This window comes from Cynocephalus volans, chromosome 4, assembly GCF_027409185.1.
Source record: "Cynocephalus volans isolate mCynVol1 chromosome 4, mCynVol1.pri, whole genome shotgun sequence".
NCBI classification, from domain to species: Eukaryota; Metazoa; Chordata; class Mammalia; order Dermoptera; family Cynocephalidae; genus Cynocephalus; species Cynocephalus volans.
The window spans coordinates 151,609,438-151,753,616 of record NC_084463.1 but is presented as its reverse complement, the minus strand read 5'-3'; the positions used below and the strand labels follow the sequence as shown (position 1 = coordinate 151,753,616).

General features: G+C 35.4%; 7 protein-coding genes and 3 pseudogenes across 7 annotated transcripts; 8 read left to right on the top strand and 2 right to left on the bottom strand.

The window, feature by feature from the left end:
- Window positions 1-2,876: 2,876 nt before the first annotated feature.
- LOC134376592 (olfactory receptor 5AP2-like) lies at window positions 2,877-3,821 on the top strand. Its single transcript, XM_063095082.1, has one exon. The coding sequence runs from the start codon at window positions 2,883-2,885 to the stop codon at window positions 3,819-3,821; it is 939 nt and encodes a 312-aa protein (XP_062951152.1). The 5' UTR covers window positions 2,877-2,882.
- Window positions 3,822-15,939: 12,118 nt separating this feature from the next.
- LOC134376591 (olfactory receptor 5M10) lies at window positions 15,940-16,887 on the top strand. The gene has a single exon (XM_063095081.1). The coding sequence runs from the start codon at window positions 15,940-15,942 to the stop codon at window positions 16,885-16,887; it is 948 nt and encodes a 315-aa protein (XP_062951151.1).
- Window positions 16,888-38,043: 21,156 nt separating this feature from the next.
- Window positions 38,044-39,023, bottom strand: LOC134376590 (olfactory receptor 5M5-like; annotated as a pseudogene).
- A 9,077-nt stretch (window positions 39,024-48,100) lies between these two features.
- On the top strand, window positions 48,101-49,048 carry LOC134376824 (olfactory receptor 5M5-like). The gene has a single exon (XM_063095358.1). It carries the CDS (start codon window positions 48,110-48,112, stop codon window positions 49,046-49,048), a length of 939 nt encoding a protein of 312 aa, XP_062951428.1. The 5' UTR covers window positions 48,101-48,109.
- A 14,854-nt stretch (window positions 49,049-63,902) lies between these two features.
- On the top strand, window positions 63,903-82,816 carry LOC134374708 (olfactory receptor 5M5-like). Its single transcript, XM_063092634.1, has 2 exons — window positions 63,903-64,491; window positions 81,876-82,816. The coding sequence occupies exons 1-2, from the start codon at window positions 63,903-63,905 to the stop codon at window positions 82,814-82,816; spliced, it is 1,530 nt and encodes a 509-aa protein (XP_062948704.1).
- On the bottom strand, window positions 70,976-71,964 carry LOC134375041 (olfactory receptor 5M5-like; annotated as a pseudogene).
- Window positions 82,817-88,390: 5,574 nt separating the features above from the next.
- Window positions 88,391-104,062, top strand: LOC134374709 (olfactory receptor 5M11-like). The gene is made up of 3 exons (XM_063092635.1): window positions 88,391-88,986; window positions 94,887-94,892; window positions 103,153-104,062. The coding sequence occupies exons 1-3, from the start codon at window positions 88,391-88,393 to the stop codon at window positions 104,060-104,062; spliced, it is 1,512 nt and encodes a 503-aa protein (XP_062948705.1).
- Window positions 104,063-122,882: 18,820 nt separating this feature from the next.
- On the top strand, window positions 122,883-123,839 carry LOC134375478 (olfactory receptor 5M5). Its single transcript, XM_063093936.1, has one exon. The coding sequence runs from the start codon at window positions 122,883-122,885 to the stop codon at window positions 123,837-123,839; it is 957 nt and encodes a 318-aa protein (XP_062950006.1).
- Window positions 123,840-131,977: 8,138 nt separating this feature from the next.
- LOC134376589 (olfactory receptor 5M8-like) lies at window positions 131,978-135,233 on the top strand (annotated as a pseudogene).
- Window positions 135,234-139,983: 4,750 nt separating this feature from the next.
- Window positions 139,984-140,922, top strand: LOC134375607 (olfactory receptor 5M8-like). The gene has a single exon (XM_063094208.1). It carries the CDS (start codon window positions 139,987-139,989, stop codon window positions 140,920-140,922), a length of 936 nt encoding a protein of 311 aa, XP_062950278.1. The 5' UTR covers window positions 139,984-139,986.
- Window positions 140,923-144,179: the final 3,257 nt, after the last annotated feature.

Here is a 144,179-nt window from a genome sequence, read left to right as displayed (position 1 = left end):
AATATTCATAATAAATAAATAAATATGCTAAAAATAAATAAATAAAAAAATGAAATATGGCTAATAAAATTATAAAGAGAAACATAAATAAGTTAATGAATGAAGTACAAGCCATTTTATAATAGGAATGAGTAGGAATAGTATTTTAACTGAAAGCTTGGAATTTGGAGGCAGGGTCTGGTCAGTGCTGTATCATTCAATTCAATGCTATGCTCAATGGAACCTCAGGATAATGAGATATTTTTTGTTTTTCTCTAAATTCCTAAGTTACTCTCCTGGGTATAAATGGTTTGTTCACTGGGGGAATGAAGTTCAATTACCTCAGTGAGAAATAAAAGCATGATTTAATGTGGATTAGCATATTTCAAACTTTAGATCTTTTTGTGTTCTGCAGAGACTAAATCTCAAGAGAATGATCACAGCCTTAATAAGGCTGATCCTCTGCCTTGGATTCAGAAGCATCACATTCTACACATTGTTGAATTAATTGACCATGTATGAATTCTGCCATAGTTGATTTTTTAAAGTCACTTGCAAAATTTTTAAAAGCTGTAAAGCTGACTGTTAGAAACAGAAAACTTGTATCCCTACAAAAACCAATAAATAAAAACAAAAGAAAACTAATAAGCATCACTACTTTCAGTGAATATTTCTTAAAGACAAAAGGTAAGATTATTTAATTTATCTTAAGGTTTTCAGATGAAAGAGGACTTAAAAAACATTCAAGAAATTAAGACTAAACATCTCAATTTGAGTATGTCTGAAGCAATGAATTTAATGTTACCCACTAAACTATGCACCTGGATGTTTTTAGAAGAGAGATATTTCAGATCACTGGAAAGTAGTGAAAACTTTTATAGAATATTTGACATATCCATATATGTACACACATGGATAAATGTATATATACATAAATGTGTGTGTGAAAAACAGGGAATTTCAATTAATTCTGTTTATAAAGAATACCAAAACACCTGACATATTTAATATTCTCTGAAGGGTATTCAATAAAATGATTTTATGCCATTACATGTACAAATTAAGAAACTGATGATTGTTTTTAGCCCTCATCTTGTAGTTTACTTGTGCTTGCTCTATGACATTGAACAAGTCAACTTCTCTGAGTTTAATCCATACTTTTACAAAAATTCTATCTTCATTCAGTTTGTTGTGAAACCATATGTCCATGACAGATGATGAATCCAGTGTCCTTTTGCAATACCTGGCATATGGGGCACCATATATTTCTCTGAATATGAATCTACATTATGTACACATGGTAGGAAAGCAGAGTTACAAAAGCTAAACAAGTGGCTTCACTTGCATATAAATGTTCCTATATACACTGCACACACAGGATCTCACATATCATATAGAATATAATTTCATTTATGTCAATTTATGCATTTATTACATACATAATGTGTGTTTGTGTGCATATATATATGTGCATTTATAGGAGACTTAAAGAATGGCTGCAAATTTTTGAAAGAGGAATGGTTATAGATGATTTTAGAGATAGGAGGATTAGTTAAAAAGACTATTGCAGTAATCTAAGTGAAAAGATGATGCTGTCTTGGGACTTGGTGGTAGTAATGGCAGTGGTAGGAGGTAGCTGGCTTAGGCCTTTTTAAGGTAGAGCCAACAGAATTGTCTTATGGATTCGTTGTGGAGTATGTGAGCAAGAGAAGAGACAACAATTTGTCTGATATTTATTCATCTATTTAACTTCATCTGAGCAAGTGAAGGTATATAGTTGTCATTGATTTGAGATGGGAATGCTATGTGTGGAGCAAGCTAGGTGAGGTCACCAGGAATTCAGCTTTGGTAATGAGTTGCTGTTTAATATCCATGTGGAGATGTAAGCAGCTGAATGACAATTCTGGAGTTTGGAAAAGGGGTCAGGGTTGAAGATATAAATTCAGGGATGATAAGTATATAGATGGTATTTAAAACCATAAAACAGAATAAGATCACCAAGGCAGAGTGTAAATAGAAAAAAGAAGAAGATGAAAAAAGATCTCTGAGTTTCTCCAACATATAGAATCAGAAGAAGAGAAAAAAGAAAAGAATGAGAAGGAGGAACCCATGTGGTAGGTGGAAAGCTCAGGGAAACTGATGTCCTGGAAGACTAGAGAAAAACGTCTTTCAAGGAAGTAATAAGCAATCAACGATGTCAAATGCTATTGACAGATCAATAAAGATAAGGCCTCAGAATTCACCAATGGATTTAGCAACATAAAGATTAGTGACAAATGATAACAGCAGTTTCTACGGAGTGATGGAAAGAAAGCGTGACTAGAGTAGGCTAGAGTAGAAAATGAGAAATGCAGAATTTGATACAGCAAGTTTATTTAACTGTCAGTATATTTAATCACTGGGGGGCTGCTGGTTAAAACAGTAGGACCAAAGGAAGAAGAGAGAAAAATTGGGAGGTAGAGTAGGATAAAGACAAATAGGAGTCAGTCCTCAAAGGTCTCACACACACCCATACACATAGTTATTTTTAAATAAAATAGAGTACTGAGCTTACTTAAGGAATCTTTTCTTCTTCAATAAGAAAATAATGAGTTGTAATGCACATGTTCTTAGAACATCTTAGAAGTAATGTTACAACAGAGAATGAACCATTTGATTTTCTGGTAACTTTTTGTATAATTTATTTCGTTGTTTTTTTGTTTTTGTTTTTTGTTTTTTTTCTTTTTTTGTAAAATAAAATTAATTGTGTATATTTGAGATTTACAGCATAATGTTATGGCATCCATATAGATAGGTGGATACATATAGATAATGCAATGGTTACGATAGTCAAGCAGACTAACATGTCTATTTTGGTTTCTTTTTTATCCCAGTAAATTAATCATCTATTCGGAGACAAAGATATGAAAAACCACACAACAGTGACTGAGTTTATTCTCCTGGGATTCCGGGATCACCCAGAACTACAGTGCCTTCTTTTTGTGGCTTTCCTAATTGTCTATATGATCACTGTTGTTGGAAATCTTGGCATGATCCTATTAATCAGAATCGACTCACGTCTCCACACTCCAATGTACTTTTTCCTCAGTAACTTGTCTCTTGTTGACTTCTGTTATTCTTCTGTTATTGCCCCTAATATGCTAGTAAATTTCTGGATGGAGAACCCAGTCATTTCATTTAATGAATGTGCCACTCAATTCTTCTTTTTTGGTTCCTTTGCCGGCACCGAGGGCTTTCTATTGGCTGTGATGGCCTATGATCGTTATGTGGCCATCTGCAAGCCTCTCCTTTACACAGTCAGGATGTCCCCCCATCTCAATGTCCTCCTGGTTCTGACCACATATTTGGCAGGCTTTATAAATGCTGCCATTCACACTGGCCTCACCTTTTGCCTATCTTTCTGCTACTCAAACATCATCAATCACTTTTTTTGTGACATTCTACCCCTCCTGAAACTCTCCTGTTCTAACACTCATGTCAATGAGATTGTCATTTTTATTTTTGCCAGTTTTAATGAACTGAGCTGTCTCCTGATGATTCTCATTTCCTATCTCTACATCCTTGCTGCCATCTTGAAAATCCATTCTTCAGAAGGGAGGCACAAAGCCTTTTCCACCTGTGCTTCCCACTTGATGGTGGTTACCATCTTCTTTGGGACAATCCTGTTCATGTATCTGCGCCCTAGCTCCAGCTACTCAATGGACCAAGACAAAGTGGTATCTGTGTTTTACACAGTGGTGATCCCAATGTTAAATCCTCTCATCTATAGTCTAAGAAACAAGGAGGTCAAATCTTCCCTGGGTAAAATTTTTAAAACAACCTCCTTTTACTTCTCTACTTAGAATCATCAAACCACGGGATTTCAGGAGTCTAAAGGAATTTAGAAATGACCAAATCCACCTCCATTTCCCCTCGCTCCATTTCATTCTGTCATGAGGCTTTTTTGTTATAATAAAGTTGAACCAAATGTTCGAAGCATCATGGAGACTATGATCATTCTGTATAAATCCTACTTATTCTACTGAACCCAAATGCTAAAAGTTAACCAAATATCACATTTCAACACTTCGTTCTTAGGTATAAAACCCAATTAAGAAAAAGTGGCTGAGACAGAGGAAGACTGAGTGGAAAAGGAATAATTCCATCTCCTTCCATGTGTGATGGCTCCCGATTAGATGGTGATTGAACTGCCAGAGGATAGGTGATAAAGGAGTAAGCTGAGCCAGAATATGTCCAGGAACAAAACGAGACTTGGAGACTGTCTTGCCCCTATCAAACCAGAGAGAAATATTAGAATTAAATCCTGAGAGAATTGCTGAAGTCAAGTGCTCCTAACCTAGCCAAGAAATTTAGATTGCTAAGGGAATAATGGGGAACAAACTACAGAATAAATAAAAGGAAAAGCCACAGAGTAAGAACTCCCAGGGTTATGGGATGGAAGTTTCTGGGGTTAGCAAAGATGTATTCTGCATAATTCTCTAATCTAAAGTGTCAAGTTTTTTGATGTTTGCATGGATTAGCAGTTTAGTCTTAAATAACTAAGGCAAGATGAGCATTCTTTCTCTATGCCTTGGTAAATAACCACACATATCTATTTTATTGCCAGTTGCAGTTTGATTTGGATGTATTCAAAGCTCAGTTGATTTGACTAATATTTTAACTGTAACATCTTCCCATTAGGGCTGGAATTTTTTACAGATAGTGACCACAGACATGAGAACAATGTGTGTCTTCGACTGGTGGGAATTGGATAAAATATAGTTTGTATAATCCTAGTATATGCCTTTCATCAAAAGACAAATTGTCACCCAAATAGAGAAATAGCCACTTAAAAGTGGCTAAAAAATAATTTTGCTTTCAGTTACAGCTTATTATTTTTGGTGAGAGATTGAACCAAAACGTTGTAACTGTATCCTCATTTATACTGCTTTTCAGGAATTGTATATTAAAAGTATACATAATTTTCTTGTTCAAGAGATGGTTTTGCCCATCTCACCATTCTTTTTCTGGAAAAACCTTTATATTTCACGACATAGCACAAATATTACCTCTCTTGTCCTTCAAAAAAAAAAAAAAGACAGTTTCCCATAGCCATTCCTGTGATTCTGTTGATACTGTAACTGTAATCAACTCAGCCACAGAAACTAGTCACAATGATATAGTGCAATGTATCCTAAAATAGTCTGAGACCTCTGTGAGAAATGAAATCTATTCGTATACAATTTATGCCTTCATAGTAGGCTATCAGTGAAAGCTTAAGTTAATTCAAACAAACATAGGCCTGGAATTAGGACTTAGTCTCAGTATAACCAGGACTGGCTCTCTCTCTCTCTTTCTCATTTCCACTCCTTTAAAAAAAATAATTGTACATTTTTATGGGGTATACTTTGTTGTTTCAATACATGCGTATATTGTATAATGATCAAATCAGAATAATTAGCATATCTGTTACCTAAACATTTATAATTTCTTTGTGGTTATGAGATCCTCTTTTCTAGGTATCCTGAAATATGCAATTTTACTAGCTATAGTCACCCTACAGCACCAGGGTTCATTCTCCCCATCTGACTGTAACTTTGTAAATTTGTACCCATTAACCAAACTCTCCTCATCCACCCTGTCCCTCCTCTCCTTCCCTGTCTCTGGTAACCACTATTCTACTCCCTATTTATTCTTTTTTCTTTATTTTTTCATAATTGACCCATGATAATTGTATATATTTATGGAGTACAAAGTAATATTTGATTACATTTCTACAAAGTGCAATAATCACATCAGAGTATTTAGCATATCCATCCCTTCAAACATTTGTTACCTCTTTGTGTTGGAAACATTCAAAACCCTCTCAATTAACTACTCAGTTATGCAGTAATATGTCGTTGACTGTACTTTCCCTGTATTGCTATACAACACTAGATAATATTATTCCTATCTTTCTACAATTTAGTATCCACTGATTACCATCTCCTCATCCTATCTCCTTCCCCCCTACCAGTTTCTAATAAGCACTTTTCTATTCTCTACTTTTGTAAGATAAAATTTTGGTTTCCACATATGAGTGAGAACATGTGGTATTTCTATTTCTGGTTTATTTCACTTAATGTAATTTTTTCCAAGCTCATCCATATTGTTGTGAATGGCACAATTTCATTTTTTTCTTTTTTATGGCTGAGTAGTATTAGTATTCCATCGGCTATATGTACATTTTATTTAACCAATCATCTGTTGATGGACATTTAGTTTGGTTCCAAACCACGGCTATTGTGAATGGGGCTGCTACAAACATGGGAGTGCAGGTATCCCTTCAACTTGTTGATTTCCTTTCTTTTGGATATAGAGCAGTAGTGTGATTGCTGGATTGTGTAATAGTTCTATCTGTAGTTGTTTGAGAAACCTCCATACTGTTTTCCATAATGTCCATACTAATTTACATTCCCACCAACAATGTGTAAGTGTTCCCCTTTCTGCACATTCTTTCCAGCATGTTCTGTCTGTTTGATAATAGCCATCCTAGCTGGGGAGAAATGATGTCTCATTGTGGTTTTGATTTGCATTTCTTTGATGATTAGTGATGTTGAGCAATCTTTCATATACCTGTTGGCAATTTGTGCGTCTTCTTTGAGAAATGTCTATTCAACTCCTTTGCCCGTTTTTTAAATTGCATGATTTGTTTTTTTACTATTGAGTTGTTTGAGTTCCTTGTATGTTCTGGATATTAATCTCTTGTCAAATATATAGTTTGCAAATATTTTCTCCCATTCAGCAGGTTGTGTCTTCACTCTGTTGGTTGTTTCCTTGGCTGTGCAGAAACTTTTTAGTTTCATATAATCCCATTTGTTTATTTTTACTTTGGTTGCCTGTGCTTTTGAGGTTTTATTCATAAAACCTTTGCTCAATCCTATGTCCTGAAGTGTTTCCCCTTTGTTTTCTTCTAGAAATTTTATTGTTTCGGGTCTTACATTTAAGTCTTTAATTCATTTTGAGTTGATTTTAGTATATGGTGAGATAGAGGTCTAGTTTCATTCTTTTGAATATGGATCTCCAACTTAACCAGCACCATTTACTGAAGAGACTGTCCTTTCACCAATGTATGTTCTTGGTTCCTTTGTTAAAAATCAGTTGACTGTAGGTATGTGGATTTCTTTCTGGATTCTCTGTTCTTTTCCATTGGTATATGTGTCTGCCAGTACCATGTTGTTTTTACATTATAGCTTTGTAGTATATTTTGAAGTCAGGTAGTCAGGTAATATAATTCCTCCAGCTTTATTTTATTTTATGTTTTTGCTCAGGATTGCTCTGGCTATTAGGGGTCCTTAGTTGTTCCATATGAATGTGAAGATTGTTTTTTCTATTTCTGTGAAGGATGCCATTGATATTTTGATGGGGATTGTATTGAATCTGTACATCACTTTATTTCTTTCCCTTGCCTAATTGCTCTGCTTAGATTTTCAGATACTGTGTTACGTAGGAGTTGTGAAAGTGGGCATCCTTATCTTTTTCCTGTTCCTAAAGCAAAAGCTTTCAGCTTTCCCCCATTAAAAATGATGTTAACTGCAGGTTTTTCGTATATTTCTTTTATTCTGTTGAGATCCTTTCCTTCTATGACTAATTTGTTGAGAGTCTTTATCATGAATGGATGTTGAATTTTGTTACATGCTTTTTCTGCATTTATTGAGATGATCATATGGCTTTTGTCATTCATTTTGTCATTGTGGTATATCACATTTATTGATTTATTGTGTATGTTAAACCATCCTTTTAACCCTGGGATGAATCCCACTTGATCTTGGTGTACAGTCTTTTTGATGTGCTGTTGAATAGTGTTTGCTAAAATTTTGTTGAGAATTTTTGCATCTATGTGCCTCAAGAGTATTGGCTTCAACTTTTCTTTTTTTATGTGTCTTGGTGTGATTTTGTTATCAGGGTGACACTGGCCTCATAGAATAAGTTTCGTAAAATGGCCTTTGTGATGGTTAATTCTGGGTGTCAACTTGATTAGATTAAGGAATGCTGAGAAACCCGGTAAAGCTATCCTTTTAGGTTTGTCCATGAAGGTGTTTCCAGATGATATTAGCATGGGAGTCTGAGTGGACTTGGTGGGAATGATCTGCCCTTAATATGGGCTGGAACCATGTAATTCATTGGGGGCCCAGAGAGAACAAAAAATGGAGAAAAAAGGCGAGGCTCTATATTTGTTGGTGTCAGGATGGGATACACTCTTCTCTCCTGTCTGTGGACATCAGAGCTCAAGACACTTCAGCTTTGGGGTTCCAGAACTTACACCAAAGACACCATTGGCTTCCCTGGTTTTGAGGCCTTCGGACTTAGACTGAGAGACAATTCCTGCATCCAGTTTGCAGATGGCCAATTATGGGACTTCTCTTCACAGTTGTATGAACTCATTCCCCTAATAAATCCCCTCTCACATATTTGTAACATATCCTATTGATTCGGTCTCTCTGGAGAACCCTGATTAATACAGCCTTTGTTTTTCTCCCTTCTCTATGCTGCCATAGGGATCTCATCAATCTCCTGCTGCACTCCTATCCTCTCCCACAGATGCTTCTGTCAATATTTCACTGTCTGTTCGTTGTTGTGGCCTTTTTTTTTTTTTTTTTTTTTGTGGGAAGAAGGTGCACCAGGCATAATCAGCCTTCTTGTTCTGCCTCCTGACTTGTCATTTCCATTCTCATAATATGTATTAGTCTGTTCTCTTCCACAGACATGTCCAATGATGTCTGGTCTTTACATACTTTCAGGACACTTACGTTATATGCAAGTCTGCTTCTTTTTAGAAAGGACTCCTATTGCCTGAAATGGCTAAGATATCTAGAATATTTATATGTGTATATGATATGTGTGTATTTGTGTATGTATGTGTATGCTGGTGGTAGGGGTGGGGTCATGAATTACCAGAAGAAATCTTGCTCACAGTAACTATGATGGTTCACTATTCATTTATTCAGTAAAATTACATTCCTTGCCAGCCACAGTTCCTTTCATCAACAAACTCTTAATCTAAAAAGTGATGTTTTATGCTATTTAGATCCCAAAAAGAATGTTAAAATTACTGTTAACTATTAGTAGATGAATTAGGTGTTTCTCAAAATGATGCAATTTGCAGGATCCTTTTCTCAAACGTATCTGCAACAATGCCTGTCACAGTGCATAGAATTCTGATGACACAAAAATACAAGTATGGCCACTGTATTTCACACATTAGGTGCACAAATACGTAATATTTTATTGAAAGTGATTCATTTGAGATTGCTTTTCACATAGTGAAATGGTCAGCATACTTCCCCTATGAGAAGTATAATAGTCACTATATTTTGTTTTACTAAACCTACTGATTGCCTACTTATTCTAATATATTCAAAAATAAAACCCAGAATTCAGAAGCATTTTAGTATGCAAATAATAGTTACACACAAATATTTGGATTAAACTAGCAGACAGATCCTCCTTATGTCGTGGAAGATCAGGAAAAAATCAGGTCATAAGGCATGACAAGACATGACTTTTAGGCTAAAACCTTGAAAAGCAGCTCTTGCTTATGTGGATTTTTTATGGTTCCTAGACGTGAAGCCTTCATGTGTTTTCTCCTTTCTGCTTTTGTAATACTGCCTAACGAACATATAAACATCACTTTTACTTATTACATGATCATGAAGTGTACCTGATTGTCAAGAAATATATAATCTGTGTGATAGGTAGGATTTAGGCAAACGATTTTCCCATCATCTCGGGTAAAGTCTTCTGGGGATCCTATCTCCACAGAGAAAGACCATAAGTGTTTGCCTTGATCACCTCTATTTGCTACTTAAAAATCTCCGTCTAGCAATTTCCCTTTCTTTTCTTCCTCATCTTTCTTTTTTTTCTTTCTTTTTTTTTCTTCTTCTTTCTTTCTTTTTTTATTAATGCAAACTTCCTTAACAAAGAAGAGAAAAGAGATAAACTAGTTAGCTTTCGGGATATTCTAATTGAACCAGTTGTTTTATAAAAATTTCCTAGGTGAAGAATGGGTTTCAGGAACACCTTTGTCTTCAGTGTTTAAGGTTTTGACCTGTTGACATAAAGAGCCCTGATAATATTGTGCCTCTACTTTCCACTTTTTCTTTTTTAAATCATTGCCTCAGAATTAAACATTCAGTGAATAATTTGGTCTGCTTATACTGAGGACAGCAAAATATACATTTAAATCAAATTTGTGCAAGTGAATTTACTTACTTAAAATTAGTAAGTCCAGCAATCCCAATCCCACTTCTGAGGATATACCCAAAGGAATGGAAATCATCATGTCAAAGGGGTACCTGCATTCCCATTTTCATTGCAGTTCTGTTTACAGTAGCCAAGGCATGGAACCAACCTAAATGTCCATTGATGGATAATTGGATAAGGAAACTGTGGTACATATACATCATGGAATACTACTCCACCATAAAGAAGAATGAAATTCTCCCATTTGTAACAGCATGGATAAGCTTGGAGAAACTTATGTTTAATGAAACAAGCAAAGTACAGGGGAATAAATACCATGTGTACCCACTCATAAGTGGGAGCTAAGAGAGAAAGAATGAAGGAAGGAAAGACCACAGTGGTGTGTTGGACTTGCAGAGAGAGAGCATATCTAGGGATACAGAGGGGAGTGGGGGAAAGGGGGATGGAGAGGGAGGTCAGAGATAATTGGGTGGGGGATATGGGATATAATTGCAATTTGTGGTAATGAGTATGCTGCCAGTATGGATCTGGCCTTCACGTCTTGGGCACAAGGGGTGACAATCAGCATTGTACCCAATGAATATTCGTAACCAATAAAAAACAAATCTCATTTTGATTGTGCTAATAAAAAAATTAGGGCTGTCTATATTTTTATCAGTCAATTGTAGGGGTCTTTATAAATTTTGAATACAAATCCTTTGTCAGAATTACATAATGTGAATATTCTTCCTAGTCTGTGGCTTATCTTTTATTATCTTAACATTATTTGAAAAAGTGCATATTTTAAAATGGGATTACAGAAATTTTTATTTTACAATTAATGCTTTTTTCTGTCTTTACAGAAAACTTATTGCTTCCCTCAAAGTCCTGGAAATATTTATTCCTATTTGTGAATGAGAACTTGTAGATTTAGCATTTATATTTAGGCCTATGATTACCATCTAATTAGTTTTGGAATCTTGGGTTTTCTGTTATAAAGGAGTTGAAATTAAATTTCTCTATGCAGTTACACAATTGAACCAACAGCATTCCCATTAAAATACCTTTGTATCGTGTTTTCAGAAATCTATTGTCTATTTATATGAGTGAATACATTTCTGGACTCTATTCTGTAACCATTAATATATTTGGTATACTAATACCCCTATGTTATTTTTAGTAATATAATTTTGTAGTAACTCTTACATTTAGGTAGTAGAAATTATCAAATGTTTTTTTCTTCTCTTTCAAAATGGTTTTGGCTAATCTAAGTATTTTTATAACAATATGCACATACTTTAGAACAAGATCATCAATTTCTAAAAATATAAACCTGTAGAAATTTTGATGGGACTTGCATTGAAACTAGTGATTAGTTTAAGAAGAATTGATACCTTGACAATATTGTACATTCCAATCCACAAATGAGATACAACTTTCTACTATCTTAATCTTGTTAAATTTTTTTCTGCAGTTTTGTGGTTTTCAGTATGTATTTTCTGCAAACTTTTTATTATATTTTATGTCTAAGTAGTTTTTGATTTTGATGTTATTTTAAATGGTATTTTAAAATTTTTATTTCCAATCGTGTGTTGTTTTTACACAATTTTGTATATTGACCTTGTAATCATGAGATGTTTAAAAATATACACTTAATTTCTTTGCATGTTTTAAAAAATAGATTCTATGTAAACTACTATGCCACCCATGACTAACACAATTTTATTTCTTTCTTTTCAATTAATATGACTTTATTACATAGGCTAGTTGTATTAGTCCATTTCTGTGGCTTTTAACAAAGTACCTGGAACAGGGTGTTATAGGAAAATGAGACTTATTTGCTTACAGTTCCTGAGGCTGGGAATTCCAAAGTCCCTCTGGTGACCCAGGGGTCTTACATTGCAAGATGGTAGAGGCAGAGAGAGCAGAGAGCAGAGAGGGAGGGAGGGAGAGAGAGAGAGAGAGAGAGAGAGAGAGAGAGAGCAGAGAGGGAGGGAGGGAGAGAGAGAGAGAGAGAGAGAGAAACCTCCTCATTCACTGTCCTTTAAAGGCCTCCAAACTACACCCATGGCCACCATTTTTAATCCATTCACTAAGGCATGTTCCTATAATTTAATCACCTCTTCAAGGCCCCACCTTTCAATTATCATTATAGGACTTTCCATCCTCAACAGTTACAATGGGGGTTAAGCTTCTAATATATGAAATTTGGGGGACACAATTCAATCAATCCATGACACTAGTCCTTCCAATACCATATCGAACCCACTGATGTGGTTAGAATATATACATCCTTCTAAATTCATGTTCAAACTTAATCACCGATGCAACAGTTTTTTTAAATTGATTATGCATATTCATGGGGGTCAAAGCTGACCATAATCACCTGTGCCAAAGGTGTGATGATCATATTAATATTATCAGAATGCTCATTACCACAAATTGCAATTATTCCCAGTGTTCCCCACTCAATTATTCCCCAGCCACCATCCTCCTCCTACCCCTGCCTGCCCTCAGCAACCCTAGGTCTGCTCTCTCTGGCAAGTCCAAGACACCACTGTGGTGCTTCTTTCCTTCCTACTTTCTCTCTTAGCTCCCAGTTATGAATGGAGACATGCAATATTTTTCCTTCTGTGCTTGGCTTATTTCACTTAACATATTTGTCTTCAAGGTCATCCATGTTGCCACAAATGGCAGAATTCCATTCTTATGACTGAGTAGTATTCCACAGTGTATATATTCCACATTTTCCTTATGCAGTCATCCATTGATGGATATTTAGTTTGGTTCCATATCTCAGCTATTGTAAATAGAGCTGTGATGAACATGGGAGGGCAGGTATCCCTTCATCATGATGATTTCCATTCCTTTGTGTATATACCTAGAAGCAGGATTGCTAGATTGTATGGTAGATGTATCTGCAGTTGTTTGAGAAATCACTGTACTGTTTTCCATAGTGGTTGTACTAATTTATAGTCCCACCAACAGTGTAGGAGTGTCCCTTTCTCTCCACATCCTCACCAGCTTTTGTTCTTAGTCTTTTTGATTATAGCCAGACTAACTGGGGTGGGATTATATCTCAGTGTGGTTTTAATTTACATTTCTCTAATGATTAGAGATGTTGAGTATCTTTTCTAAGTGCCTTTCAGCCATTTGTGAGTCTTTGAAAAATGTCTATTCAGATCCTTTTTCCTTTTTAAAATTGGGTTACTTATTTTTATTTATTTATTTATTTTTTTACTGTGTAGTTACTTGTGTTCTTTGTTTACTCTGGATATTAATCCCTTGTCAGATGTATAGTTTACAAATAATTTCTCCCATTCTGTAGGTTGTCCTTTCATTTTATTGATTGTTTCCTTTGCTGTGAAGAAGCCTTTTGTTTGATGCAATTCCATTTACGTATTTTTTCTTTTGCTGCTTGTGCTTTTGGGGCTCTTATTCATAAAGTCTTTCCTAGTCCTACTTCTTTAAGTGTTTCTTCTATCTGTTCCCTTAGAGGTTTTACCGTTTCAGATCTTATACTTAAGTCTTTAATCCATTTTGAGTTTATTTTGGTATATGGTGAGAAGTGCAGATCTAGTTTCATTCTTCTGCATATGGGTATCCGATTTTCCCAGCATGATTTATTGAAGAGGCAGTCTTTTCCCCAGTGGATGTTCTTGTTTCCTTTGTCAAATATCAGTTGACTGCAAGTCTGTGAGATGGTTTCTGGGTTCTCCATTCTGCTTAATTGGTCCAAATGTAAATTTTTATGCCAGTTCCATGCTGTTTTGGTTACTAAAGCTTTGTAGTATAATTTGAAGTCAGGTAGTGTTATGCCTCCAGTGTTATTTATTTATTAATTTTTGCTCAGGATAGCTTTGGCTATTCAGGGTCTTTTGTTGTTCCATATGAATGTCAGGATTGTTTTTTTTTCTATTTTTGTGAAGAATGTAGTTGGTATTTTGGTGGGGATCACATTGCATCTGTAGGTCGCTTTGGCCCTCACCAATACTTCCACTTCCTTACATTTATTATGTCACACTTGTGCTCGCCACACAATTTTAAACCTTTCCTCTTCTCAAGTCTTTCATTTACCACACCTTCCTATCCCTTACTCTCATTAGATTATCTCTCCAAAGTGTTTATAGAAAAAAACTGAAGACTTTTAATGGGAATTCTTTTGTCTACCCATATTATCCTCCTTCCTTATTGTTGAAAGGGATGGCTAATTTTTCTATCTCTGCTAAAGTCTTCTGCACATATGTGCCAAGCTTTGTAAGTAGGGATTTTGGCCTCAAAGGAGAATCAGGCTCCTTAAAGCATCAAAATAAATTTATGTCCTTGAGGAACAAAGAAGGTTTTAATTAGTTCTTTAGAATTTTTTATTCCACTCTAGGGAGTATACCTAAGAAATACATTATAAATCTTCCCCCATTTGTATTTACAAAATATGATGAGTCAGCCTTTACAGGTAGGTCATTTTCTAATTTGTTCACTGAAAATGCATCTTGTATCTGTATGATTAGTATCCCATTGATGTGAGAAAAATCATCAATTGTATGGGACTTTTCTATTTATATGTTAATATTTCATTGATTTTCTAAATAATTCAACACTATAAGCAAGCATTTATGATGTATATGTAAGACAAATAAACAATGGCCTTAGGGTGCAATTCTGGAGGAGTAATTTTTACAATCATATATTAACACAAAGAACTGAAAGAGTAGCTTTAGATATATGTTTGCACATTTAAACATGATTCCTGCTTTCCCAAACAAATATTTTCATGAGTGGGCTAATGGCACACACATACAAAAAATAGGAACAAAAAACACACACTCTCTTCCAGATACTTCCATCATTTATTTAACTTTCAAATGCCACCTTCTCAGAAAGTTCTCCTCTGGCCTTCTAAAGGCATCCTACCATCATTTTTCTTCACAGTACTTGCTTTTATCTGACAATATAGTATATGTTTATATGTTTGATCTATGTTCCCACTACTCTACAATGTGTGCTATTTGAGGATGGGGAATTTATTCACTGCTGTAACTCCATAACCTAGAAAAGAAAAGAAAAAAAAAAAAACAAAAACCCCATCAAGTTTTGCAGTATACATGAATAAATGGGTGGATAAATCTACAAAGCAGAAAGTATAATTCTTGATTTTGTATCTTTTTAACAATATATGAGATAGAATTCACAAACTCAATGTTCTCTGAAAATATGGGGTTTAAGTGGAAATGCTGTACTGAATGTGCACCTTCTGTTTTGGACCTGAAACAATAGGATATGGAGGCCTTGGATATCTGACCTCTTTCAACTGTTCATTTAAATGTTGGAAATGACACGTTGATGTCATTTCTTATTTTCTTACTTTTGCCTTTTTTTATTTAGAAAGTTTGAAAAAAATGCTAAGTGTGGAGATACCTAAAAAGATAAATATAAATGTATGAATGCACATAAAAATACAAGTATATATTTATTTCTATAAGGATGCAAGTGTCAGAGATAAAAGAGGCAAAGTGTGAGAAAGAGAGGGTGTGTGTAGGTGTGTTTGAGATATATAAAAAAGAAAGATAGAGAAAGTTCAGAGATACAGGGTGAAAACCTTATATACAAATTATGATGCATCTATTGAAAAGAGAAGAGTACCTGTCCCATAGATGAATAGATAAAGGAGTGAATGATAAAATGGATAGAATATATGCAGAATCTGGATTAGACAAAACTGCTCACATTCTTTGTCATTTTCACTTTTCAGGGAATAAGAAAATGACCTCCCAAAACCACTCTGTGGTGATGAAATTCACTCTCTCAGGACTCACAGAGGACCCAGTGCTACAGAAGGTTCTCTTTGGGGTGTTTCTGGCCATCTACCTAATCACACTGGCAGGGAATCTGTGCATGATCGTGCTGATCAGGACCAATTCCCACCTGCAGACACCCATGTATTTCTTCCTTGGCCACCTCTCCTTTGTAGACATTTGCTACTCCTCCAGTGTTACTCCAAATATGCCGAACAATTTCCTGTCAGAACAGAAGACCATCTCCTATGCTGGATGCTTCACACAGTGTCTTCTCTTCATTGCCCTGGTGATCACTGAGATTTATCTCCTGGCGTCAATGGCACTGGATCGCTATGTAGCCATCTGCAGCCCTTTACATTACAGTTCCAGGATGTCCAGGAGCATGTGTGTCTCTCTAGTCACTGTCCCCTACGTGTTCGGCTTCTTTAATGGACTCTCTCAGTCACTGCTGACGTTCCACTTATCCTTCTGCGGCTCCCTTGACATCAACCATTTCTACTGCGCGGATCCTCCTCTTATAATGCTGGCCTGCTCTGACACCTATGTCAAAAAGATGGCAATGTTCACAGTTGCTGGCTTTACTCTCTCAAGCTCTCTCTTCATCATTCTTCTGTCCTACCTTTTCATTTTTGCAACTATTATGAGGATTCGTTCTGCTGAAGGCAGGTGCAAAGCCTTTTCCACATGTGGTTCCCACCTGACAACAGTCACCGTGTTTTATGGAACCCTCTTCTGCATGTACTTAAGGCCTCCCTCTGAGAAATCTTTAGAGGAGTCCAAAGTAATTGCAGTTTTTTATACTTTTTTAAGCCCAATGCTCAACCCGTTGATCTATAGCCTAAGGAATAAAGACGTGATTCATGCCTTGCAACAAATGATTAGGGGAAATTTATTTTATAAAATTGCATGTTAGGCATCTGTTCATTTGTAATCACTATGTGTCTGATAACATACTGAATCTCTGAAAGGGATAAAACTATTACTCTGTAGTCATGATTTGTTTATCATCATAAACTCTCAATGATCACTTTAGCTAATTTCTTCTCAAAATGTATACTGTAAAGACCAATTGTTTTAATAAGAACTATAATATTGAAATGAAAAAATCTTTTGCAAAGAAACTCTGAATATAAATTAATTGCTATTCAATTCTTCCATATAATAACCTCATCTTTACTTATTTGATGGTAAATATTACAAATAACTTATCCTAATTGGAACACTGGAAATTTATCTTTTCTCAATATTGTGGTCCACAGAGCTACACTAAGTTTCAAAACAGGAGGAATATACTTTTTTTAGATGATGAAATAATTCTACTCTAAAGTTTGGTATGGAACAATCATTCTGATACCCAATGCATCACTGGAGTCACCCTGTGGAAAATTTAAATATAGGCATCACCAAAAGGTTTAGATTTTCCCCAAACCCATATCATAGACATGTTGAGAAATTTTTGTGCATTCAGTGATACTTGTTCTGTTCCTCAATTTTGAAGATAAACTGTCAACACCTGCTTATGAACTTCTAAGAGTACAGATTCAGTTCAATCATCAGTATAATATAATGTCATTCCAAATATATTTTTCAGTGCAGTAGTTCTGATAGGAAAAACTTATTAGGAGTCAGTAAGGTTTATCAGTTTTCTTATGCACACCCAGGAATACCCAGAAGCAGCACACAGAGTGGATGTGTATCTATACACTGGAGGAGAAAACACAGTGTTTACCTGAGTTCGTAAAGCTGTCTGTGGGTCAATATATTTTAGATAAGGCTGTTTCAGTAGTTATGAAAAATTCTACTGTGAAAAATAAACAGTAGAGAAGGCCATATAAAGAGATACGTACTTTATTTACCTTAATACATGCATTACTAGTGAACCAGATGGCTGCATATTGAAATATACATGTTTAGTCCTCATTAAATTGCCTTAGATGTTTGATATGTTAATAGTGTGCACTATGATTTTTACTAACACCACTATAGGAAATGCTCATATGAACTCAACTACTGTGCTTACTGAAAATGTTTAAATTACTTTCTTGAATATCTACCCAGATCTGTAGTTTTTGTAAAATTCTGCTCCGGTCTTGAGTTTCAGTTGATGGAATCAGGCTGGTTCTACCAAAATTTAGTTTCAGAAGTAGTAACTGAGAGAAAAGACAATTTCTGGGTTTCAAGAATATATTATTTAAATTTCTGAACCATTTGTGTGTTTACATAGTTGCTTGGTTTTGGCTGTGATCGTGGGACAACGGGAGAAGGTGCTCTACAGAGGCAGTGGCGAAGCACGGGAGCCCAGAAGTAAGTGACAGAGTCCTGACTGGTGCAGCCCCTGCTCCCACTTCCTCTCTGAAGACCAGCATCATTTATTCTAGGGGTATTCTATTATCTAATAAGCTTCCCTTATTCTGTAGCAAAAGGTTGTGTTTCATTCCTAGCAATCAGAATAGCCTAATACCCTGATTTATAACTGTATTTAAAAGATGTCTTATAGAATAAGTGCAAAAGTACTCTATATTTTGCCTAATTAAATGTAGGCTTTTATTTTCTAGTCCTGAGAACCACTGTGGTTTGCAGCACCAAATTTAAGCTCAATCTTGGCACCTTTTTAGTCTAAAAGGTAGACCTATTTGTAGTCTCTCTGTATTTCTATTCTATTTATTTAGTTTTATTTGTGATTTATGTTTATACTATGTAACTCTTTGGGTGAAAGCTACCTCAGAAATCTTTAGAAGTAGGATAATATATGTCAGTGCCCTTGAAAATAATTATAAATAATTATAAGTGACACTTAACCATGGGTTACTGCTCACTTTTATGTAGCTGTTTATTTTAATCTTCACAAACGAAGCAGTGAAAGAATTTTTATCTCCATTTACAACATTGGGGTCTTAGGTACAGAAACACTTAATGACTTGCCCAAGTCACTAGTGCAGCCACTAAGTGGCATAAATGAAAATCCCTTAATTCCAGATGCTATCACTTTTCAATTCACACTCCAGTGGCTATCGGATTCCTAACACACTCCTCGACACTGCTGGACAGAATATTGGCGATGATGAACTGCTGAGGTTACTGATATGGATGAAATAATAGTGATCACATGTGTCCTAGCAATCGCTAATGTTTATTTTCTCTGACAGTTTAGGTTAACATGATAATCTGTGTGAATTATAAATAGAATTTTACTGTCCCATGAAAAAGCAGGGAATTTTGATATATGGCAGGCCTATATAGACTTCATTGATTAATGTATTTTTCAGATTATAAAAGTACACATGTTCATTTATAAATAACTAGAAATACAGAGAGGTATGAAGAAGTAATTCTATCAGTGATATGCCCAAAACCAATGATAACTTGTTTTTATTTTATTATATTTGTTTTCAATAAATTTAAATACTTACAAGTTATTGTAATTCATAAAACAAAAGTGGAACCATATGCTGCGCACAAATTAGAACATTGACTTTCATTTGATAGTCTAATGTTTGTATTTTCACACAGATTAAATGTTTGCAATGAACACCTTTTTTTATGTAGTTTAATACTTACTAATGAAATGATACTTGACCTTAATTACAAAAATAATACAGTTGCCCCTCAGTATTTGTAGGGGATTAGTTCCAGTATCTTCCACAGAAACCAGATCCACAGATGCTCAAATCCTGCCGTCAGTCCTGGGGAACCCAGGAATAAGAAAAGTCAACCATCCGTATTTGCAAGATCCACATCCCACCAATACTCTGTTTTCAATCCGTGATGGGTTGAACCTGTGGATACAGAAGTCCAACTGCACATACCGGTTACAGAAAGGCAAATTAAAAAATAGTGAATTATATTGGAGTAAAAGCAAAATATACTTGTAAGCTCCTACATAAAGAGAGCTGACTCAGAATTTTGGAGTATTTTATTCCGCTTAGATTAGCTTGCAAACCATTATTCCATCATATCGATGAATGCTATTTTTTTATGATTGACTGATATCTCTTTAGACATATTTTTCTGACTGTTCATTTAAAATACACTCCTAGAAATCAAATTGCTGAATTGAATATTTTGAATATTTTTAAGCTTGCTCAGTTGTTCTAAACTAATTGTTCTTGCTAATTGTTCAATCTAAAAGCATGGAATGTCTTCCATCTTTTTGCATCCTCTTTAATTTTGTTTAGCAATGATTGTAGTTCTCATTGTAAAGTTCTTTCACCTCCTTGGTTAAATTGATTCCTAGGTCTTTTCTTATTTTGGTAACTATTGTAAATGGGCTTGAATTCTTGATTTCTTTTCCTGCTAGTTTGTTATTTGACTATAAAAGAGCTGCTGATTTTTGCATGTCGATTTTGTGTACTGCATCTTTACTGAAATCATTTATCAGCTCTAAGAGATTTTTGAAAGAGTCTTTAGGTTTTTCTGTATATAGCATCATGTCATCTGCAAACATGGACAGATTGACTTTGTATTTTCCAATCTGGATGCCCTTTATTTCTTTCTCTTGACTAATTACTCTGTCAAGAACTTCCAATACTCTGTTAAATAGGAGTGGAGAGGATAGGAATCTTTGTATTTTTCATGTTCTTAAGGAAAATGCTTTTAGTTTTTCTTCATTCAGTATGATATTGGTGGTGTGTTTGTCATATATGACTTTTACTGTGTTGAGATAATTTCTTTCTATACCTAATTTGCTGAGAGGTTTTATCATGAAGAGATGTTGAATTTGTCAAATGCTTTTTCTGTATCTATTGAGATAATTGTATGCATTTTGTCCTGACGTGGTATATCATATTTATTGACTTGAATATGTTGAATCATCCTTGAATTCCTGGGATGAATCCCACTTATCCATCATGTATAATTTTTTGGATGTGTTGCTGTATTTTGTTTGCTAATAATTTGTTGAGGATTTAGCATCTAGGTTCGTCAGAGATATTGGCCTGTAGTTTTATTTTTTATTGTATCTTTGTCTGGTTTTGATATCAGGGTGATGCTGGCCTCATACGATGAGTTTGGGAGAATGGCCTCTGCTTCAATTTTTTAGAATAGTTCAAAAAGAACTGGTATTAATTCTTCTTTAAAGGTTTGGTAGAATTTAGCAGTAAAGCCATGTGGTCCTGTGTTTTATTCGTTAGGAGATTGCTGAATATCACTTCAATCTCATTACTTGTTATTAGTCTATTCAGGTTTTATATTTCTTCTTGGTTCAGTCTTGGTAGTTTGTATGTGTCCATAAATTTGTCCATTTTCTCCAGGTTTTCAAATTTGTTGGCATATAGTTGTTTATAATAGTCTCTAATGATTCTTTATATTTCTGTGGTATTGGTTATAATATCTCTTCTCTCATTTCTTATTCTCATTATTTGGGTCTTTTCTCTTTCTCTCTCTCTCTCTCTCAGTTAGCCTAGTTAATGACATGTCTATTTTGTTTATCTACTCAAAAACCCAATTCTTTGTTTCACTGATTTTTTGTTTCATTTTCGGGTCTCTATAATATTTAGTTCCACACTGATCTGAATTATTTCCTTACGTCTAGTAATTTTGGGATTGGGTTGTTCTTGTTTTTATAGGTCTCTGATGTGCAACACTACGTTGTTTATTTGAAATCTTTCTATTCTTGTGAGGTAAGCATTTATTCCATTAAACATTCCTCTCAGTACTGCTTTCGCAGTATCCCACAAGTTTCGGTATAATGCATCTTTATTTTCACTATTTTCAAGAAATTTTTTATTTTCTGATTAATTTATTCTTGGACCCACAGGTTGTTCATGAGCATGTTGTTAAATTTCCATGTATTTAAATAGTTTCCATAGATTCATTTCTCATTCATTTCTAGTTGTAATCCACTGTGATCTGAGAATTACTTCAGAAAAACATTTTTTTATAAAAATTTGCTGAGACTTAATTTGTGATCTAACATGTGGTCTATCCTGCAGAATGTTCTGTGGGCTGATAAAAATAATTTATATTCTGATGTTTTTGGATGAAATATTCTGTAGATGTCTGCCAGGTCATATTGGTCTAAAGCATAGTTTAAATCCTGTGTTTCTCTCTTGGTTTATTGCTTACATGTTTTGTCCAGTGCTGAGAGATGGGTTTTCAGGTCCCTTACTGTTTTTGTATTGGGGCCTATCTCTTTCTTTAGGTCCAATAGTGTTTGCTCTATATGTCTGGGTGCTCCAGTGCAGGGTGCATATATATTTATGTCTGTTATGTCTTCTTCTTGGATACATCTCTTTATCATTATAAAGTAGCATTCTTTTTACTCTTTTTGTGTTTTTTGGTTTAAAGTCTATGTTGTATGTTATAAGAATAGATACAATTGCTCATTTTTGGTTTCTATTTGTGTGGTATATCTTTTCCATTTCTTTACTATCAGTCTGTATGTGTCTTTACAGGTTAGGTGAGTCTCTTGAAGACAGCATATAGTTGGGTCTAGCTTTTTAATCCAATTAATAAGTCTGTGTCTTTTGATTGTGGAGTTTAATCCATTTACAGTTAGGGTTGTTATTGAAAGGTATTGTATTACTCCTGGCATCATCAATTTTTCATTAGATATTTTAAATATTTTTTATTCCTTTCTTTTCTTTTTGATATTTGTCTCTAATGTTTCTTGGTTGTTTGAGATGTTAAGACTTAGATGCTTTCTCTTGCTCATCTGAATTTTTGTTCCACCAGTGGGTTTTGTTTTTTCTTGTGTATTTGTGGTAATGATATCATTTCTCAAACTCCAGATGGAGAACTTCCTTGAGGATTTCCAGCAGGGCTGGTGATGTGGTGGTGAACTCCTGCAGTTCTTGTTTTTCTAACAAATACACTATTTCTCCCTCACTTCTAAAGCATAGTCTTGCTGTGTATAGCATTCTTAGCTGACAGTTTTTTTTATTCTTATTTTGAATATATCATCCCATTATCTTCTGGCCTGTAGAGTTTCTGTTGAAATGTCTGCTATTATTCTGATGGGGGCTTCCTTGCTGGTGACTTGACGCTTTTCTCTTGTTGCTTTTAGGATTCTGTCTTTGATTTTGAGGTCTGCCAGTTAGAGTATAAAATGTTTGAGGAACGATTTTTTGGATTTTATCTATTAGAGATCTTTGAGCTTCATGGATGTGAATATCCATGTCTCTCTGTATACCTGGGAAGATTTCATTGAATAGATTGTTGATGCCTTTTCCTTTCTCTTCCCCTTTGGAACGCCTGTGATTCAAATGTTTGTTCATGTAAGGTTGTCTGCTAGCTCTCTTAGATTTGTCTTCATTTATTGGAATTCTTTTTTTTTTCTTTTTTTCTCTGACTGGGTTGGGTTATATCATAAAGACTATCTTCAGTATCAGAAATTCTTTCTTCTACTTGTACTAGCCTGTTGCTTAAGCTCTAAGCTGTGGTTTTTATTTCATTGAATGTACTTTCATGAGTTTTGCTCCATTCTTTTTTAAGGTCTATTTGTAAATTTCCTTCTTTATATCCCTTTTTTTTTTCTCATTTCATTTGGTTGCTTGGGTCTTCTCATATCTCATTGAGTTCTTTAAGATCATTACTCAGAGAATCCCTTTTCAGTCATTTCAAGAGTTTCTTGCTCTATAGAGTCTGGTATTTGAGAATAACTGTTTGCTTTTTGTGGTGTCATCTTTTCTTGGATTTTTCATATTTCCAGTGTCTCTACATTGATGTCTCATCATCGGGTAGAGCAGTTGCTTCTTCTCTTACTCTGGTGTGGGCTATGAGGAGAGAGATTTCCTCTTCTTTTTGCAGTCTCTGTTAGTGACTCTCCATGTGTCAATGCAGTCAAGTAACTGATAGGCCACCAGCACACTGGCTATGGCTGCTGCTATGTCAGTGAGCTGTTTTTGAGGCAGCTATGACTGTATTGGTAGCTGTGGTGTGTTCTGTGTGGTATTGGTGTATTTGGCATTCTCCTGCTTGCTGCCAGGCAGGGTGCACTGCCGTCACCTGCTGCCTAGGACCCCATGCCTACTCCTGCGTACTGCTGGAGTGGTGGTACTGCCCTTGTCTCCTTCCTAGGTCCCCATGTATTTTCCTGCCACCTGCCAGGAAAGTGGTGCTGTCCTCAGCTCCTGCCTGGGGCTCTGCTTGTGCTCCTGCCTGCTGCCAGGTGGTGGGGGCTCAAATTATTGGCTTTTCATGGCCATATTTTATTGGAATATCTAGAGTAAATCTGGATATAATTTTGTGGTGTTTTGTAAGTTTGTATATAACTATTTCCCTGACATTTTTAACCAATTTCTTTCCAGTATTTATTAAGCAAGGCTTTCTTTTCACACTGATCCATGACATCATTTTTATTATACATGATGTGAATTAATTTCTGGCCTATGTCCTTATTTCTCCTATTCCTCTGGCCAAACTGTACATATATTTTAAACCAAATTCTTACAATTAACATACAATGAAAATACAGTTAATTTTTGTTGAGAAGTTTCATCTTCATTATTTTTCCCTTTTGATTTTCTCTTAGGAGTATGCAAGTCAAATGCTTGAGACTATCCAATATTTTTTACCCAGAAATTATACGTATAATGCTTTAATTTAGAAAGTATACACAAAGTCCATATGTGGCTATACATGCAAAGCACATTCATTGTAAATTATTTGAAAAATACAAAAATACTTAATCAGTAGTAGTATTGGTATAGCAAGGTCCCCAGTATTCAATGGGGAGATGTATGGAACAGAGGCTATAGAGAGGATTGTTTAGTGATGAAAGATTAGGGGTGAATTATGTTTATTTGCCAGAAAGAGTCAGGTTCTACTGACCTGGAAATGAGAAGAAAAGTATTGAAATTTGGCACACTAATGCTATAGATTTATTATCACTGTTAAGAAACGGTTTGATTTTGCCCCTTTCCAGTGTCTATATGCGACGTCTTTTTTTAAGAAACAAATATCTCTAATAAAGAATTTTATTTCTAACTAGATTATCTTTTTGCCACCAACTATCCACAAAAACAATGACACACCCCCACATGCTACCAAACTGTGAGTAATTTCAAACATAGAAAAGAAATGAATTGCTGTTTTGATTAAAATTAAAATAAATGTTAAAAAATTAAACAATTAAAAAAATTCTCTTAGCTTATATAGCAGTGGGAAAAATTTATAAAATATAATATTACTTGAGTTTGATCATAAAACTATCTAAATTTAAGAGGTTCATAACAATTTGGGAAAGTACTTGCCACAAATAAGAAACAGTGGTAAAATTACAGAGATATGAAAAATTCATGGAAATTATTTGAAGCACTCAAACACTAATGTATAATAAATGTTGAAAGCTATGAATATTAAATCAATTAAAATGGAAAAATACTAAAATTAATCATAAAAAAACTAATTATCAAAAATATGAAATAAGGTACGTTTACATGTTTATAGTCAAGATATTTCAAAGTGACTGGCACTTTTATTCATTCATATTGTCAGGACAACTATACTGTACACTTGTTTTGGAAATTAATTTAACATTATGTTTCCAGGGTCTTTAAATATTTGTGCACTTTTATTTAGCTATTCCAATTTTAAAAATCTGTTGAGGGCATAATAGGAAACTTGTCTGAATATTTTCACAATAATCTTTATTTTATAATTGAGAAAAAATAAATTTATGATATATTAAATACAAATAGCCATCACTTTGCATGGTACCATGTTAATCAAAATGTGTGTATCCTGAAAAATGTGTATTTATTTTGCATGGTTTTCAATTACCACCGAATCACACAAAGTGAGGACTGCTTGCATTTAATAACCAGGAAATTACAAGTATGTACCAGACTGAATAGCTTTAAATAACTAGAATGCCTGCAAGGATGTGATGGCTGTGATCATATAGGTGAGTGTGAATATCAGGTGGCACATTTTTGCATGAGAATGTTATACAGCTATTAAAATGATACTGTTCCCAGACAAGGAAAGGGAATACAATTTATATAATTTTTTATAAAACAAGAAGAACACAATATATATACATTATAACTTTTAAAATGCTATGATTAGGGAGAAATTAAAGTTGTCCTTTATATCTATGTCCCAATTTTCCATTATAAACAATTATTGCTATTCGAAGGAAGAAAACAAGGAAATCAAACCTGTATATTTCTAGTATAGTCCAGATCCTAGGATACAAACTTAAAAGGTATTTATTTATTAATATTGAAATTTAAATATAAAAGTAAGAAAAATCAGGGAGTTTAAAGACTAATCTATAACAATCAACAAATTTGTTGGTCATCCACAGAGAAGAAATACTACATGTCCTTACTTCCAGGTGTTGGATAAAAAAGTAAAGAAAGAACGAAAGAAAGAAAGGTACAACAATCACAATAATTCATTGAACTTTCAAAAAGAGAACAGAACTGATGCCACCAGACACAGAAAATGGGGAGGGGAAATGAGGTTTAGTGAGAAATTGATAAAGGGCCACAAAAAATGATTACATTGTGTATATATTGAATATACTAATTGTCTTGATTTGAGCACCACATATTGCACACAGGAATTGACAGTCAATGCTGTACCCTATAGATATGCATAATCAATTATGTTTCAGCAAAAAATTAAAGAATAATTAGTTGGTCATCCAGGTTCCTTCTAGTTCAAGACTATATTATTTTTTCCCTTAAAAATATTGTGCTTCTGACAGAAGGCAGGAGTCCAGCCACAACCAGGAGTCCCAGGAGGGAAAAGCCCCAGGCATCCCTCTCCCAGCCTGCATAGAAGACAGAATTGCCACTGTAATTGGGAGGCCCTGAACCAGTTCCATGGAGGTTGTTGACAACTGTCAACACCACTGCATCTATTGCCACAAGGACAGCTTGACACCACAGTAGGAACCATGACCAATGTGAAGTGGCCCATCTCATATTCAACTGTGTTGACAAAAAGAGAGTCATCAGAGGAGCCAGGACAAAGAGGAGGAAGTCTTTCTTCTCAAAGTCCACTCTAGAGTAATAGAAGAAGCAACTGATGTACCAGATGACCAGAAATCAACATACAAGGGCTAGAAATGTGAAAAAATAAAAAGAAAATATAATGCTACTAAAGGAACATAGTAACCCTCAAGTACTGGATCCTACAGAACAGGAACCTCTTGAAATGACTGAAAATGAAATCTGAGTAAAAATCTTAAAGAAACTCAATGAAATAAGAGGACTCAGTTAGACCACACAACAAAATGAGAAAATATATCCAGGATATGAAGAAGGAAATTTACAAAGAGACTAGTACCTTAAAAAAGAATTTAGCAGAACTGATGGAAGAAAAGGATTCATTCAATGAGATAAAAATCACATCCAAGAGACTTAGCAGCACGTTAAAGCAAGCAGTAGAAAGAATTTCATATCTCAAAGATGGTCTTAATGAAATAAACCATGAGTGAAGAAAGCCTAAGAGAGCTTGCAGACTACGTTAAGCACACAATCATCCAAATCATGAGTGTTCCTGAAGGGGAGGAAAATATAAAGGCATTGAAAACCAATTTGATAAAATAATAATAAAAAATTTCTGACATACAGGGAGAAACACAGACCTTTGATGGAGTTTGGATGTATTGTCCTCTCAGAATTCATATGGAAATTTGATTCCCAGTGTGGCAGTTTCAGTCACAGGGGCAGATACCTCATGAATGCATTAATGTTCTCCTAGATGGGGGGAGTAATGAGTGAGTTCTTACTGTATTAGATCCCATAAGAGCTGGTTGTTTAAAAGACCATGGCACCTCCTCTCTCTTTCTCTCTCACTTCCTCTCACCATGTCATCTACTTGTGCCCACTGGCTGCCTGCCATTTTCTGCCATGAGTAGAAGCAGCCTGATGCTCAAATCAGATGCAGCTGTCCCAGAATTATAAGCCAAATAAACCTCTGCTCTTTATAAATTACCTAGTCTCAGGTATTCTGCTACAGCAACACAAAATGGACTAATGCAGAAAATTGATACAAAGGAGTGGGGTGTTGCTATACATGATACCTGCAAATGCAGAAGCAGCTTTGAAACTGGTTAATAGGCAAAGGTCGGAGGAGTTTGGATGACTTAGAAGGCAAAAACATGAGAGAAAGTTTGTAAGATTTTAGAGTTGAATGGTTAAATGGTTGTGACCAGAATGTTGATAGAAACATGAACAGTAAAGGCCATGCAGATGATGTGGTCTCATAGAAATGAGGAACATATTGGGAATGGAAAAAAGATAATCTTTGCAACCATAGCAAGGAACTTGGCTGCATGGTGTCCATGCCCTTGGACTTTTTGGAAGGTGAGACTTAAGCATTGTGTGCCAGAATGTTTGTTGGAAGATATTTCCAAACAGCAAAGTATTAAGGAAGCTTCATGGCTACTGGCCAATAGCTTATGCTGAATTATGTCAGAAAAGGCATGATGTAAAGCCAGAATTTAAAAGGAAAGCAGAGCATAAAGATTTGGAAAATTTTCAGCCTGGCCATGTGGTAGAGAAGCAGAGAGCAGGAGAAAAACACAAAGGTGAAGCAGATAAACTGGTTGCTAAAGGCATTAGCTTGCAGAAGATTTTTAGCTTGATATAATGCCATCTGTTTATTTTTCCTTTGGTTGCCTGTGCTTTGGGGGTCATACTCATGAATTCTGTACCCAATCTGACTTCCTGGAGTATCTCCCCTATGTTTTCTTTAAGGAGTTTTATTTTTTTAGGGTGTATATTTAATTCTTTAGTCCATTTTGAGTTGATTTTGGTATATGGTGGGAGGTATGGGTCTAGTTTCATTCTCTTGCATGTGGATATTCAGTTTTTCCAGAACCATTGGCTGAAGCAGTGGTCTCTTTCCCAGTGTGTAGACTTGGTGCCTTTGTCACAGATCACATGGCTGTAGGTGTATGGGTTGATTTCTGGATTCTCTATTCCATTGATATGTGTGTCTGTTTTTATGCCAGTTAACAGAGTTAAAAGACAACCAACAGAGTGGGAAAAACTATTTGCAAAACATACATCTGACAAAGGATTAACATGCAGAATATACAAGGAACTCAAACAACTTTACAGCAAAAAAAAAAAAAAAAAAAAAAAAAAAAAAAAAAAACCCAAGTAACCCAATTAGAAAAATGAGAAAAGGAAATGGCCAACAGACACATGAAAAAATGCTCAACATCACTCAGAATTCAGGAAATGCATATCAAAGACACTTTGAGATACCATCTCACTCTAGTTAGGATGGCTAATATCCAAAAACTGAGAATGATAAATGCTGGTGAGGTTGTGGAGAAAAAGGAACCCTCCTACACTGTTGGTGGGACTGAAAAATGGTGCAGCCTTTATGGAAAATGGTTTGGAGGTTCCTCAAACAATTACAGATAGATCTACCATGTGACCCAACTATTCCACTGCTGGAAATATACACAGAGGAATGGAAATCATCATGTCAAAAGGATACCTGTACCTCAATGTTTATTGCAGCACTATTTACAATAGCCAAGAGTTGGAACCAGCCCTAACGTCCATCATCAGATGAGTAAATTATGGAAAATGTGGTATATCTACACAATTAAATAAAACTCTGCTATAAAAAAGAATGAAATACTGCCATCTGCAGCAACATGGATGGGCTTAGAAAAATTATATTAAGTGACATAAGCCAGGTGCAGAAAGAGAAATATCACATGTTCTCACGTATTTGTGGGAGCTAAAAATAAATAAATAAATGCACAAACAAATTGGGTGGGTGGGGAAGATGACACAACAATCACAATTTCTTGAATTGTTAAGGGAAGTGAACAGATATGATGTTGATGGGTGGGAGGGGGGAGAGGGAGGGGAGAGGGAGGGGAGAGGGAGGAAACAGTAAAGGGACTTGAAAATCAACTATATTGTGTACTGATTAAAAAAAATAAGACATTAGCTTGGCGACCAAGCAGCCAGATGCTAATAGCAAAGACAATGGGAGAAAGGCCTTGAGGCATTTCAGAAGTCTGGAAGGGCGCCCTTCCCATCACAGGCCTGGAGGCATAAGAGGCCTGAGTTTTTCTGAAGTACAGACCTGGCACACAGCTACTCTTGGGAACCTGCTCCCTACATCCCTGCTGCTCCGACTGGAGCTGCCCTAGCTCAATTGGCCCCAAGTGTGGTTTATGCAGCAGCTCTGGAGAGCAGAAACTGGAAACTTTGGTGTCCACGTGGTGATAAGTCTGTAGGCTGACTGAACATGAGAGCAGTGGAGGCATGGCAGCCTCCAGCCATATTTCAGAAGATGTATGGAACAGCATTTGAGGCTCATGCAGAGATCTGCTGCAGGACCAGAGCCACCACAGAAGCCATCTACTAGAGCAATGCCAAGCAAAAATGTAGGGTCGGAGACCCCACAGGGAGCCCCTACCAGGGAAATGTCTAGCAGAGCCAAAGCAGCAGTGCTTGAACTATAAAGCCACTGGCTGTGTACAACGCAGGACTGGAAAAGCTGCAGGTACCAGTGCAGCCCAGAGAGCCATGCTTGGCAGAGCTGTGGGAGCAAGGCTGTCTGTGACTTTGGGTGCCCAGATGCCCTATTCTGCCCATGACGCAGGACTTGGAGTCAAAGAAGGTTATTTTAGAACTTTAAGAGTTAGTGTTTAAGACTGCTGGGTTTAGGACTTGTTTGGGGCCTGTTTCTCCTTTCTTCTGGTCTACTCCTCCCTTTAGGAATAGGAATATGTACCCAATGTCTATTCTACCATTGTATATTGGCAGTAGATAAATTTGTTTTTACAGGTTCACAGCTGGAAGGAGTTTTGCCTTGGTCTCAGATAAGACTTTGGACTTTTAAGTTGGTGTTAGAGCAAGCTATGACTCTTGGGACTGTTGGAATGGAATGATTGTGTTTTGTATGTAAGAGGGACATGAGTTTTGGGAGGCCATGAGCAGAATGATGGAGTTTGGATGTATTGTCCTCCCAGAATGCATAAGGAAATTTGATCCCCAGTGTGGCTGTTTGAGTCATGGAGGCAGATCCCTCATGAATGGATTAATGTTCTCCTAGGTGGGAGGATTAATGAGTGAGTTCTTACTCTATTAGTTTCCATGAGAGCTGTTTGTTTAAAAGACCCTGGCACATCCTGTCTCTCTCTCTTGCTTCCTCTCACCATGTGATCTGCTTGTACCCACTGGCTGCCTGCTAATTTCTGCCATGAGTAGAAGCAGCCTGAGGCCTGCACTAGATGCAGCTGCCCCAGAATTGTAAGCCAAATAAACCTCCATTCTTTATAGATTACCCAGTCTCAGGTGTTCTGTCATAGCAACACAAAACAGACTAATGCAACCTTCAAATCTAGGATACTCAAATATCCCCATCAGACTCACCCCCCCCCAAAAAAAACCCTCTCTATGAGATATTATAGTCAAACTGGCAAAGGTCAAATACAAAGAAAGAATCTTTAAAGCAGCAAGAGAAAAGCATCAAGTCTCTTATAATGAGCCCCCATCAGACCAACAGCAGACTTTTCAGTGGAAACTCTAAAGGTGTGAAGAAAGTGGGATGACATAGTCAAAACACTAAAAGAAAAAAACCACCAGCCACAAATACTATACCCAGCAAGGTTATACATCAGAAATGAGGGAGAAATAGTGTATTTCCCAGACAAACAAAAACTGAAGGAGTTCATCACATGACCAGGCATGCAAGAAGTGCTCAAGTGAGTTCGGCATCTGGAATTTAAAAAACAATAATCACTACTATAAATATACAAAAAAGAACAAAAGTCATGGGTAAAACAAAAATGTAAATGAGAAAGGAAAAGAAACTAAATCTTACCACCTCAAAAAACCAACAGACAGTGAAAATGAATAACAAACAGGGAAGAAAGGAATAAAAGATATTTAAAACCTCTAAATGTAAGCAATAAAATACCAAAATAAGTCAATGCTTCTCAATAACAACCCTAAATAGAAATGGATTAAACACCCCACTCAAAAGACACAGGCTGATGAAATGGATTAAAAAACTACACCCAACTATATGCTGTCTTCAAGAGACTCACCTCACCTGTAAAGATGCACACAGACTAATAGTGAAGGGATGGAAAAAGATATAACACACAAATAGAAACAAAAATGAGCAATAGTAGCTATTCTTATAAAGATAAAATAGACTTTAAACCAAAAATCATAAAAAGAGACAAAGAAGTACCCTATATAATGATAAAGGGATCTATCCAGCAAGAAGATATAGCAATCATAAATACATATGTACCCAACACTAGAGCACCCAGATATATAAAGCAAACACTATTAGACCTAAAGAATGAGACATACCCCAATACTATAATAGTAGGGGACCTAAACATCCCTCTCTCAGCACTGGATAGATCATCCAGGCAACGAATCAATAGAAAAACACAGAATTTAAACTACACTTAAGACCAATTGGACCTGGTAAATATCTGCAGAACATTTCATCTAACAACTGTAGAATATATATTCTTCTAATCAGCACTTGGAACATTCTCCAGGATAGACCACATGTTAGGTCACAAATCAAGTCACAAAATATTTAAAATATTTAAAATTATCTCAAGTGTCTTTTCAGACAACAATGTATTAAAACTAGGTATTAATAGCAAGTAAAACTCAGGACACTGTACAAATACCTATGGGTCCAAGAAGAAATTAAAGAGGAAATCAAAAAATTTACTGAAACCAATGAAAATAAAGACATATCTTATCAAAACCTGTGTGATATTGCAAAAGCAGTACTAAGATGGAAGTTTATTGCAATAAACACAGCACAAAAAAGAAAGCTTTTTTACTGTTTTAAATTGGATTATGTAAAAAGTGGGCAAAAGAGGTGTATAGATGTTTTTCAAAGGAAGACATACAAATGGCCTACAGATACATGAAAAAATGCTCAGCATCACCAATCGTCCGGGAAATGCAAATCAAAACTACATTGAGATATCATTTCACTTCAATTTGATTGGCCATTATTAAAAAGAGTGAGAGTAATAAATGCTGTTAAAGATATGGAGGAAGGGGAACCCTCCTACACTGTTGGTGGGATTGTAAAATAGTACAGCCATTATGCAAAACAGTATGGAGGTTTCTGAAACAACTACAGCTAGAAATACCATATGATCCAGCAATCCCACTTCTGCATATATACCCAAAGGAATGGAAATCATCATTTTGAAGGAATTTCTGCACTCCCATATTCACTGAAGCTTTATTTACAATAACACAAATATGGAAGCAACCTAAATGCCCATTGACAGATGACTGGATAAGGAAAATGTAGTATGTATGCACAATGGAATACTATTCAGCCTAAAAATAGAATGAAATCCTGCCATTTGCAGCAACATGGTGAGCTTGGAAAAAATTATGTTAAGTGAAATAAGCCAAACATATACAGAGAAATACTTCATGTCCTTATTCATAAATGGGTGCTAAGAAATAAGGAAGGAAGGAAGGAAGGAAAGATAGAAAGAAAAGACCACAATAATATGTTGATCTTTTAGAAGGTGAGAACAAATCTATGTTTACAAGAGATGGGAGTGGGGGGAGGGAGAGAGACAGTGTTGAGGAGAGATTAGGTTAGGGGCATAAAGAATAATTATGATTTGTAATAATGGACATACTAACAACATTGATTTGATCCACATGTTTTGTACACTGGTGACGGTATTCAATGTTGTACACCCCACAATATGTATAATAAATTATGATTTAATAAATAAAATAGAAAGATTTCAAATAAACAATCTGACTCTATATCTCAAAGATCTAGAAAAACAGGAACAATCCAGTCCCAAAGTTAGTAGTTGGAATGAAATAATTAAAATCAGAGTAGAACTAAATGATATAGAGACCCCCCCCAAAATGATACAAAAGATCAATGAAACAAAAATTTGGTTTTTAGAGAAGATAAAGAAAACAGACAAACCATTAGCTAGGTTAACAAAAAAAAAATTGAGAAAAGACTGAAATAACAAAAGTCAGAAATAAAAAGGGAGACATTACAACCAATACCACGGAAATGCAAGGAATCATTAGAGAGTATTACAAACAGCTATACACCAACAAATTTGAAAACCTGGAACAAATGGATAAATTTCTAAGACCACAGTAGTCCCATGATCCAACAGAAGGAGGGAACATTCCTAGGGCTACTAATTGAAGTTGAGGGGAAGGGAGAAGAGGAGGGAGGTCAGGAGATAATTGGAAGGGGACAAAGGGTACAAAAGCAATTTCTGGTAATGGGTATGTCCCCAATATGAATCTGGCCCCCATATCATGGGTAGGAGGGGGGATCATCAGCTTTCTATCTCATGAATATTCAACATAAATGAATGAATGAATGAATGAATGAATGAATAAAAACATACTAATTTGCATATTAAAAAATTCTGGACACATACAAACTACCAAGACTGAACCAAGAAGAAATAGAAAAACTGAATGGACCAACAACAAACAACAAGATTGAAGGAGTAATCAGCAGTCTTCCAACAAAGAAAAGCTTAATACTGGATTGATTTTCTGCTGAATTCTACTAAATCTTTAAAGAGGAGTTGATACCAATAATTTTCAAAGTCTTCCAAAATACTTACAACAGAAGCCACTCTCCCAAACTCATCCTGAGGCCAGCATTACCTTGATACCAAACCAGACAAAGATACAATAAAAAAAAGAAAACTACAGGCCAATATCTCTGATGAACATCAACACAAAAATCCTCAACAAAACACTAGCAATCAGAATATAGCAACACTTCAAAAAAAAATTATACACATAGTCAAGTGGGAATCATCCAAGGGAGACAAGGATGGTTCAACACATGCAAGTCAGTAAATGAGATACACCACATCAACAAAATCAAGGGCACAAACCATGTGATTATCTCAATAGATGCATAGAAAAATCATCTGATAAAATTCAACATCCCTCACGATGAAGGCTCTCAGTAAATTAGGTATAGTAGGAAAGTATCTCAACACAATAAAAGCCATGTATGACAAACCCACCACCAATGTCATCCTAAATGGGGAAAAACTGAATGCTTTTCCCTTAAGAACAGGAATGCCCACTTTCACCACTGCTATTTAAGATAGTATTAGAAGTACTAGCCAAAGCATTCAAGCAAGAGAAGCAAATAAAGTGAATCCAGGTTGGAAAAGACAAAATCAAACTTCCTGTTTGCAGTTGACATGATCCTAAATATAGAAAAACCTACAAACTCTGCCAAAAAATTTTTAGAGCTGATAAACTATTTCTGGAACATTGCAGGATACAAAATCAGCACTCAAAAACCAATAGCATCTTTATTCTCCAATAATGAACTAGCAGAAAAAGAAATCAAGAAAGTTAACCCATTTACAATAGTCACCAAAAAAAGAAAATACTTAGGAATAAATTTAACCAAAGAGATGAAAGATCTCTACAAAGAGAACTACAAATTGCTACTGAAAGTAATAAAGAGGACACAAAAATGTGGAAAGACATTCCATGCTCTTGGATTGGAAGAATCAATGGTGTGAAAATGTCCATACTACTCAAAGCGATATATAGATTCACTGCAATCTCTATCAAAATACCAATATCACTTCTCACAGAAACAGAAAAAACAATTCTAACATTCATATGGAATGACAAAATGGCCCTGAACAGCCAAAGCAATCCTGAGCAAAAAAATAAAGCCAAAGGCTTTATTTGCAGTCACATGGATAAGCTGGGAGAAAATAATGTTAAGTGTAATAAGCCAGGTCAAACAGAAAAATACCACATGTCCTCACTCATAATTTGGAGCTAAGAGAGAAAAAAGGAAGGAAAGAAAGACCACAATGGTGCGTTGGACCTGCAGAGGGAGAGAACAGACCTATGATTGTTGGGGTTATAGTAGGAGAGGGGCGTGGAGAGAGGTGTGTGGGGTCATGGTGAATAACTGTAATTTGTGGAGGTGGGCATGCTGATAGTACTTATCTGATCATCTCATCTTGAGCACAGATGCAGATGGTCTGTTCTGTGCTCCGTGAATATGTATAAACCATAAAAGTTAAATAAAATAAAACACTGCAATTAAATAAAAACATTGCGCCTCTGAATAATTTGAAATTCTTCAAGAGTAAACAAAGCAATGTTGATTCCTTGTTAGGAGTTGTAGGTTGATTACAAGTCAGTGTCAATACATCTGTCTACCATATTTTAATCGGAAAACAAAATTTTGTTTTCATTTGAAAAGTATACTTATCTAGAGAAAGTTGCTAGAAATGAAGGCTCTTTTTGTTTTGCTCATTTTGAGTGTAAACATCATCATCATAGCAGCTACCATATTATGGCATTGGGAAGAAGTGAAAACAAAAAAAGTTGAGTTCCAATAAATTGTATCTGATGAACAAATGTTTTCTATGTGCATTTGTACTAAATCACAAAAACACAAAGTAAAAATAAACACTCCCAATGCTACTGAGGGTGCAGTGAAACTCGGAGGTACATTTGCTGGTGGTGATTTTACACATCAGTACATCCACAAAGAAAGAAATACAGAGAGGTTTAAGAATAAAACTATGGAAATATATCTCAATATAGTCACTGATCAGAAGCAATATCTTATATTCATGGAGAATTTCCCTGAAGATGACTAAATATTAAAAGTAATGTGCCAAAATGTCTTGTATCAAAATTAAGTTATATTATGTACTTAAGAAAAAAAAAACTAATTTCAAAGACTACCACACAATTTGGTATATATTTATACTACAATTTAGTTGTAAAACACTAAAATCAAATTGTCATGCATACTAGTTAGCTGTTATGTTAAGATAGTATGTGGGTAGACAACCACTCATAATATGTAAAATAACATAACTAATAGTTATTAATAATATTGTAAGGACAAAATGATTCAACCACCTATACAAGGAAGGACAATTCTAAAACAGGTGGGAATCTCCTATTACGAAGGCAATCTGTTTTGATTAAAGTAAATTAATGAAACAAATCAGAGTCATAAAAACACAAAATATTATGTTCTTTGTAGAAATAATAAATTACATATGGCTAAAAATTCAACATAGATGTAGAGAGAAAAAGCATCTGGAAATTAGAAATATGAGTTTCTTTTGAGAAGATAACAGGTTGTCTCTAAAGGAAACTACGTAAAATATCACAAGAATATAAATCATTTTCATATTCAGGAAATATATTTCAAATCACTTACTTTGCTCGTGAGTAGCTCAGAGATGCTCAATATTGATGACTTTGTAAGTGAAAGGAAGAACTCATCTGCATAGAACTTCCATATGATCCAGCAGTCCCACTTCTGGGTATATACCCTGAGGAATGGAAATCCTCATGTCGAAGGGATATCTGCACTCCCATGTTCATTGCAGCTCTGTTTACAATAGCCAAGACATGGAGCCAACCTAAATTTCTATCTATGGATGATTGGATAAGGAAAATGTGGTATATATACACCATGGAATAATATTCTGCCATAAAAAAGAATGAAATACTCCCATTTGCAACAACATGGATGAACCTGGAGAAACTTTTGTTGAGTGAAATAAGCAAAGCATAGAGGGATACATACTGCATGTGCTCACTCATAAGTGGGAGCTAAGAGAGAAAGAAGGAAGGAAAGAAAGACCACAGTAGTGCATTGGACTTGAAGAAGGAGAGAACATTCCTTGGGCTACAAAGTGGAGTTGGGGAGAAAGCGGGAGGGAGAGGGAAGTTGGGAATAACTGGGTGGGGGACACAGGGTGCAAACATGATTTGTGGTCATGAGTATGCTGACAGTATGGATCTGGCCTTCACATCTTGGGCACAAGGGGTGACAATCAGCTCTGTATCTCATGAATATTCATAACAATAAAAAGAAAAAAGTAGAAATGAGTTCTTGAGTACAACTAAACTCATGACTCTGCTTCATCATAAATAGCTGACTTCTGCTGTTACTTTTCCTGTCAATCATCACTTTTCCAAACAAGTTTCACACTCATTTTTTCCTTCAAACTCTAACTTCATTTTAAGCTATGCATGTGAAAAAATTATTTTTATTCCAGAGAATTGTATTTATTAGAACCAATGATGAATACTTTTTGAAATTTTTAAGAACCATTTTTTTTTTTTTAATGAGAGACTGTAGATATTGAACTTTTCTCTGTTTTACCGAGGTTTCTCATAAACACTTTTTTCAAAGCCTGTTTCACATCCTTGTTTCTCAGGCTGTAGATAAATGGATTTAAGATGGGACTCACAAAAATACAAAACACTGCTACAATTTTCCCTTGCTCAACGGATCGCTCATTTGCTGGTCTCAGATACATGCATAATAGGGACCCACAGAACATAGTGACAGCTGTCAGGTGGGAGCCACAGGTGGAGAAGGCTTTGCGCTGCCCTTCACTGGATCGGATCCTTAGAATGGTGATGAAAATGAAAATGTAGGACATGAGGATGATGAGCAGAGAGCTGGTGAGGTTAATCCCTACTGACACAAACAGGGCAGTTTGCTTTATGTAAGTGTCAGAACAGGTCAGCATTAATAGGGGTGGGTCAGCACAGGAGAAATGGTTGATGGTGTTAGGTACACAAAAGAACAAATGAGAGATCAATATTACTTGCATTGTGCCAACCATAGAACCCCAGAGGTAGGGAAAAGTGACCAGGGAGACGCAAACTGGCCTGGACGTTTTGCTGCTGTAATGCAGAGGATTGCAAATGGCCATGTAGTGGTCATAGGCCATGGCACCGAGCATGTAATATTCAGTAAGGAGCAGAGTCACAACAACAAAACACTGAGCCAGACATCCACTGAAGGAATGGATGTCTTCTTCTCAGACAAGAAATTAACAAGCATCTTAGGAGAGACATTAGTGGAATAAAAAATATCCACACATGCTAAATCGGTGATGAAAAAATACGTGGGGGTTTGAAGCCGGGGAGTGAAACCAATTAGTAAAATCATCCCAAAGTTCCCTGTCAGGGTGATGAGGGAAATCAGGAGAAACACCACAAATAAGATGGGCTACAGCTCTGGCCGGCTGATCAGTCCTAGCAGAATAAACTCAGTGGCCTCAGTGTCATTGTGTTTGGAAACTATCTTCATCTTCGTGTTCTCTAGAAAGAAAAAAAGGATGCGCCAGATACAAAAAGAGAAGTAAATTATATTAAATCCGAGAATACTCAAAATCAATGAGAACTAAACAAATGGGTTTTGAAAGGTGAATATTACAAAGGTTATTTCCATCTGAGAAAGAAGATTTTCAACAGATGGCTTCAAGTGTGGTGCTGATTACAGCAGGCAATAAAAGAGATGTTGAAGTCTGTGCACTCTACTGTGCTGGCTTTTTCAACTCCCATCCCAACTCTACCAACACATATGAGATTTGACTTTGCTTATTGGTGTCCCTAATTAAGCTACAATATCAGGACCCCTGATCTTCAAATATGGTTACCACCATAGTCTGATCATGGAACGAGGTGAAAGGGTGATTTTCTGCAGTTGTATCATTGCCAGTAAAGGCAAACCTTCTGTAAATTGGGGGACCACATACTTCTTGAGAGTCTACTGTATATACAGTCAAGTTCAGTTTCTTTCTTATTTTTTACCTACTCTCTAACAGCAATAAACATCTCCTCATCCATTGATGATCTGTCCATCCTAATTTCTTTCTTCCAAGTAACAACTGATAATTTGTTTTGTTACTTCTCCTGATATCTATTCTTATCTCATAAATCTCTTTTTATCTCATAATGTCCCGATTTATTTAATACTCCATATTCATATTTTCATTAATCTCACTCCTTTGACTTCATAACTTATATTCTAATCATCCAAAAGTCTTGTCAGTTCTACTTTCATAGTATTACAAACTGAATCTTAAAATTGCTTGTCAGTGTTTCTTCTGCTGCCAGTCAGGTAAAAACAAAATTACCTCTTGACTAAGCTACTGCAATGGTTTCCCTTCTTTCACTCTTAAAATTCTCTATTTTCCAACATGAGCTAAAAACAAATCATGTCATGTTACGGACATAGTAAAATGGCCCAAAATATCCATTGTACTCGTCATATTAAAATCTTAACTTTCTATGAGAAAACTTCATTTGTGCCATATGTTGAGAACATGGACAAATGCCTGAAAGATATGCAAAAACCATTAGTAGAATAAATGGATTAAGCAATGGGGTAGCTTGTGTACTCATATCAGCTAATTTTTCATGGTGCATAGATTTTTTACCTCTCTGATGTTACCAGTGGAATCCGAGTTACTACTTAAAAATCTAACTACCATGTGAAGAATGTGTAGGCAGGAGCACATGATAGATTGGGAGAACTAAGGGTTTATTTAGATAACAACATTAGTGACAATGGTGCCTGACCTGAGAGCTCTAGGACTGATGGTTAAAACTTGCAGTTGGGACTATTGGAAATTAGGTGGAAGTTGACCCAGGAATTAAAAAGTGAGCTGCCTTTAATCACTGAAGCAATTTTTGCTAGTTCAGGAGGACATAGAATGTTTACATCGTTAAAAATATAACCATATTGCTTTATTAATTACACATTCACACATCTAACATTTAGACCAGTAGTTATCAATCTGGGCTTGAAACTGTAATCAGGTGTAGAGTTTTTAAAAACACTGATAACTGAGTCCCAGCCCAACTCAGGGAGGGCACACACACTGGTATGTTTTTAACAAGTTTCCATATGATTGGAATGCATAGCCAGCTTTGAAACTATTGAACTAAACAGTTGAAATAACTTGTTTAAACTAAAGGAAATTTTTTATTCACAAAATTCATGTGGCTTTACCCTCTGATAACTTACATTTTCCCCTTACAGTGGATTCTAAGATATTATAACAAAGTCCCCCACCCCCCACAAGTATAGACCTTGCTGTCATCAATGCACAGAAAACTTTTCTCCATAAGTTTAGAAGTAGGAAAAAACATCAGCCTCTTACATTAGCCCTAATTAGTATTCTATTGGTTCCAGAAAACTTAAGAAGAGGAAATCTTTCTGAGAGGCTTTATGATTATGAAGTTATGAGCTGAAGTGTGGAGTGGGAGAGAAGGACTATGTGTTATCATCTCCACTAGCATGTTCAGAGTTTTAAAAGTGCCAGTGCAGGTGGTTTGTGGTGAGTGGTGTCCAAGAATTTTTCAATAATATGCCACATACCATAACCCACTCTCCAGGGTCCTCCCCTAGGTGGGCACATCCCATGTTATTAGAGACCCCCCTCTTCATTCAGTGGTGCTCTCTCATGCCAGGAGGAAGACAAAGGAGAAACTGAGAGGAATAAGGACATTTCTATAAGAGATAATAATTAAATGTATAAAACCATACATTTTTCAATAGGAGGATTATTGAAAAGAACCTTGATTTTGCTTAGGGTAGAGAAGAAGTCAAGTTCTATGTACAATGAAGGGGGAAAAAAACATACAGGACCTTCAAGCCCTATAGAATCTTTCCTCAGAAATTTGCCTTAAGCTGTAAGTTTAATAAAATCCAGAGCAGTGTTGGGAAGGGTCACAAGCACAGCAGAGAAAAGTGCTGGCCTTTGAACAACAATGAAAACCTGTTTTGATGATCCCGGGTACAGCAATGCCATCATATTTCATTGCAAACACGAATTGGAGAAGCCCCTTGAAATGAAGAAAGAAAGGTGTTCACATTTATTTTTTTCCTTCTCACCATTAACCTTACACTTATTTTCACCCAAATCTATTCACACTTTTCTCTTAGTAGTAATTATATTATGGCTTATGGAGTGGGAATATTTTTTTTTCCCGTGCAAGATTGTATGGCTTGAGGCTGAGAGTAGGCAAACAAGTTAGTATAGAAGTATGACATACGGACTTTTTGAATTCCAAGAATTGGCTAAAGCTCAATGTGCAAGCTACTCTAAATCTTACTGGAGCATGAATAATGGATCTGTAACTAAGGTCAGGGGTAGTTGCAGGGCCTGCCTGACTTCCTAATGCATCACAAACCACCTGCTGTCTTTGTCAATAAGAATCTGAGGTTTGTCTGCGTATGGTTTTGTCTTAGTGTGGCAATTCTTATGGTCACTGCTAATTCCACTTTATATTCAAAAGAGGAAATAACAAGAAATCAAACAATATTTCTTATGAGTTCTTGATTTTCAGAACTCTGACTTACCCATGCAGGGATGATTTCTTATCCTCCCCAAAGGTCCCCAATGTGAGTGGATTTATACTTGAAGGGCTAACCTTGGGAGATATCCTTGAAGCATTAAGAAATCACACCTGGGATATCACTAAGGCTCCCTCTGGAGGGGTTTACAAACATCACATTTAAGGGATAAAATACTAATTTATGAGTCTATCATTCGATGCATGTAGTGTCTTTTGGTAAATGCAAAAACACTTAGTACCTGCTTGATATTGAAATGAATTCTAGGGTAGATAAAAAGAGATTTTAATTCTTTACAATCAAAGACATTTGCTATGACTCTGCTCATTATGTGCTCAGGTGGGGAAATAGTCTTTTCCTGTTCTAAATGCCCATGGTGGTTTTCTCTGCCTCTCCTGTAGTACTTCCTTTCTTTTACAACTTTTCTATTATTTCTAAAATATTTTGGGATCATAGTTAATGTTTAATGGTTATTGAATAAATAGCTAAACAGTGATGATTAGTTTAAATAATATTAAGTTAAGTGGACTTCTTAGCATGCGCTACTTATACAAAGATATGTTTAATTTATAATTCCAGAGATTTATTAACTCATATAATATTTCCTCTTTAGGTCCTTTCTACATTAGTTTCTGAAATCAGAGTAAAGTTCAAGTACTTCTGGAGCAGATTCATAATAATACTATTATGAATAACAATAAAAATAATATAACAGTATTATATCTTTCATATCAGTAATCCAATCTTTCTCTCTTAAACTTCATTCACCATTAGTGCTTGGCACAAAAAAATTAGTTATGAAAGAAAGAAAGCAAAAAGCCCAAAGCCTGGCCCTTTGGCATGGGCATATTAACGAGTGGGTAAGAAAAAGCAAAAGAAGATTTAAGGCCTTAGAGGATTTCCCTAACACAGGCGGTGCCAATCTCCCTGCCCTAAGCTTTGCTTCGAATCAACATGATGGGTAGTCAAAGAAAAGTAACCTTATGCCAACTTTATTTAAGCAGTTCCCACTTGGACTTGAGTTAATATTCCCACAGTCTCTTTAGTTTGGATGTAGCATGGACAATACTCAAATTTCCAAATTTCCAGAATGTGTCTAAAAGGAAAGTATGAAAATAGCTAAGATTCTTAATAGCTGAGATTTTGTGACTGGAAGGTGTTGCACCGATAGAGCTCAGCGCTACACATAGGCCAGTTTTCTACATGAACCCAGGTTCACAGGTTGGGTTTCTATAGATATGAGGGGCAGACCTTAGGGGGGATTTGTATTTCCTGTGATCAAAAGCACTTGTCAGGGTAGGCAAAAATTCTGCTACAGTTTAAAACAATACCTACATACAGTATTTTTTTGTCATTTTGAAAATGATTTTCTGTCTAGTTAGTTTATTGAGATGGGTGAAAACTCTACTACAACATAATTCTCTCATGTATTTGTAATACTTAGTCCTAAAGCCAAGCTATTGTCAAATCTTCATTAAACATGTTGTTAAGAAAAAAATTTATGTTTTAATGATGGATTAAGAAACTATATTTTCTCACTTAAGGTGATAAATTGTGTTTATTATAGAACAATTTTGTAACTTTATTTTTTAATTGATACATAATAATTGTACTTATTTATGGGGTACAGAATAATATTTTGATACATGTATATACTACATGATGATTAGATTAGGCTAATTAGCATATCCATCACCACAACCATTTATTATTTCTTTGTGACAAGAACATTTGATCCCTTCTCTTCTAGTTATTTGAAAATATACAATAAATTATTGTTAATTATAGACACCCAACACTTCTATAGAATACTAGAACTTATTCTTTTTATCTAGCTATAATTCTGTGTCCATTAATCAACCTCTCTCTTTTCTTCCTCCCCACTTGTGAATTTGAATTATAAAACTTCAAATTTGAATTTTCTCACCAACCTTATAATAATCAACCCATTGTTGGTAACCTTTCAAATGTATTTTTACAATCAACTTCAACACAATAAAACTCATGCACATGCTTTTGGTAGTAGGAATTATTTGGACTTTCCTAAATTCAGGTTGGACAAATAGCATTAATTGGTTTTATAGCACATTCACTGTAGAAAACATACTTTTTTATACTGATGAGGGAATTAATAAAATTCTGTTTAGATTTTTATGAGAAGGACCTCCCCATATTATTAAAACATCAATGCAAGTTTCTTTAATTTTCCTTACATCTGCAGCAATTTCTTTCTTCTTTTGATTGTAGGAAAATATGATGCTTGATATATTTAAAAAGTTATGGAGATGATATTTGGCCATGGGAGGAAGTGGAAGTGGGAGAAGGAAATCAAGGATGACTGAGAGATTTCAGAAATACATAAAATAGTTGCAAGGGAGTGCCAGGCATGGTGAGAAGGACTGAGGCAGAGGGCCGAATGACTTTGGAGGGATTGTGATGAAGAACACTTTGAGGTCCTTTCCCTATACCTATTACATGCCTACCTCAGGAGGGTGAATGCAGATTTGTGAAATTATAAAAAGAGTCATTAAAGCTGCTTGGCTGTTAATTCGAAACTTCCTTCTCTCCTTTATGTGATTGATTTGGATGCTAAAGTTGGCCATGGCTCTGGAAAGTGAAGGAGGGAGCAAGAGTTACCCTGCTGCTCTGCCGTGACTGAGTGCCTTCAATTCAGAGGAAAGGAGCAGAAAATCATGTCTAAGTCACAGTCTCAAATCCAAATTTACCTGCAATAATGCTATTGATTTTAATATCTTACTCTTATGTGTAGTCTTCAACTCAGTCAGGATCCAGGAGGGTGACTTAATGTCCCCTGGAAACCCCAATAATGGTGAACCCAGAAATATCCCCAATCTTTAACAAAAATAATAATTATTATGACTGCACTGCTACTGCCTCTACTGCACCACTTGTTAAATAACTGTTTTGTGTCTCTCTGGCCTTGGTCATATGTATGACATAAAACAAAATTCCACTCAGATGGTTTAGCTGAAAAGAATTTAATGAAAAGATAGCAAGTTCATGCAAGGTTAAAGAAATCAGCCAGGACAGTTTGCACTCCTGGAGGCTAACTGCAAAGAACAAATTCCATCCTTAAAGCCTAAAGGAGGAGGGTAGTAGCTCCTGTGTCTGAAGCCAGGTGAGAGCTGGAACCAGGAAGAAAATCCCTGACCACCTTCTTCCCCAAGACACATTCCTCAAGCGTTCTCCTAGCACATTCATATTGAAGGAGGAAGGGAATAAGAAAGAAACTGAGCTACTTCTGTCTCCTTCCCACCTCTAAGTTCCTTCTGCTTTCTTCCTTTGGCAAAAGTCAGCCGGACACTAGACACCAAAGGAGCTCTACTGATGTGGTCCATTAGGGCTAAACTTCAGGTGGACAAAGCAAGACAGAGGAGAGGAGACAATAGATCTGACGAGAGTAGGGTGGCAAAGGGAGAATCGCTAGCACACCCACATTACCTACAAACTCTCAGTGTTCCCAGGGCTATGTATTTTTTCCCTATTTAAAAGTATGAGGCTCAAAATCAGTAAATAACTAGTCCAAGTTCAAAAAAAGTTAATGTATCCAATAGTTTTACAGACTCCAAAACTTTCTCCCTATACCATGCACTATTCTATCTCCACATTGTAAACAAGGGTACTTACTACTTCTTCAAGGCAACAGATATTAAGTCATTCTAGAATAAATTGAAGTAAATAATCAATCCCATTGCTTCATCATTCTTGGGTGATTTGATTTCCGGATGACAAGTGGGGAGTGGGCAAAACTCAGGTCCTCAATGAGCTCAAGAGTTTCAGAATGAAAAGATAGTGGTTGTGTATAATTTTAATGACTTTTGCTGGAACTAATTAAACCGCAGGGATTTGATCCTTGGACGGCAATTCCATTATAAAGTCTTCAGTTTCTTCATATCCATGCAGTCATTGTGAAAGCACTCCCCTTTCACAGGTAGGATTAGACTTTTAAAAAAATATTTTGCAATCATGAAATAAATATTTTAATTAAAAATAAATCGAGCTGAATCATAAACTGATGAATATGCAAATACTTACTAAATGCTATTATTCTTCTCAGAGTACAGGTACTTTTAAATGTACAATGGATTGGTGTTTACATAACGGAAAGGGAACTAGACCAAAGAAAGGAAACATTAATTTCATCAATAATTATTGACTGGCTCCAATTGGGAAAGCATTGATCTAGGTGCCACTGAGTATACAACTGGATTACATAAAATACTTGTTCCTAAGGAGCTTGTGCTTTAATGTTGACTCTGTTCTAGACCAGATCTAAATCATTCACCAGATAATACTATCAGAATGTTTTCTCTGAATCAAATTCTTCACATGGAGGGAGTTGCTATTATTATGCAAATTTTATGGATGAGAAAACTGGGGCACAGAGAAATTAATAACTTGCCCAGTGCCACACAGCTAGCAGCTAATGGAACTGGATTTCCACTCAGGAAATTCTTTCATAAAAAATTGGCTTTTAAGCTTCCAATCTATATTAATTATTTAAAGTTAATTAAAAATATTTTTTATGTAGATGACTTCCCTAAATTAATTTTTCCACTTCAGATTGAATCTTGACCATATGCTAAGGAGATACCATTCTCAGAATAATTATGATTCCACTGATTTAGGTGACCTCTCTTGCATCTTGTTACCTCATCAATAAGTCCAAATTATTTACATGAGAACATAAAGAATGGGATAATACAATGGACAAGAAATATTGAGTGTTGAACATATCAAGTGCCTTAAAAAATGACTTATTTCCAATGTTGCTATTGAAGTCACTAAAAAGGATTCAGTATAATGTTGTCAAATCTGGATATGTGTCATCGAAGGAAGATGTTGTTTTCTTCATGAGTGTCTCTGCAGTCACTTTTTTCCTGTCCAAATATTGGGAAATACACTTCATAATATCTTAAGTACTGTCTCAGTTGTATGGTTAATATGCATATTATTTCTCTGTGATCTATTACATTTAAAGAACTTATATTGAATTCATGTTGTGCTGTTTTTCTTAATTTTGCAGAAGTTAGAATAATGTAAAATTAAGACAAAATCATTTTGGTCTGAAGATATGTTTTTCAATGATTTTTTTCATTACTGCCCACTCCCCAGGAGACTTTGGATAAATTTTCTTTTTTTAAATTTCCTCCCTATGAGCATTTAATACTATCAATATATTTGCATGTGTATACCTGTACACACATGCATATATATATATAGTTGATGTACTCTGCATGTGTGTTTGTGTGTGTTGTGTGTTTTCTTAATACTTAAAATTGTTAAGACTTACTCTTGCTCCCCAGGAACTAATTTTTGCCCCACCCCAGGGGCAAAAATATACAAAATAAAAGAGATCCTGAGCTGCTTCTAAAAATTTCAGAAATATCTGGTGATATGAGGGACACCTGAGGTAAACTAGAGTGGGAAAAATGGACATAACATTACAGGGTGAAGGAACAACATGAAAACAATCTTGGGTTCAGAGGGTCCAGAAAAGAGATCCTAGTTCTATAAGAATATACACCAAACATCAGTTCCACTTCCTTAATTCATTCAACTCTGAGACACATGGATGAGTTTCACTTGCTGATACATGAGAGACCTCATCCAAAGGTGTTTTGTAAAACAAAGGGTTACAATGTCAAAGAAAAGCAATGTTTACACCCACGTGCTCAAGGAAAGTGTAAAAGAACCAATATAAAAGAGAGCTGGAAAAAGAAAAACTTCTCAAACATGAAAAGATTTGCAGAAAAGACTGGCAGAAAAACATTTAAGACTATGACTGCCATTATATATAAGGAACACTATATATATAGCTTAGATAGATGTTTAAAACATTAATCATGTGATTGTGTACTAGGAGATTTCTTTATGCCATATATCTTACAAGTTTGAGAAAAGAAGACAAAAAGCAGATGATATGATGGGGGTGAGGTATATATGACAAAAGCCAGATGCATTTTTCTTTTTTTTTTTCTTTAGACCTCACTGGAATCCAAGCAAATGCAATGGTAAAGAAAAACTCCACTGGGGTGACTGAGTTTGTTCTCCTGGGACTGACTGATCGAGCTGAGCTGCAGCCTGTCCTCTTTGTGGTATTCTTAGTCATCTACTTTATCACAGTAATGGGCAATGTGAGCATGATTTTGTTAATCAGAAGTGACTCAAAACTTCACACTCCAATGTACTTCTTTCTCAGTCACCTTTCCTTTGTAGATCTCTGTTATGCCACTAATATCACTCCTCAGATGCTAATTAATTTTTTTTCCCAGAGAAAAACCATTTCCCTCACTGGTTGTGTTATACAATTCCACTTTTTCATTGCCCTGGTGATCACAGAATATTACATACTTGCAGTGATGGCTTATGACCGCTACATGGCCATCTGCAAGCCCTTGTTATATAGCAGCAAAATGTCCAGATGTGTCTGCCTTTTTCTGGTTGCTGCTGCTTACATTTATGGCTTTGCAAACGGTCTGGTGCAGACCATCCTGATGCTTCGTCTGACCTTCTGCGGACCCAATGAGATCAACCATTTCTACTGTGCGGACCCACCTCTCATGGTTCTCGCCTGCTCAGATACGTATGTTAAAGAAACTGCCATGTTCATAGTGGCTGGTTCCAACCTCACCTGCTCTCTCACTACTATTCTCATCTCCTATGTTTTCATCTTCACAGACATTCTGCGCATCCACTCTGCTGAGGGGAGGCAGAAGGCCTTCTCCACCTGTGGGTCCCATCTGACAGCTGTCACTATCTTTTATGGGACGCTGTTCTGCATGCACTTGAGGCCCCCCTCTGAGGCGTCTGTAGAACAAGGAAAAATCATAGCTGTTTTTTATGTATTTGTTAGTCCTATGTTAAACCCTTTGATCTATAGCCTGAGGAACAAAGATGTTAAAAGAGCAATAAGGAAAACTATCGAAAAGAAATTATGTGCTAAATAAGGTAGACATTTCAGTCATAGGTGTGTAACATATCCTAAGTTTCTGACCAATTAATGAGCATTTTAAATAACAAATCACTTTCATTCATACAGTAATTTTGTCTTTGAGTATTTTTTGTCTTTCATAATTTGCATTTGGGTCTTGGAAATATGCATGAAATTATTAGCTAGAGTTTACAGTACCATTTAGTGAATTGGGAAATAAAAAAGAAAAGCCAAGACCAGAAATTACTCTTAGAACTCTACAAAAACAATAGAGAAGAGATGATTCCATCCATAGTACTCACACTGGTACAAAGTTATATAAAACTGAATTACCAACCTCTATGGTAATGACAATTTGTTAGATTTTTTTTTTTGCAGCACTTAAGAACTTCCAAACTATTTTCCAGAAACTTGTCAACCATAGTAGGTGAAGTTTCTTTCTTTTTCCCTTTATGGAATGATGTATCAGTGAAGATCGTTTGGGCATATCTCAAATTATTAATCTGACTCTGAGATATACCTTTAGAACAATATTACTGATCCAATGGAATCCTCATTCATAAGGCATTTGATAGAAATGCTGAATTTCCTTTAGAAGTTTTTTTTTCTTTGCTCGTTTTTGCGATTATGCATTCCCATCAATATGTGGCCCTCCTGCTCCTTTCTCCACTCTTATATTAGATTGCTCGCTCCCTTTAAATAGATTGCATTTGATGTTTATCCATATAAATGTATGGATATTTTTGTGTGTGTAGGTGTAAAATTGATTACAAGATAGCATTTTCATTTGTTCATGTTTTTTAAAATTTCTCGAGACAAATTCATGTTTGTTCCATATTTTTAAATTGTGGTGTTATGTATTTTTTTATTCATTTAGACTTTCTTAAAGATACAAAACTATTTTTTCTTTTATATATGTATATGTATATACAATATAAAAATAGATATTTTCTATCTGACCTATTTTTTGCCATATCTTTTGAAATGCTAAAATTTTATTATTTAAAGCATTGTCAAATAATTTATATTTAACTTTATTCTTTCTTTCTTTACTCTTAGGAAATTGAGATCTTTTCTTTCTACCTATGATTAAGTTGCTATTTACCTATGTAATCAATTACTTTAGTAGTTTCACTTGTTAATTTTATAATGAACTGTTACCAACATACAACCAAAAATAGAAAATATATTTAGGTCATCTGTGTAAGTACATCTAATCATCATTAAATCTTCACACAATGTCACATTTGTTTCAGTTATTTTAGATTTTCAAACATATTAAAGTTGAATCCTCCATGCCTGATTTTTTTTCTCAGTAAACTCTAATATGAACTTAATGTTTCTTATTTCTATGTAGAGTTACATCATTTGCTTGGTGTTTATGTATCCATAGAGTTACATATTATTGTTTTGCTGGATTTAAAACTTAATATAAATGAATTCACTCTATGTTTCCTTGTGCATTTTGTTTTATTTTTCACTAACATTGCTAGATCTATCCATACTGATTCATGTAACAGCAATTTTCACTGATATAGTCTATGCCAATACATAAATATGCCACAATACACTAATCCATTTTAGTATTTGGTGGACAATTACATTTTTGACAATATGAAACTCCAGAAGCAATTCTGAATGTGTACCAGTGATAGAGCTCTTCACAAGTAGGTTGCTAATTTCTGCATATTAAAGTATGAGCATCTTTAAATTTACTATATATTGCCAATTGTTTTACCAATTTACACTTCTACCAACAGTGTGTGTGAGTGTTCCCTTTACTTCACGGCCTTGCAAACAAGAGGCACTGTCAGACTTTAAATGTCTTCCAATTCGATAGGTGTAAAATGGATAGTTATTTCTTGTTTAAGTTTGGATCGTCACTACAAGTAAAGATAAGTATTTTTAAATTCGTTGATGCTTATTTAAGATTTATCTTCTTTTTCATGCTATGTTCATATTTTTTTGTCCACTTTTCAGTGGGATCGTTTTATCTTTATTTCGTCTATTTGTAATAGGTTCTTATGTATTCTGTACAAGGTACTAATCTTTTGATGTTATATGCAATGCAAATATCTTCAACCTATTTGTACCTTGTTTTTATTTTTGTGCATGACATTCAGTGATGTGAAAGTTATTCATTTTTGTATTGTTCAAATGTATTAATATTCTTTTCATGGTTGTATGATGCATGTGTTCTCTAAGCAATTCTTTCCATTATAAAGATATTTTTCTTTATTCAATGTTATAAGTTTTGTTTTTTCATATTAAAATCTTTATTCTTCCTGATATTGTAAATGTTGCAGAAATAATTCAATTTTATTTTTAAGGAAAATCATCAATTTTTCTTTTGTTGAATACTCCCTATCTTTCTCATTAAATTGTTAGTGCGAATTCTGTTATATTTCAAGTTTTCATATATGTATCAGTCTGTTTCTGGAATCTTTATTCTTGGATCAATTTGTCAACCCCTTCATCAATAAAAATTATCTTAATAAAATAGTTTTATCAATTCTTATCTGGAAGCTTACATTAGAGTATTTTCTTGAAGTATCTCTGAGGGAAGATGTCTTTAAAATGTATCGGAACACTTGTAATTTGTGCAGAGTCCATGTCTATATTTTCTTCAAAAGACACATGAAACCTACTTATTCATCCAGTATTAGTGTTTAAGAGCATGAGAAAGAAGAAGTTAATTACATTCAGTATTTAGTCCTGTATATACCTTCTTTTTTTGATAGCCATAATTAAAAATATTCCCAGCCTATGGTTTCACATACTCTGCGAGTTATCATCATCAATTCTGCATGCTTGGATCATTCTTTCTTCCTGCACAGACTGGGCCAGTTCCCAAACTGGAAGACGGGCATGGATATGAGTGGTGCTTTGATGAAAAATGAAGTGGGCAATGGAATAGGGAGTGGTGGAGTCACAGAAGAGCGCTCTCAGGAAATGACATTTGAGCAGGGTCTGAGCAGGGAAAATACCATATGAATGTTTGTGAAAGAGTTTTCCAGACATATACATTGTAAACACAAAGGCCTTGAGGCAAGATCCTCCTTGGCTTATAGAGAAAATTAAAGGAAGGAAAGAAGTGTAATCAGAAAGGTGTATGGAAAAGAGTGGAAGATCTTGTAGGCCTTTAATTTTTCATATCCATCTATAATTGTTGTCTTCCCCAATGCCAGGCTGCAAGGTGCATGAAGGAATGGAAAAGATAGATTTTGTAGGCTACTTCACCAGTAACAAGGATAGTGTCTTCTCCATTAGACAGATTCATTAAATATATGTTGAATGAATAAATAAGTGGATAAATTAAGTAAGAGGTATATTCTAGTAGAAATTAGTAGGGATCACAGTTTAACTGGTATTCTGAAAGTTGGAAGCAGGAATGTTCAATCCTGTATCAATTAATTCAATACTGTACACAATGGAGCTTCAGGACCATAAATGCATTTTGTTCTTCTGTAAATTCCTGTTAATCTCCCAGGAATCAGTGGTTCACTGGGTGAATGTAGATCAATTACCTCAGTGAGAAATAAATGTATGATTAATTGTGGATTAGCATATTCCAGAATGCACACATTTTAGAATTTTGCAAAGACTAATTCTCAAGAGCAAAATCATAGCCTTAGTAAGGCTGATCCTCTGCCCTGTATTCAAAAGCAGCACTTTCTGCTCTACAGTGAATTAATTGACCATGTCTTAATCCTACCATAGCTGACTCCCTAATTCGACTTGCATAATCATCAGAGCTATAAACCTCACTATTAGAAAACAGAAAAGTCACATTCCTTCAAATACCAATAACTAAAACAAAACCAAAGTAATAAACACCACTACTTTCAATTTATATTTCTTGAGGCCAAAAAATTAAGATGATTTAATTTCTCTTAAGATGTTCAGATGTGTAGTGTTTCAGGAGGTCTTAAAAAATACAAGAAATTGAACATCTCAAATTGAATATGTGTGAAGAGGTTATTTAATGTTACCAACTAAAATATGCACATGATTTTTTTTGGAAGAGAGGCATTTAGAATCACTAGAAACACAGGAAGAATTCTATAAACCATTAAACATATATATGTACACATAAATGTGTGTTGTGTGTGCAAGATGGGGAAATCTAACTAACTATTGTCTAGAATGAATATCAAAACACTTGCCTTATTTAATGTTTTTAAAGGGCACTAAATGTAATAATTTTATGTATAAAATGAGGAATTGACCACGCTTTTCAGAATTTTCAGCCTTCATCTTTAGCATAGTTGTGTTTCCTTATGACATTGGACAAGTTATTTAATATCGCTGAGCTCAAAACTTTGTTGTACAAGGAGCGTTCTATTGTATTCCATTTCTTTGAAATAGTCCATGAGAGGTGATGCCCTTTTGTAATACCAGGCATGCAGGAATCCTCATCAATATTTCACTGAATTTAGATCTAAATTATGTACACATAATGAGAAAGCAGAGTAACAAAAGCAGAATAATAAAAGCAAAACAAGCTGCTTCCCTTGTACACACACACACACACACACACACACACACACACACACATGCATGTACACACACAGAGGATCATAGAAATCATATAGATTATGAATCCATGTATGTTGATTTATACATTTATTATATATATGTTGTGAATGTGTTTATATATACTTGCCTGAAGAGGAGCATTAAAGATTGAAATTTTTAATAGTGGTAATTTTATAGCATACAATTCTAGCTGATTTTAGAGATAAGAAAACCAACTTAAAACACCATTCCAGTAATCTAATTGAAATATGCTGACTTGGGCCTTGATTTTAGGAACAGAGGTGGTAGGAAGCAGTTTACTTATAGACATAGACATATTGAAGGTTGAGCTAACAGAATCATTTGATGGACTAGTTATGGAGGATGTGAGAAAGAAGAGATAATTTTTCTTATATGATTTATATATTTATTAATTTCATCTTACAAATGGAAATATACAGTTGTCATTGACTTGAGATGGGGAATGTTATGTGTAGAAGATATTAGGGATGTCATAGGTTTTGGTCTAATTGGGTTGCTATTATAGAGATGGAATCAGATCAATAAGGTATAGTAGAAACAGAAAAGGGATGAAGATGAAGCACTGATCTCTGAGCTACTCTAAATTAAGAGTCAGGTAGAAAGGAGAAATAAAGAAAATAATGTGAAGCAGCAGCCCACATGGTGGGAGGAACACTTGGAGAGACTGGTGCCTGGAATATAAAAGTGGAAAGCCATTCTAGGAGAAGTAACCAATCTACTGGGTCAAATGTTATGAGGGATCAGGAAACGTGAGAACTGAGAATTGACCGCTGGATTTAAAATATAAAGACCAGTAGTGAGTTTGGCTAGAGAGAGTTCTTGGAGTGATGTAGGGAAAGCATAACGAGTGGGAGTAAGAGATAAAAGGAAAACAGGAAAGGCAGAATTGGATACAAGTAGATTCAACTGTGTCAACACCTTTAATTGCCAAGAGGAATGCTAAGGAACAGGGTGATAGGTGGTGAAAGCAGTAAGATCAAGAAAGGAGGAGAGAAACATTGGGAGATAGGATAGGACATAGACAAACAGCGGTCAGTTATCAAAGTTCTTACACGCAGGCATTTACATATGCATTTTAAAATAAAATTGGTATATGGTGAGAGGTATGGGTCTAGTTTCATTCTCCTGCATATGGATATCCAGTTATCCCAGCAACATTTGCTGAAGAGGCAGTCCCTTCCCCAGTGAATAGGCTTGGTGCCTTTGTCAAAGATCAGATGGCAGTGTGGGTTGATTTCTGGATTCTCTATTCTATTCCATTGATCAGTGTGTCTGTTTTTATGCCAGTACCATACTGTTTTGGTTATTATAGCTTTGTAGTATAGCTTAAAGTCGGGGAGTGTTATGCCTCCAGCTTTATTTTTTTGCTCAGCATTGCTTTGGCTATGCGTGGTCTTTTATTATTCCATATAAATGTCTGGATAGTTCTTTCCATTTCTGAGAAAAATGTAACCATATACTAAAATCAACTCAAAATGGATTAAGGATTTAAATATACACCCCGAAACAATAAAACTTCTTAAAGAAAACATAGGAGAAACACTTCAGGGAATAGGACTGGGCACAGACTTCATGAATACGACCCCAAAAGCATGAGTAACCAAAGGAAAAATAAACAAATGGGATTATATCAAACTAAAAAGCTTCTGCACAGCAAAAGAAACAATTAACAGAGTTAAAAAACAACCAACAGAGTGGGAGAAAATATTTGCAAAATATACATCTGACAAAGGATTAATATCCAGAATATATAAGGAACTCAAACAACTTTACAAGAAGAAAACAAGCAACCCAATTAAAAAATGGGCAAAAGAGCTAAGTAGGCATTTCTCTAAGGAAGATATACAAATGGCCAACAGACATATGAAAAAATGCTCCACATCACTCTGCATCCGGGAAATGCAAATCAAAACCACATTGAGATACCATTTAACCCCAGTTAGAATGGCTAAAATCCAAAAGACTCTGAACGATAAATGCTGGCGAGGTTGCGGAGAAAAAGGAACTCTCATACATTGTTGGTGGGACTGCAAAATGGTGCAGCCTCTATGGAAAATGGTATGGAGGTTCCTCAAACAATTGCAGATAGATCTACCATATGACTCAGTATCCCACTGCTGGGAATATACCCAGAGGGATGGAAATCATCAAGTTGAAGGTATACCTGTTCCCCAATGTTCATTGCAGCACTCTTTACAATAGCCAAGAGTTGGAACCAGCCCAAATGTCCATCATCGGATGAGTGGATATGGAAAATGTGGTACATCTAAACAATGGAATACCACTCAGGTATAAAAAGGAATGAAATACTGCCATTTGCAACAAGATGGATGGACCTTGAGAGAATCATATTAAGTGAAACGAGTCAGGCACAGAAAGAGAAATACCACATGTTCTCACTTATTGGTGGGAGCTAAAAATTAATACATAAATTCACACACACACACACACAAAAAAAAAAACGGGGGGAGGGAAGAAGATATAACAACCACAATTACTTGAAGTTGATACGACAAGCAAACAGAAAGGACATTGTTGGGGGGGAGGGGGGAGGGAGGAGGGAGGGAGGTTTCAGTGATGGGGAGCAATAATCAGCCACAATGTATATCGACAAAATAAAAGTTAAAAATAAATAAATAAATAAATAAATAAAATTGGTTACTGAGTTTACTTAAATAGTATTTTCTCTTTATCACAGTAAGCAAATAAAAAGGTGAAATGCACATGTTCTCAGCACATTTCAGAAATAATCTCACAGAGTGAATAAACTGTTTGATTTTCCTGGTGTGGTTTCATACAGTTTATTTTTCTGGTTTCTTTCTTATTCCAGCAAATGAATCATCCTTTCTGAGACAAAGGGATGAGCAACAGTGCCTAAATTTATTCTGCTGTGATTTAGAGATATTCCAGAGCAAATGCATTTTCTTTTTGCGGTATTTCTAGGCATTTATATGGTCACTGTGTTCACAAATCTTGGTACGATCTTACTCTTTAAGATTGAGTCACATCTCCATAATCCAATTTAGTTTTTCCTCATTAACTTGTCCCTTATTGTCTTCTGCTTTTCCTGTGACATTACCCCTAATGTGCTGTAAAATTCTGCGAGGAGAACCCAGTCATTCCATTTAATTCTTTTTTTGTTTCTTTTGCTGGCATCGAGGGCTTCCTGTTGGCTGTGAGGGCCTATATATAACTTGTGACCATCTGCAAGTCCCTCCCGTACACAGTCAAGGTGTCTCCAATGGCAATCCTTTCCTAGTGTTGGCCACTTGCCTTGAAGGGTTAATGAATGCTGCTGTTCACATTGGCCTCACCTTCCAGTTGTCTTTCTGCCACTCAAATGCCATCAATCACTTTTTCTGTGACACTCCACCCCTCTTGAAACACTCGTTCTGACACATGTGTTGATAAGGTTCTCATTTTGACTTTTCCCAGTTTTAATGAACTTAACCACTTCATGACAATTCTCATTTCCTGTCTTCACATCTGTGCTGCTATCTTGGGGATCCATTCTGCAGAAGGCAGGCACAAAGCCTTCTCTACCTGCGTTTCCCATGGATGATGGTCACCGTTTCCTTTGAAACCATCCTGTTCATTTATCTACACCCAGTTCTAGTTACTCATTGAACCAAGACAAAGTGGTGTCTATGTTTTATACAGTGGTCATCCTATAATCAGCCTCTCATGTATAGTCTGAGAAACAAAGAGGTCAAAGTCTCCTTAGTTCAATTAAAAAAAAAAAAAAAAACCAAACCAAACAAAAAACTCTTCTTACTTCTGTATTTGGAATAATCAAAACACGGGATTTTAGGTCTCTGAAAGAACTTAGAAATGACCATCCCCTCTTATTCCCCCTGGCTCTGTGTCACTTTGTTGTGAGGCTTTTTTCTGACAGTAAAGTTGGACTAAATGTTCCAAACATCTTGGGGAATATGGTCACTCTGTATAAATCCCACTTATTCCACAGAACCTAAATACTCAAAAATAACCAAATATTGCATTTTGCTACCCTGTTCATAGGTATAAAGTTCAGTATAAAAGTAGCTGGGACAGAGAAAGACCGAATGAAAAAAGAATCATTCCATCTTCTTTCACGTTTGATGGCTCCTCAATTGGATGGAGGCTGAACTGACGAAGGCAGGTGATGAGGAGCATGTCCAAGCACTGAAACAAGACTAGAGTCGACCTCTTATCCCTATTAAACAGAAATATCAGACCTAAATCCTTATAGCAGTTCTGAAGTCAAGTGCTTCTAACCTGAACAGGTAATCTAGACTGCTGAAGGAATAAAGGAAACAAACCGCAGAGAATAATATATTCACTAGGAGAATTTGGATAAGAACACTACGGATCATGGAGCAGATGTTTCTAGTGTACGGAAAAGAGGTATTCTTCATAATTCTTGAAGACAAACTGTCAGGTTTTTTGATCTTTGCATTGGTATGCAGTTTAACCTTAAAGAATCAGGGCAAGATTGACATTCTTTCTCTAATGCTGTGTCTAATAAACATAGATATCTATTTTACTGGTAGCTGCCATTTGATTGTGACAAGTTTCAAGGCTTTTGGGAAATTTGACTGGTGTCTTCAAACTGGGATACTTCTTCAGCTTTACTGGATTCCTTTTAGAGATAGTGACTGCTGACATGTGGGCATAAAGTGTTTTCAGCTGGTCGGGATTGGATAAAATATACTGGGTGTCATCCTTGGATATCTGTCATGAAAAGACTGATTATTAACCATAATTAAGCATTTAAAAGATCTTAAAGAGAATGTGGTGTATATACACAATGGTATATTACTCAACCATAAAAAAGAATGAAATTCTGTCATTCACGGCAACACAGACAAACCTGGAAATCAGTATGTGAAGTGAAATAAGCAAAGCACAAAAAGATAAATAAACCACGTGTTCTTACTCCTGTGTGGGAGCTAAAAAAGTGAGCTTATAGAAGTAGAGAATAGAATTGTGGTTACTGGAGGCTGGGAAAGGAAAGGGGAGCGGGAATAGGAAGAGACTGGTTAAAGGTTACAGAATTCCATCTAGATACGGAGAATGAGTTCTAGTATCCGCTGGTAGTGCTAGCTGCCCATAATTAACAACAATTAATTGAATATTTCCAAATGCTATAAGAGAGGAGTTCACATGTTCTCTCACAAAGAAATAGTAAATGATGGATATGCTAAATAGCCTATTTTGATCATCACATAGTGTATACATGTATAGAAATATTGCTCCATATCTCATAAATATGTACAACTATTGCAAGTCAATTAAAATAATATAAAAAACAAATTTAACAGTGCTTTTAAATGAAATAAAACTATGCTATGCAGACTATTATAAAAAAAGAGCTTAAAGAATAATTTTAACTTCAGTTACAGCTTATGGTTTTTGATGAGAGGTTGAACCCCCAACTTAAAATTTTATGTATCTTTTACACAATTCTTATTCCATTAATTTCTAAGATTTTATGCTTTTGATGTTATTATAGGTGATACTTTAAAATATTATTTTCTACTTGTGTGTTGTTTTTATACAATTTTATGACTTTTTCTTGTATTGACTGTCGGAGACCAGCTCCGCAGGATTTGTTGGACCTGAATAGGTGGTGTGGATTCAGTGAAAAGGAAGAGACGGACCACAGACGTCTAGTGCAAGTGTGGACAACGACCACATGAATCTTGCTTTATTTATATTTTTTACTTAATCTTTTACATAATGATTTATCTTTTAATCAAAACATTTATTTCATCTCTATAGAAAAAGAAAAATCAAAATGTTTCAAAGCACTCATGCTGTGATAAAAACACCCACTCATGCATCAATAGTTCACCCCAAAGCCTGTGGCTTGTGGCCAGGAAACTATACAATAGCAGCTTGCTCGGCTTTAAAACGTCAGACTTTTGGTCTGAATCACAATTCTTAACCTTTTAAAGGTACACATAAACTTATATTCTAAATTCCTATTAAATCTTACTTATACTTATATTTAACAATTTAATGTTTTATGTTTTATATTAACTATTTTAATTCTTAACCAAAATCACAATGTCTATAACATGATTTTTTATAATGAAACTTAATTATAATGTTCTATTATATTTTGTACTACTATTAAAAAGAATTACACTTCAAACTAATCTAAAAATCTATTAATATCAAAACATTTTTCTATATCTCTACTATTTTACCTATTCATCTCTATAGCAAAACTTTCTGTTTCCTTGCCAATTGACTCTGGGAACAGTACAAGGAACAAAGTAAAAAATTAAATGATCCTACTCAAGCTAACAAAAACACACTATATCATTCTTCTTATTACTGAGGAAAGAACATGCACACATCACTAACAGAAAAGATCAACAACAAAATTAAATCAAGCCAACTCATACCGGGAGCATGCATCAAATACACCTTTAGCACTGACAATGTCTTTTAAGTAAATCAGTTAATTTTGATGTATTTTAACATGTCCTTTGAGAAACTCCAGGGAATTTCCCAAAGCCATACTAAGCCAAAAGGTTAGGCTGTTTAATACTGAGAAGCCTTCTCAAGCAACCAAAGGTGAACAAACAAGAAATTCCATGGAGCCGTGCCACACACACAGGACCCCCTTGTAGCCTGCAGAACAAGGGGCATCACTCCTCAGGCTCCCATGCTGTTCCTTATAGTAGGAGGGCTCTAGACAATTGACCTTATACGCATGTGATCTTCCAATATATACACTAAAGTTCTTTTTGCATGCTTTTAAAAGAGATTATATATAAAATACCATGAATAACACATTTTTTTTCCTTTCCAATCTGTATAATTTTGTTAAGTAAGTAGGATTTCCAGTACAATGTTTAACCTGCTCTAACTTTTAAATAGAAGTGAATAATCACAAACACATGAGTAAAAATTTTACAGGGCCAGTAGAATTCAACCAACTCTCTGATCATTGTGAAATTCGTGTATCTAAATTTATTAGGTTTTCTTCTAGTAGAGACACATCAATTGGCGATTGCAATGGAAGTAAAGTGACATGAATTAAGTCATGTCACTTCAAATAACACAGAGCCTTTTGAAGATTTTCTAGGAAAACTAATATGTTTGTGTACAACTTTTCTTTGAGTTATTATAATACATGAAGGTAAAGTCTGTGTCCTCTAATCTTATTTGTTGCTATGCAGATAAATTAGCACTGTCTTCTTATGCGTGTGCATCTGGTCATGTGATCCCATACTTAAAATTATGGATACTTTGCTCTTCTTAGTAAGAAATTACCAATTTATTACTTTTAAACTATTCATTTAATTACTATTTATCTAGTCTTATTCTTGTCAGAAGTCATTTTGTAAATCTTATGATTTATTAGAATAATATTAATTAATTAATATTATTGAAGTTAAAAGGAAATTAAAGAATCATTAGCTCATATTTCTGGACATATATTGTTCAATCTGAATGCTGCCATTCTGCTTAATTAAGGGTCAAATCTTCCACTACTTTTCCACAAAACAAAGAGCCTCTGCATTAAGGGGTTGGGAAATGAGAGACACCAGTTTTATAGACTTATGAGGCCTTTCATTGCATGAAAATGTTTAAGCAGTACAATTTTTTTTTTACATTGTAGTTTTTTTATTTGTGCAAGTAATCAGGATAAAAAAATGACATAGAGAAATCTTTACAGCTCAGCTTGAGAAAAATTATGGCAACGCTGAAATATTTTCACATTTTACAGGGCATAACAAATCTACATTTTGATTTTGGTATAAAGTTTTATCTCCTTGATTTCTCACAGCATAGCCCATTATTTGGGATCTAACAAAATTAGGGATTCCTATCCTGCCTTGGTCAGACTACGCTTTGATTCCCTTGATTGTATTGACCTGGAACTAACTGCGCACTGAAAGACACAGACTAACTAAAGCATCTCTAGCTTCCGCATCCTCTAATTAGTGCAGTGTCAACCAAGTTTCAAATATTTTTATTCTATTTGAAACTCTCTTCTTAAGTCAACAATTTGATCAATCTTCAATTTTATGAATGATCCTAGCTCTCAGACCTGTCTTTAATTATCTGCATGTTGATGACATTAACTCAATAGGACATATTGGTTCCAGAATAAATCCATAAAGTTTATTCTACAAAGGACCCTCAGCCCTCACCAGTACTTCTACTTCTTTTCACTAATTATTCCACGTCTCTGCCTTTCACACTTTTTAAAGTCTTTCCTTTCCTCATATCTCTCAAATACTTCACCTTCCTACCCCTCACTCTTATTAAACTCACCCTAGTATTTATAGAGAATAACAAGACTTTGATAGGAATTCCCTCATCTTTACTATACTAAAAATATGAAAAATATCTACTAATATTTTGCTTCTTCCATATTATTGAACTTGATGGCTAATTTTTCTATCTGGGCTAAATATCTCTTGCACACATATACCAAGCAGTGTATATGAATTATGTAGGGATTTTAACCTCAGTGGAAAATCTAGCTCTTGAAAGCATCAAATTAAGGTTATGCCCTTGAGGAAACAAGAATATTTTAATAGGTTTTTTGGAATTAGTTTTTAAATACTTTAGGGAATGTATCTAAGAAATATATTATAAATCTTCCCACCTTGTTTTTATAAAATGTGGCAAGTCAGCATGTACAGGTGGGTCATTTTCTACATTTGTTCTCTAAAAATATACCTTTTGTGTGTGAGAGAAATTAGGATCCCACTAATAGGGGAAACAAGTGTTTTCATCAATTGCACTTGTCTTGTCTATCCAGATGTCAATAATGCTTTGACTTTCTAGAAAATCCATTATTATATGCAGGCTCTACTGAAGTATATGTGAGAACCCAACAAATGATGGCTTGAGGGTATAATTATTGAGAAGTAATTGCTACAGTCATGCCTGGTTTTTATAAAGAACTGAGAGATAAGCTGAAGCTGGAAGCTGGCACCAAATTTAAACATTATCTGTGCTTACCTAAAGAAATGTTTTCATTCATTTTATGGAAGCTATGACTTGAATGTCCCTTCACAGACCTATGTTGAAATTTAATTGTCAATGTAACAGTATTAAAAATGGGGCGTTTAAGAGGTGATCAGTCCATGAGGACTCTGCCCTTATGAATAGATTGATGTTATTATCACAGGAATGGGTTAGTTCTAGAGAGATTGGGCTCCTGAAAAAAAGGATGAGTTTGGCCTGATTTTTCTCTTTGTCTTGCATGTTTTGCCCTTCACCATGTTAAGATTCAGCAAGAAGGCCCTCACCAGATGCCAGTTCTATGCTCTTGGAATTCCCAGCCTCCAGAACTGTGATAAATAGTTTTTTTCTTGATATATTACCTAGCGCTTGGTAATCTGTTATAGAATCAGAAAATGGACTAAGACAGTGGCCCAAAATGGGGACCAAGAAAGATCAGTACTCTAGATAATGGAATTCTTTATCTACTGCTCAAATGCTACCTTTTCAGAAGTGTCTTTTCCAAATGGTCATCTAGAAGCATCTCATCTTCATTTTTATTTACTGTACGTGCTTTTACCTGAAGTAATATTAGATACCTTTTCCTAGGTGCTAAAGATCTGTTCCCTCTACTACAATGTGTGCTCCATAAGAGTGAGGAAATTGTTTACTGCTGTAATCCCAGAAATTAGAGCAGAAAAAATAAGCTTTGCAGTGTACATGAATAAATGTGTGGGTAAAATTACAAAATAAAGAACAACTTTAGATTCTGTAACTTAGCCATATATCAAAACATAAATTTTACTAGTTTAGTGTTGTCTGAATAAAATTAAGCCAGACAAGGATGAGTTTTGTGTGAAAGTGCTGCACTGAATTTTATTTTCTATTTTGTATCTGAAATAATATGTTATTAGAGCTGCAGGAATCCTGAAAATCTGGCTACCCTGAATGATGCAAATGACAGGTTGTTTTTCATACCAGATTTTCATTCCTTTGAATTTTTTTTGGTCTTTTTATCAAGTTTAAAAATTAACCAAATACCGAGTGCTGCAAGAAGACACACATTTATACATATCTCACATATATGTATGAGAGAGAGAAGGAAAATGTGTGTGCTGTGTGTGTCTGTGTCTGTGTGTTTGAGATATAAAGAGAAAGACAGAGAGGTAACACAGAGGTACAGGGTAAAAATGTATGTAAAAATTGTGGCGCATTTGTTGAAAAGAGAATAGTACCTGTCCCGTAGATGAATAGATGAGGGAGTAAATAAGAAATTGGGTAGAATAAATTCAGAATTTGTATCAGACAGAATTCCCAACATTCTTTCCTGCTTTCAGTTTTCAAGGGATAAGAAAATGACCTCCCAAAACCACTCTGTGGTGATGAAATTCACTCTCTCAGGACTCACAGAGGACCCAGTGCTACAGAAGGTTCTCTTTGGGGTGTTTCTGGCCATCTACCTAATCACACTGGCAGGGAATCTGTGCATGATCGTGCTGATCAGGACCAATTCCCACCTGCAGACACCCATGTATTTCTTCCTTGGCCACCCCTCCTTTGTAGACATTTGCTACTCCTCCAATGTTACTCCAAATATGATGAACAATTTCCTGTCAGACCAGAAGACCATCTCCTATGCTGGATGCTTCACACAGTGTCTTCTCTTCATTGCCCTGGTGATCACTGAGATTTATCTCCTGGCTTCAATGGCACTGGATCGCTATGTAGCCATCTGCAGCCCTTTACATTACAGTTCCAGGATGTCCAGGAGCATGTGTGTCTCTCTAGTCACTGTCCCCTACGTGTTCGGCTTCTTTAATGGACTCTCTCAGTCACTGCTGACGTTCCACTTATCCTTCTGCGGCTCCCTTGACATCAACCATTTCTACTGCGCTGATCCTCCTCTTATAATGCTGGCCTGCTCTGACACCTATGTCAAAAAGATGGCAATGTTTGCAGTTGCTGGCTTTACTTTCTCGAGCTCTCTCTTCATCATTCTTCTGTCCTACCTTTTCATTTTTGCAACTATCATGAGGATCCATTCTGCTGAAGGCAGGTGCAAAGCCTTTTCCACATGTGGTTCCCACCTGACAACTGTCACTGTATTTTATGGAACCGTCTTCTGCATGTGCTTAAGGCCTCCCTCTGAGAAATCTGTAGAGCAGTCCAAAGTAATTGCAGTTTTTTATACCTTTTTGAGTCCAATGCTGAACCCATTTATCTATAGTCTAAGGAACAAAGATGTGATCCTTGCTATGCAGCAAATGATCAGGGGAATTTTCTTTCATAAAATTTCATGGTAGGCATCTGTTCATTCTTAATTACAATGTGCCCGTGTTAACCCTGTGAGTCTTCAATGGACAATGGTACTATTCTATCATGATCTCTTGTTCACCAATACAGATGATCAATGACCACTTTAATTTCTTCCCCAAACTCACACCTTGAACACAGATAATTTTAATAAAAACCTTAATAAAGTGAAAATGTTTTCTTTGGCAGAGAGCCTATGAAAATGAGTTTGTTGGTATTCAATAATTCTATATGATAAAAATCTCTTTTCTTATTTGAGGGTAAATATTATAACTAACATACCCTGACATGAACTCTGATAATTCATCTACTCTGAATATTATAGTTCACAGAACCACAGCGATGTTCAAGATAGAGTGAATTATTTTACACCTTTTTTTTCTGATGAAATAATTTCTATTGTAATGTGGTATCTGGAACAAGAACTCTGACACCTGTGTACTGATTGGAATCACAGTGCAAAAATTTTAAATATGTGGGTCACCTATAGATTAAACATCCGTACATTTTTCCCAAGCCCACATGATGAACGTCTTGAGTATCCTGCTGTCTATGTGATACTGCTGGTTATGCTCCTCAATTTTGAAAATCAACTATCACGACCTGCTGCTGAGTTTCCAAGAGTACGGGTCCAATTCATTTACAAATATAGTTTAATGGCATTCTAGGTACGTTTTCCAGTGTAGTACTCTGAGGTAGAGGCAATTAATTAGAAGTTGATAGAGTCTATTAATTGACTTCTGCAGACCCATAAATGCCTTGAAACAGTATAGAAATGATTAGGGGTATGCATATCTTTCTGGGGAAGACTCAGTGTTTATTTCGCTTCATACATCTGTCTGTGGCGCATTATTTTCTACATAAGGCTGTTGGAGTAGTTATCAAAACTGCTATCAAAATAATCAATAGTAAAAAGGCTGTACAAAGTTTTACATAATCCATCCTCATTAATCCATGCATTATTAGTCAACCAGATGGCTGCATACTTAACTGTTTTTAAGTTGCCTTAGATGTTTGATATTTTTATATTTTGCATTCTAATTTTAACTCATTAAATTGCTTTAGGTGTTTGATATTTTTATAGTTTGCATTCTTATTTGAACTAACTCCGCTATAGAAAATGCTCGTATGATATAAACTGCTGTATTTCCTATTAAGTTTTCAAATTGTTTTCTAGAAAATCACCCATATGACCTGCAGTTTTTGTAAAATTAGACTTCATTCTGAAGGATCAGTTTATTAAGACATGTCCTATCAAAATCCTCTTTTAGAAACAGTAATCAAAAAGAAAGAAGACAATTTTGAGTGACCCCAATTTAATAATTAAATTTCAAAGTTATTTGCTTGTTTGTACACCTGTTCGGTGTTGGCTATGATAGTGGGACAACAGGAAAAGGTGATCCACAGAGACAACAATGAAGCATAAGAGCCTAGCAGTAAGTGATAGAAGGCCCTCATTGTGGCAGAGTCCCTGGCCCCACATTTTTTTAAGGACCAGCATCATTTAATCTGTGGGATAATTCTTTACCTTATAGGAAACTTTCACTTTTTATTACTGTATTTCATTCCCAGCAACCAGAATGGTTTGATACCCAGATTGATAATTCTATTTGAAAAAAAAAAGTTTTAGAATTAGTGTAAAAATCTTTGCTGTTTTGCCTAAATAATTGTATTCTTCCTTTTATTTTCTAGTCCTGAGAACCACTGTGACTTGCAGCACCAGATTTAAACTCAGTTTTGGCACTTTTCTTAATCAAAATAGTTGACCTCTTTTTAATCATTTTCTATTTATTTACTTCTATTTGTAATTTAATTTTTTTATTGTGTATGCCTTTGGGTGAATGTCACCTTAGAAATTCTTTGGAGATGGGACGGAACATAAATCAACACATATAAAAATAATTAAATGTGATGCAATCATAGTGTAATGTTCACTTTGGTATTTTTATTTATTTTAATCTTTACAAATGAAGTAGTGAATCATTATCTTTATTTACAACATTTGGAGGCTTAGGCACAGAGAGATTAAATGACTTGTCCAAACTCACTCAAGCACTGAGTAGCACAAAAGTAAATCCCTTGGTTTCAAATTCTTTCTTACTAATTCACACTGTTGTGGTTATTAAACTCATAATGCTGCAAACACTGGATGGACTTTGCAGATGATGAATTGGTGAATTTATTGTCATAGATAAAATTATGATGAATATGTGGTAGTGATATGTATTCTAGCAATACCTAATGAGAATTTCCCCTGAAAATTCAGGTAAGCAAGACAATTTGCATACATTATAATAAGTAAAATGGGCTGGCTGGTTAGCTCTATTGGTTAGAGTGTAGGTCACATGTTCAGATTCCCATAATGGCCAACCACCAACAAAACAAAACAAAACAAAAAAACCCCGATAATATAAGTAAAATTCTTTTAATGTTCATGTGAAGGCAAGCACTTTTAACACATGGGAGACCTATTCAGGCTGCATTTTATTAATGTATTTTTCAAACTATAAAAGCACACAGTTTCATTCTGAGTAAATAAAAAATGCAGAAAAATATGAAGAATTAAAATTTATCACTGATCTTTTCTAGATCAATAGGTAACTTCTTTTTGTGTTTTCTTACCATTTCTTCAATAAACTTATGTGCATATGTGTGTTACTACAATTCTTGAATAAAATTTGGAAACTGCCATATACAAATTTAAACATTGATTTATACTTAGTAGTGTAATGTATGCATTTTCATACAAATTAAAATTTGGGGTGGATATTTTTAATGTAATATAATAATTAAATCATATCTTCATTACAATAATAATACAAGTCAATTGAAAAAATGATTTGTAACATATTGACGTATATAAGTATTACAAGCAATATTTACTTGGTTTATGTTGTAAACCATTATTCCATCATATCCATGTATCTTATTATTTTATGATTGATATATGTCTTTGTACATATGTTTCTAATTGTCCCTTTAAGATATTTTTCCAAAAGTGGCATTGCAGAGTTAACTATTATAACCATTTTTAAAGCTCTTGCTAAATTTTTAAGTGGATACATTTCTCTCCAGAAAGCTTCTCACAATTTTTACCTATACTAGTGTTTGAGAATAACCATTTCACTGTACCCTTGTGAATAACATGAGCTATTGTTTAAGGTTGTTTGCTACTTTGATGTCGTATCTGAAATTTTAGGAAAAAATTCTGTTTTAATTCACACAGAAGAATTGAATTATTTAACAAATAAAGGCTATACATCAGTTTGATGATTGCTTTCCATGTTCTCTCTCTTTTTTTTCTGGTGGCTGGATGCCAAGCCTTGAGAACATTGTGCTCTAACCATCTGAGCCAACCAGCCAACCCTCATGCTATTTCTGATTATTCTTCACAAAAAGAAAATTTTTATTTTTATTTGGAAAATTGTTATCGTTTTGTTTTGTTTTGTAACATTTCCTCATCCTATAATTGGATAAGCAAGCACTTACACTGGGTTACTGGCTTTTCATGTCAATAATTTAGTGTAATAGCTTGAATTATTCTGGATACAATTTTGTTGTATACTGTAATCTTTTATAGGACTCTTTTCTTCACATTTTTAGTCAATTTCCTCTCTTGTTTTCCTACTGATTTGTAATGTCACCTTTATTACACACTAAAGTGAATCCATTTCTGTCCTATATTTTCTATTCCTTTGAACAAACCATTACATATATTTGAAACCAAATTCTTATAATTAATGTAGATTTAAAATGTTTTGAATTTCAAGTAAAGAATTTCCATCCTCAAATTTATCTTAACAGAATGCAAATCAGACACTTCCAGCTATCCAATATTTTTAACCCAGAAATAATATATATGTTCATTTATTTTATGTATACCTATATAAAATTTGAATATGACTGTAGGAGCAATACATATACAGTGTAAACTACTTGAAAAATAATGAAAATATTTTAGTATTAGTATTATTGTTATAGTGAGGTCCCTAGAGATCTGATGGTGAGATGATGAAATGGACTCCATAAAAAGGATTGATGAGGGACAAAAGATTACATACAGATGACTAAAGATTGTTTACCAGAAAGGCTGGGAGGTGCTGATGCCATATGAGTGAGAAGAAAAGCGTTTAATGTTGGTACATTAATTCTATGGATTTATTACAGTTTTGTACAAATATTTATTTTTGCATCATACCAGTGTTCATAATGCTTAAAAAAATATTTCTTATAGTCTCCTATCCTTAACTACATTGTCTTTCTTTGCTAACAACTGTCCCCCCAAAGAAATGACATGCCCATACATATTACTCAACCATGAGTCACATTAAATACTGAAAAAAATAATGTTGTATTCATTAAAATTAAAATAAATATTAAATATTTATACAATCAGATAAAAACATTTCTGAGTTAATAGCAGAGAAAGAAATTCACAATTATAAAGGCACTTGAATTTGACAACAAAGCTATTTAAAATTTAGAGGCACCCAACAATTTGGCAATGTATTTGTCACAAATAAGATAAAGTAGTAAAATGATTGAAATATGAAGTTCATAGAAATTATTTGAATTACTAAAACACCAACACATAAGTAAATGTTGAAGGCTATGAACAGAAAGTGGATTAAAATACAAAAATGATAAAATTAATGAGTAAAAATATTAGTAATAAAAATTTGAAATAAACAGATAAATATCTATTTATTTGAAGTAACTAGATACTGTGTTTATGTATCTATGCTCAAGATAGTTCAAAAAGATTAGCACTTCCACACATTAATAGTGTCAGGAAAAACAGTATTACATAGTTTTCCTGGAAATTAATATAACATTATATTTTAAGGAGTCAAAACTGTTTGTACATTTTTATTCAGCTTTTACAATTTTAATAATCATCTGAAGGCATAATAAGAAACTTGTGCTTGTATTTTCATGGTAATGTTTGTTTTATAATTGAGAAAAAGGAACAAATGACCAAGTACAGGTAGGTCTCACCTTGCACAGTAGCATGTTGACAGAAACCTGTCTACACTGGAAAGGTGACCTTTCCTTGTGTGGTTCTCAGTTGCCACAGAACCACACAAAGTGAGGACTGCCTGCATTTAATAACCGGTAAGGCACAGAATTCTAGCAGACAGAATAGAAACTGGCTGTAAATAACTAGAATGTGTACCTGATGGAGTCTCTGTCCCTCGCCTGCCCATGTCCCTCCTTTGCTTTTCCTGCTCTTTGCCTGCAAGAGTCTAAATATAAAAAGTGATGTTCTAAAATTCTTGCATCTACATTAACTTAAGAAAAAGCTAATTTCAAAGACTATCAGGCAATCTGGAATATTCTTATACTATAATTAGTTGTAAATCACTAAGCATAAATTGTCATGCTTATTAGATCAGCTCTTGTGTTAAAATAGTGTGTGGTAGAAAAGAGCTGGAATATAATATGTAAAATGACATAAGTAATAGTTATTAAAAATATTGTAGGGACAAAATGATTCAACTACCTCTATAAGAAAGGACAATTCTAAATCAGATGGGTACCTCCTATTAAGATGGCAATCTGTTTTGATTAAAGGTAATTAATCACAGTCATAAAAACATATAAAATTTCATGTCCTTTAGTTGAAATAATAAAATACATGTGGCTAAAAATTCAAGAAAGCTGTAGTGAGAAACAGCATCTGGAAATTAGAGATACGAGTTTCTTTTGAGAAGATAATAGACTGTGACTAATGGAAATATGCAATACATCACATGAATGTAAGTCATTTTCACATTCAGAAAATATATGGCAAATGAAATCACTTTGCTAATGATTAGCTCAGAGATGCACAATATTTATGACCTTTGAAGAGAAAGGAAGAACTTATTTATTAACTAACCAAGTAGAAATGAGTTCTTGAGTACGACTGACCACATGACCTTGCTTCATCATAAATAGCTGACTTCTGCTGTTGCTTTTCCTATCAGTCATCACCTTCTCAAACAACTTCCACACTCATTTTTTCTCTCAAACTCTCACTTCATTATAAGCTATGCATGTTAAAAATAAACATATTATTTTATTAAAGAGAATTGCATTCATTAGAACCAATGTTCAATACTTTTTGAGTTTTTTAAGACTCTTTTTTTTTTAATTGGGAGACAGTAGATATTAGACTTTTCTCCATTTTACTGAGGTTTCTCATAAACACACTTCTCAAAGCCTGTTTCTCAGGCTGTAGGTAAATAGATTTAACATGGGACTCACAAAAATACAAAACACTGCTACAATTTTCCCTTGCTCAACAGATCGCTCATTTGCTGGTCTCAGATACATGCAGAATAGGGAACCATAGAACTTAGTGACAGTGGTCAGGTGGAGCCACAGGTGGAAAAGGCTTTCTGCTGCCCTTTACTGGAACAGATCCTCAGAACTGTGATGAAAATGAAAATGTAGAAGATGATGTTGATGAGCTGGGAGCCGGTGAAGTTAATCCCTACTGACAGAAACAAGGCACTTTGCTTTATGTAAGTGTCAGAACAGGTCAGCATTAATAGGGGTGGGTCAGCACAGTGGAAATAGTTGATGGTGTTAGGTCCACAAAAGGACAAGCGAAAGGTCAATATTACCTGCATTGAGCCCACAGTAGAACCCCTGAGGTAGGGAAAAGTGACCAGGGAGATGCAAACTGGCCTGGACATTTTGCTGCTGTAATGCAGAGGATTGCAAATGGCCATGTAGCAGTTGTAGGCCATGGCACTGAGCATGTAATATTCAGTAAAGAGCAGAGTCACAACAACAAAACACTGAGTCAGATACTCACCAAAGGAAATCATCTTCTTTTCAGACAAGAAGTTAACAAGAATCTGAGGAGAGGCGTTAGTGGAATGAAAAATATCCACACACTATGAATGGGTGATGAAAAAAATACGTGGGGGTTTGAAGCCGGGGAGTGAAACTGATTGGTAAAATCATCCCAAAGTTCCCTGTCAGGGTGATGAGGGAAATCAGGAGAAACACCACAAATAGGATGGGCTGCAGCTCTGGCCGGCTGGTCAGTCCCAGCAGAATAAACTCAGTGGCCTCAGTGTCCTCGTGTTTGAGAACTATCTTCATCTTCATATTCTCTAGTATGAAGAGAAGGATGTTCCAGATATAAAAAGAGAAGTAAATTGTGGTCAGTCCAAGAATAGTCAAAATCAATGAGAACTAAAACAAATGCACTTTGAAAGGAGAAGTTTACAAAGGTTATTTCCCTCAGGGACAGAACAGATGCTTTAAGTGGTGTGTGGTGCTGGTCACAGCAGGCAGCACAAGAGATGTTGAAGTCTGTGCACTCTCCTGTGCTGGCTTTTTAGCAACTCCCACCCCAACACTACCAACATGTGTGAGATTTGACTTAGCTTATTGCTGTCCCTAATTAAGCTACAGAATCAGGACCCCTAATCTTTAAACATGGTTACTACCATAGTCTGATCAGGGAACAAGGCGAAATGGTGATTTTCTGAAGTTCTATCATTGCCAGTAAAGGCAAACCTTCTGTAAATTGGGGACCACTTATTTCTTGAGAGTCTACTGTGTATACATTCAGGTCCAGTTTCATTCGTATTTTTTACTTACTGTATAACAGCAGTAAACATCACCTGATCCATTGACGTTCTGCCCATCCTAACATCTTTTTTCTAACTGACTACTTTTATTTGGGATTGTTACTTCATGTAGTATCCTTTTTTATCTCATAAATCTCTTTTTATCCATATTCCAAATTTATATTTTAATTATTCTCACTCTCTTGACTTTACACCTTATATCTGAACCATCAGAGAGTCTTGTTAGCTTTAATTTCAAAATATTACAAACTGAATTTTAAAACTGCTTGTCAGTGTTTCTTCTGCTGCCAGTCAGATATAAAACAAAATTATCTCTTGTCTAAGCTACTGCAATGGTTTCCCTTCTTTCACACTTAAAATTCTCTATTCTCCAACATGAGCTAAAAACAAATCATGTCATGTTACTGACTTGGTGAAATAGTCCAAGATTTTTATATTATTCTTGTGCTAAAATCTTAACTTTTCACCAGAATCCTATGTAATATCTTCCCACCCACCACTCCAAACTCTTCTAACACTTCAATTCTTCTCCTGTTACACTGACCCTCTAGCCAACTGTTCCTTGAAAAAACTGAGCACATTCCCAGCTCAGGGCCTTTGCACATGCTGTTTCCTCTGTTGCTTTGCCTCACATGGATTTGTCACCTCTCTTCCCCTGGGTGACGGAGACACAAAGGATTACCCAAAGCCCATCTCTCCCGAGCAGTGGGACACCCCAAAGGGGTTAATTTCCTGGAACCCTAAAGGGAGAGGTATTCCTCCTTTGGGAAATTAACACTGAAGTGGGGTTCTGTCTCAGTATTTATTCTCCAGGCCAGAAAGTTACAGAAAAGGAACACAAGTGGTGTTATGGCTAAGTATAGTTTAACAATAGAGGCTGGTAACATCAGTGAAATAACAAAATGACATTCCATAATGCAATTTGTGAAAGGTTAAGTCAATCCACCAACAAAAGCTTGTTCTTAGTAAATGCTGTGTTTTCCTACAGCAGTTTCCTCAGTATTTTTACATAACAGTAAAGCAATTCTTTTAACATATTAATCAGTAGGTTAGCCTGCTCTCAAAGGCATCTGTCCTTTGCTGTGTTATAATTCTATATCCACAACAGAGACTTTAGCCTGGGGAAAGTTTTCTGTCTTTTGCGAGGTTAAGATTTCTGTATGTAATTTTAAAAAGTTAGGCTAAACCTGAAATTACAGGGCTTTGGAAACTAGGCCCAGTGAAATACATTTGCATTATAAATATTAGTGTATTCTACATCTCCCTGGTTTTATTTATTTAATTAAAAGAAAAAGCAAAGGGTATAGATCAGGTTTTCACATTTAAGACAAAAGCATTTTGTTAGAGCAATAAGTGTAATTTAGCATGGCAAGTCCTTTTAATTCATTTCATGTGGCGACTGATGATGTCATCATCTTGCAGGGAAGTTGCATTGGCATCATTCCAGGTGCTGTGAACTGGAGTGTAATTACCAGTTTCTGAAACTCCAGAATGTGGTTCTGTTCCATATAATAGTTGATTTTGAGTCCAGAGAGTTTGTTGATGTTCACCAATCCAGGACATTACTGTTTCCAAAACATCTAGTCTTTGTAACATTTTTGATCAATTATAAACCTTTTGTTTAAGAACAGGATGTCTCATCCAAGTTATAAACACCCTCTTTAAGGCTGAGAAAATTTAGAGAACTGCTTTTGTAGACAAGATATTATTTCCCCCTTTATGATCAAAGCATTCCTCATAAAAGCATTGGTGATCAATATTTTGATTGAAAAGGTCTTACTTTTCTTTGTAAAGATCCCTTTTGGCTGGGAAGGCTCATTCCAAAGTGATGTCCTGTCCCATGTTGGGGGAAAGATGAAGCAGCAAGATGAAGCAGCAGTTAGACCAAACTAGGGCAACATCAAGAGGGGTCAGCAACTTAGAAGTGAGACATGCTATCTTATAACCAAAGTTTTAAATTATATCCTGTTATAAAGAAATAGAGTTATTTTTTATTGAACTTATAAAAAAATAGCCATATTGTCATAATAATCATGAAGATACTTAAAGGTATTAAATTTGGGGGGATCAAATAGAGAAAAAACAGATGCTTTAATTTCTGTTTTAAATGATGTTTTACCAAACTATTGTCAGTTTTAGATAGCTTAAGAGAGAGGTTTTTTTTTTTTAATTTGGAAAACAAAACATTAATAGAACCAGCAGTGTTTTAAAATAAGGAAATTGTAACAACCCATAATTCTTTTTAATCAGTTCATTCATAAACTTTTGTTGTTTTGACCTTGGTGAGCAATTTCATAAACCCATTAGCTTTTTCATTAGAATTTGATAAATTTAGTTTAGAAGTATGAACTCAGAGTTTGTCAGGAAACTGTACCTATCAGAGTTTTTTCATGAAATATTTGAAGATGTAGCATTTTAAAATTATAATAGAACCAAGATTATGACTGGTAGCATTTATATCAAGGCACAGATTTTCAAGAACCTTATAAGATTTTGGAACACATACTCATACCACCTCAATACTGACAATGCTTTCCCATTTAGTCTAATTTATCAAATAAACCAATTAGTTTTGATGCATTTCTTATATATCCTTTGAGAAGTTCCAGGGCCCTTGGGACTCCTCAAAGTTAGTTTAAGTCAAAAGGTTGAGTTTTCAGAATTTAGTTTTGGAAAATTTGTCAAATAATAAAGGCTTGAAACACTTAGTTGAATAAGATTACAAATTACTACAAAAATCAAAGTGACAATGGATATCAAAGGGAGAGAGCACAAGAAATTATCATGCACAACTTAAAAGACCTCTAGAAAAAACAAATGTAATCCTGTTTGATTAGTAAACCCAGGCAAAGATGTGTGCTGATAAGAACAATTTTATACATTCAGGTTAGTAAACAGGCATTCATTTGTCAGAGCAGATTACACAAAGCCCAGTCTGAGTCTCAGCTAATTTTACCAAATAAATATTTATGATTTTCCAGCCAAAAACTTGGTGTATAAAATGTATACCCTTATCAGATAATGTTAACTAGGGCCTTTGAGATCCTGGGCATAGGTCCCCTTTCACTAGCCATGCTGGGTCCCAGGTTTCCACGTGGCAAGAGAGGCCATGTGGAGCAAAGATAATGTCTAAAAGATATTGTTTCTCCTAGCATGGACAGGAGGCAGAGCTGAGGCATATTGACCTAAACACAAATTTAGGCAAAAAGTTTAAATCAAATTTTGAAGAGATATTTATTTTATCAAAACTTTAGAAAATTAAAGTCACGTGAACTTGAAAAGCATACTTATTCATTTAATGAGCACACATTAATTATAAGCCAATTTGGTACCATGCAGAAAATACAAAGCACACATACAGACATGAACATATAGACATAACATACAGCTTACATATGTATATATACAGACATAACCAACAAAAACAAATAAGGATCTTTAAGTATTGTTTAAAATGTAATAAAAAAACTCACTAGCATAAAAGGACAGTCGGGTTTAGATTGCGATTCTAAAGTATATTAAAACTTATAGGTGAGGCCTCCTCCTGTTTTAGGGAAAGCAAAGTAACAAATTTACATTGTAAAGCAAAGCATGCAAGCCCTTTCAAGAAGATGCAAAGAAAGTTTTCTTTTTTTGAAAAATGGCATAGAACTTTGTGAAGAAATACATGGATGAGCCTAGAAGAAAATTTAGAAGTCTGTTCAAGATAGCCAGCTGGATACCACAAAATTTGAGGCCATCTAGCTAAAAAGGTAGATTTTAGTCTACTTTTTGTTTCTCAAATGGGCTACTAAGCTTAAGGGCTGAGATAATGAAAGCCATTTGACTGTTGAGGTTTTCAGGAGAAGATCAGTAGACCCAAAAGGGGTCTGGTTGGCACCATGACTGCTTTTCTTCATAAAATCCCAGAGTCTTTGGCAAAAAAGAGTAGCAAATACAGTTAAGAAAAGAACTACTGCTTTTAAGAGAGAAGAGAATCATTGTGCAGATAAGAAAAGAAGACATGCTCAAACAAAACCAGCATTGCAAAGAATTATTAACCTTTTTTACTTTAGATTGTTCAATTTAAAGTTTTTTCAGTCACTGGTAAAGATTGACTTTTATCTTTTTTGGGTGACATAAACATGCCTTTGCTTTTTGTTAAGGTCTTGAATAGGTCTCAAGGAGACTTGACATAGATTCCTAGTTGTTAGGTGGGAAGCCTTAACAAGATCCATTGCATAATTAACCAGTGACCAATTTGTGCCCAAATTCTTATGTTAAGGCTCCTTTCCTTGAGGTACAAAGGACATGGTTGTTAAATACTAACTAACAATTTTACAAGCTGCTGTTCAGTTACTTTATAGCCCACAGCTTTAAGGAGACATTGGAGTTGTAGTGTATGTTCAGTCTCCCCTTTGTTAATGAGTTATCCATATTTTAAAAGTAAAAAGAAGGGAAAAATACCTTTGGGGTTGAAAAGACCTAACTTGACTTACCATGGGCATGGACCCCTAACCGAGAACTGCCTGTGACCTCCTTTTCTGGGGTGAGTCTCCCTTACTGGGACTTTCCTTTTGATAGGATGAGTAGTGAACATCCTTTTTCTTTCCTTTCCTAGGCTTGGTAGGTTGGTCTCCAATCCATGTAGCAAGAACTCCTCACGCGGGGCACCATTTGTTGCTTTCTCTTTGTCTTCACATGGATTTGTCACCTCTCTTCCCCTGGGTGATGGAGATGCAAAGAATTATTCAAAAAAGCCCATCTCTCCTGAGCAGTGGGAAGCCCCCAAAAGGGGCTAATTTCCCAGAACCCTCAAGAGACAGGCATTCCTTCCATTTGGAAAATTAACCCCAAATTGGGGTTCTCTTCCCACATTTTTTCTCCAGACCAGGAATTACAGGAAGAGAACATAAATGGGGTATTTGCTAAGTACAGTTTAACAAGTTTAACAATAGAAGCTGGTAACATTCAGTAAGATAGGCAAGGTGACCATCCATAATGCAATTGGCAACAAAAGCTTGATTTTAGCAAACGTTCTCTTCTTACAGCAATTTCCCAGTATCTTTACATATCAATCAGTAGCCTGTCTGTCTTTGAGCCAGCAACCTTGCTGTGTTACAATTCTTTATCTTACAACAGAGACTGTAGCCTGAGTAAAATTTCCTGTCCTTTGCAAGGTCAATATTTGAAACTGCAAGGCTTTGGAAAACCAGGCCCTGTGAAGTACATTTGCTTTATGCACACTCCACATTTTTAGCAAGTTTACATACTATTAGAATGCACAGCTAGGCTTAAAAGTATTGAACTAGACAGTTGAAATAACTTGTTTAAATTAAATAAAAATTTTTCACAAAAAAATGTTATTGTACACGATAACTTACATTTTCTCCTTATAGTGGATTTTAACATGTTGTAACAAAGTTCTCCCCAAGTACAGAACTTGATGTCATCAGTGCACATAAAATTTTTTTCCATAAGTTTAGAAGTATGAGAAATACTAGCCTCTGACATAGCCTTTGTAACATTCTATTGGTTGCAGAAAACTTTAAAAGAGAGAATCTTGTGAAGGCCTTCATGATTATGAAGTTATGAACTGAAGTGTGGAGTGGGAGTGAAGGACTACATGTTGGCATCTCCACTAGCATGCTCAGAGTTTTAAAAATGCCAGTGCGGATGGTTTGAGGTGAGTGGTGTCCAAGAATTTTTCAGTGGCATATCACATACCATAACCCACTCTCCAGGGTCCTCCCCCAGATGGGCACATCCTGCATTGTTAGAGACCTACCTTTTCATTCAGTGGTGCTCTCTCATTCCAGGAGGAAGACAAGTGAGAAACTGAGAGGAATATAGACATTTCTATAGGAGATAATAATTAAATGTATAAAATCAGACCAGTTTAAATATGAGGATTATTGAAAAGAACCTTGATCTTGCTTAGGACAGAGAAGAAGTAAAGTTCTATGTACAATGCAGGGAAGAAAAACATACAGAACTTCAAGCCCTATAGAATCTTTTCTCAGAACTTTGGCTTAAGCTGAAAGTTTAATAAAACCCAGAGCAGTATTGGGAAGGGTCACAAGCACAGTAGAGAAAAGTGCTTGCCTTTGAACAGAACAATGAAAACCTGTTTTGATGATCCTGGGTATAGCAATGCAATCATATTTCATTGCAAACTCAAATAAGAGAAGCCCCTTGAAATGAGGAAAGAAAGGTGCTCACATTTATTATTTTTTCCTTCTCACCCTTAACCTTACACTATTATCACCCAACTCTCCTTATTCTTTTCTCTTAGTAATAGTTAAATTATGGCATGTGGAGTGGGAATATTTTTTGTATGTGCCAAATTCTAAGGTTTGAGGCTTGGAGAATGCAAACAAGTTAATAGAGAAGTCTGACATACGTATTTATTGAATTCCAGGTATTGGCTAAAGCTCAACAGGAAAGCCTACTATAAATCTTAGCTGTAGCATGAATAATGGATCTGTATCTAAGATCAGAGGTAGTTGCAGGGCCTGCCTGACCTCCTAATGCATCACAAGCCACCCTTGGTCTGTCTGCCTATGGTTTTGTCTTAGTGTGGTGATTCTTATGGGGACTACTAAATCCATTATATGTTCAAAAGAGGAAATAATAAGAAATCAAACAATATTTCTTATGAGTTCTTCATTTTCAGAACTCTGACTTATCCATGGAGGCATAATGATTTCTTCCCCAAAGTCCCCAAAGTGGGAGGAATTATACTTGAATGCCTAACCTTGGGAGACATCCTTGAAGCATTAAGAAATCACCCACTGTATATTACTAGGGCTCCCTCTGGAGAGGTTTACAGTGTCACATTTATTGCACCATTCTAGCTCACAAGTTGTAAACAAGGGAACTTGATATTTCTCTGAGCCAGCAAATATTAATTCATTCAAGAGTAAAATAAAGGAAATAATGAATCCCATTGCTTCATCATTATCAGGAGATTTGGTTTCCTGATGACAAGTGGGGAGTGGAAAAAACTCATGTCTTCCGTGAGCTTATGATTTTCAGAAGAATAAAAAGATTGTGACTGTGTATATAATTTGAATGACAGTTTGCTAGAGATAACTAAAATGTAGGGCTTTCGTCCCTATAAGGCAATTCCATTATAAATTCTTCAGGTTCTTCATATCCTTGTGGTCATTGTGAAATCACTCTCCTGTCTCAGGTAGGATTAGACTTTTTAAAAAATATTTTGGAATCAAGAAATAAACATTGTAACAAAAAATAAAGTAAGCTGAATTATAAACTTATGAATTTGCAAATATCTCTACTATAACGCTATTATTCTGCTCATATTACAGGTACTTTTAAATGTACAATGGAAAAAGAACTAGACCTACTAGAATCTACAACTGGATTGCATAAAATACTTGTTCCTAAGGATCTCACGCTTTAATGTTGAGTCTGTTCTAGACCAGATCAAAATCATTCACCAAATAATACTAGTAGAAAATTTTCTCTGAATTAACTTCTTCACATGGAGGGAGATGCTGCTATTATCCAGATTTTATGGGATGAGAAAACTGAGGCACAGAGAAGTTAATTACTTGCCCAATGCCATAAAACTAGGAGCTAATGGAACCAGAATTCCACTCAGAAAATTATTTCATAAAGAATTGGCTTTTAGGCTTACAATCTAAATTAATTATTTAAAGTTAATTAAAAATATATTTTATGAAGGTGGCTTCCCTAAATTAATTTTTCCACTTCAAATTGAACCTTGACCATATGCCAAGGGGTCGTCATTCTCATTAAAGCCCCAAACCAACCTTCTAAGCTGTCTGGTGGACTGAGCAGTGGCCACAAACATTTACATGAGAGAGCCTCAGGGTATGGCAAATTGCAGGAGGGCAAAGCTTCAATGACCCAGAGTCACTTCTATCTAATAACAAATACTACTCTCTGAGATTTCCTTGCTCAAACCAGGAGGATGTTGTTTTCATTTTCTTAAAAGTGTGGCTATTACCAAAAAGTAACCAGTTAAATTATCTGCATTATCCACTGCTTACATGAATGGAGGTCTTCATTATTTTGTATCTATTACAACAAATAGAGGCTTATTAAAAAAATATCATTCTAGTACTAAAATAGTGCTTGCATGTTTGATGATCTTTACTAAAATTATTATTAAAATTTAGTTGGAATTTACAAAGTGCCTTACAAAGCGACCTGTTTCCAGCGTTGGTACTATCATTATTAAAAAAAAGTCAGTACAACATTGTCAAATCTGGGTATGTGTCATTGAAGGAGTCTGTTGTTTTCTTAATGAGAGTCTGTGCGGTCACTTTTATCCTGTCCAAATATTGGGGGATACACTTCATAATATCTTAAGTACTGTATCAGCTGTATGGTTAACATGTGTATTATTTCACTGTGATGCATTACATGATTTAAGAACTTACATTAAATTCATGTTGTGATGTTTTTCTTAATTTTGCAAAAGTTAGAGGAGGTAGAGTTAAGACAAAATTATTTTGGTCTGAAGATATGTTTTTCAACCATTCTTTCATTACCGACCCCTTGCCAAGAGAGTTTTTTCTTAATTGACCCCCCATGAGCCTTTGACACCATTAATACATTTATATGTGTATACCTATATACACGTGCATACATATATTGTTTATGTACTCTGCATGTATGTGCGTGTACATGAGCATTTTGGGTATATTTTTTACACTGAAAAGTAGTTAAGATTTACTTTTGTCCCCCAAGAACTAATTCTTGCCTTTTTGGGCAAAATATATAATACAAAAGAGATAAGTTAAGAAAGATTTGGTGATGTGAGGGCCACTCAAGGTAAATTAGGGTGGGGAAAATGTACATAACATTACAGGGTGAAGAAACAACTTGAAAATGATCTTGGGTTCACAGGAGCAGGTAAAGAGATCCTAGTTCCATAAGGATGTGCAGCAACATCAGTTCCACTTCCCTAATTAATTCAACTGTGAGAAACATAGATGAGTTTCAATGGCAGATACTTTAGAGACCTCATCCAAACGTGTATTACAAAACCAGGGATCCAAAGGTGTATTGTAAAACAAAAGGTTCCAATGTCAAAGAAATACAATGTTTATACCCATATGTTCAAGGAAACTGTGAATGAACAGAGATAATGAGTTGCAAAAAGATAAAGACTCCTCAAATATGGAAAGACTTGCAGAAAAGATTGGCAACTGAAAAACTTTAAAAATTTTGACTGCCCTTATATATAAGGTGCACTATATTAATATAGATATTTAAAACATCAATCACGGGCTTGCTTACTACACTATTTCTTTATGCCATATGCATTTAAAAGTTTGAGAAAAGAGGACAAAATACCAGATGATATGATGGGGGTGAGGGATAAATGACAAAATGACAGACGCATTTTTCTTTTGGTTTCTTTAGACCTCACTGGAATCCAAGCAAATGCAATGGTAAAGAAAAACTCCACCGGGGTGACTGAGTTTTTCCTCCTGGGACTGACAGATCGAGCTGAGCTGCAGCCTGTCCTCTTTGTGGTATTCTTAGTCATCTACTTTATCACAGTAATGGGCAATGTGAGCATGATTTTGTTAATCAGAAGTGACTCAAAACTTCACACTCCAATGTACTTCTTTCTCAGTCACCTTTCCTTTGTAGATCTCTGTTATGCCACCAATGTCACTCCTCAGATGCTAGTTCATTTTTTATCCAAGAGAAAAACCATTTCCTTCATTGGCTGTTTTACACAATTCCACTTTTTCATTGCCCTAGTGATCACGGATTATTATATGCTCACAGTGATGGCTTATGACCGCTACATGGCCATCTGCAAGCCCTTGTTGTATAGCAGCAAAATGTCCACATGTGTCTGCCTTTCTCTGGTTGCTGCTGCTTACATTTATGGCTTTGCAAACGGACTGATGCAGACCATCCTGATGCTTCGTCTGACCTTCTGCGGACCCAATGAGATCAACCATTTCTACTGTGCGGACCCACCTCTCATGGTTCTCGCCTGCTCAGATACGTATGTTAAAGAAACTGCCATGTTCATAGTGGCTGGTTCCAACCTCACCTGCTCTCTCACTACTATTCTCATCTCCTACGTTTTCATCTTCACAGACATTCTGCGTATCCGCTCTGCTGAGGGGAAGCAGAAGGCCTTCTCCACCTGTGGGTCCCATCTGACGGCTGTCATCATCTTTTATGGGACGCTGTTCTGCATGTACCTGAGGCCCCCTTCTGAGGCATCTGTAGAACAAGGAAAAATCGTAGCTGTTTTTTATGTATTTGGTAGTCCTATGTTAAACCCTTTGATCTATAGCCTGAGGAACAAAGATGTTAAAAGAGCAATAAGGAAAATTATCCAAAAGAAATTATGTGCTAAATAAAGTAGACATTTCAGTCACAGGTATGTAACATATCCTTAGTATCTGACCAATTAATGAGCATTTTAAATAACAAATCACTTTCAGTCACTGCGTATTTTTTGTCTTTCATAATTTGAATTCAGAATTGGAAGTATACATAAAATTACTAGCTAGAGTTTACAGTTCCTTCTCAGTGAACTGAAAAATAAAATACCGAAATTCAAATACAAGACCAGAAAGCACTCTTATTACTCTACAAAAACAATAAAAAATGGATGATTCCATCCATACTGCTCATACTGGTACAAAGTTATGTAAATAGATATATCAACTGCTATGGCAGTGACAATTTGTTAGGTTTTTGCAGTGCTTAATAACTTCTAAACTATTTTTCAGAAATTTGTGAACCATAGTAGGTGAGGTTTCTGTGTTTTTTCCTTTAAGCAAATTATATATTGGTAATGATCTTTTGGGTATATTTCAAATTATTACTCTGACTCTGAGATATGCATTTAGAACGTTATTACTGATCCAATGGAATCCTCATTCATAAGGCATTTGGTAGAAATGCTGAATTTCCTCTAGAAGTGTTTTTTGCTTGCTTGTTTTTATGATTATGCATTCTCATCAATATGTGGCCCCTCTTCTCCACTGTTTCATTACATTGCCCATTTCCTTTACTTTTCTTTCTTTCTTTTTTTTTTTTTTTTTTGGCAGCTGTCCATTAAGGGGAACTGAACCTTTGACCTTGGTGTCACAAGGCTGCACTCTAACTGACTGAGCTAACTGACCAGCCCCAACCTGTTTCCTTTTAACAGATTGTATTTGATGTTTATCCATGCAAATGTATGAATATTTGTGTGTGTGTGTAATATTGATTACGAGATAGCATTTTCATTTGTTTATTGTTTATTTAAATATCTCTCCTGACAAATTTATGTTCTTTGCTTTCCCTACTTTTACATTGTGATGTTTAAATTTTTTGTTACTTATTTTGGACTTCTATCCTAAAGATACAAAACCACTTTTTGTTTTATATATATGCATATATATATAATAAAATATATATATTCAATTTGTTTTATCTTTTGAAATTCTAAAATTTTATAAATTCCAAATACTGTCAAATAATTTACAGTTCACTTTATTCTTTCTTTCTTTGCTCTTAGAAAATTAGCCTCTCTTCCACCTATGATGAAGTTGATATTTACTTATATTATCAATTAGTTTAATAGTTTCACTTGTTAATTTTCTAATGAACTGTTTCCAACACACAACCCAAAACAGTAAATCATATAAAGATCATCTAGGTAAGTACAAGTAATCATTATTAAATCTTCACACAGTCACATTTATTTCACATATTTCTCTGATATACAGTTGAATCCTCTGGGCGTTTTTCCATTGTTTGTCCCCAGAAGACTCTAATATATATATATATATATATATATAATGTTTCTTATTTCTAGTTAGCATCATGTCATTTGCTAGGTGTGTATGTATCCATAGAATTACATATTATTGTTTTGCTGGATTTAAAACAATATAAATGAATTCACTATATGCATCCTTCTGCAATGTATTTTATTTTTCACCCACATTGATAGATCTATCTATGCCTATTCATGTAGAAGCAACCTCACTGATACAGTCTATGCCAATTTATAAATCTGTCACAGTATATGTATCCATCTTACTATTGGTTGACAATTACATTTTTCTATTTCCTTGACAATATAAAAACCCAGCAACATTTTTTTTTCATAATTCTGAATATGTACCAGTGGAAGAGTTCCTCTCAGGTAGGTTTCTCATTTCTGGCTCATAAGATATGAGCATCTTTAAATTTACTATATATTGACAATTGTTTAACCAATTTACACTGCTGACAACAGTATGTGTGAGTGTTCCCTTTACTCCACATCTTTGCCAACAAGAGGTACTGTCAAACTTTAAATGTCTTCCAATCTGATGGGTATAAAATGGGTAATATTTCTTGTTTAAGTTTGGAACATCATTACAAGTGAAGATAAGTATTTTTAAATTCATTGACACTAATTTAAGATTCATTTTTTTTAGTTTTGTGTTCCTTTTTTTAATCCACTTTCCACAGCGTTGTTTTATCTTTATTTCATCCATTTGTAATTGCTTCTTATGTATTCTGAACAAGGTGCTAATTTTTTGATGTTATATAAAATGCAAATATCTTCAATAGAAACAGAGCCTTCTGAAGGTTTTCTAAGAAAAATAAAATAAGTACATGTAAAACTTTTACACAAATGTAAAGTATGTTTTCTCTAATCTTATTTCTTGCTGTATAAATAAATTAGGATTGTCTTCTTATGTGTGGGCATCTGGCCATGTGTTCCCACACTTGAAATTATTGATACTTTGCTCTTCTGAACAAGAAATTACCAATTCATTACTTTTAGTCTATTCATTTAGTTACTATTCAGCTAGTCTTATTTCTTGTCAGAAAGTCATTTTATAAACCTTATGATTTATTAGAATGATATTATATATATGAACATGTACAAGAAATTAACTGGTTAATTAATAAACTAAAATTTCTGGACCTACTTTTCCCAAACTGAAAGCTGCCATTCTGCTTAATTAAAGATCAAATCTTCAACTACTCTTATGCAAAATGAGGGACCTCTACATTAGGGAGTCAAGAAATGAGAGACACTGGTTTTACAATCTTATAAAATGTTTCACTGCATAGAAATATTTAAGCAGAACAACTTTATTTTTTAAATAGTATCATTTTTATTTGAGCAAGTAATCAGCATAAAATAGAAAAATTGAGATAGAGAAATCTTTAGAAACTAATTTGAGAAAAAATTATGGCAATACTCAAATATTCTTACATTTTATGGGGCATAACAAATCTACCTTTGATTTTGCTGTAAATCTCAGCACATAATGCATTACTTGGAGATCTAACAAGATTAGGGATACCTCTCCTGTATTGGTGAGACTACACTTTGATTTGCTTGATTGTATTGACCTAAATCTAACTGTACACTGAAAGATACAGACTAATGAAAGTATTTCTAGCTCCCTTACCCTTCATCAAGTACAGTGTCAAACAATTTTCAAATATTTTTTATTCTATTTGCAATTCTTTTCTTAAATCACCTATTTTACAAATCATCAATTTCACAAATGATCCTGGATCTCAGACCTGTCTTTGATTATCTACATGTTGATGACATTAACTCAACAGGGAGCACTGATTCCAACATAAATCCATACAAAGGACCCTCAGTCCTAACCAGTACATCTACTTTCTTCTGCTTACTATGCCATTCCTCTGTTGTCCACATTTCTTTCAAATTTTCCTTCCTTTAGGTTTCTTGCTTACCACATCTTCCTACCCCTCACTCTCATTAGATAACTTCACCCTAATATTTACAGGTGATAAGTGAAGACTTTGATGGTAATTCCTTCCTGTTTACTACATTAAAAATGTAAAAAAAAAAATCTGCTCCTATTTTCATTCTTCCATATTATTGAATGTGATGGCTAATTTTTCTATGTGGGATAAAGATCTTCTGACACATATATCAAGTGGTGTATATAAGTTATGTAGGTATTTTAGCCTCAGTGGAAAATCTAGCTCTTGAAAGCATCAAATTAAGGTTATGCCCTTGAGGAAACAAGAATATTTTAATTGACTTTTTAGAATTAGTTTTTAAATACTTTAGGGAATTTATCTAAGAACTACATTATAAATCTTCCCACCTTGTTTTTATAAAATGTGGCGAGTCAGCATGTACAGGTGGGTCATTTTCTACATTTGTTCTCTAAAAATATACTTTTGTGTGTGTGTGAGATTACGATCCCACCAATAGGGGAAAGAAATGTTTTCATTAATTGCACTTCACTTTTCTTTCCATATGTCAATAATGCATTGACTCTAAAAATCCATTATTCTATGCAAGCTCTTCTGATGTACATGTGAGAACTAAAGAAACAATGACTTGAGGATATAATTTTTGAGAAGTAATTATCGAAGTCATATCTGTTTTTCACAAAGAACCGAGAGATTGTCTGGAGCTGGAAGCTAGGGCCAAATTTAAACATTATGTGTGCTTGACTAAAGAAATATTTTCCTTCATTTTATGTTCATTTTATGGATGCTATGATTTGAATGTCCCTCCCCAAACTCAGTTGAAATTTAATTGCCAGTTTAACAGATTTAAGAGTTGGGTCCTTTAAGAGGTGATCAGTCCATTAGGGCTCGGCTCTTATGAATGGATTGATGTTATTATTACAGGAGTGGGTTATGTATAGAGAGACTGATAAAAAGTTTTGAGAGTTTTGTCTCAGATAATAAGTTTTCAGAGTTTTGTCTTTGAAAACTTAATAATAAAAACTAATTATTAAGTTTTCAGAGTTTTGTCTGATTTTTTCTTTTTGTCCAGCATGTTTTGCCCTTTGCCATGTTGAATCAACAAGAAGGCCCTCACCAGATGCCAGTTCTATGTTCATGGAATTCCAAGCCTCCAGAACTGTGATAAATAGTTTTTTCATTATATATTACATAGTGAGTGGTATTCTGTTATAGAATCAGTAAATGGACTAAGACTGTGGCACAAAAAGGGGACCAAAAAAAAAAAAATACACACTCTACTCCTGATTCTGGGATTGTTTATTTACTGCTCAAATGCTAACTTTTCAGAAGTGTGTTTTCTAGAATGAATGGTCTTCTAGAAGCATCCCATCTTCATTTTTATTTACTGTACCTGCTTTTGCCTGAAGTTATATTAGGTAACTTTTTCTAGATCTGTCCCCTCTACTATAATGTGTGCTCCACAACAGTGAGGAACTTGTTGGCTTCTATGATGCCAAAAATTAGTGCACAAAAAATACAAAGATTTGCAGTGTACATGAATAAATGAGTGGATAAAATTAGAAAGCAAAAAACAATTTTTGATTCTGTAACACAGCCATATACTAGGACATAAATTTTACTGGTTTAGTGTTGTCTGAATAAAATTAAGCCAGACAAGGATAGGTTTTGTGTGAAAATGCGGTACTGAATTTGATTTTCTATTTTGTATCTGACATAATATGTTATCAGAGCAGGATGAATCCTGAAAATCTGACTACCTTCACTGAACCAATTGAATGATGCAGATAACCAGTTGCTTATCATACCTGATTTTCATTCGTTTGATTTTTTTTGTCTTTTCACCAAGTTTGAAAAAAAAATGACTAAATATCAAGTTTTCCAAGAAGAGAGGTATAAATGTATGTATATGTAAATATATATATATAAACACACACACACATACATTTATACATATCTCATATACATATGAGAGAGAAAGAGAATGTGTGTGGGGTGTGTGTCTGTGTCTGTGTGTTTGAGACATAAAAAGAAAGATAGAGATAACACAGAGAAAGAGATATAGGATAAAAATGTGTGTAAAAATTGTGGCGCATTTGTTGAAAAGAGAATAGTACCTGTCCCATAGATGAATAGAGGAGGGAGTGAATAACAAAATGGGTAGAATAAATTCAGAATTTGTGTCAGACAGAATTCCCAACATTCTTTCCTGCTTTCAGTTTTCAAGGGATAAGAAAATGACCTCCCCAAACCACTCTGCGGTGATGAAATTCACTCTCTTAGGACTCACAGAGGACCCAGTGCTACAGAAGGTTCTCTTTGGGGTGTTTCTGGCCATCTACCTAATCACACTGGCAGGGAATCTGTGCATGATCGTGCTGATCAGGACCAATTCCCACCTGCAGACACCCATGTATTTCTTCCTTGGCCACCTCTCCTTTGTAGATATTTGCTACTCCTCCAATGTTACTCCAAATATGCTGAACAATTTCCTGTCAGACCAGAAGACCATCTCCTATGCTGGATGCTTCACACAGTGTCTTCTCTTCATTGCCCTTGTGATCACTGAGATTTATCTCCTGGCTTCAATGGCACTGGATCGCTATGTAGCCATCTGCAGCCCTTTACATTACAGTTCCAGGATGTCCAGGAGCATGTGTGTCTCTCTAGTCACTGTCCCCTACGTGTTCGGCTTCTTTAATGGACTCTCTCAGTCACTGCTGACGTTCCACTTATCCTTCTGCGGCTCCCTTGACATCAACCATTTCTACTGCGCTGATCCTCCTCTCATAATGCTGGCCTGCTCTGACACCTATGTCAAAAAGATGGCAATGTTCGCAGTTGCTGGCTTTACTTTCTCGAGCTCTCTCTTCATCATTCTTCTGTCCTACCTTTTCATTTTTGCAACTATCATGAGGATCCGTTCTGCTGAAGGCAGGTGCAAAGCCTTTTCTACGTGTGGTTCCCACCTGACAACTGTCACCGTATTTTATGGAACCCTCTTCTGCATGTACTTAAGGCCTCCCTCTGAGAAATCTGTAGAGGAGTCCAAGGTAATTGCAGTTTTTTATACTTTTTTGAGCCCAATGCTGAACCCTTTGATCTACAGTCTGAGGAACAAGGACGTGATCGTTGCCATGCAGCAATTGATTAGCATAACTTTTTTCCATAAAATTTCATTTTAGGCATCTTATTTTCGTAATTGCTATGTGCCTATGATAGATAACACAGTGACTCCTTAATGGACAAATGTACTATTCTATTGTGATCCCTTGTTTTCCAGCATGGATTCTTAGTGACCAATTTACTTAATTTCTTCTCAAAACTCATACCGTGAAGTCAGAATATAGTAATGAAAACCTTAATAATAAAATAAAAATGTTTTTCTTTAGTAGAGGTCCTGTGAAAATGTGTTGGTTGGTATTCAATAATTCTATAAGATAACAATGCTTTTGCGTATTTCAGGGTAAATTTTATAACTAACATAACTTGACATGAACTCTGAAAACTCATCTACTCTGAAAATCATGGTTCACTGAGCCATAGTGAGGTTCAAGATAGGGTGAATCATTTTATACTTTTTTTCTTGATGAAATCATTTCTGCTGCAATGTGGTATCTGGAACAATAGCTCTGACACCTGTGTACTGATTGAAATCACAATGCAAAAATTTTAAATATGTGGGTCACCTAGAAGTTAAATATCTGTACATTTTCTCCAAATCCGCACAATAAATGTCTTGATAATCCTTTTGTCTATGTGATACTACTGGTTATTCTCATCAATTTTGAAAATCAACTGTCATGACATTTCCAGGAGTTTCTGAGAGTATGGATCCAATTCATTAACAAATATAGTTTAATGAAATTCCAGATACACGTTCCAGTGTAGTACTCTGAAGTAGAGCTAATTAATGAGAACTCAATAGAGTCTATCAGTTGACTTCTACAGACCCAAAAGTGCCTTGAAATTGTATATAAATGATCAGGGGTGTACATTGGAGAAGACTCAGTGTTTATTTTGCTTCATAAATCTGTCTGTGACACATTATTTTCTACATAAGGCTGTTCCAGTAGTTCTCAAAACTGCTGTAGAGAAAATCAATAGTTAAGAGGCTGTACAAAGTAATATACAATCCATCCTCATTAATCCATGCATTATTAGTCAACCAGATGGCGGCATACTTAACTTATTAAACTGCCTTAGATGTTTGATATTTTTATATTTTGCATTCTTATTTTAACTAACTCTACTATAGAAAATGCTAGCATGGTGTAAATTGCTGTATTTCTTATAAAGTGTTCAAATTGTTTTCTAGAAAATCACCCATATGACCTGCAGTTTTTGTAAAATTGGACTTCATTCTTAAGGATCAGTTTATTGAGTAAGACTGGTCCTATCAGTATCCTATTTTAGAAATAGTAACTGAAAAAGAAAGAAGACAATTTTGGGTGACAATAATTTAATAATTACATTTCATCGCTATTTGTTTGTATACTTGTTTGGTTTTGGCTACTACAGTGGGACAACAGGAAAAGGTAATCTACAGAGACAGCAATGAAGCGTAAGAGCCTAGAAGTGAGTGATAGGAGGATCTCACTGTAGGAGCGTCCTTGGCCCAACATTTTTTAAAGGATCATTATCATTTCATGTGTAGGATAATTCTTTTTCTTATAAAAAACTTCCCCTTTTTGTTTTAGGATTGTGTTTTATTCCCAGCAACCAGAATGGTTTGATACCCAGATTTATAACTCTATTTGAATAATGTTTTAGAATTAGTGTAAAAATACTTGCTGTTTTGCCTGAAAAACTGTATTCTACTTTTATTTTCTAGTCCTGAGAACTGCTGTGACTTGCAGCACCAAATTAAAACTCAGTCTTGGCACTTTTCTTAATCCAAATAGTTGACCTCTTTTTATTCATTTTTTATTAATTTACATGTATTTGTGATTTAATTTTTTTTATTGTGTAAACCTTTGAGTGAATGTCACCTTAGATATTCTTGGAGATAGGATATAACATAAACAAACACTTATAAAATTACTTAAATGTGACACAGTCATAGTGTAATGCTCACTTTGGTATCTCTATTTATTTCAATCTTTACTCATAATTTAGTGAGAGAATCATTATCTTTATTTACAACATTGTAGGCTTAGGCACAAAGAGATTAAACGACTTGCCCAAACTTACTCAGGAATTAAATGCACAAAAGTAAATCCTGTAGTTTTAAATCCTTTCTTCCCAATTCACACTGTAGTGTTTGTTAAACTCTTCAACACACAGCAAATTCTAGAGGGAATGCTGGAGTTGATGAACTGATAGGATTGTTGCTATGGATAAAATCATGGTGATTATACAATAGTGATGTGTATCCTAGCAAAAACTAATGTGATAATTAACATGATAATTTGTGTGCATTATAAGTAAAATTGTTTTAGTGTCCATGTGAAGGCAAGCACTTTTGATATATGGAAGGCATACTTGGGTTGCATTTTATGAACATATTTTCCAAATTATAAGAGCACACATGCTCATTGTGAATAAATAAAAAATGCAGAAAAATATGAATAATTAAAATTTATCAGTTATCTTTTCTAATAATTTCCTGCTTGTGTTTTTTACATTTCTTCTATAAAATTATGTGCATACATATATTACTATAGTTCATGAAAAAGATTTGGAATCATTTATTATATATAAATTTAAACATCAATTTTCACTTTGTAGTGAAATGTTTGCATTTTCATGCAGATTAAATATTTTTGGTGAATATTTTAATGTCATATAATACTTAATTTAATCATATGATCCTAATTACATAATAATGCATATCAATGTATTAATAATACATATCAATGATAAAAGCACATATTAATACATATTAATTATATGCATTAATCATAATATATATTAATAATAATACATATTAATTGTAGAAAATGAATGGAAACATATTGACATATGTAAGTAATAAAAGCAACATTTACTTGTAATCACTTACCTAAAGAGAACTGTTCTCAGCATTTCTGTGTATTTTATTCCACTTGGTTTATCTTGCAAACCGTTTTTCTGTCATTTCAATGTATCTTATTATTTTATGACTGACATATTTCTTTGTACCTCTGTTTCTGATTTTGCCTTTAGGATATTTTTCCAGAAGTGGTTTTGCAGAGTTAAATATTTTAATGATTTTTAATGCTCTTGTTTAATTATGGAATGGATACATGGCTGCAATGAACATGGGAGTGCAGGTATCCCTTTGACATGATGATTTCCATTCCCCTGGGTATATACCCAGAAGTGGGATTGCTGAATCATATGGAAGGTTTACCTGTTGTTTGAAAAACCTCTATACTGTTTTCCTTAGTGGTTGTACTAATTTACAGTCCCACCAACGGTGTAGTAGCATTCTCTTCTCTCCACACCATCACCAGCATTTGCTATTCATCATCTTTTTGATTATACCCAGTCTAACTGGGATGAGGTGGTATCTCAATGTAGTTTTGATTTGAATTTCCATTATGACTAGTGATGTTGAGCATTTTTTCATGTACCTGTTGGCCATTTGTATGTCTTCCTTTGAAAAATGTCTATTCAGCTCCTTTGCCAATTTCTTAATTGGGTTTTTTTTTTTACTATATAATTATTTAAGTTCCTTGTATATTATGGATATTAATCCCTTGTCAGATGCATGGGGAGGTGTATGAAATGGAAGCCATAGAACAGACTGATTAGGGACAAAAGATTATAGATAACATAAGTTTGTTTACCAGAAGGCTGGGGGTTACTGTTGCCCTATCAGTGAGAAGAAAAGCATTTACCATTGGTAAATTAAATCTGTAGATTTATTAACATTTTTATACAAACATTTATTTTTGCATCATACCAGTGTTCATCATGCAATGTTTTTTAAAACAAAGATTTCTAAATAGAGCCTCCTATCTTTAACTACATTGTCTTTTTTTGCCAGCAAGTGTCTCCCAGAAGAAATGACATGCCCATACATATCACTCAAGAATGAGTCATTTCAAATATTGAAAAAAAAGTTGAATTCATCAGAATTAAAATAAGTATTAAATATTTAAACAATCAGGGAAACATGTCTCTGTGTTAATAACAGTGAAAGAAATTCATAATTAGAAAGTCACTTGAATTTGACTACCAAACTATTTAAAATTAAGAGGCACCCAACAATTTGGCAATGTATTTGTCACAAGTGAGATAAAGTAGTAAAGTGATTGAAATATGAAGTTCACAGAATTATTTGAAGTACTAAAACACCAATACATAAATAAATGTTGAAGGCTATGAACCGAAAGTGGATTAAAATACAAAAATCCTAAAATTAATGAGTAAAAATATTAGTAACAAAAAATATTAAATAAGACACTGTGTCTATGTATCTATGCTCAAGATAGTTCAAAAAGGCCAGTACGTCCACAAATTAATAGTGTCAGGAAAAACAATACCATATACTTTTCTTGGAAATTAATGTACCATTATATTTTAAGGAGTCAAAACTGTTTGCACACTTTATTCAGCTACTACAATTTTAATAATCCTCTGAAGGAATAATAAGAAACTTCTGTTTATATCTTCACAGTAATGTTTGTTTTATAATTGAGAAAAAGGAACAAATGTCAAGCTCTCACCATGCACAGTAGCATGTTAACAGAAACCTGTCTATCCTGGAAATGTGCCCTTGCTTTCTATGGTTCTCAGTTACCACAGAACCACACAAAGTAAAGATTGCCTGCATTTAATAACTGACAAGGCACAGCCATCTAGCCTACAGAATAGAAACTGGCTGTAAACAACTAGAATGTGCACCTGAGGGAGTACCTAGCCCTCCCCTTCCTGTTGCCCTGCCCCCCAATGGATTTGTCACTCCTTTTCCTCTGGGTGACAGAGATACAAAGGATTACTCAAAGCCCATCTCTTCTGAGCAGTGAGAAGCCCCGAAGTGGTTAACTTCCCAGGGCCCTCCAGTGAGAGGTGACCCTTCCTTGGGAAATTAACCATGAATTGGGGTTCTCTTCCTGCATTTATTTTCCAGACCAGGAAGTTACAGGAAGAGAACATAGGAGCGGTTATAGTTTAACAACATAGGCTGGTAACTTTCAGTGAAACAAGTCAGATGACATTCCATTACACAATTAAGTGATCCACCAACAAAAGCTTGATCTTAGCAAACATTCCTTCTCCCTCCAGCAATTTTCCAGTATCTTTACACATCAATCAGTAACTAGTCTGTCTTTGAGCCAGCAACCTTGCTGTGTTAGAATTCTTTATCTTACACCAGAGACTTTATAGCCTGAGGAAAATTTCCTGTCCTTTGTAAGGTCAATATTTGAAACTGCAAGGCTTTGGAAAACCAGGCCCTGTGAGGTACATTTGCTTTATAGTATATTCCACACCTTCCTGTGTCCCTCCTCTGCTTTCCCTGCTCTTTGCATGCAAGCCTCTGTTCACTGGCCCTGTGATGAGCCTTCTCTTCTCTTGCCCTGTCCCCATTGCCAGAGTCCCTGGAGGAGTATGTGGCCACTGGAGCCACACGTATTAATTTCTGTGTGCACATCTACACCTAATGCTGGTGTGCATTATTTATCAAAATACAATAAGTCTTCTTTCATTTTGAAATTCAACAGAACAGCCCTGAATGCTGTTAGAAACTTAAGATTTATCCTTCAGGTGGACCTGCCATCAAAATGACAGTACTTCTTCTTTGAGGAAAAAATAAAACCCCAAAGATAAAATAAATAAATAAACTAGAATGTCTGTAAGGACGTGATGGCTGTGATCATAAGGGAGAGTGTGAATATCCGGTGACACATTCTTGTATCCACTAAAGCGATGATGTTCCCAGTCAAGGAAACAGTAATTATTGCCTATAGTATTTTATGAAATATGAAGGGCACAAGAATATATACATTATAATAACTTGTAAAATACTAGGATTAAGGAAAAGTAAAAGTTATTCTTCATATCTACATCCAAATTTTCCATGATAAACAATATTGCTATTCTAAGGAAGAAGAAAAGCAGACACAAAATGGGTATTTCCCATACCAGGATATAAATGAAAAGGATCTTTATTTATTAATATTGGAATTTAAATATGAAAGTAGGTAAAAGGGAGTTAAAAACCCATTCTAAAGCAAGATGGCAGAATAGTAGGTCCCAGCGCTAGTCTCCATCATAAAAATACCAATAAACGAGTATTCACAGATAAGAACACTTTTATGACATTTCATAACCTGGGGGGTGAGGTGAAACACCCCTTTACAGCAAAAACTGAGAAAGCCACATTAGAAGAGTAAGAAGAGAGGTTTTGCTGTGTCTTTTTTTTCTTAGCCCTGCTCAGTGCCACACTGAGTACAATCTCTTGGATCTGTCATTTTTCCAATGGAGAAAAGAGAGACCAGGGCAGACATTCAGCTTCTCCATGTTCTTAGGCACTTCTCTTGAGGCTAAGCTTGTCTCACCTTATGGGGAGCACTGGGGGAATTGGCAGGGTTGGACCACCTGTGGTCAGGCCCTAACAACAATAGGGAGTGTGCTTTACAGACACCAGCACTGAATCCTTGTGCCATCATATCCTAGCTAACAGCCTCACCTGACCAGACAGCCCAGATGATGGCACTGCCCCTACCCCATGGCACTGAGTGGGCAGCCCAATCTGGTCAGGGAACATGTGCAGCAGTTTTATCCAGCTGGGGTTCCCAGTCAGAGGAGCAGACCAGCTGCAGAGCCCAGCCTACAGTGCTACCCAGTCACAGGGCACAGCTTGAGGCGCCACCCAGGCAGGGGTCCAGGCCAGAAGCCCTGCTCAATTGCAGGGCACAGCCGATGGCCCTGTCTGAACAGGGAGCACTATTAGTAATCTCACCGAACTCTGGAGCACAGTAGTGACTCTGTGCATCTGTAGAGTACAGCCCGCAGACCTACCTGCATACAGAGCCCGGCAAGCAGTGGTGGCTGAGCAGGGAAACCAGCCAGCAGCCTGGAATAGAATATGGAACGCAGCCAGTGGCCCCACTTTACCTCAGTCTGTTTTGTCTGATACTCATAAATATTCAACAACATTTTTTGGTTTTGGTTAGTTTATGTGAACTAGGTGTTGTCCTACCCTTTTATTCTCCCTGAACATTTTTCAATAGAGTATAATATTTCACAGTGAATATTGATCCTTAGGAATCTTCTCTACCAGCTTATTTTGTACTTTTTAAAAATTTCGCATAGGTTGTTGTTGTTTTCCTTTTTTTTTTTTTTTTACCATGAATGTAACTGCATTTTTAAAATTACTTTTTCTTTCCACATCTTGTTTGGTGGCTACACATTCTATTTTCTAATTTTAGAAGATTCTCTGAAGTTTTAATATATATTTTGACTTACCTAATTCGTCACTAATCAGTAAGTCTGTGCTGCTGTAGAACAATAAAAGGATTTTAGAGTATTTTAGTTCTGGTTACCTCTTGCTTCTATATTATTATGTGGAAGTAACATAAATAATCAATAATAAATTATTGTTTAATGACATATTGTTTAAATATTATGCAGGTTATATATGATTGCAATTATAATTATATCGAATATATATTTAATGTCAATATTCCTTTAAATTTACTTACTTTTGTCAATGACTCATGTTGTTTTCGCATCCCTCTTCCTTCTGTAAGTTTTCTTCTGCATGATGTATACCCTTAATTCGTTCTTTCAGTGAGATTTTGGGTGAGATAAAATCTCTCTGCTTTTATTTGTCTGAAAACATGTTCTTTAACTTTCATTTTCAAAGGAGAGTTTTTTCGGGGATAGATATCATCTGTCTATAGAGTGGCAGATATTTGCTTTCAGTTTTCAATTTTCTGGTTTTTATTAGTTTTGTTGTACAAATGAATGTACACACCAGGTTATTTTTATTCCTTTATAGATAAAATATCTTCTTTTCTTAATTTAGTAATTTTAAGTTTCAGTTTTTATCTAGCTTGGGATTTACTTATACTTACCCTTCTCCATTTGCAGTGTTTCCTTGGCTGATGTCTCTGAGTAAGTCATATCCTTTTAGTATATGATGGTACTTCAAAAAGTTCATGGAAAAATAGAATTAGAGACTTCTGATCAAGATGGTGGAATAAAGGGTACCAAGTGTCACTCTCTCCTACAGTCAACCAATTTACAGCTATTAAAAAGCAACAAATGCCAAGCTGGGGCCACTAGAGCTCAGGGGAAGAGGAGAGACATCTTGAGTTCCTGAAGGCAGAAGCCGTGATGATAGAAAGAAAGGATCACTCTGACCGTTTCAAGCCCCAACCAATTCATGGCTGGTCCTGGTGAGTACACAAAACATGAGCTAGCGAAAGCCTCTGATGTGCCCTTTATATGAAGTTGTTTGGAGGCGGCAGGGGAGAAGAGGGTCTTGGGAGCCTCCAGACCAGCAAGATCATTAACGGGGTTCTCATGGATCCAGATAGGTGAAGGGGCCATAGATAACTGAAAAAAGGAGTCACTCAGAGGCCAGTGAGTCATCGCAAGGGACCGGTGCCTGACCTGCCCCAGGGGAAGTGTTGGGAGTGCTGTCAGTGGGGGAGATGGGCCCAGCAGTGGAACATTGGGCCACAGCATGGACAGCCGATCTGCCCTCCAATCGGCACAGGACCACTCAGTGGAGACTGGCCAAGAGTATAGAACTGCACGGGGTGCAGTTTAATGAAAAGACTCAGGCCCAAACCAGAGTTTCTATACAACCTGGGTGTACTGGACCTCACAAGACCTGGAAGTACTTACAAGGTCAACAATTAAAACCTGAGCTGCACAAAATGCCTTCCCCAGGTAATCATCAGCAAGGCAGCAATTTAGCTCAACCACAGGGTTCAATTGCTGGTTCCCACAGGATGTTCCCCCTTTTTAGAAGTAAGCAAAGGACAACAAATTAGTTCCAGTGCAGAGTTTAAATGGTGGAAACAGTAAATAATCCACCACAGAACTGAAAAAAAAAAAGAAAAGAGAAACACCCACAGATCAGAGACAAAGTTCTGATATTAACTGGTGAAGGCCTAACACCACCAAAGAACACCTAAAAAACCTAGAAGGATGGAAGCCCCCAGGCTCCCAAGATGTGGTTGGGGGAGACTTCAGGGCCTCAGCCATGCCCCCCGACACCGGCAAGCAGTCTATTCATGACAGAGCTGCCACCAGAAGCCCCCTGGTCTCCCCTGTTGGAATGAGGGGCTTACCAGAAGCCATGACCATGCCCCCTCCCTCCTTCCACCCTATTCCCCTCTCCTTTTCCCTCTCCCTCTCCCTCCCAACTGTTCCACAACACCTTAGAATATAAAAAGAAAATAATAATAATAAATAAATATATTTTAAAAATAGAATTTAAAAAATTATATCTATCTTTCCATGAACTTTTGAAGTACGCTCATGTGTTCTCATGGTATCATGTGCCTTTAATTTATAGGTCTTTTCACAATTGTAATTTTAACATTATTTTGCATTATTTTACCCCAGATTGTCAGCTGCATGAGGGCAAGTCCCATGTCCAATTATGTTCATCATTTTAAAACAATCATTTATCACAAAATCTAGAGTATGTTTTAGATGTTTGTTCTCAATAAATATCTATTGAGTTAATAAACTATCATTATGACCTTTGTATTATGATTATTTGAATGCAAGCTTACTCTCTACCACTTTGAGCTTTGTGAATTCCTCACATTCTAAAACTATATTCCGAAGTTTAAAATATGCATGCCTCATCCCTACCAGTGAGGCAGAAACTCTTTAATGAGGCAAACCATCTTTTGACTTTCTCTTATGCTCTTGATATCGACAGCACAATAGCCTGTAGAAAGTGTTCCCTGAGCATTTTTAACTACAGGAATGAGTAAATGAATGAATAAATGAATACCACTATACCTGGAGAATGTTTAGCATTGTATGAACCTGTCACATTTATTGCTAAACTAACAGCAACTTGATATTAAGGACTATTGATTGTCATGTTGGAATCCCAGCCTCACAACCTGTTAGTTGTGTATAACAATGCAAGTTACTTGACCTCTCTTTGCCTCAGTTTCCCATGTGTAAAATGGATATAATATTACCACAAGCCATGGTGTTCTGTGAAAATTAAATGAGCTAGTGCTCATAAAGTGTTAGGCCTAATATTTAGCACACATTAAGTATTCAATGTTTGTTACTTATAACAAATTGCCCACATTCTGCTTTCTCTCTTGTATTAGTCTGTTTCTCTGTCTTATAACGAAATACCTAGAACAGTGAGTTTTGGGGGGACGTAATTCAATCTACTACACTGTGGTTTCTGAAACAAATTAGTCACCCATGCATCTCATCATCCAACAGAGTTTCATTTTTGATGTGGTCAATGAAATGTAAATTTGCCTGGGAGGGGATAACCAAGATTAGTTCTATATTCACTGAATTAAGTGCATATTACACACTTCTTAAATTATTCAGCAAGTATTTCTTGATCAACTCTTATGTTTCAAGTTCTGTGACAGCTGTGGAGACCATAATTTTTGCTATAAGCATTTATAATCTAGTGGTGGAAACAGAAATATTAGCAGATAATTACAACAGAATGTGTTTTATGCTTAGACAAGGATAAGCACAGTGCTGGGGAGAGGGGCAAACCCAGTTCTGTGGAGTTAGAGAACGCTTCTTTCAAGAAGACTTCAGTTTGAGCCTTTCCTACTGCAGGACCAACTTGATTCTCATGGGAATAAGAACAAGTTCTGACCAAAGGGAAGCTGAGGAAATCTTGTAAAAATGGTAAGCAGAGGAAGGACAAACTATGGCTACATATCAAGGAATGGCATCTGCAAACAAAGAAAGAAGTAAACTCAGTGTATTGATGAAGAAGGAAAGAGTCAGGAAAGGGCTGAAGAAAAGAACCATGGCGACCCCATTGTTTGGACTTAATGGACTTGTTTTCTTCTAGCCCAAGAAGCTGACCTTCCATTAGAATTCATTGCTTCATGCACAAACTCTTTACATGAATTTGTTATCACCAAGAAATCTACTGTCCAGACAACCTCAGTGGACATTGTTTAGAGAAATAAATCCTGGGAAAATAGGATGATTGTTAACCTCTTGTATCTTTAACAAATATGGGAATTACTTACGAGTGGAATAGTCTAGAGTAACTATAAATATCATAAAAGGGCTGAGAAACCATTGTTCAATAAGTCACAATCAGTTATCCATTCTGTGTTTATATGATGTTGGTAATTTGTTTACTGCTTAGACCTTCCTGAACTTACATCATAAAATCTCCTCACTTATTCTGCTTGTTGGGTAGACTTATACTGCTGATAGGCAGTTTCCCAGTTTGCAAACCTGATAGGTGCCACATTCACATTTCCCTACAGACTGAAGTGTTTTGCTTGAAAAACGTGAAGCCAGAGATTCAAATCCTGCCCTGCCACTTATTAGCTATGTAGCCCTGGGTGAGTTAGTCTATCACTTTTCCTTTAGTGGAGCCTCTGTTTCTTTAGCTGAAGGTTCAGGATGAGCACCAACCTCATAGGGGAATTTTGGGGAATCAGTTGAATTGTTTATGTGAAAGTTCTTCACACACAGGAAGTGCTCACCAAGGTGTTTGCCCAGTGATACCTTTTGCTTCTCAATCCTGCTCGTGGCTGATGTTGTTCAAGGCATGTGTGTTCACCAGAGAGGACATAGCTAAGAGCTTTTTAGAAGAGCAGGTAGTTTAAGTATAAAATAAAAAGCAAAAATAAAAATTAAGCCTCCGTCAAAATTTCAAGATGAAAATTCTTTGTGTGTCTTTCACAGAGCTCCTAAGACAAACACTGGTAAATTTGAAATTATAGAAAATATGACTGAGGCATGATTGGTTTCCTGATCCCAGAGCTTTCCAATTAAACCCAAGAGGAATGATTCCAGCTATAGTACCAATCGCTGCTACAGCTATCCCTCAGTCTTTCTGAGGTTTGCTTTAAGAGCAGGTCCCACTTCCCACACCCTGGTATAAATATGACTACATTTTACAGCTTAGAGAAGTATCAAGAAGCTTCCGTAATCAAAGATTGAGCACATTCGTGTACATCAGAACCAGAAGTAAGTCCTTGTGTTTTACTTACTCCATTTTTAACAAAGAGGAAACAGTATTAAAATCTTAATAGAAGCTAATGAATAATTTGCAGTTTTCATACTTAAAAATCAGTTTTTCCCTGACTTTGCCTATCACTGGGGCCCATGACTCTTGAATTGTTCCTCTGATAGAAGATTTGCCTTTTCAGTGGCTGTGGGCAAAGAAGAGGAAGAGGAGGTCAGCTATGAAAAATGTTAACTGTTTCTAACAGCACTCACTATGTGCTTACTTCATGCAAATGATTTTTCAAAGCATTTTAAATAGATTAGCAATTTCATTCCTCAGGAAAATTTAATTTCCCATTTTACAACTGGGAAAACTAAAGTAAAACAGGTTAGGTAACTCACCAGTATCATTCAATGTGTAACTGGTGGATCCAGAATTAGAATCACTAATTGGAATTAGATTCACAAAATTCTGTCTTCCTAAATACTAAAGTTTTGATTCCTTATACATTCAGTATATCAGAGAAGGCCCAGCATCATCTAATCTAATTCATTTATTTGGCAAAAGTAAAATGTAAATGAAGTTTACACAGAGAGTTAGTTAGTGACAGAACTGGATATAGGGTCCGGACACATCCTGAAACTTTGTTTGCTTGAGGGAATTTCTGAGCACACCTAGAAAGCTCAGTGAGTTGTTGCTTTAGTGTACCCCTGGTCATTTGTATCTGAACCTAAGGACCAGCCTGATGACAAGTTGGCCATTAGTGTACAGATATAGTGAGAGTTGATCTCAGGGCTGCGTTTGTCAAGGTTGACACAAGACATCTCTTGGCCCTGAGCCTCACTTCTCCATCTGGAATCCCACCTGTGTAGTGTACTCTTCTTCCCTCTCAAACACTCTAGGGAGTTGCTATTATTTCCTTACCACTTAGCTCTAAGCACCTTAGCACTTACATTTCAATTATTTCTATTTTTTTTATCTTCTATTTGACATTTCTAAATTAACACTGAAAAGAGAAAGGAAGGGGAAGCAATGAGAAGGATGTAGACATAGCCCCACCCATACTCCTTTCCCTAAAAATAATATAATTTTTAAAACAGATAAAGGAGTTAACTTTCCTTTATCTGTAGTTCCCAACTGCATGGAGATTTATACGTCCCTGAGGACAAAATAGAAATCTACTTCAGTCAGTTGTTTCCCTGCATCTCCCCATTTCCACTAAATGAAGCAGTAACATTTACAAAGATTTTAAATCACCTTGAAAATGGCATCTAACTCTTCATCTTAAACATATTGCTTATCTCCAAACGTACAAAAATAAAGATTTCAGGCATGGCGGGATCATGGGCTTGCAATTTGTGCAGATGCACAAGGACCTGTGCTCAAAGCGCTGCAAGCTGGGTTTAATGCGCTGCTGTCACGGTCTTGAAATCTTAATAATTTTTGAACAAAGATCTTTACCTTTTTATTTTATACTGGATACAGTATGGTACGTAGCCACCTCAGTGCCAGATTTTCAACCAGGAAATAGGTGAGCAATGCTTCACAAAGGAGTGATCTTTCATTTGGGCTTTGTAGGATAAGGTGAATTAGGTTTTTAAAAAATGCAGAGAAATAGAAGAGATGTAGCTCAGTCCTACATATAGACATAAGTACAGGTATAGATAGAGATATATCTATAGGTATAGAGATAATATATAAGCAATTTAATGCCTAGGCAAGTTGTATAATGACTTTGTAGACCTGTAAAATCTACAAAGGTTTAGGTTAGTGCCCAGAAAAAGCAACCTTTGGATGACACGGAAGTTTAGAGAAAAGTGATTTTGATTGCTGTTAACATGATTTGTACATTTTTATTTGGTTTATTTCCATAGTTTTGAGTGCAGGCACAGACTCGTGGGAAATGCCCATCACAAATGGCAGTGCAGCAACAGAATTCATTTTACTGGGGCTCACAGATCGCCCAGAACTCCAGCCTCTCCTCTTTGTGCTGTTTCTGGCTGTTTACCTCGTCTCCCTCGTAGGCAACCTGGGCATGGTGGTGTTAATCAGACTGGACTCTCGCCTTCACACACCCATGTACTTCTTCCTCGCTAACTTAGCCTTTGTGGACTTGTGCTTCACCTCGAATGCAACCCCACAGATGCTGACTAATTTCTTATCAGAGAAGAAGACCATTTCCTTTGCTGGCTGTTTTACACAGTGCTGCATCTTCATTGCACTTCTCCTCACTGAGTTTTACATGCTGGCAGCAATGGCCTATGACCGCTACGTGGCCATCTGCAACCCTCTGTGCTACAGTCTGAAAATGTCCAGACGAGTATGCATCTCCTTGGCTACATTTCCTTATGTGTATGGCTTCTCTGATGGGCTGTTTCAGGCCATCCTGACCTTCCGCTTGACCTTTTGTAGATCCAATGTCATTAACCACTTCTACTGTGCTGACCCACCACTCATTAAGATGTCTTGCTCTGATACTTATGTCAAAGAACATGCTATGCTCATATCAGCTGGCTTCAACCTCTCCAGCTCCCTTACCATCATCCTGGCGTCCTATGCCTCCATTGTGGCTGCCATCTTCTGCATCAAATCAGCCGAGGGAAGGCACAAGGCATTCTCCACTTGTGGTTCCCACGTGATGGCTGTCACCCTGTTTTATGGGACCCTCTTCTGCATGTATGTAAGACCACCAACAGATAAGACTGTTGAAGAATCCAAGATAATAGCTGTCTTCTACACCTTTGTGAGTCCTGTGCTTAATACATTAATCTACAGTCTGCAGAACAAAGATGTAAAACAGGCCTTGAAGAATCTCCTCAGATGAAATCTGATCATAATGATGTCAATGCCTACTCTTTCCAGTAAAGCATAACTTTAAACCTTTCACTGAAAAGTTTTGGAATTCGATGAGTCTTAGAATTCTCTATAGTTATGTTCCAAGCATCTCAGCTATAAAGCTCATCTTTGGGGAATAATGAGCTTTACTTAGTTTTCCAGACCTTGCTTCTCACCTTGTGCTCCATGGACCAGAAGCAGAGACATTAGCAAGGAGGTTGTCAGAAATTCAGAGTCACATTCTGCACAGTATATCTACTGTATCCAAATATGCACTTTACATTTTGAAAGCACTGCTCTAGGTAAAAAGTCCCAATTGGTATGCCTTGGAACACTGGTGTGTTCTACCATTTACAAAGATAATCAAGATAAACATGCTCTTAGTTCAGTTGTTTTTATTTATTCTATTATCCTCATCTGTCTTTTTGATTGAAGGTCTTCAAAAAACACATCTTTCTGTACTCCTCTGCTGTCTTACTATGTTATATCAGAAACTGTGGGTCATGATAGAGGTTTCTTTTTTCTTATGAATGTGCTTATGTAGAAAGAGGTGACAATGGAAAAAGAGGGGGACAGAATGGTTATCCTTTTCCTAGACATGAGTTTATGGAAACCAGCTGTCTAAGCTACAAAAATCTATCTCCTCCTCTGACCCTCCAGCCTAGGGGGATCACTTTCTGTTTCACCCTTCCTAATTATATTTAGGTAAGTCATGTTTCTTTCTTACTTCCTGAGCATAGATTTAGCACATGGCTTCTTTATATGTGCCATGGAAGTGAGGATTTTGTCTAGGGAAATGAAATACATTGATCTGGCATCTTCAAAAACCCCAGCAAGGCAGAATAGTTTTGACTTTTTCCTTTGTGCTAAAATGAATGATTTAAGGGACAAATAAAAGTTTCTTCTACCCTCTGAAATATCTTCTTATTGCTCCCCAGTGCTGACTATTTTCCAAATTTCTTTCTTGGAAGACAAATCCTGCTATTCCACCATTACAAAATAGAAGGTATAAAATATTATATGTGTATAAATGATATTTTGTTGTACATTACATAATTATGTTAGTGAGATCTCTGCCTTTTTGTTGTTTAAGTTTTAAAGTTTGGTTTTGTTTTACAAAAAACAAACCAACTAAGGCAACTGGGGACATTTATTATGTAATTATATCTCACAGCATCCAAAGACAAAAGTGCAGGTGGATCTCAGGAATCAACTGAAATGCAGAACTCTAAGACCATAAGAAAACTTGTGTTATTGTCTATTCCACATTTATTTGTTGTTAGGCAATATAATAGTTAAGTTTATGTATGAACCTTATGTCCTGCAACCTTGCTAATTTTTCTTATTGATTCTAGTAGTATTTTTTGCTTGTTTTACAGATTTTCTAATGTATGTACTTCATGTCATCTGAATTAAGAGATTTTAGTACTTTCCAATATTTACGAGTTTTATTTCTTTTTCTTTCCTTATTGCACTGGCTTAGTCTGACAGTACAATGTTGAAGTGGTGAGAACAGATATCCATGCCTTGTTCCCCATCTTAGAGGGGACATATTTAATGTCACCAGGTTATATGAAGTTAACTGTAGATTTTTCATAGATGTGCTGTAGCCAAATGAGCAAGCTCCTTTCTGTTCCTTCCTTTTTGAGGTAGTTTATCATTAGTGAGTATAGAAATAGTGAAATGTGCTTTCTTCATCTATTGATTGGTCCTATGATTACTCTCCTTTCTTTAGTTAATGTAAAATATGTTAAGTATATCTTGCATTCCTGAGATAAATGTAAATTAGTAATGATATATTATACTTTGCTATCTATTAATGTATTATATTTCTTAAAATATTTCCAAAAAATGCATTTTTATATATGTTTAGAAGGAATAATTGTTCTATCATTTTGTTGTTTTGTAATGTCTGTATCAATTTTTAATTTTAGGATTATGTTGGTATTATAAAGTAAATTGGGAAGTATTCCTCTTTCCTCCATTTTTCTGAAAGAATTTGAATCAAATGTGTTTCCTTCCTTCCTTCCTTCCTTCCTTCCTTCCTTCCTTCCTTCCTTCCTTCCTTCCTTCCTTCCTTCCTTCCTTCCTTCCTTCCTTCCTTCCTTCCTTCCTTCCTTCCTTCCTTCCTTCCTTCCTTCCTTCCTTCCTTAATATGTGTTAGGATTTACAAGTGATATCATTGGGGTCTGAAATTTCCTCTGTGGAAAGTTTTTTATTGTAAAGTCAATATCTTTAATAGATATGGGCTATTCAGATTTTTGGCTTCTATCTGTTTCGGTGTTCTGTGTCTTTCAAGGATTTTTTCCATTTCATTTATGCTGACAAAGCTAATGACATAAAGTTGCTTATAATATTTTTATTGTCCGTTGGTGTCTCTAACTTTTTAAATCACCTTTTCTATTCCTGAGATGCGTAATTTGAATTTTCTCTTTTATTCTTTTATTGGTCAGTATGATGGTAGGTTTATCAATTTAATTAAACTTTTCAAATGACTAATTTTTAATTTTGTGTTTTCTAATTGTGCTTTTTTCCCCCTCTTTCATTGATTTCTGCTTTTACTTCCTTAGTTGTACTTTCTTGGCATTTATTTTTATCTTCTGTTGTGGATTTTTAATGTGAAAGTTTGTATTATTGATTTGAGTCTTCTTTTTTTTTTTTTCTCATGTAAGTGTTTACAGCTGTGTATTTCCCCCATATATGACTTGACCTTCAAGACACTAATTTTGATACAAGTTTTGTACCATTCAGTTTGCAATATATATGTTTCTAATTTCCCTGGCGACTTCTTTAACTTTGGACTATTAGAGGAGTGTGTGCTTAATTACCATATGTTTGGGGGTTTTAAAATATAATTTATTATTACTGATTTTTAATTTAATTTTATTCTTGTCCAAGAACATACCCCTTATAATATTATTGAAACTTGTTATAAGGCTCAGTGTATGGCCTATGTTGGTGAATGTTGCATGTATACTTGAAAGGAATGTTCATTCTGCAGTTGTCAGGTGTCATGTTTGGTAGTTGTCAATTAAATAGAATTAATAGTATTTTCAGATATTCTATTTTCTGATTTACTTGTACTAACACTTATGAGGTTGTTAAAATCTCCAACTTTGTGTCTATTTTCCTCTTCATTTCTATTAGTTCTCACTCCATAAAATTTGAAGATCTTCCAATAAATGCATACATGTTTAGCATTTTTATGTCTGCCTCTTGAATGGACCTTTTTCATTATGAACTATATATGCCTTTTTGTTTCTGGTAATGCTTTTCAACATGAAGTTTTTATTTTGTTTGGAACTAATGTAGCTACACCAGATTTCTTACACTTATCTGTTGTATATTGTATTAGTTTCATTTTCATTTTAATCTGTGTTTTTGTATATTAAAGTATAAATTTTATAGACAGCATATACTTGGTCATTAATTTTTGGAAGTTTAAGAATTTTTGACCTTTAATACATGAATTTAATTATTTACATTTAATGTGATTATTGATATATTTGGTATATTGATATATTGGTATAAATCTGATGACTTTGTATTTATTATCTACCTATTCAAATTTTTCTTTATTGTTCTGTTCTTCTTTTGCTCTGTTCCATTTTTCCTGACATCTTTCAGATTAATCAAACTTATTTATTTATTAATATTTTGCTCTATTTCTTTTTTTCCTTTTTAACATCCACCTCTTTTGATAATTTTGGACATTGCTCTAAGGTTTAAATATGCATTATTAACATCAAATTGTATTTATATTTCATAGTTTACCACTTCATTTTTACACTTTACATATGCTTTATATATCGAAATTTTGATTACTAATTGATAGTATATGTCCATACAAACTCCTGTCCTTTATGTCGTTTTTGACATATATTTTACATCTATATACCTTATAAATTCTGCTTTACAATGGTATTATTTTTATTTGAAACATTCATTCATATGATAAATAAATTTAAAACAATAGATTTTTTTTATTTACCCAAGTAAGTACCATGTTCAGTGTCCTTTGTTTGATTTCACTGTGCTAGAGTATGAAAAACAAAATTTTCTTTATTGTTTTTTATAGTGCAGTTCTGCCGGCAATAACTTCATTTTGCTTTTATGTATCTCTTTACTGTCCTCTTCTTCTTTTTAAATTTGCTGAGACCTGGAAGGCAAGAATTTTACTTTCTTTGTTGATGGGGTATTTTCACTGGATATAAAATTTTCGATTGACATGTACATTTTTTTTTCAACTTTAAAGATGCCATCTCACTGTCTGCTGACTATCTCTGTTTCTGATATGAAGTTGACCTTAATTTGTGTCATTGTTGTCCTGTGTATGTTTCCTTTATCCAATTTTTTTTTTCTTTTTTTATCAACATTTTTCAGTAAATGTGTTCCAGATAGGGCTTTCTTTGTATTTAACTTGCTTGGAGTTTGATGAAACTTTTTGACATTTAAGTTGATGTTTTCACCAAATTTGGTTAAATATTGGCTATTATTTTTCCATTTGTCACATGAAATTCTCTTTTTTCCACTCTTCTTTTTTAGTTCTGTTATTCATAGTGCATTATTTCTATGAATTAGTCTTTTAATTCCTTGACATTTTTTTCGCTTTCTATTTTTTGTTTAGTCTACCCAGTAAAATTCTCAGTTCAGATATGTACTTCTCATTTCCAAAATTTTCATGTTTCTTTTTTTAATAATCTCTGCAATTCCACTGGCTTCCTCACTTCATCATTCATAAAAGACAAAAACAAACAAACTCTATTTTTTGTTTGTCTGTTTACTTCATAACAATAGTTATAATAGCTACTTTGTAGTCCTTCTGCTAATAGCTACTTTGTAGTCCTTCTGCTAATAGCTACTTTGTAGTCCTTCTGCTAATAGCTACTTTGTAGTCATTCTGCTAATAGCTACTTTGTAGTCCTTCTGCTAATAGCTACTTTGTAGTCATTCTGCTAATAGCTACTTTGTAGTCATTCTGCTAATAGCTACTTTGTAGTCATTCTGCTAATAGCTACTTTGTAGTCCTCCTTCTGCTACTATCAACATGTGGATCATCTGGAATCTGTTTCTATTGACCACACTTACGTGTGATTACAGTTTTTCTATATTGTTACGTACTTAATATTTTTGTATTGTATTCTATAAATTATAGATAATGTAAAATGCTGAAATTATGTTGTATTTCCTTAGGGATTATTGAGATTTATTTTGGAAGGCACTTGGAATGCCTCCTTTTGATCCTGTGGAGACAAGGTTTTAGGTTTTTCAGGCAAATCTAAAGTAGCCCTTATCCTCGACATGGTCTTACTCTTAATTGTGTCTTTGCTGAATAACCAGGGTTTAACAAGTTCTCTTCCCTCTTACTGCGTGTGAAATCCAATATCTCACAGTATGGTGTACTCTTAGTATTTCTGCTGTCCTCTCGAGCAATGGCTGTTTGATGACAGCTGTGTCATGACAGTTGCTTGGACAATAGTGCTGGCAAGACGCATCTTGATTTTATAAATATGAAGTGTTAGGTAAAAGCTAAACTTCTTAGAATCCATGCAACTTGATTATTTAGTTTAAGAGACCCTCTGGACTTGGAAGTGTCTTAATATTTACAAGTAGTAGAAGAAAACATAAAGAAAAAAGCAATCAATTTGACTCACCTGGGCCTATGTGTAGAGCATGTTCCTCTAATCTGGCCTGATGTAAGCAAACCTGGATACATACATTTCTTCACAGACAACCGCTCCTTGTGGAGATATGGTCTTACAATGGATAATGTGGTACTTTGAATGTTTTTTCTAAAGGTTGATATGTGTCTTTTGGGAAAGTGACACAGCTTCTTTAATACCCAACTTGCTCTTGTTTGATTGGGAATAATAATTACACATTGTAGAGTTTTTAGAAAATTTTATTTTATTACTATGTAATTTACCTACAGTGAAATTTACCCATTTTAATTACAAATCAATGTGTTTTGCAAATGTGTACATCCATATAACCATCACCACAACTGAGATATAGAACATTTACATCACCCCTGAAATTTCTTTTTTATCCCTTTGTAGACAATTCCCTCTATGTATACCCAGTCCTTGGTAATCACTGATCTGCTTCCCTAACCAAAGGTTATTTTTGTCTAGTTTAGCATTATATACAAATGAGATCAAACAGTATATATTCCTTTGTGTCTAAATTCTTTGTCTTAGCAAAATGTTTTGAGAATCATCCAGTTGTTTCATGAATCAGTAGTTTGAGATATACATACATACATACATACATACATACACACATACATACATACGTACATACATACATACATACATACGTACATACGTACGTACATACATACATACATATATATATATATTTGCATTACTAAGTAGAGTTTCATGTTAAAGATATGCCACAAGGCATTTATCTATCCATATGTTTTAAAAATTTGGGTTGTTTCCTTAAGTACCATACTGTCTTAAGTTTCGGGCTTAATGGCAATGTGCTTTTAGGGAAAAAAGATTTTTCCATTAAGCCAACAGAAACTCACACTGGGAGTATATGTGATTAAAATGATTAACAACCATGACTTTCTATTTTCACAACTGCAGGATGCCTTGTTCTCTCTTCCTCACCTGATTAAGGCACTGTGGCTCCAGCATCATCATCTGTAAGATTTCTTGCTGACTTTTGTAGGTAGAAATGAGCATTTTCTGCATTGGGTCTCTATTCTACTTGGTACTAGAAATTTTAGTGCATTTTATACTATATTCATTTCTGTGATTAAAGAATCAAATAACATTGTAAAGTTGGGGCAGTGAACATAGGATGACAATAAAAAGTTCAGGAGTTTTTGGCAAACCATTGAGCATTTGCTTTTTAATGGATGGATCTGCTGTTCAGGTCCAGCCCTTTGTTTCCACACAAGAAAGCAAGCCAAGTATAGTCAGGTCATTTTAATTTTTATAAGAATGTCATAATATGTCAATTAATATAAATATGTTAATTTTAAAACATCATGTAAATCAAAACAAAACGTTTGTGGGTGAAATCAAGCTCTATTTTTTTTTTTGATAAACTCACTCAATAAATATTTATGGATCACGTAGCATATTTCAGGCATGTACTGAGTGCTGTGTATAAAGTACATATAAAATATGTTTTCTTTTTAGGGGATAGAAGTTTAAAGAGATGATATATCTTAAACAAACAAAATGAACATGTGGATGTAAAAGCTTTGATTTTTCAATATATCATTTGGAGAATGTGACTCTGATGAAGCATCTGTTTGTCTCTTTTATCTTTACAATTAGTCTAAATACTATTTGAGGACAGGTACCATATTTTACTTATATTTGTATCTCTACTCTGCTACACCTCATTATATGGTCCTGCCCCCAATTTTTTGTTCACTAGATTTCATAATTTTGCCTCATTATTCTTTTTATTTTATTTTATTTTATTTTATTTTATTTTTAATTTTATTTTGTGGATATACATTGTAGCTGATTATTGCTCCCCATCACCAAAACCTCCCTCCCTTCTCCCTCCCCCCCTCCCCCCAACAATGTCCTTTCTGTTTGCTTGTTGTATCAACTTCAAATAATTGTGGTTGTTATATCTTCTTCCCCCCCCCCCCCGGTATGTGTGTGTGTGTGTGTGTGTATGTGTGTGTGTGAATTTATATATTAATTTTTAGCTCCCTCCAATAAGTGAGAACATGTGGTATTTCTCTTTCTGTGCCTGACTTGTTTCACTTAATATAATTCTCTCAAGGTCCATCCATGTTGTTGCAAATGGCAGTATTTCATTCGTTTTTATAGCTGAGTAGTATTCCATTGTGTAGATGTACCACATTTTCCGTATCCACTCATCTGATGATGGACATTTGGGCTGGTTCCAACTCTTGGCTATTGTAAAGAGTGCTGCGATGAACATTGGGAAACAGGTATACCTTCGACTTGATGATTTCCATTCCGCTGGGTATATTCCCAGCAGTGGGATGGCTGGGTCGTATGGTAGATCTATTTGCAATTGTTTAAGGAACCTCCATACCATTTTCCATAGAGGCTGCACCATTTTGCAGTCCCACCAACAATGTATGAGAGTTCCTTTTTCTCTGCAGCCTCGCCAGCATTTATCGTTCATAGTCTTTTGGATTTTAGCCATCCTAACTGGGGTTAGATGGTATCTCAATGTGGTTTTGATTTGCATTTCCCGGATGCTGAGTGATGTTGAGCATTTTTTCATATGTCTGTTGGCCATTTGTATATCTTCCTTAGAGAAATGCCTACTTAGCTCTTTTGCCCATTTTTTGATTGGGTTGCTTGTTTTCTTCTTGTAAAGTTGTTTGAGTTCCTTATATATTCTGGATATTAATCCTTTGTCAGATGTATATTTTGCAAATATTTTCTCCCACTCTGTTGGTTGTCTTTTAACTCTTTTAATTGTTTCTTTTGCTGTGCAGAAGCTTTTTAGTTTGATATAATCCCATTTGTTTATTTTTCCTTTGGTTGCCCGTGCTTTTGGGGTCATATTCATGAAGTCTGTGCCCAGTCCTATTTCCTGAAGTGTTTCTCCTAGGTTTTCTTTAAGAAGTTTTATTGTCTCAGGGTGTATATTTAAATCCTTAATCCATTTTGAGTTGATTTTAGTATACGGTGAGAGGTATGGATCTAGTTTCATTCTCCTGCATATCGATATCCAGTTATCCCAGCACAACTTGCTGAAGAGGCAGTCCCTTCCCCAGTGAATAGGCTTGGTGCCTTTGTCAAAGATCAGATGGCAGTAAGTGTGTGGGTTGATTTCTGGATTCTCTATTCTATTCCATTGGTCAGTGTGTCTGTTTTTATGCCAGTACCATACTGTTTTGGTTATTATAGCTTTGTAGTATAGCTTAAAGTCAGGTAGTGTTATGCCTCCAGCTTTATTTTTTTTGCTGAGCATTGCTTTGGCTATGCGTGGTCTTTTATTGTTCCATATAAATGTCTGAATAGTTTTTTCCATTTCTGAGAAAAATGTCTTTGGAATTTTGATGGGGATTGCGTTGAATTTGTATATCACTTTGGGTAGTATGGACATTTTCACTATGTTGATTCTTCCAATCCAAGAGCATGGAATATCTTTCCATCTTCTTGTATCCTCTCTAATTTCTCTCAGCAGTGGTTTGTAGTTCTCATTATAGAGATTTTTCACCTCCTTGGTTAACTCAATTCCTAAGTATTTTATTTTTTTGGTGGCTATTGTAAATGGGCAGGCTTTCTTGATTTCTCCTTCTGCATGTTCAGTATTGGAGAAAAGAAATGCTACTGTTTTTTTGTGTGTTGATTTTGTATCCTGCTACTGTGCTGAAATCATTTATCAATTCCAAGAGTTTTTTTGTAGAGGTTTTAGGCTGTTCGATATATAGGATCATGTCATCTGCAAACAGGGACAGTTTGACTTCATCTTTTCCAATCTGGATGCCCTTTATTTCCTTCTCTTCTCTGATTGCTCTGGCTAGTACTTCCAACACTATGTTGAATAGGAGTGGTGAGACTGGGCATCCTTGTCTAGTGCCTGTTCTTAAAGGAAAAGCTTTCAGCTTTTCCCCATTCAGGATGATATTGGCAGTGGGTTTATCATATATGGCTTTAATTATGTTGAGATACTTTCCCTCTATACCTAACTTATAGAGGGTCTTTGTCATGAATGAGTGCTGAACTTTATCAAATGCTTTTTCAGCATCTATAGAGATGATCATATGGTCCTTGTGTTTGAGTTTATTAATATGGTGTATCACATTTATTGATTTGCGTATGTTGAACCAACCTTGCATCCCTGGGATGAATCCCACTTGATCGTGATGAATAATTTTTCGTATGTGTTGCTGTATTCTGTTTGCTAGTATTTTAGTGAGGATTTTTGCATCTATATTCATCAAGGATATCGGCCTGTAGTTTTCTTTTTTGGTTATATCTTTACCTGGTTTTGGTATCAGGATGATGTTTGCTTCATAGAATGAGTTTGGGAGATTTGCGTCCATTTCAATCTTTTGGAATAATTTGTAAAGAATCGGTGTCAATTCCTCTTTGAATGTTTGGTAAAATTCTGCTGTGAATCCATCTGGTCCTGGGCTTTTCTTTGTTGGGAGCCTTCTGATAACAGCTTCAATCTCCTTTATTGTTATTGGTCTGTTCAAATTTTCTACGTCTTCACGGTTCAGTTTTGGGAGCTTGTGTGTGTCCAGAAATTTATCCATTTCCTCCAGATTTTCAAATTTGTTGGCGTATAGTTGTTTGTAGTAGTCTCGAATGATTCCTTGTATTTCAAATGAATCAGTTGTAATATCGCCTTTTTCATTTCTAATTTTTGTTATTTGAGTCTTCTCTCTTCTTTTTTTTGTTAGCCATGCTAATGGTTTGTCAATTTTATTTATCTTTTCAAAAAACCAACTTTTTGATTCGTTGATCTTTTGAATTGTTTTTTGATTTTCAATTTCATTCAGTTCTGCTCTGATCTTAATGATTTCTTTCCGTCTGCTAACTTTAGGATTGGATTGTTCTTGTTTTTCTAGTTCTTTAAGGTGAAGTGTTAGGTTGTTCACTTGCCATCTTTCCATTCTTCTGAAGTGAGCATTTAATGCAATAAATTTTCCCCTCAATACTGCTTTTGCAGTATCCCACAGGTTTTGGTATGATGTATCATTGTTTTCATTAGTTTCCATAAACTTTTTGATTTCCTGCTTGATTTCTTCTTGGACCCATATGTCATTAAGTAGAATGCTGTTTAATTTCCATGTGTTTGTATAGTTTCCAGAGTTTTGTTTGTTATTAATTTCTAGTTTTAATCCATTGTGGTCTGAGAAGATACATGGGATAATTCCAATTTTTTTGAATTTATTGAGACTTGATTTGTGACCTAATATTTGATCTATCCTGGAGAATGATCCATGTGCTGATGAGAAGAATGAATATTCTGAGGTTGTTGGGTGGAATGTTCTGTAGATATCTGCCAATTCCAATTGGTCTAGAGTCTTGTTTAGATCTTGTGTTTCTCTACTGATTCTTTGCCTAGATGATCTGTCTAATATTGACAGTGGAGTGTTCAGGTCCCCTGCTACTATGGTATTAGTGTCTATTTCCTTCTTTAGGTCTAATAGAGTTTGTTTTATAAATCTGGCTGCTCCAACATTGGGTGCGTACATATTTATGATTGTTATGTCTTCTTGATGGATCAGTCCTTTTATCATTAAGTAGTGTCCGTCATTGTCTCTTTTTATGGTTTTTAGTTTAAAGTCTATTTTGTCAGATATAAGAATAGCCACTCCAGCTCGTTTTTCTTTTCTGTTTGCATGGTAAATCTTTTTCCATCCTTTCACTCTTAGTCTGTGTGAATCTTTATGGGTGAGGTGGGTCTCTTGTAGGCAGCATATAGTTGGGTCCTGCTTTTTGATCCAGTCAGCCAGTCTGTGTCTTTTAATTGGGGAATTTAAGCCTTTAACATTAAGAGTTGTTATTGAAAGGTGTTGATTTATTCCTAGCATTTTATTGGTTGTTTGGTTGTCTTAGGTGTCTTTTGTTCCTTGCTTTCTGATTTACTGTTTGGTTTCTTTGTTTGTTGGTTCCTTAGGTTGTAGATATTGTTTTTGTTAGCTTGTTTTCTCTTCATGAATGCCATTTTTATTGTACTAGCGGGTTTAGATTTTTCTTAGGTTTTTATGGCAGTGGTAGTTATTTTTCAGGAACCAAACCCAGTACTCCCTTGAGGATTTCTTGTAAGGGTGGTCTTGTGGTAGTGAACTCCCGCAGTTTTTGTTTGTCTGAGAAATATACTATTTGCCCCTCATTTCGGAAGGATAGCCTTGCAGGGTAGAGTATTCTTGGCTGGCAATCTTTGTCTTTTAGTATTTTGAAAATATCATCCCATTCCTTTCTAGCTTTTAGGGTTTGTGATGAAAAGTCTGATGTTAACCTGATTGGGGCTCCCTTATAGGTGATTTGACGCTTCTCTCTTGCAGCTTTTAAGATTCTCTCTTTGTCTCTGAGTTTTGCCAATTTGACTATGACATGTCTTGGAGAAGGCCTTTTTGGGTTGAATACGTTTGGAGATCGTTGAGCTTCCTGGATCTGAAGATCTGTGATTTTTCCTATACCTGGGAAGTTTTCTGCCACTATTTTGTTGAATATGTTTTCAATGGAATCTCCATTTTCCTCCCCTTCTGGAATACCCATGACTCGGATATTTGAGCGCTTGAGGTTGTCTGATATCTCTCTCAGATTTTGTTCCATGTCCTTGATTCTTTTTTCTTTCTTTTTGTCTGCTTGTGTTATTTCAAACAGCCCATCTTCAAGTTCAGAGGTTCTCTCTTCAACTTCGACAAGCCTGCTGGTTAAACTCTCCGTTGTGTTTTTTATTTCGCTGAATAACTTCTTCAGTTCAGCAAGTTCTGCTACATTTTTTTTCAGGACATTGATTTCCTTGTATATTTCCTCTTTCAGATCCTGTATACTTTTCCTCATTTCATCATGATGTCTAGCTGAGTTTTCTTGTATCTCATTCAGTTTCCTTAGAATTATCACTGGAAATTCCTTGTCAGTTATTTCAAGGGCTTCTTGTTCTATAGGATAGTGCTGTGCCAGGTCGGGCGCTCTCTCTGTCTCTGGTTTGTTGCCTTCCGTGTTCTCGGCGCTGCCGCCTCGGGCTGTTCAGTCGCGGCGCTGCTCGGGCACTCCCAGTAATCTTCTTTAATGCCGGCCTGAAACCTCGAATCCTGAATAGGGCAGCTGGCCGCCTTCAGTGCGGCCCCAGCCTCCGGGATCCTGGCTGCATCCACAGCAGCCCTGGCGCCGTGTTCCCTGTTTCAAGACTCGCTTTAGCAGCTAAGAATCAGTTCTTTTCCTGCTCCACACTTCAAAGCTGTTGCCTGTAAATGAGGCAGCCTCTCCTGCCGGAGGCAAGGTGGCGTTGAGCCCCCACGACCGGCCAGCAGCAGCAGTCCTCCCTTAAGAGATGGCCAGAGGAAGGTCCACAAGTTTCCCGACTGCCTGAGGCCCAGTGGCCACCTTTTCCACCTCAGCTACTCCGCGCCAGCCGCCGCAGCCACCGCCATCTTGAAAACTCCAATTGCCTCATTATTCTAACCATTTTGTGAAAGGTCTTGTGTAACACACAATTCAGATTGGGAAGGAATCAAAGAAAGAAAAGTCCATGAACTGTGTTATTATTTTGAATTTTTATTAATTGTTCTATTTACCTGATTGGAATAAATAGTCATCCATAATGCTAAAATCCCATGGGAATAAACTGCTGATCACCCAAGGCACTCAGCTCAGAGTGATTACAAATTGATGGAACCTCATTTGTCAAATCCCAAGACTCTAGTGGGTAAGAGTCTATACCAGTTACTATTTTTTCATGTGGAGTTCTCTTTTGTAGTAACATTGTAATTATCTCTTCCGGGTGTGTTGAAAAATACTTTAGGGATAAAAGCTCCAAATTACATGTTGTGTATAAATCATTCTCAGTAATTCATCCCTTGGGCCACTAGTGTCTCTGAGAGAATCTTTCCTGGGCTCAGGTAGGAGTAAAATTTCTGAGTTCAATATTTGCGTGTACTTGCTCTTCTTGTTTCAGTTTTGGATCCTCATCAATAGAACTCAGGTGACAACAAAATCTGCTTTGAATGTTAGGTTAGATTCTTAGCTGGTTAAAACAAGTCAGTATGCATTTCTTATTTAGATTGGTCCCTGGAAAATATTTAAATTTTATTGGAGGTATATATTTACAATAATCATTTTACTTTACAAATAATGCTCTCATTATTCATTCATGTATTGGACATACAGTGAACAACAGTATGGGAGTGAACACTTGAGTTGATCATCTTATTAAAATTTTTCAAATAATATCTATTGAAAGAACAACCGCCTCCCAAGAAAACCCACTTTATCAAAAATTCAAAAGGCTGGCACATTCTATCAGAAATTATACTAGCAAAAATAATACTCTTGTAATACTATATAAATCTCTTTTTAAGTTATTGGAGAGAGAAAATGTGGGGGCAAATTTAATATTAACTAAGAGGTACACGGCTGGTAATGAGTATAGGATTTGCAAACACGTTAATGCAAGACCAGAATATTAGAAGTTATGAGCACTTTATAAATTATTTAGTAAAAGTCTGACATTAAATACATGAAGATCTGATGCCCACAGAAATGTCACTATATCAAGGTAAGAAGACTATTTTCTAAATGAAGACTCAAAAGATTCTTCTCTGACATATGACCGGCAAGTTTGAAGCCACAATTCATACATAACATGACTTTAGAATTCAGGTTCATGCACTGTCACTAGGTAATGTACCCTGCTCTTATATTGTGAGACTCTGGAATGGGAAACCTTCAGAGAGGGGGAAGGTGCTGGGGTCCATCATGCAGAGTCCACAAGAAAGGTGCTCTTGCCTGGGAAACTGACATTCACGTGAGATGCATATCACACCGATGACATGACTTATCCACCTTTGTCTTTATTTCCAACCTTAAAATATTATTTTCCCAGTTACTATTGAGGTAGTTGGTAGGCTCAATTACTGAAATTAAACTTCATTAACCCTTACTTCTATTTTCTGCCACCTTTTCCTTGGCCTTCTAGAAATGAAACTGGATCTTGGTTATGAAATATGGTGATGTACATGAATGGAGTAATCTCCTGACCGGGAAATAAAATACTAGAGGCATTCCAAATTTTAAAGATTTTTTCTTTATTGACAATGATGTTTCCCAGCTACTTTTGGCCTTTAAAATGTAAATCAGGCAAAAAACTCAATTGGAGAGGTCCTGGAAAGAGGATCATGAATGACAAGAGGGGTCTGGGAAAAGTGAGGAGAAGAAATTAGGACTGTAAAGAACAGTTTAACCATATCATAGTGATCAAAGAACAGTTAACCATGATATCTTTGACATTTATGACTGACAAGCAATATGAAACCCATAGTTATGTCCACATATACACACACATTTAAGATAAAAAACAATTTTCATTAAGTGTTTTCATGAATTGACTGGCTAGTTGTGAGGTAAAAAATTCAATAGAGAAAAGTTAAAATGCCTGCAAATTCTATGAGAGCATTTCAAATATTTGGAGATTGTATCATGGGCTACATTCATATACATGGCAATTTGACATAAGCTTTACCCCAACTAGACACTTAATAAGCAACTGTTATTATTTGTTAAATACATGATAAGCAAACAGTTGCTAGTATTTAGAATTAATTGTACAGATTGCACGTTTGAGAGCAGAACAGGTTTGTGTCCACCTGTGATTGATGTGCAGAGCTCTGTTGTCACGTTCTATTCTATTTCCCTCAAAGCTTTTTAATTTTCTGCCTATTTCTCTTCTCTCTCTATTTATGGAGTGCATCTTCCATGCTCAGTAATTACCTGGTTTCTTTTCTTTTTTTTTTTTTTTGGACAACATAACCAATGATAAATTCAAGTGCATCAATACCTTACCAGTGCCACTACTGAATGAAGGTGCTTTCCCTAGTACAGTTGGCCTTTCCACAACCCAGGGTTTAAGGCACCGGACAATGCCTCACCACCCTGCCCCAGTCAAAAATCCTGTTATAGCTTTTGACTCCCTATAAACTTACCTACTGAATGACTTAACGACTAACAGTCTACTAATAGCCTACTTTTAGATATGCTACTTAACTCTCTGGACAGGTATATGCCATGAATTCATGATATTCCTAACCAAAATTTTCCAATACATTTACTGAAAAATATTCATGAATAAGTGTACCCATACACTTCTTACCTGTGTTGTCCAAGAGTCACCTGTAGTGCAGAGTATATCTTACTTCCTTATATTTGGTTTAGTTTTTGAAGTTCAAGGATTCTAGCATTCCATGCTGCTCAGTGTGAAATTAGAAATTTTTAGCTTTAAGAGAAAACTTGATATGCTTTAGAGTCTTTAAATAAGTAAGCTTGGGAATTGCTACCTGTTTTCGCCCACCTTCTGTAGCTTCACAATTCACGTGCCCTCAGAAAAGTCTCTGAGGCAATAGAGAAACCTATTTTACCTTTTTTGTTTCAAAACCCAGAGTTTTCCAGACATATTTTTAGATCTGTTTTGTTGCCTGATATCCAGTGCTTCTGCTGAGAGGAGTTTTGAAAATACTAATCTAAAAACTCGTGTGACAGAAAGCTTCATGTTTATTTGTGCCCCATTTTCCTCTTTCCCAATCATGCTTGCTCCACATCTGCTGCAGAGCTCTTCTAAAGGTAAAACAAAACAGAAGCAGTGTGAGTGCTTTGTAAAACTGAACTGCCTATTTGCACGGGAGGAGGGGTTATTATCAAAATACAGCTTTGCAGAGGTGAATTGCTGCATCTATTTAAAAAAGGGAGTAAGAAGCAGGCAATTAAATTCTAATCTTTTTTCTTTTTATTTTCTTTATTTTTGTCTTCATTATTTGTTTAATACAATGACTAAACAGGTGATAGTGTTTACATTACATTGCACAGATTTAAAGATTAGATGAACATCTCTATGCCATTAAAGCAGAAGATTTACATGTGCTAAGGTAAATATTTTCCACAGTGATGCACCCTGCTGAGGAATGAGGAAAGAGCACCTGTTACTGTTCACATGAATCCTGATTCTCTGATTACTGCATTTTTCCTCCCAAAGGCAAAAGTATTTCTATTTCAAAATAACAGACCATGTCAGTTCTAACATCACCATCACTTGTGTGTAACACACACATGTATGCACACACAATCCAAAGCAACATCAAAAACAAATTCAAAGATATGCTACCACCTTGTAGCTTTCAGGGTGTTCGCACTTTTTGGCCTGTGATGGGGACTTTGAGTTTGTTGGGCTCCTTATCACTTCTTAAAATTGCCACGATAGAAAATTAATCCCTGCATCTATGATGCATATCTTTGATTTCTCTTGAAAGCCTTCTAAGAAAAATCTCTACAAGCACTGTTCACACCACTTGAAAGTTCTCCTCACTTTTGTCCTTCTAGAAAATTCCTAGTTATTCTTTAAGCCGCAGTTAAAGGTTATTGTTCTTTGATGCCTATCCTGATTCCTGAATATACCTTAGGTGCATTGTTCAAATTTTTATTACTGAACCAGTCACATTTAACTTTAATTTTCTTGTTCCTTACCATGAAAACCAACCAGCTCTTTCAAGGCAGCACTCTTATCACTTAAAGCAACTCGCATGCATGTAATGTTCAATGCTGTTGTGCACAAAGGTCATCTGATTATAATGACTAAACTGTACAGCATCTCGAAAACATCACAAAGTCAAAGCAGCAAACTTGTGAGGGTACTTGATCCAATTTCCAGGAACAGCTGAGACACTGGAAGTATATAGTTGGTGACATTGGCATTGCATGGAATTGTTATTTTTATCTCAGTATATTAAACCTACAGACTTCTGTAGGCACTTTGTGCCTTGGTTAAGGATAGGTTTAAAACTCGATTTAATTGCTAACACTATCCTTCGTAGATTTTATGTGAAAATAATGAATCTGATGTATGAAATTGAAACCTCTTAAGATCTTAGAACACAGGACCTGTGTTACCATATAGCAAATATTCTATTGGCCTGAGTGGCTGCTGGTACCTTACCCTGGGACCAGTCTCTAGTTCACTCCAGTTGATCCACACTCAGCACACTTCACTCACTGTCTGAATGGCTTCCAAAGGCATTTGAGTTTGGATTACTTATCTCATTTAGTGTATCACTCATACAATAACACACACATGACACCACTGAGAATCCATAATGAACATATGTTCTCTAGAATCCCAGGACAATAGCCTCCCATTTCATTCTTTCATTATAATTGATACTGTCTCAACTGATAACGTTATCTGAAGGTATAATCTGTTCATTATAATTAATATTATTTGAACTCTGTACTAAGAATAATTCCCTCTCTCAGTTAGTTTTTGTTTTATAATTCTGAACATTATAATATTATGATAAGCAGGGTTGAACTATTTACACATGCTCTAGAGAGCTTAAAGTCAAATTTATGTTCTACCAGCAGCACACATTTGCTAAATTTCATATATTCTGTAAACCTCTTAAATGCTTTCTGGGATAAATGAAAAAAAAAAATGGAGAAGAAAATAAAGCTCAGATTTAAGATTTGGAGACTTCTCTTCCTTTTATACATGTCTCTCTTGTTTTATTCATACTAACTCTTCTAAGTGAAAATCCCTTCATTGCTAATTCATCCAGGCCTTTGTTGTTTCAAATTTGGGAATCTTGTCTTTGTTCTATTCACAAGTAGGAATGATACTCTCTTGTATCTTATGGATATAGCAGTAAGAGAAGAACCCAGAGAATTTCCTCCCAATCCCTGTAATTCTGGGCTTTCTAAGACAGCACACAGGAAATTAAATTCTCAAAAGTGGAGCTTCTAAATATGCATATATTGTTAGTGACTGCACAGTTTCCAAACAGATGCTATCATTTTGTCTGGGACCAGTCCCGGGCACAAATTTTTGGAGAATCCTATGATTTTACAGTAGACTGTAAGAGGCAGTTGGTGGTTCAATCTATTTGCAGACAAACCTTGGGTCATAATTTCCCCTGTTCCAAAACACGACGATGGCACAGGAGCCATTCTCTTTAGGAATTAATCTGCAAATTATACACCCTGTATTCTCAGACTCTCCCTAACAATAGCCATGTGAGGGTGAATGAGAGAGGAATAAAAACAGAGAGGGAGAATAAGAGAAAGAGAGAAAGGCATTTGATGGACTTTTCATTCATCTTTATTCATTTTAATTCATCGAAGTGAACAATGCTGGTACCTAAGAAAATGATCAGAGGAAATTGCACCTCGGTGACTGAATTTATTCTCTTGGGATTAACGGATCGTCCAGAGCTTCAGCCCCCCCTCTTTGTGCTGTTCCTGGTGATCTACTTGATTACTGTGGGGGGGAACCTTGGGATGATGGTGCTGATCAGGATAGATTCTCGCCTCCACACCCCCATGTACTTCTTTCTTGCCAGCTTGTCCTGCTTGGATTTGTGCTATTCCACTAATGTGACTCCCAAGATGTTGGTGAACTTCTTATCAGAGAAGAAAACCATTTCTTATGCTGCTTGCTTAGTCCAGTGCTACTTTTTCATTGCCATGGTGATCACTGAATATTATATGTTAGCTGTAATGGCCTATGATAGGTACATGGCCATCTGTAACCCTTTGCTTTACAGCAGCAAGATGTCCAAAGGGCTTTGTATTCGCCTGATTGCAGGTCCGTATGTGTATGGGTTCCTCAGTGGCCTGATGGAGACCATGTGGACATACCGCTTGACCTTCTGTGGCTCCAATACCATTAATCACTTCTACTGTGCTGACCCACCTCTCATCCTGCTCTCCTGCTCTGACACTTTCATTAAGGAAACATCCATGTTTGTGGTAGCTGGATTGAACCTCTCCAGTTCCTTCCTCATTATCCTCATCTCCTACCTCTTCATCCTCACTGCCATCCTGAGGATACGTTCTGCCGAAGGCAGGCGCAAAGCTTTTTCCACATGTGGGTCGCACCTGGTGGCAGTGACTGTGTTTTATGGGACCCTGTTCTGCATGTATGTTAGACCTCCCACAGACAAGTCAGTGGAACAGTCCAAAATCATTGCTGTTTTCTACACTTTTGGAAGCCCTATGTTGAACCCTATCATTTACAGTCTGAGGAACAAAGATGTGAAACAAGCTTTTTGGAAACTGATCAGAAGAAATGTACTTTTGAAGTAAAATCACAATGCATCTTTCTTTAGAAATCAAATAAAAGATATACTTATGAGAACTGTATCCAACTTTAACAGCATTTACAATAAAGTCAATTTTAAATCTGTGATGAGAAGCTATAATCTAAAGGCAACATCTAAAAGTCATAGGTACAGGAGGTGTATATGTAGGTATGGGTAGGTACAGGGAATAATTCTTTTTTGGGGGTGGCTGGCTGGTACAGGATCTGAACAGGTGACCCTGTTGCAATGGCACCATGCTCTAACCAAGTGAGCTAACCAGCCCACAGCCCGTTTTTATGTATTATCTCCTGAAGCAGGGAAAGAATGGCTCTTACAAAGACATTGTGTCTGGCCTCAAAAAATTATTAGTTTTGTAGAATTTGTCAATAACATTCCAAACTTCTGGGCCATGGAGTCTTTCTTGCCTTTCCTCATTTATGCCTTATTCATTTACTTTTTTATGATGGAACAGATGTATGATATTAGTCCCATATTTCAAATTTCACCCACAATTGTCCTTTGCCACAATTAGTTATTATATATCTAATATTACAATAAAACATGTTGATTTGTCTGTAAATATTTTATTGCTAAAGAAAGCAAATGACAAGTTGATTTGTAAAGATGCAACGTTTCTGGTGACTTTGCAGTTGCATAGTACAAGCAAAGTTGGCAAATGTTTACTCTTTACAATAAGTCACCCATGGCTCCTAGTTCCAAGGAGTTTTCAAGGTGCTCTAGGGTTGTATAGTTTTGCAAGGGCTGTATAACTGTAAAGAGAAAAATCAACACAATTTGTTAAGTGCTATCATAGAATACGGAGCGCTAATCCAACAGAGGATAGAGACAATTAATTCTGAGTAAACTGTAGCTAGCCTTATGATTGTGCAAGACAAGAACCAGTTCATCCTTTGTGCACCCTTTCTAGCACACAAACAACTCCAGTAAAATGTTATGTCAGACAGGTAGCAAAATAAGTGTTAGAACAAATTTGTCGTCACATATGTAGATATTACTTTCAATGAAAAAGGAAAAGGCACAGAGCTATTTTTTCTCAGCTGAATTTCAAAATTTTCTTTCTACCTTAGAGTTGATTTCTGCTCAATACTTCCTACAGGGTAACATTTTCAGATTCATTCACTCTTTATTGTCCCATAGTATTATTTCATCCTTTCTATTACTAGACATTGTTATTTATATATCTTTGTTTTGAAAGTCAGATTACCCTCAAATTTTGTTAAACCACACACGTGAACAAAAAACTATTTTTGTAACTTTTTAGTTTTAATCAATAGCTTGTTGGATTCTACTTAACCACATATCAAGATGTATTACTATATAAGTACCCACATATATTTAGTTATGCAAAACCAGTCCTTTTATTATTTCAAATTTTTTGATTCCACGGTCTATGCCTCTATCTTTACAGCCTCGATTGGCATCAAATAAAGATTCGATAATGATTGCTTCATAGAAAAGTAAACTAATCTCCATTTTCAAAGTGGACAAAGTGCCTTCACTTTAAGATACATAAGAAAAAAATATTCATTAACATAATAAATACATTATTATCCATAAGCCAACAGTACTTTTCTGAAATATGAGTGCCTGTAATGTCATTGACATTTATGACTGAATCCAGCAATATGAAACCTATAGTTATGCCTACATACATACAAGTTTAAGATAAAAGACGAATTACATCAAGTGCTTCGTAAAATGACTTACCAGCTGGAATTACACCATCGGTCTACTAAGACCATCTATTTTATTGTGTATTGCACTGTGCTGAATGTTAAATATTTATGTGCTCATGAATTTTTTTGTTTTAATGAATTAATTTAGGAGACCATGCAGTTTACCTAAAAATTACAAAATAATTCCTTTATTAAAGACTTATTACAAATTATTTTTTTCAGGTCTGTTATGAGGGATTTCAGGAAGAGGTTTCAATACCATGTTCTGTTAAAGTTAACTCTGCTGGAATCTTAATTTATTGAGAAAACTGGGCAACATGAGGAAGAAAAAAGTTTAGAAGAAAATAGAGAACATTTAGCATACTTTTCTAAGAAAAAATAATTATGTTATTTTACATTTTTCTCCCTACCTGCCTAAAAGATCATCACTCTAATGGGTATTTCATTAAGGAAAACTTATCCATGTGTATTGAAAAAAAAAAAAAAAAAAAAACGTTCTAAGGAATGGAAATGCTATGAGCCCAACATCTTTATTTACATATCAGGTAGTTTCTTGGGAACAACGAATATGTGAAGAATATTTTGGCACTCACACACACACATGCATACACAAAGAAGAGAAAAATAAATAACATTTTTAATAGAAGTTCAGGTGCAATTTTAATGTATATTGTTTTATTTAATCTGCCCATCAACACTATGAGTTTGGTATTGTAATACCCATTTTAAAAATGAGGAAACAGATTCACAGAATCATCATTAACCTAAAATTACATAGAACAGAAGGGAGGCTTAAATATGTCTGGCTTCGAAGTTTGTTGTTTTATTTTTCTTACTATTATATACTTTTTTCCACTGTACTTTTTAAAGAGAAAAGCTATGCAATGAATAATATAATCATACAACCATTTTCTGTCTTCCCAAGATGTTGCTGATCAGGTAATTAACAGCTGCGTGCTCACTGAATGCTGCAATCCACTATAAGAAAATATTCTATTTTATATTGCATAGATGAATTCAACTTGTTCAACAAGGCAAGCTTTGTAGTCAGATCCTGACTTCATCATTTCTCAGCAAAAGTAAAAATTAAATGAATAAACTGTGGAGTCAGATTACAGGGCAAGTTACTCAACCTCTTTCTGTTTTAGTTTTCTCCTTGATAAGATAAAGGTATAGGACTTTCTCATGGGGATGCTGGGTAGAAGAAGATATGGATTGCTATATATAAAAATAAATAAATAAATAAATAGATAGATAGATAAATAAATAAATAGATAGATAGATAAATAAATATATATGTATATATAAAGCACTTAGTGCCTGATTTGCAGTGTTCAGTCAATTAAAGTTATCAAGTTATCTCCTTTTTATTATTAACTAGAAAGTTCCTTCACCTATCTTAGACTAAATTTCCTCTCATAATGTTCCCTTTTTTTGACTACATTTATTACTCTTTGGATATAATTAATGTCTGTGTTCCCTATAATATTGTAAATGTCACAAGCTCAGAAAAGTGCTCTAAGAGCAAGTAGTTGGTGCACTCTATAAAACAAACATATAGATAGGTATTTATAGATAAATAATTACATACATATAAAGGTAGATAGAAATAAAACTTTAAAAATTGGGTAATATAATATTAGTTTTGTAAGAGGATGGGATATTTCTATAAAACATATAAAACACACTGATGGAATCTTAAATGTGTATTCTTTACTCATGTATAATTATCATGCTTTTATTTCCTTAAACAGAACAATTCATGTGGAAATGCTCATAATAAATCAGAACAGAGAAAAGGAATTTAGCTTCCTGAGGTTGACCTGTTGTCTAGCGTTGCAGGTTTTCTTTTTTGTCTTATTTCTAGTAATCTGCTTTCTCTTTTTTGTGGAAAACTTGGGCCATATTCTACAGATCAGACACTCACACCATCTCCTAACCAACCTGCCAATCCCACAAGTTCTGGTTAACTGTTTATTTGAAAAGTTTATTTCCATAGCCAATTCATTTGGACAGTATGACATGATCACAGTACTGTTAACTCAATGCTCTGTCCCTGCGGCCATCCATGGCAATCACATTCACATGGTTATCTGCCTTCCATGTAGTTACAATATTGGGTCTAAAGCGCTCCACATTTATATGGATGCCATTGCCTATGTTTGTGGTTTCATATAAACTTATTTAACATCACAGTTGTGTTCTGCAGAGCTGACATCATTATGTCTTGTCATCTTATGGCTGCTCAGACCAAACAAAATTGGATTTTACCATAGACCACAGTGAATGTTAGGAATGTACTTGGTAGTATATAGGAGTCGAAGTTTACATTTTTCCAACAAATGTGGAACCTTTCTACTTTTTGTAAGCCAGAAAAATCTCTCTGGTTTTGAATCCTATGTTATATATATAGCTAGGTGATGACACCTCATTGAAAAAATTAATAGCAAAATTTATGTATGTGACCCATTTTTGAACCACAAAATAAATAATTTTTTTAAATGTAATGTTTAAAAATGTCAGTATGGTGATTAATTTTATGTGCTAACTTGACTGGGATAAGGACTGCCCAGATAATCAGTAAAATATTAATTTGGGTGTGTCTATGAAGATGTTTCCAGAAGCGATTACCATTTGAATCTGTAGACTGAGTAACCAAGATCATCCTCACCAATGTGGGCTGGTATCATCCAGTCCATGGAGAGCCTGGATAGCACAATAAGGCAAAAGAAGTGTGAATTCGCTTTCTCTGTTTGAACTGGGACACCCATCTTCTCCTGCCCATGGACATCAGTGCTTCTGGTTCTCAAACCTTTAGACTCAGACAGAACTTATGCTGTTAGCTACCCTGGTTTTCAGATTTTCATACTCAGACCAAATCACACCATTTACTCTCTTGGTTTTTCAGCTTGCAGATGACAGACAATGAGTCTTCTTGGCCTTCATAATTGCTTGAGCCAATTATATATATCCCTTATACATACATATATGTGATATATAATACATACCAATAGGATATATATATATATATATATATCCTCCAAATTGCTGACCAGGAGCTGAGTTTTACTAAGCTCTGAGAAAAAAAGTTAAAGATGAGGAAACGGAAAGGGGTGACCTCCCTAAAACTAGTGGACTAGGTGGGAAAGCGGAATCACCCAGTGGAATTATATCCACTTTGCTTGGTTCTCTCTCTAGCCAAATGTTGTAGTGAATTTATCAGACATTGATTCCATGCACCTGGAAAGCATGGGCTTTTTTCATTCATTGTAGTTGGTGTTTAATCATAAAATGAGATGAGCTATGAGGGAAGCCATGCACGTTAGTGGTCAAGGATAGGAGATTCATCTCAGCCAGGTCACTTAATAGCTTCTTGAATTTTAAAAAATTGATTGTTCTCTCTAAGGGTCAGTTTCTTCAACCATAAATGGGTTTAATAATATTTATCACAGATTTTTAGTGATTTTCCAATAAAATTATACATTAAAATGTCCAGTATATTGAATGTAATACAAATTAGTTGCTCTATTAGTAAGATATATCAAAAACTTAACCACTAAGAAATTCAAGAACTATAAAAGGTATGTCCTAGCCTAGGAAACTAAAGAGCTGCAGAAATTATCTCAATCATTTACATAATTTATATTTCTCCAATCGCATTCATTTGCTCTTGGATTTTCTAAAAATAAAACAAAACAATATAAAATAAGCCAAAAAAAAGGAGGGGGCTAAAATGTCTCACATGTTTTTTTTTCAGATGAATGCATGATCATTGCAATAGCACCATGTGGTAGAATTAGCACTTTCTGAACTGGCTTCTAAGTGAAATGAATGAGTAATGTCCTTTCTTTAGAAGGCAGCCCTTTTGGCTGAGTAATGGGGGGAGGGATAGGATAGAACAACATCTAGCAACACATGGTAAGCAACAAGTAAAGTCATTACCAAGAAACAGATGAGGAAGAAAACACAGAAGAAATGTTTAAGACATTCCTAACTCCCATGTTAAAAATCCCTAAGCAGCTGTCTTCAGGGAACTTTTAATTGGCAAAATAAATTGATTTGTCTTTTTTTTTTTTCCAGTAGGGAGAAGAAATTAACTATCAAAATAGGCAAAATTGTTCTCCCTTATCCTTCTTGAAGGCCCATTGGTTTTCCTACTTCTCTACAGGTAGGACTGCATATTTTTTGTGTGTTAGAAACTAGGAAAAGTGTTACTATTTATATTTAGAATCCGGATACTTATTTGGATTGACCATGGTTAAAATAGTCAAATGACTACAGAGAAAGGAGTGTGGTTGGTTATATGTGTAGTACCAATGCATTTAATCTGAGAATTTTTATCTGTTCTAGAGATTAAACGGGTGAGAGAAACTAAAATTTCTTGTGATGACTTTATGTGCTTCACACATTGTCAGATGTTTACATACTTTACAGCTTGACTCCTCAAAGAAAAACCACTGCAACAACATTTTAAGGTTAGGAAATGAAGGCTTAAAAGTTAAATAACTTGTCTACATTGGTAGAGCTAATGTGTAACACAGTTGTAATTTCTTAACTAAATTCCAAGTTCCAAAAACTTTGAGTCGATTTTGTGAGATGAATGCCAGTACTAAGAACGCTAAAAACATTTTAGCACAAAATAACTTTTAAAGTTTTGGAAAGTACCATTGATACCTTGGTAGGCTCTTTTTAAGGAAAGTGGAATGTAAAAATAAAGCATGGATATATAGAAGGGTGCAACGTGATGTTTCAATGTTCTCCAATGTGAGTTGAAAAGACAGCAAGGCACCCCACTACTCCATCCTCATGACAATATATGCACAACACTGAAGCAATTAAAATTATGCACCTATATATGTATGCCTTATGTGTATGCATGCATGTATGTGTACATGTGTGTGATATACAAGGGTACTTCAAAAAGTTCATAGAATTGCAATGTCATGTGCCATATGTGTCTGTGTAGAGTTGTAAACACTTTGGATTTCTAAATGGCATGGGAATAGATGGAAAGAAGGTTTGAAACAATTTTAAAAGATCTCAAAAGGCTGACAGTGGGATTATCTAAACATTATCATCACTATAAATCATACCATTACCTTTGGGCATAACCTCTGAGGGATTAAATAAATTCAAACTAATAATATTTACTTCATAGACTTTTATCTTACAAAACAGCCAGGCTTATAGCAATATTAAGCACTGATCCTAGAGTGTTTGTATAAGTGAGATATTAGATTCATTTTTGGGGGAGAGCAAAACAAAGTATCTGTCACTTAAATTTAAGTTTTATATCTCATTTATAGAAAATTCTGAGCTGGTATGTCAGTTCAGCTTTGCCAAGATTTTAGGAGCTCCAACTTATTCACTCTACTTTTTGTGCCATTTGTAAAGAGTTGCTCTCATTTATATGATCCAGGATGACTCAACACTACATCCATCCTGAAGCCAGTGGGGGCTAGAAAGGAAGAAGGGGAGGACAAGCCAATTTTTAAAAAAACATGGGTAAAAATTGTACATTTTTCATTCATCACATTCTCTTGGCCAGAACCTATTTGCTGCAGCAATCTAGTCTGGGAATAAAGGAAGAACGAAAAAGAAAACAATTTATGGTATTTTTTATTTGTTTGTTTTGTTTTCTTTGGCTTTGCTTTTGTTTGTTTGTTTGTTTTCTTTACAGCTCTGCCATAAAGATCCACTCTGGCTCTGAGGACCAAACAATCACCTCATCATGGGGGAGATGCTGGCTTATAGCCCAGGCTCTGCCAAATCCATCTGTGGTCTGAGTGATGTTTGCTCTTCAATCTCGGTTTTCACAACTGTAGGATAATATGCCAGACTAAGTCATTTATGCTGTAATGTAGGGCTGATGCTCTGAAAAATAGCTTCTCTGGAGTGTATTAAATTAACTAAAAGAATGTTAGAAGACTTTCTGAAAGCTCTCCATAAGATTTTCAATTGTTCAACTTTTCACATATTCCTATTTTCTTCCATTTTTCCCCCTAATAGCAGCTAGTCATTCTAAAATAGGGCATGCTGATAGTTTATATCATGTAAAACATGAATCAAATATATGCCTTTAATTTATCAATTGTATTCTTATACAAAGGACCTAAGAGATTGTGTCTGGAATGATTTAGAAGAAATAATTGTTATAGGAAAAGAACTTCTGGTACAATTTTCTTAACTTCTAGTTATCTGGGAAATTAATTTAGGTAAGTGTTGATTATTTATTTGTTTATTGTCACTGAGTGGCAAATCTGAGAAGTCAAAATTGAAGAAGTTAAGAAGCAAAATGTGGCCTGTGAACAAGTCAGGACTCAGTGCCCTGCCCGCCTGCCCTGACCAGGGATGCCCAGGAAGGGAAAAAGCCCCTAGGAAACCTGCCTACCTCCCACAAACAAAGCAGGACCAGCACACCACCTGCTGGCCCTAATCAGGGAAAATGCTGAAGGGAAGCACAACCACTGCCCATGAAGAAGGCAGGACCCAGGATTGCCCACCAGCCGTGATTGGGAGGCCCCACAATGCTCCTGAGGAGGTGGTCCACAGTTACCTCCACAGCTTCTACCAGTAAGGACACCTACTCACCACGGTAGCAATTGCAACCAAACTGCAGGTGGTCTGCTGTTTACTCAATTGCACTGTCACAAGGAGAGTTATCAGAGGAGCTTGGAAAAAGAGGAGGAAGTCTTTCTCCTCAAGTTCTACTGCAGAGTGATAGAAACAACAATTGATCTACCAGATGTCCAGAAGGTAATAGAAATACAATACAAACAAAGGTAATAGATGTCCATAAAGGTAATAGAAATACAATACAAACAAACAAAAAACCCCAGAAAACATGAGACCACCAAAGAAATACAGTAATTCTCAAATAACATACTCTACAGAATGGAAAAGCCTTGAAATGAGTGAAAAGGAATTCCAAATAAATATCTTAAGGAAACTCAATGAGATAAGAGAAGACTCAGTTAGACAACACAATGAAATGAGAAAAAATACCCAGGATATGAAAGAGGAAATTTACAAAGTGTTTAATACCTTAAAAATGAATGTAGCAGAACTCTTGGAACTGAAAAATTCATTCAATGAAATAAAAACCACAACTGAGAGCTTGAGCAGAATATTACAACAAGCAGAAGAAAGAATCCCTGATCTCGAAGATGGTCTTTATGAAATAATTAGGCAGTCAAAAAAAAAAAAAAGGGAAAAAATAATTTTAAAAAATGTAGAAACTCTAAGAGAGCTAACAGACAAACTTAAGCTCACAAATATGTGAACTTCTCAAATATATGGAGAAACACAAAACTTCAGATCCAGGAAGGTCAAAGATCTTCAAACAGATTGAATCCAAAAATATTCTCTCCAAGACACATTATTGTCAAACTGGCAAAGCTCGAAGATGGATTGAGAATCCTAAAAGCAGCAAGAAAAAAACACCAAGTCACTTATAAGGGATCCCCCATCAGACTAATAGCAGACTTCTCAATGGAAACTCTATAGGTGATAAGTAAATGGGATGATATGTTCAAAATATTAAAAGGAAAAAAAATACCAGCAAAGAATACTATACCCAGCAAGGCTATCCTTCAGAAAGGAGGGAGAAATAGTGCATTTCCTGGTCAAACAAAATGAGTGGGAGTTCATCAACATACAGCCAGCCCTGCAAGAAATTCAGAAGGTAGCTCTGCATCTAGAATCCAAAACACAATAATCACTACCACAAATACACAAGAAGTAATATAACCCACTCTTAAAGACAAATGCAAACAAGAAAGAAAAATAAATCTTACCTCAAAAAACCAACAGAAATTGAAGATGAATAGTAAAAGGGGAACAAAGGAAAATAAAATATTTAATTCATCTAAACAATAAGAAATAATATGGCAGGAGTAAGACAATATCTTTCAATAACAACCCCAAATGTAAATGGATTACACTCCCACTCAAAAGACACAAATTGACAGATTTGATTGAAAAGCTATAGCCAACTATATGCTGTCTCGAAAAGACTTGCCTCACCTGTAAAGACACACAAAGACTGATAGTGAAGGAATGGAAAAAAATATACCACACAAATGGAAACAAAAATGAGCAGGAGTAGCTATTCTTATGTCAGACAAAATAGACTTTAAACCAAAGGCCATAAGGAGAGACAAAGAAGGCCACTATATAATGATAAATGGATCTATCCAGCAAGAAAACACAACAATCATAAATATATAAGCACTCGACACTCAAGCACCCAGATATATAAAGCAAATACTATTAGACCGAAAGAAAGAGATTGACCACAATATGATAATACGAGGGGACCTGAACACCTCTCTGTCAGCACTAGGCAGATCATCCAGGCAACAAATCAACAGAGAAACACAATATTTAAACTACACTTTAGACCAATTGGACCTGGCAGATATCTACAGAACATTTCATCCAACAACTACAGAGTATACATTCTTCTCATTGCCACATGGAACATTCTCCAGGATAGACCATGTGTTAGGTCACAAATCAAGCCTGAACAACAACAACAACAAAACTATGGGCATTTTTTGTCTGGATTTATAGTGGGGTATCCCAGTGACAAATTCAGTGAAACTAAATGATCCAGACTGGTTGTTTGCCTGAATGAAGTCATTGGCTACCAAAATAGTTGCTCCAATAACAGTTTATAGAAACAGCTAACAAATCGGTGTAAGTTGGGTGTTTTGTTGCCTTAATAGAAAGTTCAGCATCTCAGGGGTAGGAGAAGCTCAAAGGCTCTCCACTGGGACTTCACCTCTCTCTGAGCATCCAGGTCCTCTTTTCCAATTCCAGGTTATATAGTCCAATATTTGTGAGATATAAAACTAATCCTTTTTCTCTTGTTTCCTCTTATTTTGTACTAGATGTTGCTGATTGAAAATAAAGTCTCCTTTGAGTTAAAAAGAAAAAAACTTGAAATCATCCCAAGCATCTTTTCAGACCACAGAAGATTAAAACTAGAAATTAATAACAATTGAAACTCAGGACACAATACAAACACTTGGAAATTAAACAACAGGCTCCCAAATGACCTACAGGTTCAAGAGGATATTAAACAGATTCTCTTCTTCATGCTCTTTCTGGCCATTTACAAGGTCACACTGGCAGGGAACCTTGGCGTGATTGTACTCATCCAAGTCAATGCCTGGCTCCACATACCCATGTACTTTTTCCTGAGCCACTTGCCCTTTGTGGATCTGTGCTTCTCTTCCAATGTGACCCCAAAGATGCTGGAGATTTTTTCAGAGAAGAAAACCATTTTTTATCCTGCTTGTCTGGTGCACTGTTACCTTTTTATTGCCTTAGTCCACGTGGAGATGTATATCCTGGTTGTGATAACCTTTGATCGGCACATGGCCATCTGCAACCCTCTGCTTTATGGCAGCAAACTGTCCAAGTGTGTGTGCATGTCCCTCATCACAGTGCCATATGTGTATGGAGCGCTCACTGGCTTGATGGAGACCATGTGGACCTACAAGCTAGCCTTCCATGATTAAATGAATCACTCCTACTGTGCTGATCTGCCCCTGATTAAGCTGGCTTGTTCTGACACCTACAACAAAGAACTGTCGATGTTTGCTGCAGCTGGTTTCAACTTAACCTATTCTCTCCTTATCATTCTCATTTCCGATATGTACATACTTCAAAACAGTGTCTATATACAGCAATAATAATATATAATATATGGGGTTAAAAAGATAGAATTGATTTACTGGGAAACATTAAATTATAAGGAGGGAAGTTTTTATTTATTAACTTTTTAACCCTTATATTGTTTTGGAGGACAGTAAAAATATTGGCTAAATTTCGAGTTTATTAAGCTCAGTGTGCATGTTAAAATATCAAATGTCATTCACATAAGTCTAAACATAGAATGTATATTACAAAAGTTTAGGAGGAGGAAGATTAAAATATATTTCATATAGTCTTGACTATGTGCCAAAGAATATTCTAAATTCTTTATGGATATTATTATATCAGTAGTCATTAGAAAAACTGGAGCATGTGGTATTATTGCCCTAATTTTATATTCAGAAAACCTGAGACAAAAAGCCATTAAACAACTTACTGCTGATAACACAGGTCATAAGTGGTAGATCTGGAATTATAATTTATAGGCATAGTAAGAGACAGTGCAATATAACGGAAAAGAGAAAAGTCAAACAATAGAAACAGGATCAAAGTATTTCAGATACTAGTGCTACATAGCAAAGACTTTAAAATAATTGCGATGAACACAGTCTAGAAAGAAGAGGAAAAGATGGACAGAATAAAGAGAATTTAACCAGAGAAAAATCAAAATATGAACACGTTCTGCACCAAAATATATTCAAGGAACCAAATAATTTATGACCATGTGCTCAACTTCAGTAATCATCAGGGAAATGCAGATTATAACTATGAGATATCTGTACCTAAACACACATCACATAAGGGCAAAAATAAAAAAATAACCCTGACAATATTCAGCATTGATGAGACTGTGGAACACCTGGACTACTCAAATAGTGCTAGTGGTAGTGTAATTTGATTTAACTGCTTTGGAACACTATTGTACAGTGCAAATTTAAGATGAACATATTGATAACCCCATAAACCAACAATTCTACCTACGATTCTAACAGGCAGAAATGCATGAGTGTGTTTCTAAAGAGAAATGCACAAGATCATATTTTGTAATGGCCACATCTGGAAGCACCCTACTATCTATCAAAATTAGGAAGGATGTATACATAAATTTTGGTGTATTTGCTATACAGCAATGGGGATGAAAGAACTATTGCTATAGTCATCATGAATGAAAATCCCCAGCATAATGTTCAGCATCGAGATAGTATTCATTGAAAGATGGAACATTCAGGAATATGTATTGTATGATTTCTATCACATAAAATTCAAAACAGACAGAATTAGTCTATAGCATTAAAAATGAGCATATTGTTAATTTGAGGGATAGTGAATAGACAAGGGCATGTGGAGGGCTCCTGAAACACTGCTAATGTTCTACTTAGAACATGAGTTAGAGGCCAGTCAGGCAAGTATGTTCACTTTGTAATAATTCATGAAGCCATGCTCTTAGTTTTTGTATGTAGTTGTTATATGTATGTTAGACTTCAACATAAAGATTACTTAAATTGATAAAAATAGTACTAGTCTCCAGACAAGCAAAGTTTCATTCCAAGGTCAAAGCATTTTATTTATCTGTCAGTACACAGAGTCTATTGGTTTGCTTGGACTGTCATAATAAAGTACCACAGACTAGGTAGCTCAAACATGTAAATTTATTTCTCCTCAGTTCTGGAGGCTAGAATTTCAAGATCAAGGTGTGGGCAAGGTTTGTTTCATCTCTCCTGCCATTGTGACTATGTAAAGAGCCAGAAACAGCCAGAAACTAGGGATATTCAAAGCTGCTCTTTGCTTGTAGATGACCATCTTGTTCCTGTGGGCACACGTGGTCTTCCCTCTGTGTCTGTCTGTTTTCCAATCTCCTCTTCTTACACGGACACCAGTCATATTGGATTAGGACCCATCACATGACCTCGTTTTATTTTAATTTCCTTTTTAGAGATGCTGTTTCCAAATACGGTTACATTCTATAGTACTCAGCATTAGGACTTCATCATAGAGTGGTGGGGGGCTAGGAGGGTGAGGAGACCATGATTTAGCCCATAGCACAAAGTGAGAAATGAAAAATAATAGAATTTTCACACAAACTTGTCACAGTGGCATGGAAGACTGCATCAGAAAAGTGGATTAAGCTGAAACTAACATGGTAAACATAAGGCAATCTGAGAATCCATGGCAGACATCAATATTACTGTATGGACTTCCCCATGAAAGAGGAAACATGTAAAGACTGAACATAAGGCAGAAAAGTACTACAAAGTAGGTGATCCCCATGTTAAATCTGCATCATGCCAATTGTTATTTCTCCAGAGAAATCATTCAGTGCAAAAAAAAAAAAAAAAAAAAAAATCTAACAGAGCAATTGCTTCATCTTAACGCATTTCTGAAATCCTTTAGGGAAATGGAACCAATGTACAGATATTATAAATTCTTCCTGTATTACTAACCAGAAAAGCTATTGGTGGTGTTTGTAAGGACAGCTCTTCCCCCATAGGTAGGTAGGTTTCTTTTGTCTGCATGTGTTCATAATCCTGAAAACTCTACTTCTTTGTACAGTAGCATGTATTATCAGAATTAGACTTATGATTGTTTTGATTAAATAACTAAGTGGAAAGAGTGCCAATTACAAGAAAAGTGCAGACACTTAGTATTGAAGGTACTTTCACTTATAAAAGTGATGAGGATGGAAGATAAAGAAATAAAAAACATATTGAGTGGCATGCTTTAAGATTCTTTATTTAATATCAACAATGGTAGCTAATAATTATTGAGGGTTTGCCATGTTTGAGGCACATATTGTGTACTTTATTTTGTGTAATCCTCAGAATATCCATGTGCATTTATTAATTCCATTTTGCAATAGACAAAACTGTAGCTCATAATTATTAAGAAGCATGCCCCAGATTCCTCATCAGAGCTGCTAAGGCCAGAATATGACCAGAATCGATTGACTCCGAAGCACATGTTTGTACTAGAACACTTTACTGTGCGTAGTATGATTTCCTTCTGTGCTAAACTTGAGGGAAAAATATTATCTATATTTACTAGAGGCAAAATGCCAAAGAATATGAGGATCAAATGAGTTCATATTTATAAAATAGTTCATAACTCGTCATATAAGACACACAATGTAAATGTTTGTTAAATAGATTAATGATAAAATTGAAAGTTGGAATAAGGAACTTGTCCAAGAAATACAACATCATCTCAGAATCGCCTGTCTACAGAGCCTGGGAATTGATTTTGTGTTCATTGATTTTGTGTAGTTTGATTGAGGTATTAATCTGTTCATTTGGTCTAGTTCTGAAACTTAAGTTGCCCAATGGTAGGCTACATGTGTCTGTTCATTTACCAAGTACACAAGCTTGTGAACTTAAATTGAGTAAATTTAACTGTATATAAATTTTTACCTCAAAAAGGAGAGTAAAAAAAGAAACAAAGATGAAAAGTGAAGGGAACTTGATGCATAAGAATGAACAAGAGGACAACACTATGATTATTGAGCAGAGGTAGACATTTAACTTGATTTGGCATAAACTACAAATTCAACCATTATTTCATGTATTTGTATTCAAAGACTAGCCTTATATAAGATGTTCTTAGTGAATATAGAAGATCTTCATATAGAAAAATAGACATACACATTTTAGTTAATATCGGTATTACCAGTTTTTCTCTATTACAAGTAACAAAAGTCAGTTCTAGCTATGCTAACAAAAAATAATATTCTGGTATGATATTGTGGTCTCCCAAATCAATGTACATCTAGAAGACAAGGCTTAGAGAACAGATAGAAAAGCAGGGAGGTGTGGAGCCTGAGCAGATCAAACCACACAGGACCCATGTCCTTTTGAGCATTAGTCTGGTCTTTAAGCCTATCCATAAGCAATTGGATAAAAAAGACATTTTGCCCACCTTGAACCATTAACTTACTTAAGATAACCAGGGGTGAGCATCTGATCCCTGCCCACTCCATCTGAACCAAGAATCTGGCCCCTCAGATTTCACAGTGAAATATAGAAGTGGGAGGCCAAGAAAAGAACATTTCTGTCACCCTGAAACTCCATGCAGTGGGAAATTCTCACCAAAATAATTTTAATGGGGTGCCAATGACAGGAGAATGTAAAAGCTGGGCAACACTCAAAATGCAAACATGTATATGTTATTCAAAAACAGAAAAAAAAATCCCCATGCTCCACCTAGAATGTCTTTATTCCCTTAAGTCTGATAGGTACACAAGTGTCTGTCTAGCCAGCTTGATTACTCTGCCTTCTCCAGTGGGGAATAGTTTACATGAAAATATTCAAAAAGTAAAAGGTCATGTGTGCAAATGCTGTTCTTTGATACCTTGTCCTTTTCTCTCTCTAAACTTATTCTCTGTTCTCATTATAATCAGGGATAAAGGAATTCTTCAGACATAAAAGTTCTATTTTGGAGCAAGTACAGCCATAAAGTATATTTCTCAAATAAAAGGCCGTGGCAGAGGAAGTGAAGAAAAAAGTGAGGAAGGGCAAAAAGAAGGAAAGCTGAATTAGAAAGGAGTGGACAGGAAGAGAAGAAAATAAAGAGGAATAGAGAGCTCTATCATGAAAGGCAGAGAGATGCTTTGAATATTCTGGTTTCCAATGCTTGGCTGAGATTGAGTTTACCACGATTGAAGATCAGTAGAAATGGGGTGAGAAGAAATACTGAGGGGAAAATTTGGTAAAAGATTATTATTATAATAGTAATAAATATTTTTCATTATAACAGAATCCGGTATAATTGTGAAGCTCCCATCTCTGATTTCAGGAAATTATGAGAAGAAACTTCACTTCAGTGACTGAGTTCATTCTCCTAGGACTGACCGATCGCCTGGAATTACAGATTCTCTTCTTCATGCTGTTTCTGGTCATTTACGGGGTCACAGTGGCAGGGAACCTTGGCATGATTGTACTCATCCAGGCCCATGCCCGGCTCCACACGCCCATGTACTTTTTCCTGAGCCACTTGTCCTTTGTGGATCTGTGCTTCTCTTCCAATGTGACCCCAAAGATGCTGGAGATTTTCCTTTCAGAGAGGAAAACCATTTCCTATCCTGCTTGTCTTGTGCAGTGTTACCTTTTTATTGCCTTGGTCCACGTGGAGATGTATATCCTGGCTGTCATGGCCTTTGATCGGCACATGGCCATCTGCAACCCTCTGCTTTATGGCAGCAAAATGTCCAAGCGTGTGTGCATGTCCCTCATCACAGTGCCATATGTGTATGGAGCGCTCACTGGCCTAATGGAAACCATGTGGACCTACACACTGGCCTTCTGTGGCCCCAATGAAGTTAATCACTTCTACTGTGCTGACCCGCCACTGATTAAGCTGGCTTGTTCTGACACTTACAACAAAGAGCTGTCAATGTTTGTCGTAGCTGGATGCAATCTTTCCTTTTCTCTGTTCATCATCCTTTGTTCCTACCTTTATATCTTTTCTGCTATCCTGAGGATCCACTCTACAGAAGGAAGACACAAAGCTTTGTCCACCTGCGGCTCCCATCTGACAGCTGTCACTATATTCTATGCAACTCTTTTCTTTATGTATCTCAGACCCCCCTCCAAGGAATCTGTGGAGCAGGGAAAAATGGTTGCTGTATTTTACACCACGGTAATCCCCATGTTAAACCCCATGATTTATAGCCTTAGAAATAAAGATGTGAAGGAAGCATTAAGCAAAGAGCTGTCAAGGAAAAAGACATTTTTCTAAAAAAAAAAAAAAGTTCAATATTCTTTTGTTTTTAATTTTTTTTTAGACATTTTTCTTAGTCTTTATAACAGGTTTGATGAAGAAATGAGAAATATGGCACACCAATGGGGAACACAACAATTTTTGAAGTTTTAATTCTTTTCTAAAACCAAACACATAAAATTTGATTATAACAATTCTCATTTTTGTAGTCGTCAGTCATCTTGTTCACTAGTTATTTTCATTTCTTCGTCTTTGGTACACAAAATACCTTTACACTTCTACTCCTTTGGGTTTAAAACAGGAGCTGTGGCTATTTCTAGAAACTGAGTTGGATAAAAATTCACGCATGCCACTTGTCAGTTGAGTATTTATTTTGTTGTGAGGGCATTCTTAAGTGGGCCTTTTTTTTTTTTCCACTTTGAACAGCAAGAATTCAGATGGTCATTGCTCAGTTAGGAGACATGGAACAGAGTCCTCAGCCAACTCACAGTGGAAACACAGAATGGCTGATAAATAGCTTTTTTTATTTTAAAAATTTCTAATATATGTGGAGTTTGCTTGTTTTCACAACACAAAATAACTCTTCTGATTACCTGAAATTAATTACACAGAATTTAAACATGCCGAATTACATAATAACATTGAAAGTAATCAAAATATCCCCCAAAAGTCAACATTTGAGATTTTATCTTGTGTTCTTCTAGTCTTTTTTCCATGTGTTTACATACATGTGTGTTTAGTTATAATTAAATATTGTATTATTTAAAATTACTAATAGAGAACATGTATATAGTTTTAAATGTCAAAAAACATTACAAAATTTATCTAAACTGTTTCACTGCTACCTTATTGCTAACTCCCCATAGATAACACCTTGTTGGGATTTCCTTTGTGAATTATCCCATTTTAAATTTTAATCTTATATTTTTATTGATTGATGTATCAAATATGCAAATAAGTTTTGGGTATATTTTTATTAAAGATGATGTGTTAGCATTTCTCTACCAATCTCTTCATCCCTAACCTGCAATGAGCTGTTCTTTCTCTTCATCTTCACAGTAATTTCACATTTGGATTTTTGATTAAATCAGTATTTATTTTATAAATTTATTATGGATATATTATTGGTAATACCTGAACAATACTATTAGTGATAATATTAGCATCACTAACACCAATATGAATTACTAGAGGTTAGTATTGCTCATCTAAAATTCCTGGGACCCCATGTATTTTGGATTTCAAATTTGTTCAAATTTTAGAATATTTGCATACTCATAATGAGATATTTGGGATGCAACCAAAGCCCCAAAACAAAATTTATTTATGTTTCACATGCACGTTTTACATAGAGCCTATAGGTAATTTATACAATATTTTTAATGCTTTAGTTCATGAAAAAAGCATGTGTTAATTGTACCATCAGAAAACAAAGGCATCACTATCTCAGCCACCCATTTGGACAATCTGTGGTTGCGTGTCACCACCATCATTCCTGACTCTGAATTAATATGCTACTGATAAGCAAGCATTCATATGTAAGTACTTAACAGTAAAAAATATGACATCTGTTAACATGGTGAAAACATAATAATGCATTCAGGGTAACTAAGCAGCATAGTAGTATCACCAGAATACTTTTATCAGCTGTTAAACAACAGGAGCAACACACAACAGCAGGTCTCCATCTATGATACTGTGTTTTGATTAAAAGGCTGCTGTACACTTTACTTTACATTTTTTTTTCTTTCTTTTTCTTTGTATTTTACTTTTTTAGATGAGAAAAATGATCAGAAGGAGCTGAAGGGCCAGGAACTAGTTCTTCTGGGGATGAGGAAGCATTCTCTAGAAAGCTTTTAAAAATGTTTCCTCCACAGTCATCTGTCTTATGAACAATGATTTTTGTCTTAGAAGTCTCCCTTTGGTTTTATAAATGAGCATTATTTTTTGTTATGTTCTGAATGATGTAGTCCTTCAACAAACCCATCATGCACGTTTTGACTGGAACTTGTCATGTGATGCCAGGTGTGAAATTTTCCACTCATGGCATCATATTGGTGCTCAAAAAGTTTCAAAGTTTGATCATTCTGGATTTCAGATCTTCATATTCGATATGTTCAACCTATAACGCTAAGGAAAATAATGTGATTGGAAGTCTCTTCTTGCACAATTATTTGATTTTTGTAGAGTTAATAATCATCTTTAGTTTTGCTTTTCTTTTCGTGCCTGCTTTCCCCCAAACTTCCACTGAACTATAAAGCACCTCTTATAGACACAAACATGGCAGGTGATCTATAATTTCCACATTATCCCCTGGTGTTCCTCAGTTGTCTCATTGGATTCTGCATTTGTTGCAGAGTTGCTACCTGGAGATTATGATTTTTATCATTGGCTTAAAGCATTTTATTTATTCAACCTATGTCGATTACAGGGAACTATGTTATAAACTGAAGATTCAGCAATAAACAAAAATTCTTTATTAAACATAAGCTCTTTGATAAACAGAAATTTTTTATTCCATTTTTAGTGGGTCGTCAGATAGCCAGACATCAAGAGAAACATAATAAAACAGTTCAGGTGCCGGTAAGTGTGATGGAGAAAGTAGAGCAGGATGATGACATGGTAGAGAATGACTTGGCCGCTTCAAAGTGAGGTTCCCGCTGATGTGTAATTTCAATGGATGGCAAAGGGCTCTTGGAGGAGATAATATTTTAGTTAAAGCTTAAATAATGAGAAAAAAACAAACAAGCAGATCTTTGGGACCTGTAACCTGGAGAATCAAAAGCAACCACAGTTTCAGGGATGAAGATTGGCATGTTGAAATAGGAGAAAGAAGGGCTACCTAGCTGGAACATCATAAATGGGAACAAAATAGGGAGAGTTGAGGCCAGAAAGGTGGTTTCTTTGCTTATCAGATGGTGCCACAGATCGCCATAGCTGACAAGGCAAACTGCAATGTGTTGCTTCCACATCTGTTTCAGTTACTCTTGCTTGACATATATATGACTGATTTCTGTCAAGTTATACAGCATAATAGAATTAGTAATTTGATTAAACACATTTTTTTTTGAGTGTTAATCTTTTTATGTAGCCAAGTTATTTTTATGGAACAATTAATGGACTTTCTTGCTATCCAGGTCCAGGTTTCCTTCCACACTTTCCTTTATTTTCATTTAAGACTTAACTTCAACATCTCTTCCTCCAGCCGGGTTTCTCTAATAGCATTCAGGCTGTGTTGGGAAAACATTATGGCTCACGCATGGATTTACAATTTT

What these genes read in the sequence shown, in the direction of transcription:
- LOC134374708 (XM_063092634.1), top strand. Translation starts at nt 63,903, where the DNA reads ATGACCTCCCAAAACCACTCTGTGGTGATGAAATTCACTCTCTCAGGA. An exon ending in TGACACCTATGTCAAAAAGA is followed by an intron (nt 64,492 to 81,875) that starts TGGCAATGTTTG and finishes TCCAAGCAAATG; the next exon opens with CAATGGTAAAGAAAAACTCC.
- LOC134374709 (XM_063092635.1), top strand. Translation starts at nt 88,391, where the DNA reads ATGACCTCCCCAAACCACTCTGCGGTGATGAAATTCACTCTCTTAGGA.
- LOC134376591 (XM_063095081.1), top strand. Translation starts at nt 15,940, where the DNA reads ATGACCTCCCAAAACCACTCTGTGGTGATGAAATTCACTCTCTCAGGA.
- LOC134376824 (XM_063095358.1), top strand. Translation starts at nt 48,110, where the DNA reads ATGGTAAAGAAAAACTCCACTGGGGTGACTGAGTTTGTTCTCCTGGGA.
- LOC134375607 (XM_063094208.1), top strand. Translation starts at nt 139,987, where the DNA reads ATGAGAAGAAACTTCACTTCAGTGACTGAGTTCATTCTCCTAGGACTG.
- LOC134376592 (XM_063095082.1), top strand. Translation starts at nt 2,883, where the DNA reads ATGAAAAACCACACAACAGTGACTGAGTTTATTCTCCTGGGATTCCGG.
- LOC134375478 (XM_063093936.1), top strand. Translation starts at nt 122,883, where the DNA reads ATGCTGGTACCTAAGAAAATGATCAGAGGAAATTGCACCTCGGTGACT.